The sequence below is a fragment of the Hypanus sabinus genome, chromosome 21, assembly GCF_030144855.1.
Source record: "Hypanus sabinus isolate sHypSab1 chromosome 21, sHypSab1.hap1, whole genome shotgun sequence".
NCBI classification, from domain to species: domain Eukaryota; kingdom Metazoa; phylum Chordata; class Chondrichthyes; order Myliobatiformes; family Dasyatidae; genus Hypanus; species Hypanus sabinus.
In genome coordinates, this window is record NC_082726.1 from 30593202 (window position 1) to 30712182 (window position 118981).

General features: G+C 39.3%; 1 protein-coding gene across 1 annotated transcript; it reads right to left on the reverse strand.

Annotated features, from left to right (window-relative positions):
- Positions 1 to 7106: 7106 nt before the first annotated feature.
- tm9sf3 (transmembrane 9 superfamily member 3) lies at positions 7107 to 116430 on the reverse strand. The gene is made up of 15 exons (XM_059946226.1): positions 116233 to 116430; positions 92817 to 93012; positions 67386 to 67508; positions 53914 to 54074; positions 50663 to 50740; positions 49946 to 50077; positions 48840 to 49006; positions 39820 to 39914; positions 34462 to 34592; positions 29622 to 29761; positions 26905 to 26973; positions 25597 to 25743; positions 22290 to 22373; positions 16842 to 16918; positions 7107 to 13242 (listed from the first exon to the last, which is right to left on the reverse strand). The coding sequence occupies exons 1-15, from the start codon at positions 116314 to 116316 to the stop codon at positions 13175 to 13177; spliced, it is 1752 nt and encodes a 583-aa protein (XP_059802209.1). The 5' UTR covers positions 116317 to 116430; the 3' UTR covers positions 7107 to 13174.
- Positions 116431 to 118981: the final 2551 nt, after the last annotated feature.

Below are 118981 nucleotides of genomic sequence, written 5' to 3' on the forward strand. Positions count from 1 at the left end.
GGGAGATCAGGCCTTATATTAGTCCAGTGAAAGTAAAAGGTGAAAGAAACAGCTCTAAAAATCATTGAGACAAGGAGGGCCAAATGCATAAAAAAGTAGATATGCCGATGGATACTAAAAACAAAGAGTACAGAAAGTTCTTACAACTTGGATGGGAAAGAGGGAAGGAACATGAGATATCACTGGCAATTCAATTTAAGATAACTCCAAAAACTTTTTATTATAAGAACTTTAAGGAAAAGGAGGGACTCTAGAGAAAGAGTAAAGTTTATAAACATAAGACATAGGAGCAGAATTAGGCCATTCAGCCCATCAAATTTTCTCCACCATTCCATCATGGCAGATTTATTATCCTTCTCAACCCCATTCCCCTGACTTCTGTCTGTAACCTATGATCCCCTGGCTAATCAAGAAAATATCAACTGCTGCTTTAAATTTACCCAATGACTTGGCCTCCACAGCCATCTGTGGCAATGAATTCCACAGATTCACTGCCGTCTGGCTAAACTAATTCCTCATCTCTGTTCTAAATAGACATCCCTCTATTCTGAGGCTGTGCCTTCTGGTCCTAGACTCACACGTTATAGGACTCATCCACTCTATTCTAGGCTCTTCAATATTCAATAGATTTCAGAGAGATTCCCCCCCCCCCCCATTCTTCTAAACTCCAGGCACAGGGCCATCAAACAATCCTCACACATTAACTCCCTCATACCAAGATTCATTCTTATGGCCCTCCTTTGTACCCTCTCCGATGCCAGCACATCTTTTCTTATTTAAAGGGCCAAAAGCTGCTCAGAATACTCCAACTGCTGTCTGACCAATGCTTTATAAAGCCTCCGCATTACATTCTCTCTTTTACATTCTAGTCCTCTTGAAATAAATGCTAACCACAGACCCATTCTGCAAGTTAACCTGCAGGACAACTCCTGAGTCACTTTGCACCCCTGCTTTTTTGGAATTTTTTCCCCGTTTAGAAAATAGTCTACACCTTTATTCCGTCTACCTAAGAGCATGACAATACACTTCACTATTCCATCTGCCATCTCTTTTCCATTCTCTCAATCTGTTCTTCTGCAGATTCATGCTTCATCAACACTACCTGCTCCTCCACCTGTCTACTTATTGTCCGTAAATGTGGCCACAAATCCATCAACTCTGTCATTAAGATCAGTGACATATAACATGAAAAGCAGTCCCAACACCGAACCCAACATAACACCTCTAATCAATGGCAGCCAACAAGAAAAGGCTCCCTTTATTTTCACCCTTTGCCTCCTGCCAGCCAATGCTCTGGCTCTTTCCTGTAATACCATGGGCTCCTATCTTGTTAATGTGTAGCATCTCATCAAAGGTCTTCAGAAAATCCAATAAAAAAAAACATCCATTGATTTTCCTTTGTCTATCCTGCTGGTTTCTTTCCCCCAAAGAATTTAAACAGATTTACTAGGTAAGATTTCCCCTTGGGGAAACCAAGTCTATTTTATCATGTGCCTCCAAACATCCCTAAACCTCATCCTTATTAATGGACTCCAACATTTTCCCAACCACTGAAGTCAGGCTAACTGGCCTGTAATTTCCTTTCTTCTGCCTCCCTCCCTTCTTAAAGAGTGGAGAGATATTTGCAATTTTCCAGTCCTCCAGAACCATTGCAGGATCTAGTGATGCTTGCTAAATCATTACTAATGCACCCACAATCTCTTCATCTACCTCTTTCAGAACTGTGGGATGGATTCCATCTAGTCCAGGTGACTTATCTACCTTCAGACCTTGCAGCTTCCCAAGCACCTTCTCCTTAGTAATAATAACTACACTCACTTTTGCCCTAATGCTCTGGAATTTCTGGCATACTGTCATTGTATTCCATAGTGAGGACTGAGGCAAAATACTAAAGTTCATCTGCCATTTCTTTGACACTAATACCGTCACTCCAGCGCCATTTTCTCGTGATTTGATATCCATTCGCTCCTCTCTTTTACAGAATATCTGAAATAAACTTTTGATATCCTCATTAATATTATTGGCTTGGTTACCTTCATATTTAATCTTTCCTTGCCTTATGGTGCTTTTGTTTGCCTTCTGTTGGTTTTTAAAAGCTTCCCAATCCTCTAACTTCCCAGTAATATTTGCCATGTTATATGCCCTCTCTTTTGCTTTCATGTTGCCTTTAACTTGGATACAGTACTGTCTTTTAAAAGACTCTTGGATAGGTACATAGCTTAGAAAAATAAAGGGGTATGGGTAACCCGAGGTAATTTCTGAAGTAAATACATGTTCAGCATAGTATTTTGGGCTGAAGGGCCTGTATTGTGCTGCAGGTTTTCTATGTTTCTTACCTAAGTAGCTATGGTTGTGTCATCCTCCCTTTAGAATACTTCTCCATCTTTGGGATATACTTATCCTGTGCCTTCTGAATTGCTGCCAGAAACTCCAGCCATCTTAAGCCATCCCAATCAACTTTGACCAGCTCTTCTGTCATGCCTTTGTAATTCTCTTTACTCCACTGCAATACTGTTACTTCTTACATTAGCTTGTTCCTCTCAAATGGCAGGATAAATTATGATTACTGTCTCCTAAGGGTTCCCTTACCTTAAGCTCCCTAATCAAATCTTGTTCATTACACAACACTCAAATCAGAATTTCCTTTCCCCCAGTGGAATCCTTGTAGAAGCTGCTCTAAAAAGCCTATTCATAGGGCATTTTACAAATCCCCTATCTTGGGATCCAGCACCAACATGATTTTCCCAAGCTAACTGCATATTGAAATCCCCCATGACAATTATAACATTACCCTTTATTCATGGCTTTTCTATCTCCCATTGAAATTTGTACCCCACATCCTGGCTACTGTTTGGAGGTAGAGATTTAACTCCCATCAGTTCCTTTACAAGGATTGTACATTGTACATTTTCTGATCCTATCACACCTCCAAGAATTTGATTTCATTTTTAACCAAGCCTCCCAATCCTCTCTGCCTATCTGCATGCCCTTTTGACACAATGTGTATTCTTAGATGTCAGGCTCCCAACTATAATCTTTCAGCCAAAGACTCATTACACATTGCATCTGCTTGTATACCAACCACCCCATCTTCAGCCCTATCACTCTGGTTCCAACACCCCTGCCAAGTCAATTTAAGCCTCCCTGACAGTTCTAGCAAAACTGCCCACATAGATATTAGTTCCCCTCGGATTCAGGTGTAACCCATCCTTTTTATACAGGTCATTACTTTCCCAAACTCCACCATGGACAGTCCCAAAACCAGCTTTGAAAAGAGGAGAGGTGGGTATGATGCAAGCAACCCAAAGCTACAGAAACACCAAAAGAAGCTCCAAAGATTTCATCCCTGGGAGAGGAAGAAGATGGATGACACCTGGGGATAACTTGAAAGACTGGTTTAGGACAAAAGACCCCAGTGAGCTGCTGTGGCAGCTTATGCTCTATTAGGGTGACGGACTTCAGAAGATACCTCCCTCACAAGAGATCCCAATGATCCAGAAATCTGAAACCCTGTCCCTTGCACCAATTCCTCAGTCCACATTCATCTGCCAAATCATCTTGTTCTTACTCTCACTGGCACTTGGCACAGGCAGCAATCCAGCTTTCCACCTAACTCCCTATATTCTCTCTTCAGGACCTCCTCCCTTTTCCTACTTATGTCATTGGACCAAATATATGCCATAACTTGCAGCTGCTCACCCACCCCTTTAAAATTCTGTGAACCTGACCTGAGTCATCCCTGACTCTAGAAGGCAACATAACATCCAGGTATCTCTTTCACATCCACAAAATCTCCTGTCTGCTCCCCTAACTATGGAATTCCTTATCATTACTGCATACATCTTCACCCCCTTCTCTTTTGAGCCTGGTCTCAGCGGCTTCCCCCAGTAGGCCACACCTCCAACAGTATCCAAAGCAGTACTTATTATTGAGGGGAATAGCCACAAGGTTACTCTGCACTGTTCTCTTTCCCTCTCCTGACAGACACTTGGGGACCTGCAACTTAGGGGAGACTACCTCCCTGTAGCTCCTATCACTGTTCTTATTCTCCCATATGAGCTGAAGGTCATCAAGCTGCAGCTCCAGTATTTAACATAGTCTCTAAAAGACTAGAGCTCAATGCAATTCGTACAGATGTAGTTATCAGGGAGACTGGAGGTCTCCCGGAATTCCCAATGTCCCACACAAAGAACATATCACTAACTCTGGACGCATTCTCACCACACTAGATATGTACCAATAGACAAAGAGAGAGGAAAAAAGCTTACTAGAAACTCAGAACCTTTGTCTTTTCTCGCCTAATCGTGTTGGGCAAAAGCCTGACTACTCTGACCCTGTCCACTCCTACAATATTTGCCCCACTAACACCTTGCTTTATATTGGCCTTGGCTGAGTGCTGAAGAGATCATTATGTTTACAGCCTGTCAAAAGACCAACCTCTTTTATAAATCGCGTTTCGTCTCACCCAAACAAATGACTGCTCGCAATGTAGCCTGCCGGAAAGGGACCAGAGTGGCAGTGTGTGTGTTTCTGTAATGAGAGGGTTTGGGTGACATTCATCAATTTTCTTATTTTACAGAAGTTGGAAGAATTCAAGGAGAGGGTGGGTGGAATTCCAGAATGGTTAATAGACACTTTGGCCTAAATCCTAGGATGGTCAGTGAGGTGATGTTTACATCCTCTTTGGTCACAGAAGGCCAGTAGAGATAAACAGGTGTTAGTCATCTGTGGACATATCAGAGGTAGGAAATTTATTGGGAAACGATCTGAGGGGCAGGATTAATCAAGAATTGGAATTAATCTAGGGTAGGCAGCATAGCTTTGTTAGGAAGAGATCCTGTCTGACTGTATCTTTTTGAAGGTGTTGATGGGAGCAGTGCAGTTAATATGTATGGAGTTCAGTAAGCCTTTCACAAAGCTCCCTATCAAAAACTAACACAAAACAATAGGTGCCCGTGTCATCTGAAGCAAGGTGACAAAATGGATTCAAAGTAGACCTGGGAAAGACCAAAAATCATTGCAACCACAATGAAACAAAGCACTGGTGCAGACCAGATACCGGGACGGGATAGTGATAAGAATAGACAACTGAAATGGGATGCAAGAGTGGGATGAACCAGTGCACCTGACACTGGACTATACACTTGGAAATATATGAAAAATCAGAATGGACTGAATACCTGGGACAGGGCAGAAGACAGAGAGCATAAGATGGGTCAAAAGTCCAGGATGTCACTAAAGACATGAAAGATGATAAAGATGGAACAGTGCAAATTGGACTAAATTATAACATTTATGCAGGGTTTATTAACTTTTAAGCTACGCTGAACTATGGGTGTAGGGTAGGAGAGTCATGTAGGATGGTAACATTCATCCGCCACAGGCTAGGTAGGATAGGGGGATCCAATCAAGTTAGAATGGAAGGTTTGTACAGATACCTGGTACAATACTGTAGAATGCCATTGGATTTTGCACTCTAGGTGACATAGAAGGTCAAAGCACTCAGAACAAGACAGAGTTCAAAATCGAACCAAAGGCTGCGATGGGCAGGGCACCCATGAAAAGTATGTGCACTTGGGACAATGGAGACCAGGTGGAGATATGACCTGGGATGGATACTATAGCCTACTAATCCTATCGCAGAGCCCTGCTATTAGCACCACAAAGTGCTCCTAACTGCGGTATTAATTTATGTTGCTTCATACTACTTCTAGTTCTAATTCTTTTTAACCTGCTCTGCTACCAAAATAGAATACATCTTTTCTCCTTTCCACTTGACAAAAGATCTCGCCCCTAAAATATTTCTCTCTTCACATGCTCCCTGAGCTGCTGAGTGTTTCCAGTTTCCTGTGTTTATTAGATTTCCAGCACTGCAAGTTTTATATACTATGAAGAGGCATCTGGGGTGGAGGATTTGGTTCAAAATCCACGATTGGAAGGGTACGAGAAGCAAAAGTTACATTACAATTTAAAAATGGCTTGACCATGTACATAGAACGTAGAAATCTTCAGCACATTACAGGCCCTTCGGTTCACAATGTTGTGCTGACCATGCAACCTACCCTAGAGACTGCCTAGCATTTCCCGAGCCCATCGTCCTTTATTTTTCTAAGCTCCATGTACCTATCTAAGAGGCTCTTTAAGACCCTATTGTATTCATTTCCACCACTGCTGCCAGCAGTGCATTACACACACCTACCACTCTCTCTGTGGAAAACTTACCCCTGAAATCCCCCCCTACCAATTTCCAAGTACCTTAAAACTATGCCCCCTTGTGTAAGCCATTTCAGCCCTGGGAAAAAGCCTCTGGCTATCCACATGATCAATGCCCCTCATCATCTTATACACCTCTATCAGGTCACCTCTCATTCTCTATCGCTCCAAGGAGAAAAGACCAAGTTCACTCAACCTATTCTTTTAAGGTATGCCCTTCAATCCAGGCAACATCCTTGTAAATCTCCTCTGTACTCTCTTTATAGTGTCCACATCCTTCCTGTAGTGAGGTGACCAGAACTGATCACAGTACTTCAAGTGGGGTCTGACCCATTACCTCAAAGCTCTTGAACTCAATCCTATAGTTGATGAATGCAGTTTACTCTAAGAATCGTGACATGCAGAATGTGTACTGGAAAATGGGAACGAGTCAAGTAAGGCCTTTGCTAAGTGGAACAAACTCATCGACAAAATGGTCACTTTATAAATCAGATATTTTCTTCTTTGATAGTCCCTCTTGGTGAAATGCCTTGTGTGAATCATTTTAAGGTGGGATGACCATTTCACACCAGATTGCTGATGGACCTGACAAAGTGAAATCACACGCACAGCAATAATAGTCAATGCATTCTGCAAGAACACACACTTCTGCTCAGCAAATTCCTCCCTGCTGCCTTGGTACTCCAGCTTTACTCCACTCCTCCCAACACTGGCACCCATTCAACCCCACAGCACAAACATTCCAGAATCCCTAGCCTGCCACTTATGTAGTGGGCCGTTCAGCAGCCATGCATCTCCGGGATCTGATCTGGAGCCTTCTGTACTTTAAAGGCCAGGTTAAAAGCACATGGCTTCACCACTGATGCACCATCAATAACTCTCTGAGACATGAGGCGAGATATTGGCTTTTATTAACTGGAAGAAAGAACAAGCAGCAATTGACCACCACGCTACATCCTGGAGACTGAGGGCAGGGCTCAGGCCTCAATCGCCTTTATACCGGGGTCTGTGGGAGGAGCCACAGGAGCAGTCAGCAGGGGGGTGTGTCCGGACAGGTATATGTAGTTCACCACAACCACTGGGTCAGAGATTAAACATATCCCCTAAATAATAGCTTTATTCCATTGCTTCTTTATGAACTACAACTCTGGTGCACCTGGACACCAGCAAACCAAGCAATGAGTTAGGACTTCCCAAAACCCTTATAGGTATAGGAGTCTACATTGTCATTTTATATCATAGACCTCTCAGCATCTAGAAGCACCAAATAGTTTGGTATTCTAATGAGGACACATTACATAATTTACACAAGCACTCATAAGTTTGAGTTGAGAATCAGAATCAGGTTTATTATCACCAGCATGTGTCGTGAAATTTATTAATTTACATCCCAGAGATGGCTGTTGAAAAAGAGCAATGGTACTGGCATTCTACATGCCCCTAATGCCTGTCACTATTTCTTCCATAAATATTTAATTAAATACTTAATTACACCCCCCCCCCCCCCCCCAATCAGCCATGGACAGACCACTTTTCCTATTGGGTTTTTAATAACTTAAAGGAATACAGTATATATTTCTCTACAAATAATGTGGTTAAGTCTCAACTGTCACCTCAGTTCAGGCATTATCAGGATGCAGTGATGCACAAATCAATCATTTCCATGAGAATCAGGAATTCATTTGCCCTCTGATTTACCCTATTTTTTTTTACAAAAATAAACAACAGATGCTGCTTAAACATAGCAACAATCCAAAATTAAAATGGTTCCATATGTAATACATAAAAATAATATATTTGCAGCTCATTGTCACAATAAACAGTAAGTGATATTATAGTATCAAGAGAGCTTCAGAACACAGGCATAAAAGTGAAACCAAGAATACAACAGGAATCTTCCAGTTAAAAGTACTTTAAATTGTTCAACAATGTAAAGGAATGGTGTAGATTCAAATGGCTATTATCAACTCAAGTTGAGTTGAGACATACATTCTACTTTCAATACAACTGCATCAAGAGACAAGCTGAGAAAAGGTGCAATGGATCGGGAAGTTTCAAAGGTAATGCCTCTGTTTCTAACCAACCCAGTCCCATTCATGCCCTCTCATCTCTTAATGCCATGAGTTCTGACAAAGCATCTTCGGCCTGAAATGTTAATTCTGTGTTATTTCCCACATATGCCGCCTGACCTGCTGAGCATTTCTGGCGCTTCGTTTTTTTAAAAAAATTCAGTATTATATGCAGTCTGATGCCACACCTGCTCACTCCAACATCCAATATTTAGTCACCGCTAATGCCATGACAATGTATGAAATGTTAATTGTTTCTCTCAGTGATACTGCATGGAAACATCAACTAAGCACATATTTACATTATTATGCTGACTTTCCATGAAAATCCACCCCCCCCCCCCCGATTTCACGATTCACCACCACACCAGAGGCAATTTTCAGAGGACAATTAACCTTCCAATCCAAAGTCACAGAAAGAACATGCAAACTCCACACAGACAGTACCCGAGTCCAGGATTGAACCCAGGCTCCTAGAGCTAATAGACAGCAGCAGTTCTGACCCCAATGTACTGAGTACTTTAAACATCGATGAAGGTCTCTGCCCGAAATGTTGATTGTTTATTCATTTCCATAGATGCCGCCAGACCTGCTGAGTTCCTCTAGCATTCTGTGTATTTTACTTTAAACTTCCAGTTCCCTCACACTCCTCCCCCCCCCCCCACAAAATCCGGTTTGCAGTATATGTAGTACTTTGGTTTACTGACAGTCAAGATGACACCAGTGAACAATAATTCGTCAGGCGACATCTTCCAGATAGAAAATCATTTAAAATTATTTCACTTTTTTTAAAAACATCTTCAGCTTGTTCTTTTTGTATTGCTTGTATTACAGAAACTGTTGGTGCCTATGATGTACAATTTGGATTGCGATCAAAGGACCCAGCACTGTGTTATGCCCAGAGAGCTGCCTCACGGAAAACAGAGACGAGGGCCTGAAAAGGACTGAGAACACAAACTGACTCATTGAAAAAAATCAGGATGGAACATGAGGTCATGAATGACTCCATCTCGAAGCAGTGATGAAGAATCGAGGTGAAGGCATTCGGACCTGGTCAGCGATCACTCCCAACTTCCACCATTTGGTCAGACATGAGTTCTGAATCACAGCAGGACAGTTCAATGTTCAATGTTCCAAGATTTATGAGATTGGCCTGTACTTTATATTGGCTTCCTTCAATTTTTCAGTGTCTTGTTTCTTGTGCTCTATTGGCAGATGGGTTTTTTTAAAGCATGTCACACCAGTCAGCCAGCCATTCTTGTCCGGCGCATGGTGTCAGGATTGGTCTCCTTTCAGATTCACCGGGTCATGATATGAACGTTCCTGACTAAACCCCCCTTTTTTTAATAATGAGGCTGAGTGGCCACACTCAACCCGGCACACGCTCAGGAGTGGCCTGACTTGGATTCGAACTCCAGAGCCCGGCGCTGATGCCACTGCGCCACCAGCCGGCCATGGGGTAGGTGATCTGTAAGCTCTTCATGTGTGGTTTTTTGATGCCACTGTCATTGTTCTTATTTGTGAGTGAGGGGGTTGGTCATTGTTTTTTTTTCCTGTGGTGGAGGGATTGGTTGCTTTTGTTGCTGTCTTTTTTTCTATAAGCAAGGGGATCAAGGATTGTACTGTTGTTTTTCCTGTGGGCAAGGATGTTGAGGATTGTTACGGTCACTCTTGTTTTTTTCTGCAGGGGAGGGGGTGGGGGATTCTGGAGTTTGTGACTTTTGTTTCTTTTACTTTTTCATGTATATTTCATGGCTTTCTGGAGAAGACAAATATTAAAGTTGTGTTGTATATGCATACTTTTGACAATAAAATGAACCTTGAACCTTAATAACTTCCCTGAGCTCTTATTCAAAGCAGTACCATTGATCCTTTACAACCACCCTTGAACAGGGTCCCTATGCCAAAGGATTTTTAAAAAAATTAAATTTAATTTTTTTTAAGAATTACCTAACTGTTTTCAGATCCATAATGCAAAGTTATAACATCTGAAGTGCTGTCGTGGGAGACCATCTGCCCTCTTCAGACATGGGGAATTTGTGACTGAAATTCCTTTCCACCAAGCTTAATTAGTTCAACAGGGATAACATCTGCTCCCAAGATCTTGTTTTTCATTGAGCATGTGGCTGTTTTGATCTTGTTGGTGAGCACGACTGCATAGCTTGTTTTGGAATGGAGTCAAGGGTATTCAAGTGACTATTGTAGAGGCACTCAAAGTATCCATTCTAGTGGGCACTGACCACTTCTCTGTTCTTGATTAACTTACACCATTCTTCGCTCTCAGTTAGTGGGATGGTGAGGATTTCCGGCTGTGGACAAACATGATACAAGTGAAGAATCAACTTAATTCATGGTAAACATCCTGAATTCTTCTCACCCACTAGGTCCTTTGGCTCATAGGTTTTCCAGTGGATCTCTGCCTTCAAGTGTCTCTTTCCAAAAGGTGCAGTGATGCTTCCAAACCTGGAGTGCTTTGTATTTATAATGAATTAGCTCCTGAATTGCTGAGACACCAGAGGAACTTCCTATTATCTATCACAAGGAAAATCATTCCCAGGGTTCTTATTCACCTTCCCTCGATGGTTATACAGCTGTTCTCATAACCAGCATAAATTCCTTCCACCTAGAGCAGGGATTCCCAAACTTTTTTTATACCACAGACCAATACCATTAAACAAGAGGTCTGTGGACCCCAGGTTGGGAACCCCTGATCTAGAGGCACAGTGGATATGATTGCTGTTCAACAACTTCCAAGAAAAATGCAGAGAATAACATCGTTGTACAAAACTTTATCTTAAAACAGGTTGTAACTCAGCTGAATCATTCAATGAAGCATCATTCTCAAATCTAGCTCACAGAAATTCATCTCTGTCTTATGCCAACTTCAGATGGGATGCACTCAATGATCTTAACTAATGTATCTAAAATAAAGCTAACCACAGTGCAAACTGGTATCAGGCTAGGCACACCATTACCCCATATCAATCTATCTTCCTTGCCACAATGCTGCACCTTATACCCAACGATTTTGTGAAAAAAAGCAACAGGACAAAGGCAAATGGTTCAAACTTCAATTACAACACTACCCCAACTCTGGAAATGGAGCTCCAGTGTGCATTGAAGGCATGTTCCAAGTCACTATGACACATTCACTGAAGATACAAGAGGATGGGCCTTGCACTCAACACAAGAAGCATAAATGTCATCTTGCAATTTGTGCAGCTGAAAAACAGATCTGAACAATAAAGATCATGACAAGACCTCTGGAAAACCTGGACCATTTGTCATATCCGTGAAGGCATCTCTCAGTAAAGGTAGACATCAATCATAAAATTCATCTATCACCTTCAATACCTCCACACAACCATTGGCCATCTGAGGAAGAGTATAATTCAACACCCAAAACCTGGAACAAACCCTTGGACTAATGGACAGTGGTGATCTGAAACACGGACAACATTGCTAATATTGTGACCCTATTACACTGTCAGCTTCACTGGGAAGGCAACAACCCTAGTCTAGCCAACCTTTTGAGATTTCAATATTGCAGAATTGTGTTTCGGTTTTTGAAATTAATCTACATGCTCGGCAACCATTTCATTTCAAGGACAACAAAAAAGACTTACATCTGAAAAGTTTTATTTTGTTTTCATTATTCCTGAACATTCCTTTAAGCAGTAATGCTCCTGACAATGCATGAGCTGAGTGCTCAGGTAGGATTAACAAAATTTTAGATTCTAAATTACAATTTTGTTGAGCCTTCAGAGACAGAATTGGAAAAATACTAAAGGAGTCAAGAGTAACATCCACACCTATAATGGAGGTACCATCTTCATGCAATGGCAGGCAAGATGTAAAAAGCCACCCAAAAATTGTCACACATTTATACACCAAATTAATTTGTTATCAGAAAAAGTACTATGTAATAAATCTGTACATCCAAATAAATCTGGGTTCTACGTCTAAAGTTACATTATAAGGTTATATACATTTATTACCCCCTTTCATATTACCTTAAGTAAGCCTTCATTCCCACCGCAACATAAAACAAGACTAAGCTGCAAGACTAACTCTTGGAGAGGAGGAAAACAAAATAAAAAGATTAGTTTACACGCCCAATTATATTTCATTTAGACCTGTCTAATAAAACACCAGCAGATCACCAGCCTTCCTAACAGCGTAACCATTTCTTATACACTAACTACCGTGAATTTCAGTGCAGATGATCACCTCTGTCCTTAGTCTTCACTCTTTGGATGGACTGAAGCCGAAAAATAATTATGTCTCATATAGAAGATATAGAAGTTGAGTTGGTCCAATTATATTCATGACTGAAGTGCACTCTATTACTGTATACATAAACCTTCAAATTTACACAAATTAAAATAAATGCAGCAAGTTCCCAACATTGATAAAATACAAAAACATAGCAAGATTTTGAGTAACGTTCACAAAATCTAGGATCCACAACTTTTCAGAAGTTACCTTTCTATTTGGTTCAGAAAGCTAACCATCTCAGAACAGAGGCTCAAATAATTTTAAGTAGTCAGATTTTTCCCTCCTTTACAATGGAACAAATAATTTTAAATAAACTTTGTCCTCTTCACTGAAGAGAGCTAGTCTATTCTTCTTTAATGAGCTATGTTTGTGTGGGAAGATTAGCACTGTGTTGTAGTAATGCTTACTGCATATAATCCAAGCTTTTACTGAAGAGTTGGTTGAAGCAGTCGATGAACTCAGGATCAAGGGAAACAGATGTTGCTTTAAACTTCCATGAATGGAACCCACATTTTACCCAGAGTTAACCCAATGTCTCCTTGCAGTTTAAACTGTGCAAGTTCCAGTTTAACAAACAAAATAAATGATCCTCAGCTCCCCTGGTCTGGCCTTTCTTAGTCAATTTTCACATTAGTGTAGATCTTTCTGACAAAGGCACTTGTTCCCATATAACCGACAGCACCTAGGGGAGAAAAAAAATCTGTTGAAGAGCAGAGTTTTAAAAACAGGACAATGATTACCATTCAATGCATTGTATCTAATTTTGGCAAAGCTATTTTCATTGAAGGCAGTCAAATACAATGCATTGCACAAAACATTAATACAAGTATAAATAAGGCACCACCAACTGCTATATATACTTCATTAGGAGTTTGAGGAGATTTGGTATGTCACCAAAACGAGCAAATTTGTACAGAAGTACTAGGGAGAGTATTCTGACTTGCATCACCATCTGTATGGAGGTTTTAATGCACAAGATTGAAAGAGGCTTCAGAGGATTGCAAGTTCAACCAGCTCCATCAAAGGCACGAGCATCCTCACTATTGAAGAGGCCTTCAGAAAGCAGTGCCTCAAGAAGGCAGCATCCATCATCAAGGAGAGGGTAGAGGAGCCTGAAGACCTATACTCAACTTTTGAGGAACAGCTTCTTTCCCTCTGCCTGGCTTCTGATTGGTCCATGAACAGTATCTCATCATTCCTGTTCTGCACTATTTATTTATCTCTGCAATTTATAATAGTATTTTATGTCTTGCACCAGTTGAGTGGTGCTGCAGCGACAACCTTGCACTCAACATCACTAAGACCAAGGAATTGATTGTGGACTTCAGGAAGGAGAAGTCAAGAGGACTCACAACAGTCCTCATCAAAGGATTAGAAGTGGAAAGAGTCAGCAGTTTCAAATTTCTGGGTGTCAACATCTCTGATGATCTACCCTGAGCCCAATGGATTGATGCAATTACCCAAGACGGCATGAAAATGGCTATATTTCATTAAGAGTTTGAGCAGAATTGGTATGTCACCAAAGACACTTGCAAATTTCCACAGATGTATCTTGGAGAGCATTCTATTTGTTTCAATGTCTGGTATGGAGGGGGTACTGCACAGGATCAGAAAAAGCTGCAGAAAGTTGTAAACTTTGATAGCTCCATATGAGCACTAGTCTCCCCAGCATCCAGGACAACTTCAAAAGGTAATGCCTCAAAAAGTTGGCATCCATCATTAAGGACTTCTATCACCTAGGACATGCTCTCTTCTCATTGCTACCAGCAAGGAGGAAGCACATGAGCCTGAAGTCATATACTCAACTTTTCAGGAACAGCTTCTTCCTCTCAACCAAAAGATTCCTGAATGCACATTGAGCCCTCAACTTCAGTATTTTTCCTCACTTTTTGCACCATTTACTTAATTTAATTTTCTTTGTTTTATATATACTTTGTGTAAATTTTTATTATTGTGCACTACAATGTTCTGCTGCTCCAAAACCATATTAAAACTGTTTCTGATTCTGAGGGTGACAAGGCTCGAAGAGATCTGAGGAAGAAAGATGCAAATCCATAAATGGGCTGAAAATAGAGATTACTCCTCATGGTTCAGGTGGACTTGGGCCAAATAAGTCACAGACCTCAACTGTTGGAGGTTAGATAGGGTAAAGCAGTCAGGAGAGCACTACAGCAGTTAAGTCTGTTGATACAGTAACTGGTATAAATGAGTGCTGTAGTTGTATAAAACTTTGATTAGGCCACAGTTGGAAGCATTGTCATTTATTCACTTACTTATTCATTTAGAGAAACAGTGTGGAATAGACATTTCTGGCCCCTCAAGCCGCCCTTCCCCAGACACCCCTGGTTTAACCCTAACCTAACCACAGGACAATTTACAATGATCAATTAAGCTACTAACCAATATGTCTTTGGACTATGGGAGGAAACCAGAGCACCCAGAGAAAACCCATGCATTCCACGGGATGAGTGGTAGCGTCACACGTTAACCACTATGCTACCATGGTTCCCAGTTCAGTTGTGTTTACTTCTGGTCACGTACTACAGAAAAGACATGGTGGTTTTGGAGAGGATGCAAAAACAAAATGTTTATCAGGATGCTGTTTTTATTCGAGATTACTAGCTGTCAGGAGAAGTTGGATAAGTTCAGGTTGCTTTCTCTGGAGTGTTGGAGGCTGAGGGGAGAAGTTTGTAAAATGTTGAAAGGCATAGATCAGGTAGAAAGCAGAATCCTTGTCTGCTGGTGGAAATGTCAAATACAAGAGGGTATAGATTTGGGGGGGGGGGGAGTTTAAAGGAGATGAGCAAGCCAAGTTTAAAAAAACACAGGAATCTTGATTAATCACAGCAATCAATCACCATCGAAACTAATTGATGGGATGATTAAAACACTGTGGTGCTGAAATCGTTTGGAAGGGAAAAGATAACTATCTGGAAATCATTTGAATATGTTGTCTCAATATCTCAGATACCCTGGGGGCTCAAAATTCCACCTTTGTTACTAAAACATATATATAATGTGACAATTTTTTTTCCCAAAAGGTGTCTTGTCATGCCAGAACTCATTTTAACTAAGGAATAACTTATCACTTATGAAGTCCAGCAAAAATTATATAATAATCACTGACAAATATTCTTGGGAAAGTCAGGTAAATAAAAATAGGTCAAATGCTGGGAAAAGTTAAATGCTCTATTATATAACATAGAAAAACAATTTCCTCCAGTTGGGTAATCAACTGTGAAGAATTATCGATTTAGAAGTCATAGGGTGGCTGAGGAAAGGGTTTGGGGAAATTTCAGATGCTTACTTGGGATGTGAAAGAGTACACAGAGTGGGCAGACAGCAAAAATAATTACTATTTGATGCAAAAGGTAGGATAACAGGAAGAGAAACAGAAAAATAAAGAATCAGGACTTTAAACCTAGCAACAGGCAGTTCAAGCATGATAGGCTGCAAAAGATTTTAATTGCAGTAAATCTGGTTTCAGATGTATATTCACTAAGTAGTTTCAGATATATGTACCACAGTTCATGTCGAGTACTGAAGCTGTTAAAACTCTATGCAAAAAATCTTCGTATTTTTCCATTCCAATTACACTGAAATGCTTAATTGCCTAATAAAAGAAAAATAAAGCTTTAAAATTTCAGCAAGACTCACAACCTCTGGGAGTCAGACCCAAAGTGTTTGACTGCCAATTAATCTGTTTTCTTTGAACCCAGCTGAAATACTGCAACCATTTTGCACTGAACAAGTTCCCACAAAGTGATAAAGACCAGAGACCAGACACCCCTAGGTAATGGACGCCTGACATATGGCAGCCCCTACATACAGCTGGGCTTTTGGGACACAGGCCAGACGGATGGGGATGAATTTGTCACTGCTGCAGGACTGCAGGCAATTTATTCCTCAGAATCTAAGCGGGACAGTGTTGCTCAGGTGATTATCATCAAATAGGCCACTCACTGAACCTTGACATCTGGTCTTAACAATCTAAAGAACAGTCAGTTACAGTGCAATCTGATGCTGCTCTCATCAGACAGGGTACGTTTTTCTTAATTAGTTTAAAAAGGCGAAACCCAGGTCTAATGGACAAAGAAATAAAAGCTTTTATTACTAGCTTTTATGCCTAAGGATGAATGGAAATCAATACTAAATTTGAGATTGTTCATGAAGTTTCATTCTGATTGTCCATATTAGAAATAAAAATACAATGGTGCTATTCTGGATATATCACCTCTGGACCTGGGTTAAACTTCTGTACGCTTCCAATACAACACTTACCACACATGATCCCAAGTGCAGTGCTGAATACTGCCATGTACCCAAAGTAGAATGCTGTCTGAAACAGTCCATACATCCTTTTGCATGAGAAAAGTAAAGAATGTTTATTAGCGCACAATATACATTTAATCTTGCATACAATTATTCATCTCTTAGAACATAGAACAGTGAGACTACAATGGCAGTACCAACCATAATGCCAAATTAAAATATTCCCATCTGCCTCACATGGGTTACATCGCGCAATTCCCTACCTGTTCATGTGTCTTAAGCGTTACTATTTCATCTGCTTCCACTAACTCCCTTGGCAACATGTTACAGGCATCTATCACTGTGTAAAGAAAAACTCGCCTTTGAATCAACTTTTCCCCCTCACCTTAAATTCATGTTCTCTAGTATTTGACACCTCTATTCTGGGGAATAAAGGCTCTTATCTATGCCTCTCATTATTTTGCATACCTTTATCAGGTCACCTCACAGAATCCAAAAGTCCAGGGGAAACAAATAATTTGTTTGTCCAACTAATCATCACTAATCGAGGCAACATACTGGTGAATCTCTTCTGCACACTCTCCAAAGCCTCCACATCCTTTCTGTAATGCAGCAACCAGAACTCCACACAACTCCAAATTGGGGCTAACCAAAGTTTTATATAGTTGCAACATGACTTACCAAATTTTATACTCAATAACCCGAATGATGAAGGCCATATATCTTCTTTATCACCTTATCTATTTGTGTTGTTGCTTTCAAGCAGCTTTGGACTTACACTCCAAGATCTCGCTCTACATCAATGTAACCAAGAGTCCTGCCATTAACTGTACACTTTCCTCTTACATTTCACCTTCCAAAGTGCACACCTCACTTGTCCAAATGAAACTCCATCTGTTTTTCTGTCCATGTTTCCAAATGATCTATATCTTGCTGGGTCCTTTGATAACCTTCATCACTATCCACAAATCCATTAATTTGTGTTTTTTGCAAACATACTAAACACCCTAATTACCTTTTAATCCAAATTACATCACGTAGAACATAGAAATTTGCAGCACATTACTGGCTCTTCGACTTACAATGTTGTGCCAACCATGCAAACTACTCTAGAAACTGCCTAGAGTTTCCCTAGCACATAGTCCTCTATTTTTCTAAGCTCCATGTACCTATCTAAGAGGCTCTTAAAAAAACCCTATTGTATCCACTTCCACCACCACCAGCAGTGTATTCCACAAACCTACCACTCTCTGCATGGAAAAACCCACCTCTGACATCCCCTCGGTACCAATTTCCAAGCACCTTAAAACCATGTCCCCTCGTGTTAGCCATTTCAGCCCTGGGAAAATGCCTCTGGCTATCAACACGATCAATACCCCTCATCATCTTACACACCTCTATCAGGTCACCTCTCATTCTCCATCACCCCAAGTAGAAAAGGCCAAGTTCACTCAATCCAGGCAACATCCTTGTAAATCTCCTCTGCGCTCTCTCTATAGTATCCACATCCTTCCTGGAGTGAAGTGACTATATCTGAACACAGTACTCCAAGTAGGGTCTAACCAAGGTCTTCAATAGCTGTAACATACCTCACAGCTCAAACTTAATTTCACGGTTGATGAGTGACAAGACACCATACACCTTCTTAACAACACTGTCAATCTGCATAGCAGCTTTGAGTGTCCTATTCTCATGGACCCCAAGATCTCCCAGATCATCCACACTGTCAAGAGTCTTACCATTAGTATTATAATCTGTCTTCAAATTTGACCTATCAAAATGAACCACTTTTCACTTATCTGGCTTGAATTCTATCTGGCACTTCTCAGTTCAGTTCTGCATCCTATCGATATCCCGCTTTAACCTCTGACAACCCTCCAGACTATCCACAACACCCCCAACTTCTGCATCATCAGCAAACTTACTATCCTAGCCTTGTACTTCTTCATCCAGGTCATTTATAAAAACCACAAAGAGCAGAGGTCCTAGAACAGATCCCTGCAGAACACCACTGGTCACCAACCTCAATGTAGAATACAAACCATCTATAACCACCCTTTGCCATCTGTGTGCAAGCCAATTTTGGATCCACAAAGCAAGGTGTCCTTGGATCCCATGCCTCCTTACTTTCTGAAGGAGCCTTGTATGGGGAACCTTATCAAATGTACTCAGAAAAACTCAATCAGTTTCATAAGGCACAACCTGCCCCTGACAAAGCCATGCCGACTATCTCTTATTACAATTGTTTTAATTTTATTTTCATAGTTCTTTGTAACTATTTTCTTCAGCTACCATAATTATATGTGCTATATGTGCTGTGCTTGACTGCTGATACTCTGTTTTACACCTTGGATCTGGAGAAATGCGGTTTCCTTCAGCTGTGTGGTTGAATGACAATTAAACTTCAACCTGAAGTAGAGTCTCTGCACCAATCCCTGTGGAACACTTCTGATCATAGACTTTATTCAGAGGAACCCCCCTCCACCACTACCATTCATCTTCAATAGCCAAGCAAATTTTAACTCAAATCTCTGTGGATCTAATGTACTTTAATTTTTTTACAGTAATTAATAATTAGTACTGCTGTTTAAACTGTTTTGATGAACATTTAATATACATTTGCTTTCTTACATGCACTACAAAATTCTACATTTAAGCATTCCATTATATATGAAATTTTGTTACATGAAATACAAACCAATGAATTTTTTTTTCTACAAAAAAGGTAGACCATCTTCCAAATGAAGGGAAGCAGGAGTTTCTATAAGAATTTAACCTCAACTTTTAAGAAAAGTGACTGTAATGTAGATGTTAATGTTAAAGCAATGGTGCTGTGAAGATTTTCAATGAAACACTTACAAAAGTTAATAGCTCTGAATGCAAAATGTCACCCAGCCTTATATATTCCATAATACCATCAGTCACGACAAAATTGGAGCTACCACTATCAGCTTTTAAACATCTTTGCAATTTGATAGTGTATCAAAGTACTACAGAGTGATAAAATCAAGGAGATGAGAAGGCAACCAAATGCTTGGTCCAACCTACATTTTATTGCATTTTTTTTAGAAGATATATAGAAAAGCTAATACATAAGGGAGGGAATTAAGAGCTCAGGGAGAATCACAGAATTTATGGTGTAAGAATCAAAGACAATGTCTTTATCTTTACTATGGTATCTTTATGCCTAATGATACTGGAAATTCACATGTGCCACCTTTGGAAATATGGAAGGCAAATGTTACATTAAAAATTCCATAATCAGAAAGCTAACTGGATATTAGACATGTATTTATGTTGAATATATAAATATGGATGCCAGTACAGCTTCTATTAAATATTTGCACTTCCAGAATATGTCAAATTACCTGTCTAAAAGGAAATCTAAATATTTGTCAAGTAAAAAAAATAGCACTGGACTTGCTAAATAAAAAAAGTAAGATAAATAAAGTCCTGTCGTTCTCCATCAAAAACTATTTAAGGAAAAGGGGAGCTAACGGAAGATAAGCCATTATCACCCAGTGTTCTCTGGATTCAAGAATTGTTCCACAGCATTGCAAAACTCCACATATTTGAAATTAGGAGGCAGATTTTCACAAGAGGTAGGGAAAATCCTGAATGCACAATCTGTCAAAACAGTTTGATTGATTTGAATCCTTAAGAGCTAGGAAAATTAACACTGTAGATATGCCATGAAGGAACATAGATGTAAGCGCAGTTAACTGGAGATGCGATGCCGTAATGAGAATGAATGGTTGATCAGAATTGAGTACTTGAATAGGTTACTTCTGTTTCTCTGTTTTTGCATTTCACTATAGGTAAATATCAAAGTCAATTTCAGCAGGTACCGGAAAGCACTTTTTTAAAGAATACCTCCATGCCAACAACAACCTGTGTTATTAAATGCAGGGTACATTGCCTCTCTTTTTTCTAAAGTAAATCCATCATTGCTCCTGTATAAAGTTTTCATCTTCCACATTTAGGATTAGATTTAAACTCATGACTCAGGAGTCAAATGCTAGCTGGAAAGAACACAACGACATTCCATCTGGGTAAACTACAACCTGATACTAGATTTTCTAACTTCAGGTAACCCACATTTCCTGTGCTCTTTTCTCCTTCTCCACCCATGCAGATTATCCTGCAGTTTCAGTCCCTACCCCCACATGTTCCCATCCGCCCACTACCTCTCTCTTATCTAGTACCATTTATCACTTCTCTTACTTATGTAAAGAGTTTCTTCTTTTTCTTTGTTACTGGTATGTTAATCAAAATGGCTTCTTTGTTTTGTTAAAAGTAGGAATGCTTCTTTGTTATGATAAATGCTTTCTCTCATAGCTTGTTTGGGTTCAGAGTTGCTGATAACGGGGACTGTATTCATTTGTTAACCAATTGGGATTAATGTATTCTCTCTTCTGGGTCTGTAAACTAGTGTTGGTGGGCATTTGGGGAGTCGGCGTGAGTGGGTGAGGGAGAGAGGACACGATGCTGTAAACTGGGTGACGGAACGGACCCCGAGCGGGGGTCTGAGGCCAGGATTTTTGGCGAGGAGAGGAGACGAAGACAGGCAGGGTCTGTCCTGGTTGATCACTTTGGGTGGTCCTGAGCTGTGAGTCAAGGAGGTCTGAGGGGATCAAATGGTGGCCAGAAGACTTCGTTAATTGAGCTCCAACGGTTGTGTACGAAGTGGTTTGGACTTTGATAAGTTTGGCTCTTTTCTTTATTTTCTTTTCCTTCATATATACAATGTTATTAATCAGTTAGTCCTAGTAAGATCTATAAAGTGAACTCATTTAATTGCATATGGTGTACTGTCTGTTATTTGGCTTGTTGGGGACATCATACAGCATCCACACAAGCTAATTATCCAGTTTGGCGGGGCCGAAGGCTGCTCCCCTAGACGTAAGTGAGCTGAGCAAGCCTGAGGCATGCCAGGGGGCTACACTTAGCAGATTTCAGCATCTGCAATTCAAACCTCAGCCTCTATCTCTACCACCCCCTGTTCCCACCTGGCTCCATCTGCCCATCATAACACTCAACCTGGTTCCACCTATTGCTTTCCTGTTCCTGACACACTTCCTTATACTGTCTGTTTCCCTTCATACTCAGTTGAGACCCAGCACGCAGGGCCTCAACCCAAAATGTGACTATCATTTTGCTGCTTGATCTGCTGAGCTCTTTCAGCAATTTGGTTTTTCCACTCCAGGCAATACCATCTGCAGCCTCTTATGTCCCCAGTTAAGATCTTGCCCTGTTACTCCTTTGGAAAGTTTTGAGGAGACTTTCAGAGAAAAACAGAAGCAGTGAACAAAATGATAACTGAATGAGAAGCTCACATAACCAATTTTTCCACTATCTAGAATCAATTACCAGTAATCTGAATTAACAAGGGAGCAAAGACTGTTATTTAGTATGACAGTACAACCATACATTAGCAAATTAAACTTGTTTCCTTACTTTGTTTTGAAGAAATAGTAGTAGAAGGAGTACATGTAAACATAGACTGCAGTAGATGCTGCTGAAAGAAAACTTGTCCATTGCCTGCAATATCAGTAAATTTAATGGTGAGACAAAACCCTTGTTTAAAACCACTCCAGGCATAACAACATTCTGTACATGGAACATACCTAAAAGACATGCATCTTAAGAAGTAAATGAATCTATTTATGTCATTTATGTTTATAATCAGATATTACTTTCTAATCTAAAGCAGTTCAAATTAGGATAGCTACAGCTTATTTTAAATCTTACATTACAGGGATTTTGTCCTGAACCAAGTGCTACACCAGGAATTAGAATATCATGGTCATGGTGAAAAGGAAACCCCATTCTCTATGGGGATCACATCACAAAGGCGGTGGATGGTTCAATCCTGCTTCAATGAAAATTAAAGAAACATTTTTCACACAAAATATCAGCTTACAAAACAAGCTGTTATAATCTTAGCTTAACTGATCATTATATTAAAGCAATTTATTAAGTATTTTAATGTTGCAAGCAGACCTTGACACAAATAAAACTAATTCCATATTACAACAGGACAAAACTGACAGTTGTAGTTGAACATACAGTGCCTATAAAATGCATTCACCCACCCGATAGTTTTCATGTTTTATTGTTTTACAACATTGAGTCCCAGCGGATTTCATTTGGCTTTGTCTGACACTGATCAACAGAAAAAGACACTTCAGTGGCAAAATGAAAACATATCACTACAAAGTGATCTAAATTAATTACAAATACAAAACACAAAATAATGTCCTAGCAAAAACTACACCATGACGACAAAGAAACACTCCAAGCAACTCTAAAAAGGTTATGCAAAGCACAAGGCAGGAGATGGATAGAAGAAAATTTCTAAGTCACTGAATATACCTTAAGAGTATAGTTAAATCAATCATCAAGAAATGGAAAGAATATTGCACAGCTGTTATTCTGCCTAGAGCAGGCCATCCTCAAAAACTGAGTGGCGGATCCTCCGATATCCAGGAAATCTTTCTTTAGATAAGGGTTAAGGGGAGGGGGGAGGGTTAATATTATCTTTCTTACTATTTTACTATTACATTTATTCTTTGTAATTTCCAAAAATTAATAAATAAATATTTAAAAAAACAAAAAAAAAACTGAGTGGCCATGCAAGAAGGAGACCAGCGAGGGAGGCCACCAAGAGATCTATGACAACTCTGGAGGAATTACAGGCTTCAGTGGCTGGGATGGGAGAGAATGCTCATACAACAACTGGTGCCCGGGTGCTTCACCAGTTGCAGTTTTATAGGAAAGTGGCACTGTTGGAAAAAAAACAAATGAAATCTCAGCTAGACTTTGCCAGAAGGCATGTGGGAAGCTCCAAAGTCAGCTGGAAAGTTCTAAGGTAGTGGTCACCAAACTTCTTAAGCCCAAGATCCCCTAGCTCAGCCTTAGCGAAAGGCAAGATTGACTCCAAATCTATTAGTTATACACATGCACACAGGGGGAAGAAAAGACTGGAAGTAAAACCCCACAACCCGGAAGTAGAAATAACGTATAAACACTAGGGGTCACCACTCTTTTTTTTGCACCACAGACCGGTCGCTGTGGTTGCAGTCTGGAGAGAAAGCGACCGACTGAACGGGGAGTGCATTAGGATGCGTGCCCCCCCCCCCCGTAGGTTCTATCAGCTGACAAAAGATTGTTTCAGTAGATCGCAGCGAGGTAGCTGCTCTGCTGCTTATGAAACCCTGAGCCCGAATGAGGTCTGTGTATATTTTAGCACCAGTTTCCCCACGAACATCCGTAGTGCTAAACACATTCAGAGGCAGCGCCTGTCTGTCCGCGCTCTGGGCCGGTAGCATCAGCACTTCCCGCCAGCTGGTTACCCGAGGCAATCCAGTGATCCCTGGCGCACTTGGGTAATGACCTCGCATGTATTCAAGTTCAACAGTGGTCGTGACAGGGAATGAAGAAAGGTGCAGCTGACTCATATCGTTTCCTCCAGCCCGGTGGTTGGGGACCACTGAAGTACACTGTGCAGTGTGGGGGGACAGAGCTACACGCATGCGCACTGGGCAGAAAGAACGGAACTAAAACCCCGCAACCCAGAAACAGTCTCTCAACAGTATTTGTGTATTTATTTTTCTTTTTTTTTTGGGATCTACTAGGAAAGTCTCCAAGATCGATGGGTTGGCGACCACTATTCTAAGGTCTGACAGAATCAAAACTTGAGTTTTTGGGCCACCTGACTAAACACTATGTTTGACATAAGCCAAACACTTCACATCAAAAACACACCATCCCTACAGTGAAGCATGGTGCCAGCTACATCATGCTGTGGGGAAGCTTCACTGCAGCAGGCCCTGGAAGGCTTGTGACGGTAGAACAAAATGAAAGCATTAAAATACAGGGAAATCCTAATGTAGCCTGCAAGAGAACTGCGACTTGGGAGAAGTTTTGTTTTCTAGCAAAACAATGACCCTAAGCATAAAGCCAAAGCTACATAGGAATGGCTTAACAACAACTAAGTTAGTGTCCTAGAGTGGCCAAATCAGAGTCCAGGCCTCAATCCAATTAAGTATTTGTGGCTGTACTTGTAAAAGGCTGTTTACTCATGATCCCATGCAATCTGACAAACCTAGTTTGAGTAGTTTTATATAGAAGAATGGAGAAAGATTACAGTATCCAAGATGTACAAGGCTGACAGAGACCTACCCACACAGATTCAAGGCTGTATTGCTGGTAAAGGTGCATCTACTAAATACTGACTTGAAAGAGGTGAGTAATTATGCAATCAACAATGTGTTTAATAATTGTAATAAATTTAGACCAACGTGTAGAAATTTTGTTTTCACTTTGATACAAAAGAGTCTTTTCTGTTGGTCAAAAAGCATAATTAAATCTACTGTGATTCAATGTTGTAAACAATAAAACATGAAAACTTCCAAGGGGGATAAATACACTTTATAGGCACTGTACAAGAATTTCACCAAGACCAGGCCTCCTTTTGACCTCCACAGTCCATATGCTAAAGTACTGTAGGTGAGCACCGGTCAACACTCAGGACACAAAGCCTTTCATGGTGACAAAGCTTTTTGAGTTGCATAGTTAGGTTATGAAGAGCCAATTGGACAGGGTGCTGGAAGCATAAGAGATCGACAGAACTGAGCCCAACAAGCAAAAGTAGCATCAGGTTCTTTCTGAGTCTGGTTCACTGCATTAGCAGGAAACTTCTCAGACTCAAATAGATGAGCATTCAACCAACATTCAAAAAGACAGGCTGGAAATAACTTACCACCTGTAGTCTTCAGCATTTAGCAGAAAATAAGTGCAGACAATGGTAACACAGACTGTGACTATGCAGAGAATAACCAGAACAAGCATCATGAAACCGTAGACATAATATATCTTGTATGCCCAAAAAGAAGTGAAGATGAAGTACCTGAGAGAAAAACAGTAAATCACTCTTTCAATTGACCTGCTTAAACTTCAGTGAACAGAGCACCTCTAGACTTTTAGTAACGGCACAAATTTACACACTAATCTACTCTCTACATAGGTCATAATTAGTTCAGTGTATTAGCACCATGGCAAGGTTGCTTTTAATAACAGGTGATGCCTTTCTTCTGCACTCATCTCGAAGTGGGGTCACCCCTCTCTAGCATATACACATCAGCAATTTACTCAGCTTATACACACATAAATAAGTAAAACCAGAAAGCTTCAATTATTACCAAAGGTCTGATTTAAAATTAGAAAGCTATTTACAATAGAATAGTTAAGAATAAACAATTCCCTGAAATGCGCAGAATTTCAAATTTTTGAAAATATAAACTGACAAAATGGCATATCTAAGATCACGTCCAACAATTTGGAGAGGTAAGGATAATTGGTCACATCTTGTGTTACTTTACACTAAACAACCAGAGTTAAACATCTCAGAAATAGGCCCCTTAGCCTGACTTATCCATTGGAAACTAAAGTGCCTTCCTGAGCCAATTGCCTGTGTTTGGCTCATTTCAGTCTAATCCTTTCTTATCCGTTCACTTGTCCAAATATAATTTAAGTGCTATAATCGTATCCACCTCTATCACTTCCTCTGGCAGCTTGATCCATGTACCACCACCTTCTGTGGAAAAAATGGCCCCTTGAGTCCCCATTAAATCTTTCCTCTCTCACCTTAAATTTGTGCCCTGTTTTGGGAAAAATATTGTGACCATTCACCTTATCTCTGCTCCTAAGATTTTATAAATTTCTGTGAGGTTACTGCACCCTCCCTAGCTTAATCATGTTCTTTCTATTGTTTGGGGCCAGAAGTACACACAATACACCAGATGCAGTCTCACTAAAACCCATACAACTGTAACATCATGTCCCAACCATTGCACCCAGGGCTCCATCCATTGAAGGCAAGGATGTCTTATGCCTTCTTTTGTCTACCTTTGAACAGACACTTGACAGCAGCTACTGTCAGGAAAGATGAAACCCATGCCACTAAAATTATTTGATCACTTTTGGCTGTTTTAAAATTTTCAAAGTTGATTCTACAAAAACCAGGCCAACAAAAAAAATTGCTGAGGTATAACAGTAAAACAAAACTTACATCTCAATAAAAATAGAACCAAATGGCAGGATTCCACCAAGACATACGATAACAGCTGGCTCCATGAACCTGTAATATAAGATCAAAGTAAGCATCAGCCAACAATGCTACAACAGATACATTTATCTATTGATGTAGCATTTTTTGATATTTCCACTATAAAATAGCTTTCTAGTCTGGTTTTGAGAGCTTCCTCCAATGTATCCTTTCAGCTGCCACACTTAGGTTGGAGGAACACCTTGTATTCCGTTTGGGTAGCCTCCAACCTGATGGCATGAACATCGATTTCTCAAACTTCCGGCCCCCAAACCCCCCTTCATCATTTCACTTCCTCACCTTATCTCCTTGCCTTCCTAGCTCTTCACTCCCCCCCTTCCAGGTTTCACAGATCACCTGACTCTTCTCTCTCCCCTCACCCCACCTTTTAAATCCACTCCTCAGCTTTTTTTCACTCCAGTCCTGCCAAAGGGTTTCAGCCTGAAACTTCAACTGTACTTTTTTCCATAGTTGGTGCCTGGCCTACTGAGTTCCTCCAGCATTTTAGCTGGGGGAAGCTGACAGGAAAGGAAGGTGCAGCATAGAGCACTGCGTTTCACTACAAACTTCTGGAGTTACTCTGCACGTTGAACAGCATCAAGATAGGAATTGTGTCAAGGCAGAGGACGTAGCAGGATAAGGAAGAATACAAATGTTACCATGTTACCAGTGCTGCAATTAGTAATGTAAAGTAGATGAGATGGGAACCATTGATGGTGAGGTGAATGACAGATCAAACTAGAAACAGAGGACGTGGATAAAACGTGAGTAGCTATGGAACCGGGGGGAGGGGGGATGAAGATAGGTGATGATGGGTTGCCATTGTCTCCTAACTCCGCTCTTTCACCTCCCTGCACAACCTGCCCATCACCTTAAACACCTCCTCAATCCTCCAGTCACCTTGAACTCCTGTCTCATCACTTCCCTTCTCTTTTTACTAGCTATTTCACCTTATCTCACACTGATGTACGTCTTCCATCCAAAATGTCGATAATTCCTTTCCTCACAGATACTGTTAGACCCAGAGGTTTTTTTGCTCCAGTTTCCAGAATCTGCAGTCTCGAGGCTTCCAAAATCTATCTTCATACCCAATTGTCACTGCTCAAAATAATGATTGTAGCTTTCAGAAAACAAGCAATTTGTCCTCTGAAGCTGTCCCCTAACTGAAGTGTTACTGAAACTAACTGGCCTAGCAGCTCCTCAGAACAGGGAGCCGGGAATCATGGGGGAGGTTGGCCAAGCTGATCTTGGCCTAGTGTAGGATGTAACATTCAGTCTGAACTCACAGATTAGTGACACTATGACAAGAATAAGTGAAAATGACATAATGCAGATCTATCAACTGATTTCAAAATTTAACATAATTATCAGTCTAGGAAATGAGGGAAAAAATTGGCAGACTAAATGGAGCAACAGTTTGCTGGGTCAACCTGGTCCAGAGGGTTGCACTTAATAGTCCTACCCCCACACACCCACTCATCCTTAAATGAAACTATTAGTGTTCTTCCATCTAGCCCACCAATCGTCAAGCCAAGAGAAGTTTCCAGAAACTTACCGCCACCTCCCCACTTCCCACTGAGCAAGCCAGATCAGTGATAGTTCTGGTGCTCAGCAGTGAAGACTTACTTTGAGAGTTCCAACCAAGGGAATGATGATGAGTGTCATCATCAAGTCAAGAGATCAACATTTGTGAAGAGCAGAGAACGTGGACTCCTGGAGCACAGCAAAGACTTTTCCGACTAGCCCCAATGGATATTGCATAGGCTCCAGGCTAACTGTCGAGTCCCAAGTATAGCAAGATTAACCATGTGTGTGCACACGACAGAGTAAGAATAAAGCTGGGATTTCACTTTTGTCCCTTTGTTTTCCTTCATAGTAGATACTGCTTAAAATGCCAAGAAAACACAAGAGCAAGACAGCCACATATACTAATGCCTACAAAACTGAAAACTAAATTCTGACAAAAAGCCCCTGACCAAAAATGTTAAATACTTTCTTTCCCTAGATGCTGCTTAACTGACAGAACTCTTCCAGTTTTTGTTTATGATAATTTATTTTGACGTTTTACAACATGAAAATGTGCCAACTGCGAACATTTTTTGCTGCTATTCTGAAGGTTTTATTCAACCTTCGAGACACTCAAATAAGAAACTGGGAAGTGATTCTATTACTGTACAGAAACTCCAAGTTAGGCTTCACAGTTTTCAATTGCGTGAAACAAGGCAAAGCATATACCATCAACATAGTGGAAAAAAGGGAACATCTAAAATATTTGATAAGGTTGGGCAGCAAAAGGAAATCATAAAGGAAATGTACAATTAGAGCTCAAACATATTCATAAATGCAAGAATGAATTAAGATAGGTAGGTTGTTAATGCAAACTGGAGACTGTATTTTAGCATTTACATTTTCTCAGTGTGTTAATTGATTTCAGATGATTATCAGCACGGTCTCACATATGACAAGTTGCAGTGACTAGTCTAATTGGCAAGAGTCTGGTGACACTACATTTCAATCTCACCAATTTTAAAAACAGAATCCACAGCACAGCTTTATCCACTAAGTTTTCTCCCACAAATAAGTTTCACTGCTTGTACGAGTCTGTCTTGAATTTACCATAACTCATTTTCTCAAATTATATAATGTAAAACTGAGTAAAGAGTGGACAGATCTCTACTTACCATTTCTTCTCTGGAATTGGACGTGGTACTGCATTTACACGGCAAGGGAAGTTGGGCTGTCCTGACATGTTTCTGCCAAGAATAGTCCCCACTAAGTTTAGTGGGAGGATGACAAAAAAGCATATGCAGCAAACGGCAACCTTCAAAGGAGGAAAACAAGCACCTAAAGGTCAATTCAATCTTGCTGCATGTTTATACTGTATAACTAACATATTGTGTGAGATAACTAGTTTTGACACTTGTGTCACAGAATATTTATAAAAGACAAGTTGATTCAAAACAAATTTCCAAACCAAGAAACTTTTTTTTTGTATAGCATCAGAATAGGTGTTGTGGATCAATTAAAATATACCAGAGCCCATTTAGATAGCCAGAACATGACATTATATTCTGACAGTAAGAAGAGAAATATTAATGAGCTACATCCTTCCAAGCCAAGATTTAATATACAAAACTATTTAGGTTCTTCGATATTAAGAATTAAAATATTCTTTGAGATGAAACAGAAAGGAAGTTACTATATGTCTAACATTTCTTTAGTATCATAACTGCAGCAAATATATAATGCAGATGTATTTGATACTTAACTAAAATGTGACACAAGGATCTACTTATTAGCAGAATGTCAATCTTGCAGGCTTCACTGCTAAGTACATTACTAACGTGGAACTTAAAACTTCAAAGATTATTCTACCATTAGCATCTATATTTGTTATTAATATAACCAATAAGAATTATCACCAGAAACTGAAGGTATTATGGGAAGTAGAGAGATGATGTCAATGCAGGAAAGTGATGCTAAGGCAAGAGGTCAGCAATAATCTTATTGAATAATAATGCATTGAGATGAATGGTCTACTCTTGCTTTAATATCTTAAGTTTCTGATTTCTGATGAAGCTCACAATATTAAACACAATAGTAAAATAATCTAATGACAGCAACCACAGTCTTGGCCTAAAGATGAGTCTTCCTTGACAGTAATCTAGTTCATTCTGTCATGAACTACAAATTTATTTAGCTCTTGCCTCTCAAGGACAGGCAAACCTGGAATTTACGCATTTAGCTATTCCTGAGATGCTTCATGTTAGAAGCTACAACATGTCCATGGCACACCAATGACAGGCATATCTGGAGAGTTCTCAGGTAACATGGCAGATCTGGCAAATACACAAAATATAACTTCAAAGTGATACTTTGAAACCCTTACATCCAAGAAATAACTGAACGAAACCTGCCTTTAGTCATCACTACTAAACAAGTAGAAATAGTAGTCCCCAACACACCTCTGCACATTCCATTCTCTTTAAGAAATTTTAAGTATTTAAAAATATAACAATATAATCTTACAAGATTTCAGAATATTCATGGGGTTAAATTTTAACATCTTTCAATAAGTACCCACATTGCCAAAATTATTATATCAAGTCATCAGCATAATAATAAGGTTAAAATAAAAAGGACAAGCAATTATAGAGGTAAGACCATAAGTCATAGAAGCAGAATTAGGCCATTTAACCCATCAGGAGTCTGCTTTGCCATTCCATCATGGCCAATTTACTATCCCTCTCAACCCCATTCTCCAGTCTTTGCTGCCCTGACTGATCATAAAAAACTATCAACCTCTGCTTTAAACATATTCAATGATCTGACATCAACTGCAATCTGTGGCAATGAATTTCCTCTGGCTAAAGAAATTCCACCTCATCTCTCCCTTCTGGTCCTAGACTAATCCATTATAGGAAATATCCTCTCCACATCCATTATCTAGGCCTTTCAATATTCAATAGGATTCAATAAAATCATAACTTGCTCTCCTAAACTCCAGTGAGTACAGGGCCAGAGCTAAATGTGCCTCATGTTAACCTTTTCATTTCCAGAATCATTCGCAGGAACCTGTTCTGGACCCTCCAAAATGCCAACACATCTTTTCTGAGATAAGGGTCCTAAATTGCTCACAATACTCTCAACTACAGTCTGACCAGTGCCTTATAAAGCCTCAGCATTACATCCTTGTTCTTATATTCCAGCCTTCTTGAAATGAATGCTTACACTGCCTTACCAACTCAACTTACAAGTTAACCTGCAGGGAATCCTGCACAAGGACTCCTAAGTCCTTCTGCACCTCTGATTTTGGAATTGTTTTCTAGTTTAGAAAATAGTCTACATCTTTTTTTCCTAACAAAGTGCAAGACCATACACATCCCTACACTATATTCCAAATATCACTTCTTTGCTTATTCTCCCAATCTGTCTAAATCCTTCTGTAGTCTCCTCGATTCCCCAATACCCATCTTCATATCAGTTTCAAACCTGGACACAAGGCCATCAATTTTGCCATCCAAGTCAATGTGGAAAGAAGCAGTCCCAATACCGACCCCTGCAGAACACTACTAGTCACCAACAGCCAATCAAAAAAGGACCCTTTTATTCTCCGTGTCTCCTGCCAATCAGCCAGTCTTCTAACCATGCCAGTATCTTTCCTGTAATACCATGTTGAGAAAGGGTATACCAAAAAGATGGTTCATTTTCTGACAGCCCTTTAAGAAACTGAAGATAAACAGGAACACCAAGAATTGCTGTAATTGTGTGACCTTTTGGACAACTGCAAAAACTCAGTAATAACCATTTTTGGAATGAACTGTGTTCTTAGAAAATCTGAATGAGATTTATAAATCAAGACCAGTGTTAAAAATATTTATTTGATATTCAAATAAAAACTCTGCAACAGGGTCAAGGATCGGTCTAACGACAGTGTTGAGAATGAAAGATTTCCTCAGGATTAAGGAGTAGCAGTTCTACTGTAAACAAGCAGTACAATGTGAAACAGAAATACAAAAGGCTGCTTAATGCTTGGAACCATTGAGAACTTGAAAATGCCAAATCGAAGAAGAAGCAAGGTGAAATGACAAGAGAAAAAAGGGGGAGTAAGTAAGTATATGTCTTATGAACTATTCTAAAGATTTTGCTGACACTGCCCATAAAGAACCTCCTGCCACCCCTGGCACAAGTATTGAACTCCGTTAAGAATTCCATTCCCAACTCAGTTTGTATTCAGCTTTCCTCCAAGAGATAAGTGCAAAGTTGATGAGTACTGATTAAACCTTCTGCCTCTGATCAACATTTCAAGAGGAGAACTTCTTTTGTTAATTTAGGGATATTGAGGAACTTTCACTTTCTTCAATAATTGGTATTCTGCAGCATTAATCTCAATATTGATGTTAATGATTTCAGGTAGAGGTTGAGCACCCTTAATCCGAAATTCCAAAATCCAAAAACCTCTGCAATCCGAAATTATTTTGAATGCTGACATGACGTCACAAATAGAAAATTCCACAAGGGGTTGGGAAGGTTTCTAGGCAATCAGCAGGAACCTGTGCATAACAGACAGTTCTGAGAAGTGACTTCACAGATGTAATGAGCAGGTTAATGAAAAATAGAAAAACACTGCATAAAATAAAAAAAATCTCGATCCTGCATTGAAAGAGCAAAGTGAACATCTGCTACTTTACAACACGCTGAACATGAAACAAGCAAAGATCTATCATGAACTGAAAACTGAAGGTAATTGTGAATATTCAGCAGGCTTGTTGAAGTAATTTAAGAAAAGGCACAGCATTTAACTTTTAAAAATTTGTGGTGATAAAATGTCTACTGATTATGAAGCAGCTGAGAAATTAACCAGTTTGCCAAGATTGTCATGAATGAAAATCCAACATGCCGATCAGCTGTATCAGTACATATGTGTGATGAACAAGTGTAAGATAAAGACAGTTTACCAGTACCACATAAAATTAAGAATCAGAAATGGTGGTAATGCCAAACAGCCACTAAATGTCCACCTGGGTGGCTGAGATAGTGATAGCTTACCTTCCTGATGGTTCAATGTACACATTGTTGTTTCATGAACCAAAATTATTAAAGATGTTATGTAAAACCTCCCCCTCTTGTTGTACTTTCTGTGGAACAGGCACTTGTTTGTAATTGAAGGTGGATATGAAGCCAATCACATCGCTGGAACCCAGTAATAGATGTGGTTGGGGACAGTCATTCAACTCCGACTGTCTATGGATGACCCAGCTCCATCACGTCAGAGTGTTCCATTCCCAAAATACTGCATTATATAGATGCAAGTATTTCAAAATAAAAAAAATCTGAAATTTGAAACACTTCTGGCCCCAAATATTTCGGCTAAGGGGTCCTCAATCTGTAATTTGTTTTTTCCTCTTGATAGTCCTGATACGAAGTTATCCACTTTCAATACAAACTCAGTTTTCTTTACTCTCTATAAATGTTGCCTTATCTGATTGATCTGATCATACTCTCTATAAATGTTGCCTTATCTGATCAGCATTCTTTTGACTTCCGTTCTTCGTAACAGTTCAGAACTGCGTGTTACATCTTTGATATAGCCCCTTGTTTTCTAACAGCCTTCGTTCTTTTGTCAACCATACAGTTTTGTAAACAGCTTAGCATGATGGCCAACTTGACCTCATTCATCAGAGATATGTTCTTTGTTATATCCATTCCTCCCACTCAGCCTTGCAACAAAAAAAAACAATTTTCCCCTGAATCCTTCCAGCATTTTATGTGAGTTGCTTAAAATTTCCTGACTTTATAGAATCTCTTGTGTTTATGACCCTTAAGAGTCAGAAGCATCCGTTTCTTCTTTCCACAAATGCTGACTGACCTGCTTTCTGCTTTAATTCAGGAAACTGATTTTCATGAGTAGCAACAATAATTTTCTACGGAAGGATGAGCTAAAAAGCAAATTTAATTTTCACTTATCTCTGAAAAAGCTCAATACCCTTTAATGCTTGTGTTCAGTGCTGTCATGCTTACCATTGTTCCAAAAGGAATAGCCCTGGATGCATGATAATAGATCGCAATGAAATTTATGAAGAATGCAGTTCCACACACCATAGCTGGGATTAGAAAAGCCCCAATGAACATTTGTTTTATCCATCTTCTGCCTGTTTAAATGAAAAAAAACACAAATTCAATATTAATTTCAGTCACATTAGTATTAAACTACAGTAAAAGATCTATATTTTCGAGTGAGCCTCCAACCCAATGGTATGAACATTGATTTTCCCATTTTCAAGTAACTTTCCCCAACCCCTTTCCCCCTTCTGGCTCCCTTCTTAGTTCTTTTCTTCTCCTCACTTGCCTATCACCTCCCCCGGTGCCCCTCCTCCTTCCCTTTCTCCCATGGTCCACTCTCTATTATCAGATTCCTCCTTCTTCTCCAAAGCCATCAGACTCCTCAATACCCAGAACCTGGACTGACACCAACTTACTGCCCTCTACTGTGCCTATTGTCTTGTTTATTATTTATTGTAATACCTGAACTATTTTGTGCACTTTATGCAGTCCTGGGTAGGTCTCTAGTCTAATGTAGTTTTTTTCCCTGTGTTGTTTTTACGTAGTTCAGTGTAGTTTTTGTACTATCTCATGTAGCACCATGTTCCTGAAAAACATCGTCTCATTTTTACTGTGTACTGTACCAGCAGTTATGGTCAAAATGACAATAAAAAGTGACTTGACTTGACTTCAGCTTATTATCTTTTCCATCTATCACCTCACAGCCTCTTATCCCCCTCCCCCACCCACTTGGCTTTATCTATCACCTTCTAGATTGTTCTTCTCCCCCAACCCCCTCCACCCCCACAACTTTTCATTCAGGCTTCTTCACCCTTTCTTTCCAGACCTGATGAAGGTTCTCAACCTGAAATGTTGAATGTCTATTCATTTCCATAGATGCTGCTTCACATGCTAAGTTCTTCCAGCAATTTGTGTTTGTTGCTCTGGATTTCTATCATCTGCACAATCTTATCCCTATGGTTTGTATTTTGGAGTCATATTCTTATGAACTAATGCAGGATAATATTAACTTCTAAAAAAAAGAATGGCAGTATCTAAATTTATAAAGCACCTCAAAGCCGAAGATGACTTACAATGCCTTACAGCTTATTAAAGCATTTTCAACAAATACATTCCAATCTCTTTGACATTACCTGATGGAGATTGAACATTAGGGTCTCTATTTCTTCCTGGAGCAATTACACCAAGTTTCTTCTTATCCTAATTATTTTTTTTCACTTACACCTGTCGCTCATCTCTCAGTTACCAAGCCTACCCATCAATTTTTCAGACCTCCATCTCGATAGATCCTCTGCTCCTAATTTCTGCCTCAAGGATGACTCAAGTTCTCCATACTTTTTCCCTGAACAAAGATTCTACTCAGCTCCCTCCAAATTGCTCCAGGAATCATCAGAGCTCGTACTCTTCTATCAAGGGCAATTTGTACAAAAGGGTGAGCAACAGCTGCAAACTCAAATCCAGCAGTAACTTCTGCAGAGGGGAGGAACTATAAGTTACTACTCCGGGGGAACTCAGAATATTACAGATGATTTAGTGATGGTTGGTACCAGTGTATTATGATATTTATCAAGCAAAAAAACTTTCTCTTTTAATGACTTATGGCAAAATTTGAGGGGAAACTATCACATTATCAGTAAGTAATAGCATAGGTTTTTTTTGTAAGAAGACAGGAGTTCTGCTTTCTGACACTACAGGTTGAATGGCCTCATGTACTCATACAAATGAATAATCTGAGATATTCTGTCTCTGCTATCAGTTACATGTTTTCGACATAAAACTGAAGGTAGCTCCTGGTAAGAATGTATGCACATTTAAATTTAAAAAAACTATCTAAAAAAATAGGACTTAGAAAAGTCACTATTTCCAAGCTATGCTTAATACAGCATGAGTTAATAGGAAAACCTGTATTTCCCCCATGTCTTTGCCAAACGGGCTGTTAGAAATTAGGAGAAAATTAGTGCACCTGCACCACCTAGTGGGATGAACAAGTACTGATATTATTGTGATTAAGAGTCATAAAGCACATAAACAGACTCTTCAGCCAACTGGTTCATGCCAATCAAGATTCCCATCTGAGCTAGTCTTATTTGCTTCTGTTAGGCCCGTATCTCTCTAAACCTTTCCTATCCATGTTTTCGACATAAAACTGAAGGTTTTTTTTAAAGTTCTTTTTAAATGCTGTTCATGTAACTCTCTCAACCACTTCTATAGCTCATTCCATATACTGACCATCCTCTGGGTGAAAAAAAATGCCCCTCAGGTTTCTACTAAACCGTCCCTCTCTCATCTTAAATTTATGCGCTCTAGCTCCTGATGCACAAAGCCTGGGAAAAAGACAGTAAGCATTCACCCTATGTACACCCGTCATGATTTTATACACAGGAAGTAAAAAACTGGAGGACCAAATTCAAATATATTCTAACAGTCAAGAGCATCAGCATTACGTCAGTGATGTCTATCTGAAAAATGGCTTTGTAAAACATGCAGGTATTCAAATGACTTCTTCCATGTTTATAATTATCAATTTCAATCAGGGTTACATGCAATAAATGCAAATCTTGTGTTAACAAAATCCAGAGCTTTTCTTTACATTATCTCATTTTTGTCAATGTCACTTGACAGAAAGCCAATGTTGTTTAGTGTTATGACAAGGCTTGCAACTCAAGTAACAAAATGGCCTGATAAGTCATCCCTTTTCTTTAACTATTACCTCGCCACTATTGCAACAGTTTCAGTCACCTATTTATAGGAAGGATGCCGTGGCTTTGAAGAGGGTGCAGAAGAGGCTAACCAGGATGCTGCCTGGATTAGAGGGCATGTGCTATAATGAGAGATTAGACAACTTTGGTTTGTTCTCCCTGGAGCACCAGAAACTGAGAGGATATCTGATAGAGGTTTATAAGATTATGAGAGGCATCAAAACTGACAAGACTCAGGGATGTGTGTTTAGCCCACTGCTTTACTCTCTCTTCACATAAGTGTGTGGCAAGGCGCAGCTCACATGCCAACTATAAATTTGCTGAAGACACAACTATTATTGACAGAATTTCAGGTGATAATAAAAGGTGTACAGGAGGGAGATAGATCAGTTGGTTGAGTGGTGTTGCAACAACAACCTTGCACTCCATGTCAGTAGGACCAAGGTATTGATTGTGGGGTTTCAGGAAGAGGAAGCCAAGGGAGCACACACCAATCCTCAACAAAGGATCAGCATTGGAAAGAGTGAGAGGTTTCAATTTCCTCAATGTCAACATCTCTGAAGATCTATCCAGGACCCAACACAACAGTGCAATTACAAATAAGGCATGACTCCAGCTGTATTACATCAGGAGCTTGAGGAGGCTTAAGTATGTCACCAAAGACTCTAGCAAGTTTCTACAGATGTACCATAGAGAGCATTCTAGCTAGTTCTTCCGGTATGGAGGGGCCACTGTACAGGATCAGAAAAAGCTGCAGAAATGTTGTAAACACATCCAGATTAATGATGGACATTAGCCTTCCAAGCATCTAGAAAACCTTCAAAAGGTGTTGATGCCCCAAAAAGCCAACATCCATCACCAGGACATGCCCTCTTCTCATTGCTACCATCAAGGAGGAGGTATATGAGCCCGAAGGCACACTCAATTTTTCAGGAGCAACTCCTTCCCCTCTGCCATCAGATTCCTGAATGAACAATGAACTCATGTACACTACCACACTTTTTTTTTCTTATTTTGCTGTCTTTTTGTATTAGTAAATTTATATTAAATATTTAACTTATTATTTAACATAGACACACACATATACTTGCTGTAATTTATAATTTTTTTTTATGTACTACTGCTGCACAACAAATTTCTAGACATATGCTAGTGATATTAAACCTGATTCACAGATAGAGTAGACAGACAGTATCTTTCTCCCTAGGGTTGAAATGTCTAATATCAGAGGGCATGCATTTAAGGTGGGAAGGGGCAAGTTCAAAGGAGATAAGAGAGGCAAATTGTTGTTATTTTTAAAAACGCAGAGTGGTGGGTGCCTGGGATGTGCTACCTGGGATGATGGTAGAAGCAGATACATTAGGGACTTTAGATGTTTAGATAGGCACTTGAATGTGAGCGAAATAGAAGGATATGCATATTGTATTAGCAGAAGGGATTAGTTTAGATGACTACTTGATTACGAATTTAATCGGTTCAGCACAACATTGTGGGCTGAAGAGCGTACTCCTGTGTTGTACTGTTCTATGTTCTCTTTGGAGAACAGGAGGATGATAGGTGATTTGATAAAAGTGGATAAGATGATAAGAGGCATTTATCAAGTGGACAGCCAAAGATATTTTTCCCCAGAGCAGAAATAGCTAAAACAAGAGGGCATAACTTTATGGTGTTTGGAGGAAAGAATAGGGTTTCTCTTTTTTTAAAAAACACACAGGGAGTGGTTAGTGCATAGTGTGGAGGTAGAATTAGATACATTACTAACATAAGACTCTTAGATAGGCACATGAATGACAGTATAATGATGGGCCACGTGGGAGGGAAAGGTTAGATTAACTTTGAAATAGGTTAAAGGGTCCGCACAACTTCATGGGCTGGGGAACCTGCATTGTGCTGTACTGTTCTATGTTCTACATTGTGCTTGTATCTGACTCCACTACCTGTTGTGGCAGCATGTTCCTGATATTCTTTTCCTCAATCCTTTTTAAAACTTCCCCACACCGTAAACCTATATCCTTTGGCTCCTGATACCTTTAAAACGAGGAAGAGATTTTTACTATTTATCTTATTTATTCACTGAATTTTCCAATGCTGTAAAAGAATATAAATCAAGAGGGAAAGTTTGACAGAGAGCTATCAGATGAATTTAATCCTGGTAAGTGCAAGATGATGCATTTTGGGATTTTGTTGGACAATAGTAGAGGAGGCAGCACCATATTAGATTGCAGACTAGGAAGAGTCTAAGGAATACAAAGACTGAAACTGCACATGCTCACAGGTAAGTAAGGTGAAAAAGATTGGTTAACCAAATGTACAAATGATTGTATGGAAATATGGGGAGGGGGCACTAAACACAACTAATATTTGGATAGGGGGATAAATATCAACAAGCAATAACAAAGTGGAAGCTCCAATCTGAAAAACAAAGAAGATCTGTGCTGGAAGGCTAAGAAAGACTTGTTTATCAGTAACAAGTAAACAAGAACTTGGATAGAGGGGCACGTCAATTTCACTCTTTTAGTTCACTTATTAACTGGTTAATAGTGAAACACCTGAAATACAATCTGTATACCCAGGAGGGAAACTGGGAAATTGCAAAAGTATCAGACTTTTAAAGTACCTCCTTGTCGAGCATACAGACTCCCTCCAAAATAGCCATTCAGCGGCGAGGTTGCAGCAAACACAAATATCGCTGTACTTAGCATGGACCCTCTCCTGGAAAGGGGGGAAAAAAAAATCAGAAAATGGATAAGAGCTCATAACCGAAGACATTTGTGAGTAACATGTATTTTTCATAGAAACATGAAGAAAGGTGCCTCATGAAATATTAAATGAATGACTTGATTTTCTCTTGGAATTTAACTCCCCCCCCCCCCCCCCCATAATTCCATGCTACAGCTACTTGTATTCTTTATACAGATACAGTGCTGTGCAAAAGTCTTAGGCACCCTAGATTTTTTATATAAATTTTGTTTCAGGTTTTTATTTTTTGTCTTCTGCATTAGTGTGTCAGTATAAAACAGCAAATTTTAGATTTAAAAACAATCATTTGATTTGGTGATCAGGTCAGAATTAATGGAATCTTCATTGCTGTGAAGTAGGAGCAGATCATGTAAAGCCATCAGGGAGGCATCTGATTGGTCCCAATTTCATTCTGCAGCAGGACAATGACCCTAAACACACGGCAATGGTCATAAAGAAGTACTTTCAGCAAAAAGAAGAACAAGGAGTTCTGCAGCAGAGCCCTGATCTCAACATCATTGACAATGTCTGAGATTACCTGGAGAGACAGATGCAAACCAAAGCCTGCAGAATTGTGGTAGCTTCTGTAAGATGCTTTGAACAACCTATCAGCTGATTTTCTAATAAAATGGCACAACAGTAAACTAAGAGAAATGGTGCAGTTTTAAAGGTATTGATTTGATTTCATTTTTTACTAGTTACTGCTTTTCATGGTAAATTTTTTGATATTTAGAAACTTTTCATTATTTTTGACAGCACCTCCACATTATGTACCTGAGATTTTTGCACAGTGCTGGATATTTCTTGGTACAACTATAGGAACGTGATAAAGCAAGAGGTCTTCATAGGCAGATGGTTTTCACTTTAGCTAACAGTCAAAATTAGTATATTTAATACATAAACCACAAATGCCAAAATCTGGCTCCAGCACAGATGATGGGATGACAATCAGATTTAACACAAGTATACAGATCATGGCTGATTTTAACAGGGCAAGAAGAGAAATGTTCCTGTTAGCTGATGATTCAAGGATCAGGGGGCAGTTTGAAGTTTTGGATAGAAGTAGCAAGATAAAAATATAAAGGCACCAGTTAGGAAGTGGAACTTACTGCTTGTAAGGGTGAAAATAGAATCAAACAAATTTTGATCAGGAATTAAGGGGAAATAATTTGGAGGATCAAGGAAGAAATGGGGGATTGTTATTGCCAGGGTTGCTGGGACTGGAACCAGTACAGGTATAGTGGTCAGAACAATTCTGTGTTAAAATGATTCTATGATTTCAATCAGATCAGAATTTCATGATCTCCCTTCCCTGCAACAGAACACCAGTCATCTGAAGTAGCAAACAGCTGTTTGAGCAACTGACTTAGAACAAGCTTGGCTTGAACCCAGGACCACCCTGATTAATACAGTTCAGCACAGGAAACAAGTCTGTGAACCACCAGGAACATCCCACAATAGATATTATTAAGATAATTAAAGACCATAAGATATAGGAGCAGAAGTAGGCCATTTGGCATATCGAGTCTGCTCCACCATTCAATCATGGGCTGATCCAAGAATTCCAGTCGTCCCCCTTCTCCCCATACCCTTTCATGCCCTGGCTAATCAAGAACCTATCTAATTCTGCCTTAAGTGCACCCAATGACTTGGCTTCCACAGCCACTGGTGGCAACAAATTCCACAGATTAACCACCCTCTGACTAAAGAAATTTCTCCACATCTCTGTTCGAAATGGACACCCTTCAATCCTGAAGTTGTCCTCTTTTGTCCTAGACTCCCCTACCATGGGAAATAACTTTTTCATATCTAATCTGTTCAGACCTTTTAACATTCAGAATGTTTTTGTAAGAGCCCCCCTCATTCTCCTGAACTCCAGGGAATACAGCCCAAAAGCTGCCAGACGTTCCTCATACAGGAACCCTTTCATTCCTGGAATCATTCTTGTGAATCTTCTCCGAACTCTCTCCAATGTAGTATTTCCTTTCTAAAATAAGGAGCCCAACACTGCACACAATACTCCAAGTGTGGTCTCACGAATGCCTTAACGAGCCTCAACATCACATCCCTGCTCTTTTATTCTAACCTCTAGAAATGAATGCCAACATTGCTCCATTAACCTGGAGGTTAACCTTTAGGGTATCCTGCACAAGGACTCCCAAGTCCCTTTGCATCTCTGCATTTTGAGTTCTCTCCCCATCTAAATAGTCTGCCCGTTTATTTCTTCCACTAAAGTGCATGACCATACACTTTCCAACATTGTATTTCACTTGCCACTTCTTTGCCCATTCCCCTGAACTACCTAAGTCTCTCTGCAGACTGTTTCCTTAACACTACTCACTCCTCCACCTAACTTTGTATCATTGGCAAATTTAGCCACAAATCCATTAATCCCAAAGTACAAATCATTGACATACATCATAAAAAGCAACAATCCCTGAGGAACTCGGCAGCCAGCCAGAATAGGATCCTTTAATTCCATTTTCTGTTTTCTGCCGATCAGCCAATGCTCCACCCATGCGAGTAACTTCCCTGTAATTCCATGGGCTCTTATCTTGCTTAGCAACCTCACATGCAGCACCTTGTCAAAGGCCTTCTGAAAAGCCAAGTGCACCACATCTCCTTTGTCTACACTGTTAGTAATTTCCTCAAAAAATTGCAGTAGGTTTGTCAGGCAGGATTTTCCCTGTCTTGTCATGTGCCTCCAGGTATTCTGTAATCTCATCCCTAACAATCAATTCCAACAAGTTCCCAACCACTGATGTCAGGCTAACAGGTCTATAGTTTCCTTTCTGCTGCCTCCCACCCTTCTTAAATAGTGGAGTAACATTTGCAATTTTCCAGTCATCTGGTACAATGCCAGAATCTATCGACTTTTGAAAGATAATTGTTAATGCCTCCGCAATCTCTCCAGCTACTTCCTTCAGAACCCGAAGGTGCATTCCATCAGGTCCAGGAAATTTCTACCCTCAGACCATTAAGCTTCCTGAGCACCTTCTCAGTCGTAATTTTTACTGCACAAACTTCACTTCCCTGACACTCTTGAATGTCCAGTATACTGTAGATGTCTTCCACTGTGAAGACTGATGCAAAATACACATTCACTTCCTCTGTCATTACAATATCTCCAGCATCAATTTCTATTAGTCCTATATCTACCCTGAACTCTTTTACCCTTTATATACCCTTTTAAAAAAACTTTTAGTATCTTCTTTGATATTAGTCGCCAGCTTCCTTTCATAATTCATCTTTTCCTTCTCAAATTTTTAAAAGCTTCCCAAACCTCTATCTTCCCACTAGTTTTGGCTTCCTTGTACATTAGACATTAGACTCTAAGAACTTATGCAAACTACTTCCTTACTTAGATCTACATAAGCAATTTGAATTTGTGTTGTTTCCAGCTGTCACTGGTACCCAAGATTTCTGTTCCAAATTGATCTTTCCTATGGATTCATTATTTACCTTACTCATTCATCTGTAATTATTCATTTGTACCAGTCTTCTGAGGAAGCAATTGAAGGTGAGGGCAGAGAATTAATTAATTAACCAACTGCATAAAATACAGTACCTATATTCATTGTCTTTGGGCCAGGAAGCTTTGTTTTTTTGCTAAGCTCAGTTTTCTAAACACTGGCAGCTGCCACCACTAAGGATAATAGTGTTGTTTTTGAGTAAGTTAAACTTCCAACTAATATTCTTTGTTTAGCTTCTTGTCATAAACAGAAGTCATTCCTAAATTCTTAATGTAAATAGCAAACAGTAATCAGTTTGAAGTTAAAAACAAGCACTACCTTTAGAGCCATAGAATTGCTGGCCCACAGCACTTGGTCTAACTGCTGAAGAGGTGCAGTACAAGATAATGGGTTATTTAATTTGGCATATTTCAAACTAGACAAGACTGGCTAAGGTGCTTAGTTCAAGGAAGTTTGCAGAGTAGTTTTTTTATAATTTAACATATCAATAGTTGATCTATTAACAAGTTTAAAGTTCAAAGTAAATTATTACATATATATCACCATATAAAATACTGAGATTCATTTTCTTGCGGATATTGACAATAAATACAAAGGACAATAGAATTAACGAAAGACAACCAATGTGCAAAAGACAACAAGCTGCAAATACAAAAAGAAAAAAATGATGATGATAATAATAATAATATAAATAAGCAATACCAAGAACATGAGATGAAGAGTCCTTGAAAATGTCAATATTTTGTGGGAACAGTTCCATGATAGAGTGAGTGAAGTTATCCCCTCTGGTTCAAGAGGCCAATGGTTGAAGGAGTAATAACTGTTCCTGAACCTGGTGGTGAGGGTCCTTCCTGTACCTCTTTGCTAATGGTAGCAGTAAGAAGACTGCATGGCCTGAATGGTGGGTGATGCTTGATGATGGATCCTGCTTTCCCATGACAATACTCAGTGTAGATGTACTCACGGATGGACAGAGCTTTATCTGGGATGGACTGGGCTGTATCCACTACCTTTTGTAGGCTCTTCCATTCAAGGGTATTGGCGTTTCCATACAAGGCTGTGATGCAATCAGTCAATATTCTCTCCACCACACATCTCTAAGTTTGTCAAAGCTTTGGATAAGCAAACTATTCACAAACTTCTATGGAAGTAGAGATACTGCTGTGCTTTCTTTGTAATTGTACTTACTTGTTGGATCCACGATTGATCCTATGAACTGATAACACCAAGAAATTTAAAGTTGCTGATCCATTCCACCTCTGATCCCCCGTTGAGGACTGGCTCATGGACCTCTGTTTCTCCTCCTGAAGTCAATAATCAGTTCCTTGGTCTTGCTGATACTGAAAGGTTGTTGTTGTGGCACTACTCAGCCAGATTTTCAATCTCCCTCCTATATGCTGATTCAACACTATATTGAAACAGCCAACAACAGTGGTGTTGTCAGCATACTTAAAAATGGTAATGAAACTGTGCTCACAGTCATGAGTACAGAGTAGAGCAGTGGGCTAAGCACACAGCCTTGTGATGCACCTATGCTGATGGTGATTGAGGATGGGGTGTTAATAATCCAATCTGAATGGGGTCTGCAAGTGTGGAAATTGAGGGGTCCAGTTCCACAAGGAGGTACAAGTTAGAAAGTTTGTGCGCTCAAAGAGTCAGCTTCAGAGCATTAATTGTGGGCACCTGGAATCTCTTGTCTCCATAAACTTTTAGATCACTGTGTTAAAAGGTATCTGAAAAAATATCACACATGAAATCACCCAAGTGGCAGAGAAAGGAGAAAAATGTAGACACCATTTCAGACTTATTCAGAATAGTTAAAGAACATCAAGAAAAATTACAAAAATACTAGAATCCAGACCTCTGCCTTTGACATCTGTGATGGACGACTGATTCACCTACAGCTCATGGGTATGTTTTTTTGGCTTGTAGGAATCGTACCTTGTTTTGAACAATCGAGTTTTAGGAGTTTTAAATGCATTTTAAGAATTTTGTTTGGATTTAACTATTTAACTGCGTATCACTGAAAATAAATGAACTGTGTTTGAACTACTTTGTTAGCTAGTACTATCTCCTCATTGTTGGGGGGGCACTGCTTAAATAGCAGGTATTGGCAGCAAGCTCATCTTGGATGATTGACAGGAAAAAGAACTACTCTTTAAAGATTAGGTAGTTACAGTATAACATCCCTTTTAGCTATCTATATTGAGTAGGTCTTAAGATCTTCATTTGAATTTAGAACTTGGTGGTCAGCAAACCCAATACCATCACAACATACAAGTTGGTTTCTATGCAAACCTGGGCCAGAGGGAAGTTTAAAGGCCAGTCGCTTAAAATTATTTTGAAATTATGAGGTTCTTTTCAAATACAGCAGCATTCCTACCATTCCTGGGCTGCCAGAAACTGTGCTGGCGGCAGATATGATAGGGTCTTTTAAGAGACTTTTGGATAGGTACACGGAGCTTAGAAAAAGAGAGGGCTATGGGTAAGCCTAGTAATTTCTAAGGTAGGGACATGTGCAGCACAACTTTGTGGGCCAAAGGGCCTGTATTGTGCTGTAGGTTTTCTATGTTTCTATAAAATATTGCACACATTTTTGACTAATCATAATGTAGCTAAATAAGGACACACTACAAATCCATTTCCATAGCTTTCCCTTCAGGTCATACTTTTTCATCCCTGATCACTTCATTTTCCCCCCTCCAATGACATTTATCCTGACCTCAATACAAATCAGGTCTTCAAACATTCACCCTCAAATGTTATGTTTTATGCCTTTTTCCCTACACCACATGGAACAATGGAACACTCTTTGTGCATGTGGAAACGAAATCTAAAATAAGGTGTGGCTGTATGCCCAGGTACTATACAATTTCAACTTTATATCCATATCAATGACTGCCAAAAGAGGATACTTGAAAATTACTTAGAACAAGTTCAACTTGGCAGTTACGCAGCCTAGTTTGAGAAGCAGCCTACTTTACATAGAATAAAATGAAGATCACAAATTTTATAGCAGTAAGGTAACAAATGAGTCATTGGGAGATTATAAAAGTGGATAAAGATGTATTTTCCTATCAGCTATTGTGAAGCTACTGAAGCTAATACCAGTCAGCTCAGAAGCTCAGCAAGGTGTGGCAGGAAGTCAGATAAAGCTGTGAGCAACATTCAAACGCAAATACTTTTCCTCCAGTTTCAGGTAAGTAGTACGAATAATGTGAACACAGGCTTACTCAACCATCATTGGTTACTATAGAATATAGTATAACACAATATGAGACCTACTCCATGATCAATCTAACCACTTCCTTCCACGCAGTTCATAACCCTCCATTGTTTAAAGGTTCTTTTATTATCAAAGCATGTATTCATACAACTCTGAAATTTGTCTTCTCCAGATAGCCACGAAACAGACTTGTTCAGAGTGAAACATCAAACTTAACAATCCCTCAAAAAAACAGCAACCTGTTCATCAACTCCAAAAACCCCTCTCCCCACACAAAGGAAAAGGAACACCGACCACCAAAAAACCCATCCACCGCACAAAAAGAACACAGCAGAACACATCAACACACACTCTCCCCTTGCACAGCAAAGGGAGAAAACAGAAAAGGAATGAGCAATAAAAAAAACATAGTATAAAAACTGTCTGAAAAAGTCCTCAGTCCAAAAATGTAAAAGTGCAATTTATAAACACAGAACCACGATACCATCCTACGATATCACTAACACTCTTCCAAAGAGAGGGACGCCACATGAGGCAGAGAGCTTACCTGTCTGCCACAGTGAACCACACAGCAATAGGCCACTCACAGATTCCTTCTCCGGCAGCAATCAAAAGAAAGGCAGTCAGTGCTGAGCTCTCGCTCACCTTCTGCATTTACCTCAATGTTTCAATCTTCCTCGACACTTTAATCAGTGATTTATGGGCACTTTAACCAGCAAAACAGTCAAATATCGGCTCACACCCTGTCTCGAAGTTTCTTCACATCGAGGCCGTCTGAGTACATGCTTGCTTCCCGGAATCTTCTCAGAGACAGCAAGTGCTGGATCACTCAAGAGATCTTCAAACTGTAAATTGCAGGCTCTTACAGTCCCAGAAACACATTCAAAGTGAAAAGTAGATGTAAAAGAAGTAAAAAAAATACATTTTTGTGAGCTCTCTGGAAGATGTCAACTGAAGGAGCACTATACGTTGGTGTCATCTTGATGAGAAGTCCCTTAATACAACCATGTGCCATCTAGAGTCTTTAAATTGTTCCTTTTGTATCTGCCTCTACCACAATCCCCAAGCAGTGAGCTCCAGGCACTCACCACACTGTGTTTAAAAAAAACTATTTCTGACATCTACCCTGCACTTTTCTCCTTTCAACTTAAATGGTTGTCCTCTGGAATTTCCCACTGCCTCCGTGGGAAAAAGATAATGGCTGTCTACTCTATCTATGCCTCTTAAAATCTTATACACCTTTATCAAGTTGCCACTCATCTTTCTTTGCTTCAAAAAGAAAAACCCTAATTTACTAAATCTTTCCTCATAAGAAATGTTCTCTAATCCAGGCAGCATCCTGGTATATCTCCTTTGCACCATCTCTGAAGCTTTCACATCCTTCCTATAACAAAGCAGGTAGAACTGAACACAATACTCCAAGTCAGGTCTAACCAGTTTTATAGAGCTGCAACATCACCTCGTGGCTCTTAAACTTAATTCCCCCGCCCCCTCAACTAATGAAGGCCAGCACATCATAAGCCTTCTTAACCACCCGATCAACTTATCTGGTAACTTTGAGGGTCTGTGGACTTGGGAGTCAATATCACTGTTCCTGCACACTGCTAAGAATCCTGCTACTAACCTTGCCTTCAAGTTTGATCTTCAAAAGCATTTCACTTCATATTTTTCTGGTCTGAACTCCATCTCCTGCTTCTCTAGTCAACTCTGCATCCTGTCTCTAACCCACTGTAAACTATGAAAACCTTCTACACTATTAACAACATCTCCAACCTTCATGTCATCTGCAAATTTATGAACCCATCCTCTACTTTTTTATCCAAGTCACTTATAAAAAAATCACGAAGAGCAGGAGTCACAGGATAGATCCCTGCAGTAGTCGCCAACTTCCAGGCAGAACATGCTCCATCTACCACCACCCTCTGCCTCATACCCAGTATAAGCCATTAGCAATTTGACCTTGATAGTCAGCATAAACAGGGAGCCTCTTACTTGGGAAGTATAAACACCCACAAGGCAGTAAGAAACCCACCAAATGAGATTTAGACTTGTCAAAGTCAGCTGTTGTGTTCCAAGTATACAATTAAAGCTCCTATTTCTCAGCACAAAAAGAACGATGTATAAAAGATTTTTGTCAAAATGCTTACTGTTCAAACCACTTTAAAATGAACTGACCAATAATGCAATATATGTACTTACTCTGTGTACAAGTCTTCTATCATTGCCACAATGATGACGATAAGGGACACAAAAAAAATCTGGCAACCAGACCCTATCAGTGATGAAAATACTAATGGATGACTAGACGGCCTGAATACGTCCCCATGAACTTGTTTCCATCCATATTCATCTCCCAGATCTCTGTCCTGTTAAAACATAATTTTTAATAAGGGTTAATTTCCAAAATGAGTGCCTAGCAATCATATAAAAAGAACTATCATTAAATTCTAGCCAGTACAATTACAATCAATATTTTTGCTATTTTGGATGGGCTGCATTATATGAATGCTTTAGACCTACACTGTATAAACTTTAAACACTTAAACTGAAAGGTTATTGACATCACAGAAGACTCCAACAAAAGGATCTTCAGGTATGCTGTGGCATATCCACCCTTCTTTCCATCAGAGTAGTGATCAGTATTGGAGTTCTACAGGATTTCTTCAGTGGGGGCAAGCGGGAGAAATAATGCAAAGGTAGATTTGTAAGACCGTTTATATTTAACATGGTAATTGGGAAGTGCAGACCGTGATGGGGGTGTGTAGGGTGGTAGCAGATTAATGATAATAATTGGGATATAAGGGGTTACACAATAAGCATGCAGAATCTTGTGATTCATGAATACAGGATCTTTATAATCATTGATTTGGCTACAACTAAATCATTGTCTCAAGGTGGCTGAGGATGTTCAGTTGCTGAATTAATTTGCAACACAAATCTGTAAGATCTTAAGGGAATCTAAGGCTATGAAGATAATGCAGGAAAGATAGCTGAATTACCAACATCTCTACATTTTCGGTTCACATGTTTATTTCTGGGTACCACACTTTTAGAAAGATGTGGCAGGGTGCCAAAGAAATGTAACAAAATAAATTCAAAGACTGGTGGGGGAGTGCAGATTTATTTATGTGGATAGAGTGCAAAAGCTGTGATTGATTTCCTTGGAATTTAGATGATTACAAGTAGAACTGATAAAATATTTTTGAAAACATGAAGAGTATGAATAAAATAAAGCAAGTTCCCACAAGTAGAGAAGAAATAGCTACCATTGACAAAATAATCTTTATCTGAAGAGTTATCCTTACCATATCATCCATTTCTTCTTCCTTACTGTACCGAGCATAATCCTTTCGCAATGTACGCATTAAAATCATGGAAACCAATCCAACCAAGAAAATAACCATCATGAAGGAATTGAAGATAGAAAACCAGTGAATCTGTCAATACAGAAAAATATATTTTCTGACTTAAAATATTTATCTTGTTTACAGAACACAGTACAGGAGCATAGCGTTAGGGCAACACTTTACAGCGGCAGTGCTGACCAATTGGGAGTTCAATTCCTGGGCTGTCTAAAAAGTTTGTACGCTCTCTCTGTGACCGCATATCCTCCCGCATTCCAATTAGTTAAAATTAGTGACTTGTGGGCATGCGATTATGGCACCAGATACATGGAAACACTTGTGCGCTGCCCTTGGATGTGTTAGTCCAATCCTTGGATATGCTAGTCGTTGAAGCAAACAACATATTTCACTGTGTTTCAATTTACGTGACAAAATATTCTTTATCTTTTTAATCTTCTAAGTTCTACTATCTTAAAACAAATTTCCATGGACAAACTTACAGCAAAACTAGCACTTAAAGCAACAGCCTGCATCCTGGACTTCAGAATGTTATTTACCCAGATTCAAAATAAGCATTTCGATGAAATAGTGAAGCTTATACTACAATGATTCAAGGACAGAGAGAAAAAAATAAACTGGAGGAAAAAGTGAAAATAGTAACTTGCAAATGCAACATACCCTGTGTTGAAAAAAGGATGGATCAAGATATTTATCAAATCGGTCTTCAAACTTCACATCAGATTTCTTCCATTTCATCTAAACAAAAGCAGGAAAAAAAGTTTAAAACAGTACACAACACACAAGATGAACTTGGCAGAGATATGTTTAATAGGGACTCATCTTCACAATTTGTATTATGTCTGAAACATTTGTGCATAGAATTCCATGTCATTTATGTTAAGATCTAAAATACTGCTATCAATCTTACAATGATTAAGTAATTTATCTTTCTTATCATGAACATGGATGGGCATTTGAGCCAAGGAAAACATAATGGTGATTACATTAGTTACAGCATCCACCTGCCCAAAGTACTATTAAAATATTTTATTGTACCATCATTCCCTGTTGCCCTGCAAATTATTTTCTTGTAGCAATCAATAATCTGACTGACTGCTTCCACCAATCATGTAAACCAAGATTCCAATTTAAAATCACTATGTAAAATATATCCTTCAAACCATCTTGAGATGGAAATTTATTCAATATAAACTCATGATCTAGTTTCTTTTTCCACTTCTGCTCTATGGTTGTTAATAAAGCTTCATTTATTACCATTCTTAAGTGAACACTTGAGCGTTTGCAGATGTATTCAAAGCATAAAATATTATGAGGCATAGATAGGGTAGAACTCCATCACAGATGGTCCCAAGCCTGGCTGCAAAAGGAGGCAGGTTGGGCATGGGGACAGCAACCCTATCCTGCAAACACCCAGTGCAACAAAATCGCCAACAAAATCTCCAAAGACCTGGGAGAGGAAGTATATACAAAGAAGCTGGGCTACTCCTATAAACAATGTGAAAGAATGTCCTGGAACTGAGGACTCTGAGGAGCTAGTGTCAGTGGCTTATGCTCCTGTAGGTGCAATGGGTTGAAGAAGATAGATAGGGTAAACAGTCTTCTTCCCATGGTGGAAATGTCAAATACTAAAGGGAATAGCTTTAAGATGAAAGGGGAAAGTTTAAAGATGATTCATGATGCAAGTTTTTTATTATACACAGATTGATAGGTGCCTTGAACACAATGCCAAGTGAAGTGGTGGAACCAGACAAAAGAGCAAAGTCTAAGAGTAAATTATTCGGGCACATGAACAGATAGGTAATGGAGGAATACAGACCACATGCCGGCAGATAGGATAGTTTGGACTGGCATCATGGGTTGAAGAATCTGTTCCCATTCAGTACTGTTCAATAGTCTTGCTAGGCCACTTTAATGATAATTAATAGCGTGGCCTGAAATCCACACAGAAAGTCTGGGTGGAAACCCCATTACTAAAGTGTTCTAGTGAATTTTTAAATCTGAAATGGTGAACTGCTAGCTTACTTACCAAGTAATAGCTACAGCTGCAAGAACAAAAACTTAGTGAACCCTTTGTATTTACCTAGTTTTCTGCAATAATTACTCATAAAACATAGTCTAATTTTCATCTGTCACAGTAATAGGCAAACAAAATCTGCCTAATTATACTTCTTGTCAACACTGAGTACACCACTTAAACAATCACAGTCAAGGTTCAAAAAAGTATGTGAACTGTTGGGGTAATGCCTTCCACAAAAGCTATTTTGAGTCAGGTGTTCCAATCAATGAGATGAATTGGAGGTGTGGGTTGTAGAGGTGCACTTCTCTATAAAAAAAGACACACAAAGTCAGGTCACTGACAGAGCCTGCTCTTCTCAAGAAAGATCTGCTTCGATGCACCATGCCTTGATCAAAACAACTTTCAGAGGACCTTAGAAGAAAAATAGTAGAGATGCATTAAACTGGAAAAGGCTACAAAAGCATTTCTAAAGACCTGAGTGCTCATCAGTCCACAGTGAGAGAAATAGTCTCCAAATGGAGGAAACTCAGTATGGTTGCTACTCTCCCTAGGAGTGGGCGCCCTGCAAACATCACACCAAGAGTGCAATGCACAAAGCTCAAGAAGGGGGAAAAGAACCCAAGTGTAAAAACAAAAGGCCTGCAGAAAACTGTAGAATTTGCTAAAGTGTCCACTATAAGAAAAAAACTGAGTAGGATGGTGTTCATGGAAGGACACAAACATTAAAACTTCATCCCAACTGAAGTGAAGCATGGTGGAAGGAGCATCATGCTATGGGGCTGTTTTCTATGGAGGAATGGTCTAAAATTCCTCCACGCCATTGTGCAAGTCAGCGGCTACAGGAAATGTTTGGTGGAGGTTATTGCTGCTAAAGGAGATTCTACCAGTTATTAAATACAAGGGTTTACCTCCTTTTTCCAGCCTGGACTGTGAATGATTAAAGAATGTGCTCAATAAAGCCAAGAAAAATACAATTGCTTGTATGTTATTAGTTCAGGCAGATTGTGGTAGCCTATTACTGTGACTTAGATAAAAATCAGACAATATTTTAGGAGTCATTACTGTAGAAAGCCAGGTAATTGCAAGGGGTTCACAAACTTTTTCTTGCAACTTTTAAATCTTCAATGGTGAACCGCTAGTTTGCTCATCCAGTAAAAGCTACTTGTATTCTGCTCACAAAAAACTAATTTTAGTGTAATCTTAAATTCAGCAAGCTGAAACAATTAACTAAGCACAAAGAAGATATTTTAAAGTGACAAATGGAGACCTCAAGTTCTCATGACTTCAAACAACTGTTGTTGAAGTTAAGCAAATTTTCTTTTACATGATGTCCAAGCACATTCACAAATTACATGTCTAAAAACAACAAGATTGGCCATTAGAAACTACAGGTTACAACACAAAGGAAGGGGAAGGGAATGGGATATATTAATTCTGTTTTTACATTACTAACCAAAGGCTCTGCAACATGTTTTGCACTTGCTTTTATACAGTGACAGCAGACACAGAAGTAATCAGAAGCACAAGGTTGTAAAAGAATTTTTGCACAAAGGGTGGTAAAATATCCAATCAACATTTTTATTAAATGGAATTAGATATTACTTTAAAATGAGCAAAATACAAATAAGATAGTGTAGTTACCTCAAATACAGAAACGTGCCAAGAATCCCAGAAAACAGTGGGGGGTGCTAAGTGAATACTACACCTTGTGTGACCTGCAAGCTAGCAGAGGGAAGGGGAAGGGATGCCTTACACCACCTTTGGTAAATATGTACCTCAATCCTGCAACCCATAATATGTAAGAAAAGCCCAAAATTAACACTAGTTGCATTCTCAGCAACATTTTTTCTAGTAATGCGAAAACTCAGGATTTTTAAAAAATTGTACTCACCGAATAAGACATTGGAATTTTTGTATTAGCTACCAACTTGACCTTTCCTTCACTGGTTAAGTTGACATCTACAATTCGATTGCCATTGTAACCGATCTCAAGTTTTTTGTAGGTCCAGAGGTAATGATCTTCTCCATTTTCATCTGCTTCACCTACAATCCCTGCATAAACAAAAACATGCATCGGACCTTGCCAGTTAAAAAGCATTTCCATTTCTCTTTGTAAATAGTTAATTTGTTGAATATTGATTTACCTAATTGTAACATGGTTTCCAAAAACAACTGTATATATACAAATACACTGCACATGACGTAATGAGTAAATGAATCTCACAATGTGCCATCCAGATCAAAAATTACTAAGTCTGTGCTTCATTAATGCATATGTACAGGCAGTCATGAAATAAATGCACTGCAGGGAGGCGGCGTTTCTACCAGGATGATGTGCTACTTGGGAGGAGAACCTGAAAAGTTAGGTTTCCCCATATGCTTGTTATCTTTGCCCTCCTAGGACAAGGATGGCCAGCCTATGGCGCATGTGCTAGAAGTGGTGCACTGCACCCCAGTAATAATAATAAAAAAGTAAGCCTACTCATACAAAAATTAACCAAAAACCGATTTGTAGAAAAAAAATCAGTAACAGGAATTCAATAACAGACCCCCGGTCCTCGGGGACACGTTGCCGGCGGCCGTTGGCGGGGGCATCTTAATACGCTCGGCAGAGGATGGTGCTCAGAGAAACTGTGCTGGAGGGGATGGTCGGAGGCTCGGAGGTTCGACGGACTCAGAGTCCGCTGCGGTCGGGGCGCTTTCACTGTGTGCCGTGTCTGCGAGGCTGGGTTCAACGGAGCTTTCATAGTGTGCTGCGTCTGCGAGGCTGAGTCCAGCAGCGCCGTGGAAGTCCACAGCGGGGGTATTCCTTTCTGCCGCCTGTGTAGGATGACGAGTTTATCAGGACCCTGAGGACTTAGGGAGTCAGCTGGAGACGCTCATGGAGTGAGTACCGTTTTGGATTCGCTCCATAACTTTTATTTTTTTTAACCTTTGATCACCCTTATTCAGCTTATTTTTACCTATACCGAAAGTTTCTTTATTCTTTTTTTTTGGATTTACTGCCAAGCGTTTGTTGTGAACTTTTGATGATATGCAAACAGAAATGTCTCTCAGGGCTAAGGGACGGGATCCCAGACGTAATCCGAACGGTAACGGAAAAAAGCAGGCTCCGACACAACAAACACCATTAACTTTTGAATTGTTTATGGAGGTTTTGAATCAAAAATTTGCTGAACTACAACAATTTTTTAAAGAAGATATAAAGGCTTTTCAAGAGTACATGGTTAAGACGGATTTAGTAATTAAACAGCAACAAGCTCTTATTGCGTCTCTGCAAGAAGAAGCTCGGAAGCGAGATTTGACTATTGGAAAACTGCAACAGGATTTAATTTCGACCATTAAGCTGATGGAAGCCCTTAAAGCCAAGAGTGACGATTTTGAGAATCGCTTCAGAAGACAGAACATACGTATACTTCTTGGTCTTCCAGACGGCATAGAAAAAGATGACCCTTCGAAATATTTTGCTCAACTTTTAAAAGAAGCGTTTCCGACAATTTTCCCGAATAACCCCCCTTTATTGGATCGGGCACATAGAATTCGGCGTCGATCACCGAGTGTTACAGACAAACCTTCGGTGATAATTGTCCGGTTCCATTATGTACATGACAAAGAACAAGTTATAAGAGCAGCTCGTCGACTAGGAATGATTAAAATCAAAGATTTTTCCTTCCGCCTGATCGAAGATTTTAGTTCAGATCTTTTAAAAAGAAGGCTTCTTTTTAAACCGTTGATGGCTGAATGTTATGAGAAAAATCTGAAACCTGCGCTTCTATACCCTGCGAAGCTTCGAATTTCTCCGTCGAATGCTCCACGACAAGTTTTCCTTTCAACTTCAGAAGTGAGAAAATATCTGGAGGAGAACTTCCCTACTGCTACAGACACCAGTCTTTAATAAATGAATGATTCTGATCGTATAAGATGGTTCTCGATCTCTTAAACCAGAATTATAATCTGGTTATTGGTGTAGGTTCATCCTACACTTTATACTCAAGTTAAAGTGTGTTTGCGTCATGTTAATTGTTTTGCCTTATACACTTTAATCATTTAACTACATACTTGTCTATTAACTTTGTTCCTTCGAAGGTATATTTTTAATTCTTTGAAGGTAAATTTTTCCTTGATTAAGATGGTGGTTTTTTGGAAAAGATTTTTGGTTTTGCTTAAGATGGCATTATGTTTATATTTTTCGTGTTTCTTCTAGACAAGGCATCGCTTATCTCAGTTTAAATATTTTTTGTTTTGTCTGGGCCAGAGCCCGAGTTATAATTGTTTTTAGTGATTATATTTTTATTCTTTTTACAACTAACTATACTTAGAAATATGGTTTTTATTATAGCGATTTTATTTTTAAAGTCGGGGTGATTCTTTTATATATATCCTTTTTATATGGAGTGTTCTTCAGCTGACATGGGGGTAGGATTAGTCTTACTTTTTCTCTTTTTAAGTCATATTTTGGCTTTTTCTCTTTTTCTCGGGGGGTGGGGGGATGGTCTGTTTTCTAATTCTATTTTTTTTGTACCAGTTTGTGTTAGTTTTTTTATTCGGGCTGTTTTTGAACTTCAAATATGTCTGTGTTGTCGTCACTTCCGGGTCTTCTCACTACTTTTGTTCCTCTTCCGGGTGCATGAGTTTATAAGTTGGTTAACCCTTTCTATACCAAAGGGTTGATTATAGAATTATGGCTCAGACCATTAATTTTGTGTCTTGGAATACTAATGGTTTAAATCATCCAATTAAACGAAAGAAGATTTTCAAAGTATTCCAAAGACTTAATGCTCATATCATTTTTGTACAAGAAACTCATGTGAGCAGGGAGGACAAATTTCGTTTTTTTAGATTTTGGCGGGGTCAACAGTATCATGCAAATTCGAATGCTAAAGTAAAAGGAGTTTCAATTTTTATTGACTCCTCTATTTCATTTGTTCAACATGATATTTTTTCGGATCCGAATGGCAGATTTTTGTTAATTACGGGTTTACTTTGTAATAAAAAGGTTGCTTTGGTTAATGTTTATGCTCCAAATGTGGATTGTCCTGACTTTTTTAAGTCTTTATTTACTTCTTTACCCAATCTAAACGAATATAAGTTAATAATGGGTGGTGACTTTAATTGTTGTTTAAATCCTCTGATGGATAAATCTTTATCTATTCAGACTTTACCTAATAAGTCGGCCACTTGTATTAACTCCTTTTTGACTGACAATGGAGTTTTTGATGTTTGGAGATTTCGGCATTCTAATGACAAAGAGTTTTCTTTTTTCTCACATGTTTATCACTCTTATTCAAGAATTGATTATTTTTTTGTAGACTCTTGTTTTATTCCATTGGTAATCGGTTGTAACTATGATATTATAGCTATCTCTGATCATGCTCCGTTATTACTTTCTATGAAATTTACGGATACAGCTTTTAATGCTAGACAATGGCGATTTGACTCTACCTTGTTGCAAGACTCTGACTTTATTAAATTTATGGAGGAGCAGATCGACTTCTTCATCTCAACTAATTCTACAGATGATATTTCCTGCGGAACACTTTGGGACACTTTTAAAGCTTATATACGTGGACAGATTATTTCTTATTCTGTTGGTTTGAGGAAACGTATCAAGATGGAAACTCTTTTATTGGTTGATAAAATTAAAGAGATTGATAAGAAATATTCGATTGCTCCTAGTAAGGAGCTTTACAAACAAAGGGTTGAACTTCAAATGGAACATAGTTTATTACTTACATCCTCGATTGAAAATCAATTAATGAAAACTAAATCTAATTTTTATATACATAGTGATAAATCTGGTAAACTGTTAGCTAGTCAATTGAAGAATGCTCTGGTTAAATGTCAAATCACTAAGATTGGTCAGCAGAATGGGAATCTGACAGTTAATCATGATGAGATAAATAAGGCATTTCAAGATTTCTATACCTCCCTGTATCAATCTGAATTTCCTCAAGATTATAATACCATGTCTGATTTTTTGGGGAAATTAAATTTTCCAAGGTTATCATCTGATGATCTTTTGATATTGGATACTCCTATTACGGATGTAGAAATTAAAGGGGCTATTTCCTCAATGAATTCTGGGAAAGCACCGGGTCCAGATGGTTATACAGCTGAATTTTTAAAATTTTTTTCCGCTACTCTTTCCCCTTGGTTAGGTAAGGTTTTTGAGGAGGCCATTAGATTAGGGAATTTGCCACAATCTTTTTATAGAGCTTCCATTTCTCTAATATTGAAGAAAGATAAAGACACTACTAATTGTGCTTCTTATAGACCTATATCTTTATTGAATGTAGACTCCAAGATTTTTTCTAAGTTACTGGCATCTAGATTGGAGAAGGTATTACCCAAAATTATTTCAGATGATCAAACTGGCTTTATTAAAAATCGTTATTCTTTTTTTAATATTAGGAGATTGTTGAATATTGTTTATACTCCCTCACATGATACTTTAGAATGCGTGATTTCATTAGATGCGGAGAAAGCATTTGACAGAGTTGAATGGCCTTACTTATTTACTGTGTTGGAGAAGTTTAATTTTAGTCCGATATTTATATCATGGATTAAATTGATTTATCATACTCCAGTAGCCTCAGTGGTTACCAATAATCAAAGATCTCCCTTTTTTCGCCTATTTCGGGGCACTAGACAGGGATGTCCTCTTAGTCCATTACTATTTAACATTGCCTTAGAACCTTTGGCAATTGCCATCAGACAATCACAGGATATTTTGGGTATTAATCGTGGGACAGATATTCATAAGTTATCTTTGTATGCAGATGATTTATTACTATTCATTTCTAACCCGGAGAAATCCATTCCAGCTGTTTTATCATTATTGGCTCAATTTAGTGAGTTTTCTGGGTATAAGTTAAATCTTAATAAAAGTGAATTGTTTCCATTAAATAAACGGGTCCCAATTTATGGAAATTTACCCTTTAAATTAGTTAATGACTCTTTTACTTATTTAGGGATCAAAATCACAAAGAACCATAAAGATTTGTTTGGATTTAATTTTTTACCCTTAATTGATCAGATTAAAGATTTGTTTACTAAGTGGTCACCTTTGTCTCTATCTCTAATAGGTAGGATTAATGCTATTAAGATGGTTATTTTACCTAAGTTTTTATATATTTTTCAAGCGATACCAATTTTTATCCCGAAATCTTTTTTTACTAATGTTGACTCTAAAATTTCTTCATATATATGGCAGTATAAAAATCCCAGGTTAGGTAAAACATATTTACAGAAGACAAAAAAGGAAGGTGGGTTAGCATTACCTAATTTCAGATTTTACTATTGGGCAGTTAATATTAGATATTTGTTATGCTGGTTGAAAGATGGGGGTGGATCTTTTGGCCCTTGTTGGGTGAGTTTAGAAACTAAATCGGTATCAGCTTATGCTTTGGGTTCTATTTTAGGGACTTCTCTCCCTTTTGCTCTTTCTAAATTGCCAAAACGAATTGACAACCCGATAGTTAAACATACATTGCGTATATGGTTTCAATTTCGGAGATTTTTTGGGTTGACTCAATTCGTTTTAAATAGTCCTATTGTATCTAATTGTTTTTTTCACCCTTCCATTATAGATCAAGCTTATTCAGCTTGGAAAACTAAGGGATTACTAAGATTTTCTGATTTATTTTTAGATAATTGTTTCATGTCTTTTGAACAATTATCCAACAGATATAACTTGCTGAGATTTCATTTTTTTATTTACAGATTAGACATTTTTTAAGTTCTGTACTCTCTACGTTTCCAAATTTTGTGCCTTCAGATACTTTGGAGAGTTTATTTGAATTAGACCCTTTTCAAAAAGGGCTTATTTCAAAACTTTACAATATAATTATGAAGATACGTTCAGAGCCCCTTTATAAGACTAAACAGGATTGGGAAAGAGAGCTTAGTTTTAGTATTTCTAGTGAGAATTGGGATAGAATTCTTCAATTAGTTAATACATCATCGTTATGTGCCAAACATTCACTAATACAATTTAAGGTTGTACATAGGGCCCATATGTCCAAGGATAAATTAGCTCATTTTTACTCTCATATAAGTCCTATTTGTGATAGATGTCATTCTGAAATTGCGTCTTTAACTCACATGTTTTGGTCGTGTTCATTTTTGGAGAAATATTGGAAAGATATTTTTGATATTATTTCTGCGGTTTTGAATATTGATTTACAACCTCATCCTATTACCGCAATTTTTGGTTTACCAATGTTAGATTCACAGCATTTATCTTCTTCAGCCCGTCGAATGATTGCATTTCTAACTCTGATGGCTAGAAGATCTATATTGTTGAATTGGAAAGAAATTGATTCTCCCACTGTATTTAATTGGTTCTCTCAAACTATGTTATGTTTAAATTTAGAAAAAATTAGAAGTGGTACTTTTGAGACTTCTATTAAATTTGAAAAGTTATGGAGACCATTTATTCAACATTTTCATATGATGTAATATGACCCTGTGCCAAGTACATTTGATTTCCCAGCTTTTAGCTTATGTATTTTGAGAGGACCGGAAGTGACGGCATTGATGAATACTTATTTTTGTGAGATATTATAAACAGCCCACTTTTTTTTTTCCTTCTCTTTTGTTTTTTTTCTTTTATATTACTTATTAGTTATAGTTATTAGATTAGATTAGTTAGTTTTGCATTACATAATTTTTTTTTGTTTTTTTTTCTTTCTTTTTTCTGTTTTTTTATATTATACATTATGAAATATTTAGATTTACTATGTCCATACATATATCTTATGGCTTATGTCTTGGTAAACTCATTTATATTGTAACTATTATGTATGTTTTTTTTTCATATGTAATGGAATGTGTATGTTGGTAATTTCTTTATCAATATATCATCTGTATTCTGTCCATATTACTAATATTAATAAAAAGATTTAGAAAGGACCCTGAGGACTTGTGGAAACTGTGTGGTGGTTTCTTTCGAACTTATAGTCTTTTAACATCTTTGGAATATTTATACTGTGCCCATGGTCTTCCTTTTTTAATAAATTATGCTATTGTTTGCACTGTTGTAACTGTATGTTGTAACTGCGTGGTTTTGTGCAGGTCTTGTAGCTTTAGTTTTTGGTCTTGTTTTGTCTGGTGGGTTGGGAGCTCCTTTCCGGGAAACTCGCTAAGATGGTAGCGCAATATTAATACGCAGCAGCCTCTCCGGACTCTGGACTGGGGATAACCAAACGTTATGTGGATTTTCTGGTGTAGTCTGTTTTGTCATGTGCTTGTGCGATATCATTCTGGAGGAATGTTGTCTCATTTTTTAACTGCATTGCATTTGTGGTTTCTAAATGACAATAAACTGAATCTGAATCAGCTTAGAGCTAGAAATGGGTTTTACTGAGAATTAATCTAAAACTTAATTATTTTTAGAGATTTTATTATTTCAAAATGCACACATTTTGGTGAATGTTATCTTCTTTCATATTAATCAGTTTTCAATTAAAAAATGTTCAATGAGTCAAACTAGGAAAGAATGACTTTTGTTCTGCAGTCATTCCATAACTGTTCAATACACTTTTGACACTTGTTTGATCCTGAGGCGCCAGGTGTCTGCACCAGCTGGTTGCAGGTTTTTGCCAGTCAGTTTACAATTGACACTTGGCACTACGGAGTTGTGCTTTGTTCGTCCTTTGTGAACATTTGCAGTTTTGTACTTTTTCAAAAATTAAGCCTTGTTTTCACATTCAGTTACCTATTAGAGTGCAAAAGAAAATGAGCAAAAGAAAAGCAGAAAGTGATAGTAAGCGTGAATTCAATGAACAGTGGGAAAATGAGTTCTTATTTATAGTGGGTCTGTCAGGAAAACTATTGTGCATTATTTGTGAAAACACTTTCTCACATAATTAGAAGACATGATCTTAACAGACACTGTAAAACACAACATCAGACTGAAATAGAAGGAAAACTGAAGCTAGTGCTTGGGTCTGAGTTATGGTAAGAATATGTGATTAAGAGAGGACTAAATCAAAAGACAAAATATATTTGCTAAAAGTCTCATTAAGGTAAGTAATGTTTATCTTGTTTTTTATATTAAATCAATATATTATGTAAAAATGATAAATATGTCTATAATAACATTTTTACAACAATTGAATGGAGATACAAGAGTTGTATGGCAGATCTGAGCTCGTGTGTGAAAAAATTTGACGCATGGAATGTAAAAGGTTGGCCGTCCCTGTTCTAGGAGGCTGACGGCAAGATCACATGGAATCCAAGGTGAGCTAGCTACTTGGATACAAAGTTGACTTGGTGGAAGAAGTCAAAGGGCTGTTGTTCAAATTGGAAACTAGTGATGAGAAATGTACTACAGGGATCGACACTAGGTTGACTACTATTTATCATATATATTTAAGTATTTGGATGAAAACATGCTGTAGATACCAATAAAACGTAACTCTATCGTTGTCCAGGGGATAATGTATTGTCCGATGGAAATATAAAAGTCATTAGCTCGTTCAGGCTACAGCGTTCTGGGTTTAAGAGAGGGAGGCATTTAAACTTGCCCAAGTCTTTTGTGATGTCAATCCGTTGAGTCAGGGGAGCGGGTTTCCCCGTTGTTAGCTAAAAAGCCATTTTCCAATGACCATCTGCTGTTACGTGGTTGCTTAACATTTCTTCTGGTGCGTCTGAGGGGTTGTTTCTACAGCCTCTCTTTTATTCTGACTCGCAGGGTCATAGATGTCAATCAGGTTGGGGGTGATGCAATCTCTCCCTCAACCAGCTCACTTTGCCCGAGGGCATTCACGTAGCAGAGCATCTCAATCCACAAATCTGTCTCCAAGAGACAATGGCCATGTCCCGTAGCTTTACATCGCTATGGGAGGGGGGAGAAACGTGACATCCTGGATGTCTCCCCCTCATGTCTTGGGCCTCCCTTTTGACTCAACCCAACAGTGATCTGGCGATTTTCACAAAGGAGGGGGCTACAGACGTAACACCCCCTTTCTTCAACGCGTTTTTACCATCGGGAAAAAACGAAATAATACCGAGTCTTACAGGGGGTTAGAATCGAAGACAACACCAAAGTTTTATTTTCTACACAGTTATACATTCAATTCAGTATCTAAACAGTTAACGATTTCAGTGTCACTTTCTTTAATATCTTAACATCTTGTACCGTACTAACGTCTTGTAGCTTCAGACTTCAATTTAATAACCACCTATTTTATTATTTTTTTCCAGCAACAAAACTAAGGAGGTGTGCTCTTAGCTTACGTGCATCTACAAAAGTTTATGTAAATACTAGTCTTTCGGTCGTTTTCAAACTGAACAGGCAGGCTTCCAAGGGGGTTGTCTTTATTATTCACAGGCTTTGTTGAAATCCCGTACAACCGGCTTTGCTATTTAAAAATGGCATCCCCCTTAACCGTCGCCTCTTTTCCGGGGAATTTGAGTAAGGTGGCGAGATAAACCCTCGCCCGCCTGTTCCATAGGAATTATTTTATCAACACTGTGTCCCAAACTTAGCCCATCTTCTGAATTTCCACCCACCTCTGTAACTTTACACAGGTGGCTAACCCTCTCGTCAGGCCCCTTCAGACTATGTGGTTTCAGTTCGACTTCCTTGCTCAAGCAGCATTTCAAATTCTGCCCTTTTACACCACACGCTGGAATAACAATAGCGTGGGGGACCGTGTCATATTCCAGCTTATTCTGTAAGCGATCTGCAGGGCTTCAAATTTCTTCATTCGATTTGGGAACTACAGATTTCCCGTTTCCTTCAATGATAATTCTTATCTCCCCATTCTTAAATTCTGCATTAACTTTGAACACACCTTTGAACACAAACACCTGGGAACTCTCACTTCCCACTGTTACCAAGGTTAACCCTTTTTTCACTGAACCAAGTCTATCTGACCCACAAGGACGGCCGTCCCGTTCCACTGAATCAAATGCCTCAGACTTTTTCTGAGCTCCGTTACTAGGTTCAGTACGTGCATCCCCATCTTGGACACACTCAAATGGGACAATGGCCTCTTTCAGGCTTTCAATACCTGTACCCTTTTCAAATTCTAAGTTCCCCCGATCCTCCCAGGTACTCTCTGGGCAACTCCCTTCCGGAATAAACTCAACCCCGCGGGCTGAAACAACCTCATCTGCCAACCCAGCAGACTTCTTCGAGGTAATGGCATACTTTTCCTTTAGGACTGTCGGGAACACCTTTAGAATTTTCAACTTCTTCAAACAGTTCTGCCGAACCAGACAGATCATCCTTGTCCAACTCTGGACCTCTTAACTGCTCTAGCGGTTCCTCATCTTTATTTCCGGCCTCTAGGACCTTTCTCCTCGCTAAGGGCAGATCTACCTCCGCTTCCTTACCCTCTTTTACTTTACTACTCTTCGTTTTACCACCCTCTAAACCCTCATGGTACAAGGTCAGTAGAAACGTCTCAGCCAAATCGAAACTGGCCGAATTTAAACTGCTCTCGTTCTCAGCTGTCTTTCTCGACAGGCTGCGAGTGACCGCGCATGCAGGGTAAATCTTGGAATCTAGGGGCGGGGTCACCGCACTCACTGGTCAGCTGGCCATCGTTATGGCTGCCCAAACCTCACCACCTGCTAAATCATTACCGAGAAGGACGTCCGCGTTCTTCCTCGGGAACTCCGATCGCACCCCTATTTCAACTGGTCTAGATACCAGCTCACAATCCATAATGACCTTATGTAAGGGCACCATTTCTGTTCCTTTACAGCTACCATTCTCGTCTTTCGACCAAACTCTAGTACCTTACTGCTGATCAACGACAGTTCAGCCCCCGTGTCTCTCCAGACCCGTACGGGAACTGGTGTGTCTCCCTCCCTCACAGACACTGTTCCGTGTGACAGACAAGTCTCCAACCCTTCTCGTACTCTGTCTACCCGGGGCTCTCTTGTTGATCTACTCATTACTACGGCACATCCGATAGGGACTGCTGCTTTCCCCTTTCCTGTTTCTTTCCTCGGAGCAAAGCACCGCGATGCAATATGTCCCACTTTTCCACAATTAAAACAGGTCAAGCCCGGAAATCTCTGGCCGTCTGGCCTTTCCCCCTCGACCTTACCACTAGCTCCCGGCGGGACCTCTGCCTCAGCCGGCGGACTTTCTCGATCGTTCCCACGGTCTCTCTGGGTACTTTTATTTGAGAAAAACTTTGTCTTGTGGGCTAGGGCATATTCATCTGCGAACCTAGCAAATTCTGAGATGGACTCATCCGGCTTCTCATTCAGATACGTCCGGATATCCTCCGAAACACACCCTTTAAATGCCTCAATCAGAATTAACCCCCTGAGACGCACATAATCTTCTCCCACTCTCTCTGCGGTGCACCACCAGTCCAAGAGCACACCCTTCTCATAGGCAAACTCGGTATGCGTCTGATTCCACCCTTTCTTTAAACTTCTAAACTTTTGTCTATACGCCTCAGGTACTAGCTCATAACCCCGGAGAATGGCCGTCTTTACTTTGTCATAACTCTCCTCCTCTCCCTCCTCCATGGCCAATGCCGTATATGCCTTTGTGCCTTCCCCTTTAACACACTTTGAAACAGCGCCACCCACTGACCTCTTGGCCACTTCTGATTCACAGCCACCTTTTCAAAAAGCAAGAAATAACTATCCACATCCGTCTCCTCGAACGGAGGTACTAGCCTCAACTCTCAACTAACATTGAACCGCTCCTCTCGGTCTGACCCTGGAGCTCATAGCTCCTGCCGTAACTTCTCCATCTCCAAGTCATGTTTCGTCTGTTTCTCTTTTTCCTCTGCCTCCAGCCGTTTTAATCTCATTTCATGCTCTCTCTCTCTCGGCTCTTTCCCTCTCTTGCTCTCTCTTGGCCCTTTCCTTCTCTCTCTCTCTCTCGGCTTTCTCCAGCTGCTTTAACTTAATTGCATGTTCCAACTTTAATTTCTCCAACTCTAACTGAGCAGTCCCACTAGCGGGTGCCTCTTCAGGGATATTTTCCAATACCTCATCTGTAAACACCTTCTTCCCAATATAATACTGAGTTATTGCCCTTCACACCTCCCGCTTTTTCATTGACAACCTCACCCCTGCGAGGTTTAACTCCTTCGCCAATTTTATCAAATCCGATTTGGAGGCCACCTCCAGCGCCTCCAGAGTTGGGTTTTCTATAAATTCACCCACATCCATCTTTGCTGGTTTCCCGTCTGGCTACCTGCGTAACCAGATCCAAGTTTTGGACTTACAATCCCGATTCACTGGCCTCCCAATTTGGTGTCAAGTCTCGAGACGAGAACTCCAACTTTGTTACGAATTCCCGTAACTGGATCACTTACCAGCAAAGATAGAGAGGTCCGTTGAAGTCTGATGGTACTATTTTTTAAAAGTATTTATTGATAAAGGGGCACAAAATTAAGATTAATGCAAACATATAGATAATATACGTCGTCACTACTACATCTAAAGCACAGGTATGATCATAACCAATAAAACGTAACTCTATCGTTGTCTAGGGGATAATGTATTGTCCGATGGAAATATAAAAGGCATTAGCTCGTTCAGGCTGCAGTGTTTTGGGTTTAAGAGAGAGAGGCGTTAAAACTTGTCCAAGTCTTTTATGATGCCAATCCGTTGAGTCAGGGGAGCGGCTAAAAAGCCATTTTCGTGGTTTCAGCCACAGAATTGAACGCACGTGGCTTGGTTTCTGATGACCGTCTGCTGTTATGTGGTCGCTTAACGTTTCTTCTGGTGCGTCTGAGGGGTTGAACCTACAGCCCCTCTTTTATTCTGACTCGCAGGGTCATAGATGTCAATCAGGTTGGGGGTGATGCAATCTCTCCCTCAACCAGCCCACTTTGCCCGAGGGCATTCACGTAGCAGAGCATCTCAATCCACAAATCTGTCTCCAAGAGACAATGGCCATGTCCCGTAGCTTTACATCGCTATGGGGGGGGGGGAAGAAACGTGACATCCTGCATGTCTCCCCCTCATGTCTTGGGCCCCCCTTTTGACTCAACCCAACAGTGATCTGGCGATTCTCACAAAGGAGGGGGCTACGGACGTAACATTCGTAACAGCAAGCTGTCGTAAACTGAACGTCTGAAAAACGGGGCCACCTGTACACTGAAATTCAGATCTAACAGTTGAGTTGGAGAAACAATTTAACACCTTAAAACTAAGGTAGTTGTTATGAGACCAAAGCAGACTGGTGTTAAACTAACTTTACATTACAGCAGGCACAAAAGCTGACTGCCCTGCTCCTTTTGTGATATTTTTGGCAAACAGTAGAAGAGACACATTTACCAACCCCCCCCATAAAAAGTGAAGAAATAAGACTTAATTTACAATTCTGCAAACATACCTGATTGAACTGAATTTAATAATTTAACAGTCACTTACCCCAAATTGGCAAATCATCAATGTACATCTGGTACCAGTAGTGGTTCTTTATGGCATAAATAAAGGCATCTCGCTTTTGTTTATCCAGCTCAATTTCACAGTAAGTACTTTGCATGACATCATCTAAATAAAATAATGTATCAATTAGTAATGCAAACATACACACATAACATATAAAAATCTATATTGCTCTATAATGTATATATAAAAATACATATACAAATATATACATGTACATATAAAAATAATGTATTGCTCTATAATGTATCCAATGCTTTGTACTTTTATCATTTGTACACAGGAGCATAAATGATTTACAAATCTTAGATCTTAATAGGTTTTCTCATTCACTCCCCCCAAACAATTCCAAACGCAAGCTTCGTATAATTATCAAACAACTGCAGTGAATTAGTAGTAATATCAATTTACTTCTTGGAACTGGCACTGCATCCAAAAAAAGTATCCATTTACAGTATAAGTTTCTGCTACAAAATATAATTGCTACGTCAGTACAATGAAGGCCCTACAATTCATTGAACATGTTGATAAAAGGAAACATCCGAAGGGCTATAAAAAGAACTTTTAAAAAATTAAATATCAAAGAACACCCAGAACCTAATTAAAGCTTTTGATGGAAAGATTTTATTGCAACATAAAAAATTGGGGTAGGATAGGGAAAGGCCAAATTAATTAGGGAAGGAAATTCATTGTGCAAGGGACACATGAAGACTGAAATGTTGTCTTCTTCCCTTTCTCCCATGGTCCACTCTCCTCTCCTATCATATTCCTTCTTCTCTAGCCCTTTACATTTCCCACTCACCTAGATTCACCCATCACCTTCTAGCTAGTCTTCCTTCCCTCCCCCCCAACCTTTTTATTCTGGCATCGCTCCTTCCTTTTCCAGTCCTAGTGAAGGAGCTCAGCCCAAAACATTGAATGTTTAGTCATTTTCATAGATGCTGCCCGACCAGAGATTCTCCAGCATCTTGTGTGTGTTGTGTTAAAGATAGATTTTTTTCCCCCTACAGAGTAGAAAAAACTCAAATATATGCATTTAAAGTGATACAGGGAAATTTAAAATAGTTCAGGGCAAATTTTTTCCACACAGAGTCAGAGGTGCCTCAAACCCGCTGCCAGGGGTAGTGGTGTTTAAGAGGCTGCTACATTGATACACAAATATGCAGGGAATACAGGTATGTATGTCAGGTTCAGGCAAGAAAGATTTAATTTAATTCAGCATCACATTCGTCAGACATCGTGGACCAAAGGGCCTGCTCCTTTGTTGTACTGGTTTATTTTCTATGTTCAACTCCAAACCAGAAAGAAACAAATTCAAATTAAAGACAATAATGTAAGTGTGCAATATTAATATATTTTTATTTAAATAAAATATATTCATTATTATAATTTCATTAATTAATTAACAAAATCTTTAATTTTGAGATGTAAAATATAACTTTTTGAAACAAACAGTACTGTAAGAAACCACTAAGGAAGTTATGGAGGTGACAAAAGTTATTTCTGTATTTCCTTTAAGCATAATAAAACAAGCAACATCTCTGCTAAAACAATCATCTGGGAAGTAAGCAGAGAGCAATGAGTACAAGAGCTAAGATGTCATGCTACAGGTGTAGAAGTGATTGGTGAAATCACACTTGCAATAATGTCTGAGATATATAAAGAATGTCAAAAGATAGGAAGGGTTCAGAAAACATTTACAAGGATGCATTGGGACTGGAAGGCTTGACCAATAAACGAGATAATGGGTAAGTTGGACTTTTTCTTCCACAGAGCATAGGAGGTTCAGGGGAGTCCTTAAGGGGTTTATAAAGTCAAGAGGGTCATAGGTGAATGATAACAGTCATTTTCCCAGGATAGGGAAGTTTAAACCTAGAGTGAATAGGTTTAGGTGAGAGGGGAAAGATTTACAAGAGATCTGAGGACGTTCCCCCCCCTCCCCCCACCAGGTACTGGGTATATTAAGGGAGCTGTAAGAGAAAGTGATAAAGGTCAGGACAACTATAGCATTCAAAATACATTTAGACAGGCACGTGGACAAGAAAGGTTTACAGAAATATGAGCCAAAAGTGGAGAAATGGTACTAGCTCAGGTAGACAACTTGGTTGGGCATGGGTGAGTTGTGTCAAAGGGTCTGTTTCCATGCTGAATGATTCCAGGAATCTTAATCTCTAAATCACAGGGGTGTGTGTATGTGTACAAGCACAGAGAGTGAAAGAGCAAGAGAGAGGAAGGAGCTGGTTCAATTTTGGATGATTAGCTCATATTGGCTGAAATATCAATCCAATCCAAACTCCATTTCTCTTTTTGCAGATCCTGCCTGACTCGCTGAGTATTAATTCAAATTTTGTTGATGCTTCTATATTTTACTTTTATATTTTTAAGTTTACCCCTCTGAGATTCAATGTCAGCTTTATGTCCAATCAAAAGCCTTCTCTTGTAAAACTTCAACCACTATTTTAACAATACTCTTTCAATTACTGATTATGCTGATTGTTATATTTAATTTGGCACACTCTATCATCACGTTGCATATTTACAGGATGGGGAAGATAATTATGAAGCAAACATTTTACCAGATAACACAAGAACGTGATTCAACACTGTTCCTTTAATGTAGAAATATGAATTGAATTGACTTTATTTCTTATATCTTTCACATACATGAGTAAAAATCTTTACATTGTCTCTATCTATATGTGCAACGTGCAATTTACAGCAATTTGTAATAAATAGTATGTACAATAGGACCGTCAATATAACATAGAAATACAACTGTATCAGCGTGAATTTATCAGCCTGATGGAAGAAGCTGTCCTATAACCTTTCAGTCCTGGCTTTTATGCTGTGGTACTGTTTCCCGGATAGTAGCAGCTGGGAAAGTTTGTGGTTGGGGTGACTCGGGTCCCTAATGATCCTTTGGGCCCTTTTTACATACCCGTTTTTGTAAATGTCCTGAATAGTGGGAAGTTCACATCTACAGATGCGCTGGACTGTCCGCACCATTCTCTGCAGAGTCCTGCGATTGAGGGAAGTATAGTTTCCATACCAGGCAGTGATAAAGCCAGTCAGGATGCTCTCAATTGTGTCCCTGCAGTAAGTGCTAAGGATTTGGAGGCCCATACCAAACGTCTTCAACCATCTGAGGTGAAAGAGGCGTTGTTGCACTTTTTTCACCACACACCCAGTATGTACACGTGAGATCCTCGGTGATACATATGATGAGACACTTAAAGCTGTTCACCCTCTCAACCCCAGATCCATTGATGTCAATAGGGGTTATCCTAACTCATTCCTCCTGTAGTCCACAACCAGTTCCTTTGTGTCAGGGTGATGGCTTTTTCTCTGTAGGCTGCCTCGTTATTATTTGAGATTAGGCCAATCAACGTAGTATCATCAGCAAATTTAATTAGCACATTGGAGCTGTGGGTGGTGACACAGTCATGGGTATAGAGTTTAAAGGAGGGGGCTTAGGACTCAGCCCTGAGGGGCAGCTGTGATGAGGGTCAGAGGGGCAAAAGTGAGGGTGCCCACTCTTACCACCTGCCAGCAATCTGACAGGAAGTCCAGGATCCAACTGCACAAAGCAGGGTGAAGATCGAGGTCTCTGAGCTTCCTGTCGAGCCTGGAGAGAATTATGGTGTTGAATACTGATCTGTAATCCCACCACAGCATTCTCATATAAGCATCTTTCTTCTCCAGATGTGTAAGGAACGTGAGTAGAGCTGTGGCTATTGCATCATCTGTTGATCGGTTGTGTCAGTAGGCAAATTGTAGAGGGTCCAGTGTAGGTGGTAGCATGCTTCACGTGTAGTCCTTGACCAGCCTCTCAAAGCATTTGCTTGAGGTGAGTGCAATTGGATGCCAGTTGTTCAGACATGTTACCTTGGTCTTTTTAGGTACAGGGACAATGGTGGATGTTTTGAAGCAGGAAGGCACACTACACTGGGAAAGAGAAATTTAAAATGTCAGTAAACACACCTGACAGTTGTGCTGTGCACATCCCGAGTACTCGCCCTGGGATGCCGCCTGGTCCCACAGCCTTGCGACTGTCCACATGTCGGAAGCGCTTGTGTACTTCAGCCTCAGAGATGACTATGGTGCAGGTCGCTACAGTGGCTCTCCTCAGGGACTCAAGGTGTTGGTGATATTGAACTGAGCGTATAAAAGATTTAGCTCATCTGGGAGAGAGGCAGCAACGCTGGAAACATCACTGCGTTCAGCTTTGAAGTCTGCGATGGTGTGCAGACTCTGCAATAAACTACGTGTGATGTTGGCGGAGCCCCAAGGCACTTCTTAAAAAAAAACATTTCCAAATAATCCTCAACACCAGATGAAAATGGGATATTAGAAAAGATACCCTAAAGCTTGTAACTAATTATAGAGTGTTTTGGAGGTGGAAAAGATAGTGAAGCAGAGAACCTCAGGTAATTCTGGGGTTTTGGAACTCGCTCAAATGTGAATAAATTAATTCAAAAATAACCAAGTAGCCAGAATTCAAGGAATGTTGATATTCAAAACATAGGAAGGAGAAACCATTGAAGATACACGCAATATGAAGAAACTTGATGTTTCCATTGACGTGTGTAGACCTAGAATTTCAGCTTCATAATAATGGAAGAGGTTCCTAAGGTTCATAGCAGGGGTGGTTGTGGGGATAAGCTCTCACTACCTATAAAGTGCTCCAAATGGCGTGTGTCTCTAACAGCCTCTGGCAACCAAGTCCAATTCTTGGCTTTCACCTGTGGCTTAGCTACTAGGTTACTGTTTCTACTGGCAAGGGGCAAGGCAGACCACTGGCGCCTCAAAACCGATTGCTTCGGGCAGGTGGGGCTCATCAGCATTGAACGGCAGCCCGCCTAGGAGAAGTAAAACTCCGATTTTAAACCCTGCTGCCTTGCGGCCATACCCACCATGGGAAAGGCTTCGGGAGTAAACCCCGAGGAAGAAGTTCAGAGCTGGGGACCCTAAGGCAGTTTGATGTTGTTTACAACTTCACTCTGGCAACCTCTGTGACGACACTGGTGCCAAGCTGTATTGGTGTTTGCCCTTCCCTTGGACTACAACAGTGACATGGAGCGGGGGAACCTGCTGCTTGGGAAATAGCAAATTCTTCAAATCCTCCCACCCAGGCTTGCACCCTAGAAAAGACACAGTCCAACAGAGACGCAAACCCATGATCTCCTGGGATCGACGGCTGCCTACTAAAAATGGAAGATAAAGTTCTTCATCCAAGTGAATATACCAAACAACAGGCCTCCTTCCACTAAGTCAATTTTGTATCCAACTGGTTAGCTCACCATGGATTCCATGAGATTTAACCTTCTGGACCAGCCTTCTGGACACAGACCATATTAAAAGCCTGAACATGTAGAAAGCATCTGCCATCCCGCCCTCTTGGTCTCTTACTTGGGCAAGATGGTGCTGGCAAACCACAACAAAGTGCTGTGAGCAGCTTACAAAGCTTCTAAATATACTACTCTGAACTACTCTCACAGCAATCTGCAGTCTGTAATTTGCCTTTAACTAGCAATTTCAAGATCTCCTGAAGGACTCAGCAGACTTTGCTCTCAAGTATGCAGGTACAGCACCTTTAAGTGGACGAAGGTACATTGCTATGGCTGAAAGAGGAGGAGGAGGAGGGGAGGACTCCAAGCCAGGCAAAAACACTGGGATAAGAATCTTCTTGTACCCAGCATCTTGTCAGCAAATGTAGTCGCTGGAGAGCAAGAATGAGGTCCTACGGGCAAGACCTATGAGAAACTGATGCGTTTTCAGTTTCACAGAGACACAGCTCACATCAGATACGCTGGTAAGAACAGAGAGCTTCTCAATACAGAGGATGGTCAAGGACTGCTGATTCAGAGAAGGCAAAAGGTGGGGGTCTGTATTTCATGATAAGCTCTTTGTAGTTCTCGGGCTCAGTGGTCTTGTCACAGTCCTGTTCCTCTGACGCGAAGTAACTAATGATTAGGTGCTGGCCATTCTACTTACCAAGAGAGTTCTCCTCAGTGATCCTGACCATAGTTTACATACCACTAAAGGATAATGCTAAGCAGGCACTTAAGTACTGAATGACACCACCAGTAAACAAGAAACAGCTTACTCTGACACCTTTCAGATCGTTGTTGGGGTCTTCAATCAGGCTTGTTTGAAGAAATCTCTGCTCAGTTATCAAAATTATCACCTGCAGCACTAGAGCTCCCAAAACACTTGACCACTGCTATACTACAATTAGGAATGTCTACCATTCCATGCCTAGACAGCATTTTGGGTAATCTGATCACTTGACTGTCCCCCTCCTACCTGTATATAAGCAGAGGCTACAGAGCAATGTTCCAGAGATAAGGACAACAAAGAAGTAGAGCAGCAGCTACAGGATTGCTTAAGAGTTGGTGAACTGGACCATGTTCAAGGACTCAAGAGGATCGTACCGAATACACCACAGTTGTCACGGACTTTATAAAAACTGTCTTAGACAACTGTGTCCCCACAAAATCATTCAGTCTTCCCCAGTCAGAATCACTACGGCTGAAAGAGGAGGAGGAGGGGAGGACTCCAAGCCAGGCAAAAACACCGGGATAAGAATCTTCTTGTACCCAGCATCTTGTCAGCAAATGTAGTCACTGGAGAGCAAGAAGTGTTTCCCAACCTTAATTAGCCTAACGCCTCCCAAAGCACTTTCATATTTGCCAACACCCCCCGAAGCACCTTCATAATTGCCAATGCCCCTCTTAGGCACAATATACTTTCCAGCATGTCTACCATATGCCAACATGAGAAAAATGATTCTGCTTTAAAATCAATGTGATCCTTCAGCTTGATGGTTTTTAGCAACAGTTGAAATATCTGGTTCAGGTTGTGTCTGCAAAAGCCTCAAGTCCCCATGCATAAACCATGTACAAATGGTTTCTGTTTTATCAGAGTAAGTGGTTCACTGCACTGAAGCCTCTTTCAACAAGGTAAGAGGATGGAAATGAAAAGAAGAGCAATTTGGCTCTTCTCACCAAAGACTAAGAAGCTTTGTGTGACAGTGCAGCCACGTTCCACAGAACTGCTATTTTTGAAATGCATTTTTTCTTCTTCATCATTCTGAATTTCTATAATTTCTTCATGCAAGCTCTCTTCCTGTTCTTCCACCTTGCAAAGAAATGGGTTAATTATCGGTCCAGAATTTCCAGATCGTTCAAATCCTTGAATCAATTCTGAAAATCCTTCTTCAGTGACTGCAGGTGTAAGCAATACTCTTGCTAATCATGTCTGTGAAAGAGAGTGCTATACTTTCCATGCAAGGAAACTATGAGAACATTCTTCTCCCAAAGCTCTGCTTATATATTTCTAATTTTCCGATAAAACTGAACACTGCACTTTTTGCCTGGATTAAATTGAAATTCTCACCCTGTAGTTTCATATTTAGAATGCTCATTTTGTCATCAGATCGACACATTTTCACGTAGAAGTTTAATCTTGTTTCCTAAGCCCTCTCGACTTTGAGCAAAAATTCAACCAGTATCAAAAGGATCAAAGAAACATTTTAAGCAGCAGCCTTTTGACATCCAGTGCATTTCAGCATGAAGAAGTAAGCGTTTAAACTCTTCATCGTTATCTTGGCGCAACTGATGAAATACTCTGCCATTTAATGGATGAGCTTTAATTTTGTGGATGGCAGATAGTACAAGAGTCAAACTTGAATAAAGTTGCTGGCTGAGGTTTTTGGCTGCAAGATATTGATGATGAATTACACAATGGAATGCAAACAGACTTGGAATTTCTTTTTTCATAAATGCCACTAAACTGCATGGTGATCTGTCACTTGGTGCTCCATTTGTTGCAGAAGTAAACCATGTTCCTAATCAGAATATTTTTATCCTCAATATACATTTTGAGTTTGTCATAGATTGATTTGATATTTGCTTTTAACTTCTTACAAAAGAGAATCTCTTCATAAATTTTTCCATTTTTGATAAACCATGCAATGCCTCATTGTCTCGCACAATTGATTCACCCAGTTGTATCCCAAATTCTGGTTTTGTAGCTCTGTGCGTAGTTGATACTCAATATCTTCACTCATTTCGTCAATACGACAAGCTACAGAGTTATTACTCAGATCAATTGATTTTAAAATACTGGTATCCATTCTGAAGTGGTGAGCACTTTTGATGCAGCAGGCATTATTAAACTTTCACAAATTGTCTGAGATTTTCTACACTTTGCTATCACTTTGGAAATGTTATAAGAAGGAATCAGACCACAATTAAGGTAATTGTTAGCTTTCTTAGCAAATGACTCAAGAGTGCAATTCTTTTCAAATGCTTCTGGAACTGAGTAATACCTTAAGTAGCTTTTAAAGGGTGTCTTTTGTGGAAGTATTTCTGCAATTTTGATGGCGTCATGGGCTTCATTAGACACTACAGTATTACAAAAAAAAACACATGGGGTGTTGCTGATCTTACGGGAACGGAATACAACCATACACCAGAACTTTCAGTAGTTTCTGTTTCTTATCAGGTTTAGAATTCAAGGCTTCGCCATCTGCAGACTCCGAGATCGCGCCGTATTTATCTATCCATCATTAACAGGGCTAACTTAAAGTAAAATAATAATACAAACTGGGAATGCCCATCAGATTTTCATGACAGCAGAGCTGACACAGTCAGTCAGATCTCCTGACTCAAGTTAAGGTGCCGCCTACCACCCTCCAAAGAATGATGAATGCCCCTGATGACTTCTATTTCCCCTGACACCTTCTTAACCACTCATAACCTCCTACTTGGGGGGATGGTACTACGCCCATTAGGAATCACTGCCTTTGATGAACCATGAGATCCACAATCTGCTGAAGGCCAGATCAGTGGCATTCAAGAGTGACAATCAAGTAAAATATAAGAGGTCCAGGTACAATTTCTAGAGAGCCTTCTCACATGCAAAGTGCGATTCCGGACCAAACATGAATCACTGAAGGTTGCTTGACAGCTGTGGGAGGGCTTGAATATATCACCTCCTACAAAGTGAAACCACCCCAGATGAACTCAATGTTTTATGCTCACTTTGACTGTCAAAACATGGTGGAACACCCACAGCTCCCAATTACCCTGTGATTTCAGTCTCCGTGGCTGACGTGAGAGCATCCTGAGGAGGGTGAACACGTGGGAAGCATCCAGCCCAGACGGTGCACCTGTTCGAGTACTAAAACCTGTGCTGCTCAGCTGTCTAGAATTCACCGCTATCTCTAACCTGTTGCTTTGGCAGTCTGAGATGCCCAGGAGAGCATTCGGACATGCTGAATCATCCTCTGGTTTGGGTGGGGGGGAAGCTTCTGCACAAGACTGATAGAAGCTACAGAAAGTTGTAATATCAACTCCTGTCTATTAAGCAATTTGGATCTGCTCCAATTTGTCCACCAGTGCAACAGGTGAACAGCAGATGCCATTTCATTGGCTCTTCACTCAACCCTGGACATTTGGACAGTGAAGATGCATACATCAGGATTATCTTCACTGACTACAGCTCAGCATTCAATACTATATCTACTCAAAACTAATCAATAAGTTTCAAGATCTAGGCCTCAATACCTCCTTGTGGAACTGGATCCTCAATCATCTCACTTACAAACCCCAGTCAGTTTGGATTGGCAACATTTCTTCCATAAAACAATGCTGTGTGCTTAGCCTGCTCCTCTACTCATGACTATGAGGTTAACACAAGGAAATTTGCAGATGCTGGAAATTCATGGAACACAGCAGGCCAGGCAGCATCTGTAAGGAGAAGCACTGTCGACAGGCCAAGATCCTTTGTCAGCATTAACTGAAGGGAAAGAAACTAGGAGATTTGAAAGTAGTGGGAGGAGGGAAAAATGCGAAATGATAGGAGAAGACCGGAGGGGGTGGGATGAAGCTAAGAGCTGGAAAGGTGATTGGCAAAAGTGATACAGAGCTAGAGAAGGGAAAGGATCATGAGACGGGAGGCCTCGGGAGAAAGAAAGGGGGAGGGGAGAGCACCAGAGGGAGATGAAGAACAGGCAGGGTGATGGGCAGAGAGAGAGAGAGAAAAAAAACAAACAACTAAGTATGTCAGGGATGGGGTAAGAAGGGGAGGAGGGGCATTAACGGAAGTTAGAGAAGTCAATGTTCATGCCATCAGGTTGGAGGCTACCCAGCGGGTATATAAAGTGTTGTTCCTCCAACCTGAATGTGGCTTCATCTTGACAGTAGAGGAGGCTATGGATAGACATATCAGAATGGGAATGGGACGTGGAATTAAAATGTGTGGCCACTGGGAGATCCTGCTTTCTCTGGCGGACCGAGCGTAGGTGTTCAGTGAAATGGTCTCCCAGTCTGCGTCGGGTCTCACCAATATATAAAAGGCCACACCGGGAGCACTGGACGCAGTATACCACACCAGCCGACTCACAGGTGAAGTGTCGTCTCACCTGGAAGGACTGTCTGGGGCCCTGAATGGTGGTGAGGGAGGAAGTGTAAGGGCAGGTGTAGCACTTGTTCCGCTTACAAGGGTAAGTGCCAGGAGGGAGATCGGTGGGAAGGGATGCGGGGGACGAGTGGACAAGGGAGTCGCGTAGGGAGCGATCCCTGCAGAAAGTAGAAAGGGGGGAAGGGAAAGATGTGCTTGGTAGTGGGATCCCGTTAGAGGTGGTGGAAGTTACGGAGAATTAACTTTTGTTAATGGTTCTTTTACTGGTATCTATAACTTGTTGATTGATTCTAGACAAGACTTTTTAGATAAAATAAAAAAAGCCTGGGAGGATGACCTAAATTGTCAGATTTCTGATGATAGATGGAATAAAATTCTTAAACGGGTTAATAAATCATCTTCCCGTGCTCGTCATTCTCTCCCACAATTTAAAGTGGTTCATAGAGCTTACGTTTCTAAACAGAAGCTGTCCAGTTTTTATCCGAATGTTTCTCCACTTTGTAATAAGTGCAACTCTGCTGATGCTTCTTTAATTCATATGTTTTGGTTTTGTCCTAAAGTTGAAAACTTTTGGCAGGAAGTATTTCATACCTTCTCACAACTTTTTAGGGTCCAATTTGACCCAAATCCCCTTACTGCCTTGTTTGGTATTATTGCAAATGAAGATATAACTTTAAATACTCCTAACCTACAGGTTTTAGTTTTTACCTCTCTGTTAGCAAGAAGAGCAATCTTGCTTAAATGGAAGGAGTCTACCCCTCCTACACATCTTCAATGGCTACGTGATATGTCTTATTTAAATTCAGAAAAGATCCGCTGCTCAGTCTTAAATTCGAAACAATCTTTTTATGGTATCTGGGGACCTCTCCTAAACTACTTTTCCAATTTATAAAGTTTAACAGTGCACAGACTTATGTATATTTTTATCTTCTCTTCTTAAGCGAATATGTTGTTTTTCTAATTATCCATTATCATCTATCAGCTTTTTTCTTTGGTAGTTGGTAGGGGGTTGACTTTTTTTAATATAAAAAAATTTATTTTGTGATGTATGACTTATCTTTAAACATTTGATTAGAGTGGTATACCTTTATGTGTTATGCTATAACATTTTGATCAATTTTAATACAATATATGAATGTATGCAAGTTATGTTGAGATGTATCTACGTGTTGCACTCTGTAAATCTTGTTTTTTTTCTTCTGAATAAAAATATTGTAAAAAGAAAGAAAGCATGGTCGTATCATGGCCTGGTATGGAAACACCAGCACCCCTGAATGGAAAATCATACAGAAAGTAGTGGATACGGCCCAATCCATCATGGGTAAACCTCTCCTCATCTTTTGACAATCTACATGGAGTGCAGTCACAAGAAATCAGCATCCATCGTCAAGCATCCCTGCATCAATGTCATGCTCTCTTCACAAGAAGATATTAGACCCTCAGGACCCACACCACCAACTTCAGGAACAGTTATTAACCTTCAACCATTAGGCTCTTGAACCAGAAGTGACAACTTCACAAACCCCATCACCAAACCATCCCCACAATGACTTTTCATCTTATGTTCTCGATATTTACAGATTATTTATTACTATCATTATTATGAGGTTTTTTTTGTCTTTGCACAGTTTGTCTGTCCTGTTGGATGCAGTCTTTTATTGATTCTACTGTGTTTCTTGAATTCACTGTGAATGCTCACAAGAAAATGAATCTCAGGATTGTTTCCAGGATACACTTGGTCAGGCCTCAGGGATTTAGCTACTTTTTTGTACCTCAACACTACTAGCACCATCATCTTCTTAATGTTGATAAGTATCAAGACTCGCTGTTCTCTTTCCCAAATATCTAGATCATGTGGTCTTCTCAAAGGCAAACAGAGATGACAAGTATTTATTTAAGACCTTGCACATCTCCTGTGGATCCACATATAGGTGGCAACACTAATCCTATGAGGACCCATTCTCTCCTTAGTTATGCTTAATATACTTACAGAATCTCGGGATTTTCCTTTAACTTATCTGCCAAGGGTATCTCATGTCCCTTTTTTTGCCCTCCTAATTTCCTTAAGTATACTCCTACACTCCTTATGACTCTCAAGGGTTTCACGTTGTCCCAGCTGCTTATACCTGACATATGCCACCTTTTTCCTGACTAGATCCTGGCTTCAATAATCCTACCTGTCTTATCTTGCACTCTAATAAAAACATGCTGGCCCAGAGATCTTATTTCACTTTTAAATGTTTCCAACTTAGCATATGTCCTTTTACCTACTAATACTGTCTCCTAATCAACCACTGCATACAGTATTCCTGCCCAATGTTATCAATATTAGCTTTACCCCAACTTAAGGCTTTGATTTGATGGTCAGTCCTATTCCTTTCCATAACTATTTTAAAAATAATAAAATTATGACAAGCTTAAATTCTGTCAAAAAGATTGTTAAAGATTGATCTATAATATAACCATATAACAATCACAGCACAGAAACAGGCCATCTCGGCCCTCCTAGTCCGTGCCGAACTCTTAATCTCACCTAGTCCCACCTACCCGCACTCAGCCCATAGCCCTCCACTCCTTTCCTGTCCATATACCTATCCAATTTTACCTTAAATGACACAACTGAACTGGCCTCTACTTCTACAGGAAGCTCATTCCACACAGCTATCACTCTTTGAGTAAAGAAATACCCCCTCGTGTTTCCCTTAAACTTCTGCCCCCTAACTCTCAAATCATGTCCTCTAGTTTGAATCTCCCCTACTCTCAATGGAAACAGCCTATTCACGTCAACTCTATCTATCCCTCTCAAAATTTTAAATACCTCGATCAAATCCCCCCTCAACCTTCTACGCTCCAATGAATAGAGACCTAACTTGTTCAACCTTTCTCTGTAACTTAAGTGCTGAAACCCAGGTAACATACTAGTAAATCAATGGGGCTTAGAAGAATGAAATGGGATCTCATTGACATAAGCAGTACTCTGAGTTTTGTCCCCTCATTTCCAACTAGTCTGCATTCTGCCAAATCCTTTGACAACCCTCAACACTACCCATAACTCGTCCAGTTTTTGCATCATCTGCAAACATTATAATCAGCCTACCTGCATTTTAGCCTAAATATTGAGCACAAACAAGCGAGATCCCAGCATTAATCCTCGCCAGATACCACTATCATAGAACTCTGGTTAGAATGACACATCTTCACCATCTTTGATGGTCAAGCCAATTTTGCATCCAATATACCAAGTAACCATGAACTTTCCTGAATCACAAATGACCTCACTGAATGCTCCACCTCAATCATCTTCATCACCTTCTCAAAAAAGTCTTACATAAATTTGTAAGGCATCACTTGTTCCACATAAAGCATGATGGTGAGGACCCCACGCACCCCTCATACAAACTCTTCTTCCTCCTGCCATCTGGAAAAAGGCACCGAAACATTTGGGGTCTCACAACCAGACTACGTAACAGTTTCTTCCCCCAAGCTATCAGACTCCTCAATACCCAGAGCCTGGACTGACACCTTACTGCCCTATTGTCCTGTTTATTATTTATTGTAATGCCTAGTCCTGCGTAGGTCTGTAGTCTAGTGTAGTTGTTTTTTTTCTCTCTGTGTTGTTTTTTTACGTAGTTCAGTCTAGTTTTGTACTCTGTCATGTAACACCATGGTCATGAAAAACATCTCATTTTTACTATGTACTGTACATAGCAGTTATGGTTGAAATGTGACTGACTTGACTAATGCCTATGCTTTGCCAGATGCAAGTAAACCCTATTCCCAAGAATCTTCTCCAATAATTTTCCTACCACAGCTCACAGTCCTATAATTTCTAGGTTTGTCCCAATTGACCTTTGTGAACAGATATGGCTGAAGAAGGATCTCTGATCCCAAGCAATATTTTCTCTTTCCTCTCAATAACCTGGAACAGATTCTATCAGATACTGTGGATTTAATGTTCTTCAAGAGCCCCAGCATCTCTTCATTATTGATATCAACATAGTGGCAAGCATCAGCACACCCCTTCCTGATCTCACTATCCTCCACATCCTTATTTCTGGAGAGTAGCAATGCGAAATATTCATTTAGTATCTTGCCCACTTCCTCTGGCTCCAAGCATAAATTCCTTCCTTTGTGCTTTAGTGGTCCTCCCTGTTCCTAATTACTCTCTTATTTTTAATGTCTGCAATTCTACTCATTAGGCCTTCTGACAGACCATTTAAGTTATCTTCCTTTCCTTCATGTTCCTCAAAGATCCTGTCTGATTTCAGCTTCCTAAATCTTAGACATACTTCTGTTTTGAAGTTGTTTTTTTTCCCCCAGATGTTTTTATTTGCTCTTTTTAGGTTCGTAGGGTTTTGGGGACAGAGAGGGGAGTTGGGGAGGTTGTCAGATTAGGGTTTAGGGACTGGGATGTTGGGCAGTTATAGGTCATATCAGAGTCTAAGTTTTCACTTCATGTTTGAAGGATAATGACATGAACATGTGACATCTGCACACCAGGGGTCAGAATGTCTGGCTGGATGTCAGGATGGCAAACCAGAATGGATGAGGGTTGATGGGTTCGCCAGGGTCAGCGAGGTGTCAGCAGGTCCGAGAGGTGGAGTTCCCTGCGGGCAGGAGGAACAAGGTCCGATAACCCCCAGTGATCACAAATCATCTAGTTTGAGTCCTAATGCTGAGTAATTGGCAAATCTGAAGTTCAACACCCCATGTTTGGTGATCAGCGGGTCCTACGGTTGATACCAAGGACTGAGGCCCATCAAAGGTCAGATCAGAAGTCTGGCTCAATGGCCAGAGCTTTGAATCTGCAAATCTCTGAGCTCACTGTCTAAGTCTAAGCGCAACGTTTGCGAGCTTGTGACCATCTGCCAAGTCTACTGGAGGCTGGAGGACGAAGACGGGACAATCCTGAGGTTAATGGAATTTGGGTTGCTGTTGCTACTTTGTTGCTAATTGTTTTCAGTTTTGTTGTGTTCTATTGATTATTGCAGACATGCTACATTACAGGTAGTTCCCGAGTCCCGAGTTATGAACGTCCGACTTATGGACAACTCGTACTTAGAAACCGAGGAAGGAGAACACCATCTGCCATTTTCAGTCATTGCCGTTGACACAGTGTTGAGTGTTTAACTTTGGAGTTGGCTTAAAATTTTCTCAGTAAGATTCACTCTGACCCCGCCCCCCGCCCGTTCGGCTGGTGGCGCAGTGAGATCAGCGCCGGGCTGGAGAATGAAGGTTCCCTAGTTCGATCCAGTGACAGATCGCTCCCATGCCAGGTTGATGTCAATCCAATGACTCCTGTAGCATCCGGGCTGGGTCGATGTCGAGCTTGCAACTCAACCTCGTAAAAAAAAAACACTGCCATCCATGTGGAATATTGTGGAGGATCAAATACCCAAACCCAGTATAGCCCCCATTTGTCCCATTTAGCCTGTCTCAATGTGGTGGTCCTTAGGACCCAGCGGACCTCAGGAGCCGACAAAGCTCAGGACCCGTTGCCCACAGTGTTTCTGTTCCATTGACAGGAAGCGATCACGATTGAAAATAAAAACTGAAATTAAATGAACGTTTGGAAAGAGGTGAAACGCCATCGGTCATTGGAAAATCGTTAGGTTACAGTCAGTCAATGATTGGAACAATTTTAAAGGATAACGGATAAAGTGAGAATAATGGAGCATGTGAAAGGCCCTGCCCCGATGAAAGCTACAATTATTACTAAGCAACGCAGTGGTTTAATTATTGGAATATATACGTTTCTTAAGTGTTTTATATGCATAGAAAGGTAAAATATATACTATATACTAAGACAAATGTTTGACTAACTGACGCTAAATAATACCAGATGTACTTGTTCCGACTTACGTACAAATCCGACTTAAAGACGGACTCAGTAACGGAACTTGTACGTAACCCAGGGACTGTCTGCAGTGCCTAAATATGTGGCGACATTTGTGGGTCTCCCCAGCACACTCCAGGGTGTGTTGTTTTTAAAAAAAATTTTTTTATTGAGTTTTCAAATGATTACAAAAAGAAAAAAAAATTAATTACCCTTCCCCCCTCCCCCCTAACATCCCTATAGAAGGAAAGAAAAAGAAAAAAGAAAGAAGGCCTGGATATCGGAAGATCCCCACATGCTCCACGGAGTTCATAATAACTTTAGTATATATATATTTCTTTCTTTCCCCAAATAACCAATTATTTTATCTTAGGAGCACCTATATATTTAATCCTGTCTTTTGTAAATAAGGGCGCCAAATTTTCAAAAATGTTTCATATTTATCTCTTAAATTATAAGTAATTTTTTCAAGTGGAATACAGCTGGAAATTTCATTCTTCCAATGATCTATACTTTAAGTATGAATCCGATTTCCAAGTAACTGCAATAGCCTTTTTGGCTATTGCCAGTGCAATTTTTATGATTTCTTTCTGATATTTATTCAATTTGGGTTTCGGTTTTATCCCTTCAATATCACCTAATAAAAATAATATTGGGTTATGCGGAAGTTGTGTTCCAATAAAACACTCCAGGGTGTGCTGATTGTTAATGCAAACGACACAGTTCACTCTACATTTTGATGTACACATGATAAATAAACTTGAATATTTTGAATATTGTGTTTGACCAAATTTTCAACATCTCTCAGCATCCTCAGATATCAAACCTCACCATCATTGCCTTTATTCCTCACAGCAGTATATTTGTCTTGAAATCTCAACAGCTGGCCTTGCTTGATAAATCACTTTACTTTTCTCCTTTTAATTTCATTCATCTTTTGTGCAACAGTTCCATCACACTGTTTCAATCATCATGGTTCATTATCTCTTCATTGACCTCATTTAATTTATTTTTAAATTGTGACCACTTGCCAAGTTGTTAACATATATCAAAACGAGCAAGTTCAATGGGTACTTGAGAATTCTTCTATAACTCCTTTCAATACAAAAAAATGAGGCAATCACTTCAACTCACTTCCTACCCAGTTGCCATTTGTTATACATGCTAACCTCCTTTGTCACAAGGACTTTAACTTTGTTAACAAGTATTTTTTGGGAAAGACTGTTAACAAATTAACTGCACTACCTTCAAACATCCTCATGGTCACTGCAACACAGTTATTCAATCTCAATTTTCCATTAAATTGCACAGCCTCTAGTGGCTCACATTTGCCCAAACCATGTTAATCTTGTCCTGGAATACTATACCAAAAGATCCACTCTCTAACAATATGCTGACTGACCTGAACTGTCATACTTACTCTTCACTTTTGAATGAGAGCAACATTTACAACTAAGTTCCCAGGCCACTCTATCTAGGGTATTGGATGCCCAGGGCACTCTGTTCTCCAGAGTTAAAAGGTACAGGGGAAAGGTGGGAGAATGGGGTTAAAAAAAAGCAGCACCATAATTAAACAAGCCTGAGTTGGTAGGTCAAATGACCTATTTTTTCTCCTATATCTGATGGTTTTGTGGTAAGAACCTCGAACATAAACCCCATTCTATACTGACCCAAGAACCAAGATAGATACTTTATTGATCCCAAAGGAAATTACAATGTCACAGTAGCATTACAAGTGCACAGATATACAAATATTATAAGACAAGTAAGAAAGAATAACAAGTAGGTTATCTCAAACACTAACAGGAGGGTGTCATCACTTCCTCTGCTATAGGTTGACTCATTATAGAGCCTAATAGCCCAGAGTAAGAATGACTTCATTTAGCGCTCTTCGGAGCAGTGCAGTGGATGAGAAACATTATCCAGAATTGTCAAGATTTTCAGTAGAGTCCTTTGTTCTACCACAGCCTCCAGTGTGTCCAGTTTGACTCTTGTAACAAAGTCAGCCTTTCTAATCAGTTTATTGAGCTTGTTGGCATCATCCGTGTTGATGCCATTGTCCCAGCAAACCACTGCATTGTACTGGCAACAACAGAATGGTAAAGCGTGTGACCTGCCGACTCCAAATGACCCCAGTCTCCTCAGGAAGTAGAGGCAACTATGGTCCTTCTTGTACACAGCCTCTGTGTTGATGCCCAACTCAAGTCTGTCAACCAGGTGCAACCCCAGGTACTTGTAAGCCCTCACCACATCTACATCTTCACCATCAATAGTAACAGGAAGCAGTACAGGCTTAGTCTCCCTAAAGTTGATCACCAGCTCCTTTGTCTTACTGATGTTGAGCTGCAGATGATTCAGCTTGCACCATTTGACAAAGTTCTCCACCAGGGCCTTGTATTCATCCTCCTATCATACACCCAACTATTGCTGAGTCATCAGAGAATTTCTGCAGATGACATGACTCAGTGTTGTATCTAAAGTCTGAGGTATAAAGGGGAAACCGGAAGGGAGCCGCTATAGACCCTTGTGGGGCCAGAGTGTTGCTTATAGCTATATAGCTTCGAAGCTGCACAAATTGTGGTCTGCCAGTCAGGTAGTCTATTATCCAGGATACAATGGAAGTGCCAAACTGTATTGAACAAAGCTTTTCCCCCAGCAATGAGGGCTATATGGTATTGAAGACACTTGAGAAATCAAAAACAGGATCCTCATAGTGCTACCCTGCTCATCCAAATGGGAGCAGGCAGTGACAGCATTGTTGATTCCAATGAGGTAGCAAGATTTTGTAAAAAAAAATAACATGATACACAGCATTCACATAAAATATGAATTCTGAACAATTTATAGTGCAATAAATTGAGCCATGGGTAAACCTGCTGCTTGAAGTTGTTGCTCCTTGCCTCAATAACTCATAACAAAATTAAGTTTCCAGATTTATCCTTTCAAACTTTATGCAAACCTCAAAGTTAAAGTCTCTTCATACTTTCTTCACAACAGATCTCCAACTATATGTATCAAATCGCACAACATAGTAAGAACAAGAGGATAACCTGGGAAAGAGCAGAGCCCATTTGAAACAAAATGGCAAGCTGCCCATGGAGCCAGAGGATGCAAGTCAGGTTTTAAAAGAATATTTTACAACTATACTTCACTGAGGACATTATAGTTGGAGGATTTAAAAGAGAACTGCAGAATTCTAGAACATTAACATTATAAAAAGAAACCCCTTGGGCTTGATGAGATGTATCCCTATTTACTTTGGGAAGCAAAGAAGATTCCTGGTCACAGATGAATAGAGAGCAACAGAAATTGATTGTGGGCTTCAGGAAGAGTAAGTCGGCAGAACACACACTAGTACTCTTGAGCTCCATGGTGGAAAGGTGTAAAGAGCTTTAAACTCCTGGGCATCAACACTTCTGAGGATCTATCCTGGGCCCAACACACTGATGAAATCACAAAGGCGGCCAACCAGTGGCTCCACTTCATTCAGAGTTTGAGGAGATTTGGTATGTCACCAAAGACTTGTAAATTTTTACATGTATAGTGAAGAGCATTCTGACTGGTTTCATCACTGCCTGGTATAGAGCCTCCATTGCAGAAGATTGCAAAAAGCTGCATAAGGTTGCAGACTCAGCCAGATTATTATAGGCACAACATTCCCCACTATCAAGGACATCTTCAAGACATAGTACAAGAAGGCATTATCCATCATTAAAGACAGACAACATCTGGAACATGCCCTCTTTATGTTCATAGGGAAGAAGTACAGGAGCCTGAAGACCCACACTCAGAATTTAGGAACAGCTTCTTCCCTTCCACCATCAGATTGCTGAACAGTCCATGAACAGTATCTCATCATTTCATCTATTCATTTGATTCTGCAGTTTATGGTAATTTTTATGTCTTGTACTGTACTGCTATCACAAAACAACACATTTCATGACATGTCAGTATTAATAAACCTGATTCTGATCTTATTCAATAAGGTCAGCAGGAATACAAGTTGGCAAGTCAAATATCAGAGGTGGGAAATTTACTGGGGGGGGAAATCTGGGGAACAGGATTAATCTGCACTTGCAAAGTCAGGTATTTATCAAAGTCTTCATTAGGAGACTGATAATGAAAATTTAATATATTGAAGAAAGCAGTGCAACTGATGTAGTCCATATGAACATCAGTAAGGTGTTTGGTTGGAAGCTTGCAGATGACACAAAAACAGTTGTGTTGTTGACAGGAACATGGAGACAAAGAAGGTATAAGAGGTGTAGAGGGGTTCTAAGGAAGAATTTTTTTCACTGAGGTAATGGAATCTGGAAATCACTGCCGAAGTGGGTAGTGGAGAAGGGTATTCTCAACAATTTTGTTGCATGGAGCACCAATGTATATGATTAAGTGCTAGCAAATGGATTAGTATCAATGGATAAGTGAACTAAAATGTCTGCTTCTGTGCTACATCTCATTTCTGCCTTAGTCAAACTTATCCCCAAAAGAAAACATTTTGGAAACATCATTACCTTTCAGACTAAACCAATTCAAGATAGTGCTGCCCATAAAGATAACTAGGAATGGGTAGCGAATACTATTGCAAAATGTAAGCATTCTTCAGAATAACCTTCTATTCAACACTAATTAGTAAATTATTAACCATATGTCCTGCACAATACGGACATGTTATTTAAATTAGCAGATTTCTAACTTCAAATCTGAAATGTTCAATGAAGCTATCATCCAGCTATTGTCATTTGCTACCTTACCAGTTATAACAAATGCATAGAAGTATTAAACTCTAGGTTTCAGCCCTGAAATCCTTTCCAGCAGTAAATATTAGACCTCGGAATGAAAGAAAATCCTATCTACAAATCCTCCAATTAATTATTTAAATCCGTAGCCACAGGCCTTGATCTTTGAAGGGAATAGGTCTACTTCATAACTAGCTCCCACAAGTTCAATAAAGTTCTCTTTAAGCCTCCTCAATTCCAAAGCAAACCAAACAATAGCTAGCCAATCTTTTCTCAGTCAATATACAAATATGCAAAAAGAAAACAAATGGTAAAACCTAACAAGGCTCCCCTATAAATTGCCATGAAAAATACTGAATAAGTGTCAGAGAAATTAAATGGATATTCCTCCTCCTCAAGAATCAATGTTAAACTATGGGACCAGAGTGAATGTGAACTCCTTAAAATTAAAGAGTTCCTGAAAAATAAATGGAACTGAAAATCAGCTCTCAGGAGCTCTGAAGGTTGTGACTGTAGAATGAGCTAGTTAACTGGTTGAGACCTTCCAAAGTTCCATAGATCCTGAAGCAGCTCCCACAGAATGGAAAATAGCAAATGTAACCACATTATTCAAGAAATCAGGAGATAGGAAATAGAACAAAAGAACAGTTAACAATAGAATAATGGAATAAAAGAATCAGCAGCGGGAAAATATTGAAATCAATTAAGGGAGTGGTAACAAAACACTTAGGGAAAAGTATTGCACACTATCAACATGGCCAAAGGGATGTTTATCAAAGGGGTTTGTTTTTTTGAGGCAGTACCTAGCAGAGCAAATATAGACAAACTAGTTGAAGTACACACTGGTGAACTTTCATTACTGAAGGCCTTTAATAAGGTGTCACACAAGAACTTAAATAACATTAGAGCGCATCACAATGGACTTTGCTGAGCATTTACCAAAATTCTCTGGGCAGGTCCCGGCAGAATGGAACATGGCAAAGGTCAACAACTATAGGCTGGTTGTTTAACATTTGTAGTTGGGAAAATGCTTGAAACTATCACCAAGGAAAAAATAACAAGGAATTTGGAAAGAAATGGATCCATCAGGCAGACGCAGCATGGATTCAGTAAAGGCAGGTCCTGTTTGACAAACTTACTTGGGTTCTTTGAGGATATAACATGTACAGTAGATAGAGGGGAACAGATGGACGTTATTTACTTCGATTTCCAGATGATGTTCAATAAGGTGCTGCATAAAAGGCTTATCGATAAGATAAGGATACAGAGTTAGGAGTGATGTATTAGCAAGGATAGAGGATTAGTTAACTAATAGAAAACAGAGAGCTGGAATACATGGGTATACTCTGGTTAGTAATCAGTGGTGAGTGGTGTGCTGCAAGGGTAGGTACCGGACCCGCAACTGTTCACGATATACATTAAAGATCTGGAGGAGGGGACTGAGCATAGTGTATCTAAGTTTGCTGATGAGACTAAATTGAGTTGAAAAGCAAATTGTGCATTAGATACTCAGAGTCTTCAGAGAGATATAAATAAGATGAGCGATTGGGCAAGAGTCTGGCAGATGGAATACAATGCTAGTAAATGTGAGATCATTCACTTTGGACGTAAAATGGAAGAGCAGATCATTATTTAAATGATCAAAAAATTGTAGCATGATGCTGTGCAGAGGGACTTGGGAGTGCTGTGCATGAATCACAAAAGATTGGTTTGCAGGTGCAGCAGGCTATCAAGAAGACAAATGGGACGTTGGCCTTCATTGCTAGCGGGATTGAACTTAAGAGCAGGGAGGCTATGCTGCAACTGTACAGGGTACTGGTGAGGCAACACCTGGAGTACTGTGTGCAGTTCAGGTCTTCTTACTTGAGAAAGGACATACTGGCTTTGGAGGTGGTGCAGAGGAGGTTCACCAGGTTGATTCCAGAGATGAGGGGGTGTAGACTATGAGGAGAGATTGAGTCACCTGGAGCTGTACTCACTGGAATTCAGAAGAATGAGAGGAGATCTTAAAGAAACATAAAATTATGAAAGGGATAGATAAGATAGAGGCAGGGAAGTAGTTTCCACTGGTAGGTGAGACTAGTACTTGGAGACATAGCCTCCAGATTTGGGTGATTAGATTTATGACGGAGACGAGGAGGAACTGCTTTTCCTAGAGAGTGGTGAATCTGTGGAATTCTCTGCCCAATGAAGCAGTGGAGGCTACCTGAGTAAATATATATAAGACAAGATCAGATAGAATTTTGCAGTGGGGGAATTAAGGGTTATGGGAGAAAGGCAGGTAGATGGAGATAAGTCCATGGCTAGATCAGCCATGATCTTATTGAATGGCGAAGCAGGCTTGACAGGCCAGATGGCATACTCCCACTTTTATGAAATGGGAAATTCAAGTGGCAGGAAGGTGGGGGGGGGGGGGGGGGGAGTGGAAGGAGGTGGAAGGCCAAGTGTTGCATTGCCTGCAGAGGCAAGAGAGCATGCCATAAGGAGGGAAACAGGAGCAGAAGGGTCGATCAGGGAGTTGTGAAGGAACTGGTTCTTGTGAAATGTCGAAAGGGGAGGAGAGGAAAAGATGTGTCTAATGGTGGAATCTCTTAGAAAGTGGCAGAAATTCAAGATAATAATCCGTGAATGTGGGGGAGGAGAGATTAGATGGAAGGTAAAGCAGAGGAATTGTATACTTGTTTAGTTCCTGAAGAGAGAGGGTAGAGCCAAGCTGTGAGAAGGGAATGAGATACAGCCAGGGTCTTCATTAACAATGGTAGAAGGGAAGAAGACAATTCACAGGCACCTGTATAGGTTGGCTCATCATCGCAGCAAATTCAATGGAGGAACTGGGAGAATGTAACGGAATTCTTACAGGGAGCAGGGTGGATAGAAGTTAAGATAGCTGTGAGAGTCAGTCATAAATGGATGATAAGTGGTTAGCCTGTCCTTGAGATAGAGACCAGGCACTGAGAATGAAGGTAAGAGTCAGAGATTGATCATGTGAAGATGAGGACAGGGTGAGAATTGGTTGAAAATGTCATTAAATCATTGAGTTCTGCTCCCTATTTCTTATTTTCTTATGTACATTAAAAGACACAAAACAGAAAATTTTCAGATTAGAAGGCTCTGTCTGGTGGGAAAGCGCCTTGGCTGTTCACAATCTATGTCAATGATTCAAGTTGACAATAAAAAGTTCTGTGACATGTTCATTACTTCTTATGAATTAGAACTACAGATGCTCCTTTATAAGAAAGGATTTGCTTCTTATAGTCCTATCTATCCTCAGCCTTCTAGATCAGGAATTTCTTTTTTATTGCTATTCTGCTCTACACACCCCCTCAATTCCAACTCTGATTTCCACCTTCCCCATCTCTTTACTGGGAGAAGTTCCCAGAGGTCCTCACCCTCATTCCATTGGCATTCCTTTCCATTTTGCTCATCAACTAGACTATACCTTCTGTAGAACAGCACACAGTCCTCTGCATTCTCAGCAAGGACTTTTTAGCTAATTTCAGTCTTGCCTGCATCCTCTGGATCAAGAATTGTACAGTCAGCCCTCCGTATCCGCTGATTCCACATGCGTGGATTCAACCAACCGCGGATCAGGAAAACCCAGAAGTTCTCTCTCCAGCACTCATTGTTTGAGCATGTACAGACTATTTTTTCTTGTCATTATTCCCTAAACAATACAGTATAACAACTATTTACATAGCATTTACATTGTATTAGGTATTGTAAGTAATCTAGAAATGACTTAAAAGTACAGGCAGTCCCCGGGTTATGAATGAGTTCCATTCCTGAGTCTGTCTTTTAAGTCGGATTTGAGGTCAGAACAGTTACATCCGGTATTATTTAGCGTCAGTTTGTCAAACGTTTTTCTTAGTTTATAGTACATATTTTACCTTTCTATGCATATAAAACACTTAAGAAACATATGTATTTCAATAATTAAACCACTGCATTGCTTAGTAATAATTGTACCTTTCACATGCTCCATTAAAATTGTTCTGATTTTTGACCAACTGTAGCCTAACGCTTTTCCGGTGACCGATGGCATTTTACCTCTTTCCGATCGCTTTATTACTTCCACCTTATTTTCAATTGTGCTTCCACTTTATTTTCAATTGTGATCGTGATTACTTTCATGAACAGAGACACCGCGGATTCAGAGCTGCGCTGGGTCCTAATGTCCACCACACTGAACATGTTAAATAAAGTCCGGGGTTCCACCACACTGATTCAGGTTAAATAAGGCCTTGAGCATCCGTGTTTTTTGTTATCCGCGGGGGGTGGCGGGGGTGTCTCGGAACCAATCCCCCACGGATAAGGAGGACCGACTGTATTTTGGAACCAAAATTACATTTAGCATTTCCCATCATGAACTTTGAATAACATCAAGGAAAGTGGCAAATGGAAAATTCCTACCTTTAAATTTGATGTCAAGTCCACTAAACTCCAGCTCTACTCCTTGAAGAGCTTCTCCCAATGTTTCATGGTAATGGTTAATAGTCTTTTTCTTCCCTGCACAGAAGGGTAGGGAAAAGTATTTGTATGTCTCTTGCCGATTATGGTAGGGCCCAACAGTATTCATCCACAAGACAACTTCTTCTTTATCTTCATACTAATAAAAAAACAAGTTGGAAGATTAAAATTACTAGTGGTTCTGTTATACCTTGAAAAATAAACGGCTTCTCTAACACAAGATGACCAAATGAACATTTCAGTAAAACATTAAATGAATCTTCTGTCAACAGACTTCCCAAATAAATCAGGTAGTGTTGAGGAAACAGGGTAACTACAAAAGGACTCAGACAGATAGGCAGAATGGACAAAGAAATGGCAGATGGAATATAGTGCAGGGAGGTGTATGGTCATGCACTTTGGTAGAAGGAATAAAGGCATAGACTATTTTCTAAATGGGGAAAAAGTTCAAAAATCAAAGATACAAATGGACTTGGAAGTCCTTGTGCAGGATTCCCTATTGGTTAACTTGCAGGTTGAGCTGGTGGTAAGGAAGGCAAATGCAGTGTTAGTATTCATTTCAAGAGGATTAGTATAAAACAGCAAGAATGCAATGCTGAGCGTTCATAAGGCATTGGTCAGACCGTACTTTGTACCGTGAGCTATGTTGGGCCCCTTATTTAAGAAAAGATGTAATGGCATTAGTGAGGGTCCAGAGGAGGCTCATGAGAAGCATTCCAGGAATGAGTTAACATACGAGGAGCATTTGATGGGGCTGGGCTCGTACTCACTGGAGTTTGGGGGGAGGAGGGGAGAATCTCATTGAAACCAATTGAGTATTGAAAAGCCTAGATGGAGTGGATGTGGAGAGAATGTTTCCTACAGCAGGGTCTCTAGAACCAGAGGGCACAGTGTCAGAATAGAGGGACATCCATTTAGAACAGAGAGGAGGAAATTTTTTTTTAAAGCCAGACGGTGGTGTATCTACAGAATTTATTGCCACCGACAGCTGTGCAAGCCAAGTCACTGGGTATATTTAAGGTGTAGGTTGATAGGTTCTTGATTAATCAAGGTGCCAAAAGGTTACAAGGGGAAGGCAGGAGAATAGGGTGGGATAATAAGTCCGCCATGATCAAATGGCTGAGAAGACTCAATGGGCCAAGTGAACTAATTCTGCTCTCATGCCTTAAAGAGCAAATTTTGGTAACTATCAAAAGTGGGAGATAGATAATCACTTTGAAGAACACATTTGGTCTGTTGGCAACGTCCTCTATAATCTAAATCAACACCAGAGGAAACTGCAAAATCAATACTCCTGGTGGCTTAAATCAGAAACAGGAAACTCTCCAAAAGGCACAAACTTAAACTAAAACATTATTAAGATCTTTATTCCACCAGTTACAGTAATTGTGTGGTTAAATGTAATTATTAAAATGGTACTTAGAAACACATGTTCTGTAATGTTTAAACCACTGAATCTGAGCTGTGCACCAATTCAGTTTGTTTTGTACAATCTACCGTAACTAGTGTACATTCGACACCAATCCTGAGACTTTGACTCCTATCGTACTCTTGTACACGTACCAGTATTCCACCTATTGAGCTCTTTACACATGAACAATGGTCAGCAAACTATTAAGTACAGACTATTTAAACTAATGACTTACCTTTGCATTCCTGACATTTCAAGCAGAATTCAAATCAAACTCTGGACGCTTAGACAAAGTGTAATACCACCAGCAAAAATCTAAAAGCAGCAAACTAGCAAAAAGTACACTTGTTTTTTTTTAGTGTGAGATTTCTTTCTCCTCTAATCTTAAGAATTATCAGCAGACTATAGATTTTGATGCAAAGATGGTTGTGACTGCCCTCAACTGAACCATTAAGAGTAACTTTCTGGAGAAGTTAAAAAGCAGTAGTCCCCAATCCTGCTGCTATGTATCAAGCACAACATCCCTCAAACCACCAGTAAAGCTACTTAAAACAATTGTTCTGCTCTTCCCTAAACACTATCAGGAATCTTCTCTCTCACACATATGTCTCTGATGTTGATAATCAGAATTAAAACCTAGACTCATGATTTTTCATTCAATATAGCACCAGCTTTTTTAAAATCTGCCTAAAAAGCAATCCCCTATCAATCAACTGCCTGCATGCATACTAGTAAATGCTTACATTTGAGAACCATTCTTCAGCCTTTCTTGATCATACAACTCACCTCAAATTTTGTCTCCAAACTAAAGTCTAATATGCTCCATTTCCCTTTTCAAGTCACAGCAACATAATTCTGTTTAATTAACATTCCATCAATAAGGAATCGGAATTCCTTAACTTAAAAAAGTTCAATTGCCCATGTTGTATAATGAGGCAACAAGGCACAAGGAAAATATCACATAAGTAACAGCACAGGTCACTCAGCCTCTCATTCTGCAATATGATCAATGTCGATCTACCCTAGTTTCATCAACTCTTCTATGTCAGTTCTCTATAGTCCTCAATTATTGGATCTTTCAGAAATTTATCTTCTTTGAATGCCCTCAATGATGCTCAAGAAGTAACTATTCAACTCAGTTTTAAGTGACTGTCCCCAATCTTGTAACTCCATTCTCTTGTTCAAGATTCACTAATTAGTGACAATATCTCAATAGCTACCCTGGAGACACAAGGGACTACATTTACTGGAATATGAAGTAACAAACCATCTGCTGGAAGAACAAACGCTGCATAAACCACTGAAACCATCAAATAGATGGTTTGTTGCTCAACATCTATTCCATCAGTGACCCCCCCCCCCCAAGGATCTTATATTTTTCTGAACTCCTAAGAACTTTTATCTTTTTTTAGCCACTTTGACAGGATAACACTTATCCCATGAATTAGCTTAAATCAATACACCAGTACAAGGTACAACTGAATACTTCTGTTTCTAAAGTCCAACTCTTTTGCAATAAAAATCAATGTTATTTACCTTCCTAAATATTGAATACACCTGCCCTCTAACATTTTCTGACTTGTACACAAAAATGCTTACATTTATTGGCACTTCATGATTTGGGTGGAGGGGTATAGAAAAGGAGACTAAAGTAGCAAGAACAGAGGTGCAGCAGAAGGATAAAGTGTTTTGGTGGGGGTCGGGAACAAAGAGGTAAGGGTTACCTGGAAGTAGAAAATTTCTTTCTTTCTTTTTCAATCTTTTTATTAATTTTCACATATACACAAAAAAAATAACATAGTAATAAGTAAATTATAAATACAATAGACTTGAAATCACATTGATAATAAGATAATAATATCCTACTAAACATCAACAAAAGAAAATACCTTAATCAAGTCCACATGATTATATGAAAAAAAACAAATAACCATTAAAAAAGAAAAAAAAATATTAAAAAATATGAGAAAAAAAAATATATTAAAAAAAATAAAACACTAAACTAAACTAACATAGGCAATAATAACAGTTTACAAGTATAAGATAGTGTCAAAGAACTCCGGAACTCCATACCTGAACATGAATAAGCAGAAAGGTCTGGAGAAGGCCAAATTAATTCATATGAAAATGTCGAATAAACGGTCTCCAAGTTTCTTCAAATTTAATTGATGAGTCAAAAATAGTGCTTCTAATTTTTTCCAAACTCAGACAAGAAATAGTTTGAGAAAGCCATTGAAATGTAGTAGGAGGATTTACTTCTTTCCAATTTTGTAGTATAGACCTTCTGGCCATTAATGTTACAAAAGCAATCATTCGTCTGATTGAGGGGGAAAACTGATTGCCATCTTCATTTGGTATGCCAAAAATTGCAGTAATAAAATGAGGTTGTAAATCTATATTCCAAATTGAGGAAATAGTAGTAAATATATCCTTCCAATAATTATGTAAAGTGGGACATGACCAAAACATATGGGTCAATGAGGCCACTGCTAAATGACATCAGTCACATAGAGGGTTAATATGAGAATAGAATCGAGCAAGTTTATCTTTAGACATATGAGCTCTATGTACAATTTTAAATTGTATTAAAGCATGTTTAGCACATATAGAAGAAGAATTAACCATTTGCAAAATTTTTTCCCATTTATCTGTTGATATGTTGTATTGAAGTTCTTTTTCCCATTCTTGTTTAATTCTAACTGATATTTCTGGTTGTATCTTCATAATTATATTATAAATAAAAGCTACTAATCCCTTCTGACAAGGATTTAAGATAAAGATCAAATCTGTAGTGTCCATCAAAGTTGAATTAGGAAAAGATGGTAAAACTTTATGTAAAAAATTTCTAATTTGTAAATATCTGAAAAAATTAGATTTAGGTAATTCAAATTTATTAGAAAGTTGATCAAATGACATCAAAGTATCTTCAAAAAAGAGATCACGAAAACATTTTATACCTTTCCTTTTCCATAAGTTAAAAGCTTGATCTGTCCAGGAGGGTTTGAAAAAGAAATTAAATAAGATAGGGCTATCAAGAACAAAGTTTTTCAAAATAAAAAACTTACGAAATTGAAACCAAATTCGTAATGTATGTTTAATAACAGGATTAAGTATTTGTTTATTAAATTTAACCAAATCCGCAGGAAGACAAGAACCAAGAACAGAGAATAGAGAATATCCCTTTACCTCATTACATTCCAAATTTACCCACTGTGGGCACAGTGGTGAATCCAAATCTAATTTCCAATACAATAAATTACGAATATTATTTGCCCAATAATAAAATCTAAAATTAGGTAAAGCTAAACCACCATCTTTTTTTGATTTTTGCAATTGCTTTTTACTTAACCTAGGGTTTTTATTTTGCCACACAAATGAAGAAATTTTTGAATCAATGTTATCAAAAAAAGATTTAGGAATAAAAACTAGTAGGGCTTGGAATAAATATAAAAATTTCGGTAAAATCATCATTTTGACAGCATTAATCCGACCAATTAATGATAAAAACAAGGGAGACCATCTTGTAGTAAGTTGATGAATTTGATGAAGCATAGGTAAAAAATTCATTCTGAATAAATCTTTATATTTCTTGGTAATTTTTATACCTAGATAAGTGAAGTTATCAGTAACAACTTTAAATGGTGTCCTATCAGTCAATAAAGTTTGTGCATTTAAAGGAAATAATTCACTCTTATCTAAATTTAGTTTATAACCAGAAAAAGTACCAAATTGAACCAACAAGGATAAAATAGCAGGAATAGACTTATCAGGGTCAGAAATATATAACAGCAAATCATCAGCATAAAGAGATAATTTATATAACTTCTCATTACGGGTAATACCAAAAATATTAGGAGATTCACGAATAGCAATAGCTAAAGGTTCTAATGCAATATTAAATAATAAAGGACTTAAGGGACAACCTTGTCTCGTACCACGAGATAATTGAAAAAAAGAGGATCTGTGGTTATTCGTAAAAACAGAAGCAACAGGTTTATGATATATTAATTTAATCCATGATATAAAATTAGGACTAAAATTAAAATTTCTCAATATATTAAATAAATATATCCATTCAACTCTATCAAAAGCTTTTTCAGCATCTAATGAAATAACACATTCTGGGATTGTGGGTGGTGAAGTATGAATTATATTAATCAATTTTCTAACATTAAAAAAGGAATACCGATTCCTCATAAAACCAGTTTGATCTTCTGAAATAATCTGAGACAGTACTTTTTCTAATCTAATAGCTAAAATTTTTGTAAGAATCTTAGAATCTACATTTAATAATGATATAGGGCGATAAGATGTACATAAAGTAGGATCTTTATCTTTTTTAAGAATTAGAGAAATATTAGCTTCATAAAAAGATTGAGGTAATCTCTTCTTAGCAAACGCATCATTAAAAATTTCACATAACCAAGGAGAAAGCAAAGAAGAAAAAGTTTTTAAAAATTCTACTATATAACCATCAGGACCAGGAGCTTTCCCTGAGTTCATTGATGAAATAGCCTCTCCTATTTCCACTATAGAAATAGGAGCATCTAACAGGCTATGATCTTCATCAGTCAGTTTAGGAATATTCAAATTGTTAAAAAAATTATCTATCATGGACTGGTCACCATCAAATTCTGAATGATATAAAGATTTATAAAAATCTTGAAAGGTATTATTAATTTCTTTATGATCAGTAGTTAAATTACCGTCTGATTTGCGAATTTTAATAATTTGTCGCTTAGTCGAGATAGCCTTTAATTGATTAGCTAACAGTTTACCAGTACGGTCACTATGAATATAAAATTGAGCCCTGGTCCTAATTAATTGATTTTCAATTGAAGAAGATAATAGTAAACTATGTTCCATTTGAAGCTCAACTCTCTTCTTATAAAGTTCTTTGGTAGGAGTCACGGAATAAATCTTATCAATTTCCTTAATTTTATCCACCAATAAAGCAATATCTAAATATCTTTGTTTTCTTTTACCAACAGAATATGAGATAATTTGACCACGAATAAAAGCCTTAAAAGAGTCCCAAAGTATTCCTCTGTCGATTTCTTCAGTACAGTTTGTAGAAAAGAACAAGTCAATTTGCTGTTTTATATAAGTAATAAATTCCGGGTCTTGATGCAAAGTAGCGTTAAGTCTCCAAGATCTGGTGTTATTGGAATAGTCCGAAATCTTAATAGATAACTTCAAAGGTGCATGATCCGAAATAGTAATAGAATCATATTTACAATCAATAACATCCGTTAATAACCGATGATCAATAAGAAAATAGTCAATTCTAGAGTAACTATGATATACATGTGAAAAAAAAGAAAATTCTTTATCTTTTGGGTTCAAAAACCGCCATATTTCTGTAATTCCCGAGTCAACCAAAAATGAATTAATAAGTAGGGCTGATCTATTCGGAAGAGTGCGAATAGGTTAAGATCTATCCATCAAAGGATTCAAACAACAATTAAAATCTCCACCCATTATCAACATATAATCATTTAGATTAGGAAGAGAGGTAAATAAACGTCTAAAAAATTCAGGGCAATCAAAGTTTGGAGCATAAATATTAACTAGAACAACTTTCCGATGGAAAAGTAAACCAGTTATCAACAAAAATCTACCCTGTGGGTCAGTGATAATTTCATGATGTGTAAACGATATTGAGGGATCTATAAAAATAGACACACCCCTAATTTTGGCGGTACAATTCGAATGAAATTGTTGACCCTTCCAGAACCTAAAAAAACGTTGATTATCCTCCCTCCTGATATGGGTCTCCTGTGCAAAGATAATATTAGCATTCAGTCTATGGAATACTTTAAATATTTTTTTGCGTTTAATCGGATGATTTAAACCATTAGTATTCCAGGAGATAAAGTTAACAGATCTATCCATCATACCAATATTAATTGTGTGTATCATAAAAGGTTAAAAAGACACATAACCCACAATTCAGGAAGGAGGAAAATTGATTCAGGAGCAACCGGAGAACATGACACCTCAACAATATTAGTAATTTAAAGTCGGCCCATAAACTAAAAGCAAAAAAATAAAAAGCAAAAGCGTGAAAAAAGATCCCTACCCCCTCCCCCCACCCTTCGAAAAAAAGCCAAGCGGCAGGCGCATAATCTAATACTAATATTACCCCCATTTCAAGATGGCAGCTCTATAAAAAAAAGATTAGAAGAAAACTATATATCACCCAAATTAAAATATAGAGTTGCAAAAAAAATATATATCAATCAGAATAATAAAAAAAAACTAATATAATACAACAATCATTAATAAAAAAAAAGGTATAAACGTCAAAATTTAAAAGTGTAGTATACCTTTAAAAAAAAATCCCATATTCAAATACAAGATGACGTTTCAAGAGCAAAGACTTATGGGAAGAAGAAACGCCATTTTGAAAAAGCCATATTACTAAATACAAAAGTGAGTTCAGCGATCTGTTAAAAGACAAAATAACATTTAAAAAGAAAGGGATATAATAAACAGTACAACATATATATAAAAAAAACTAAAAATCCAAAACATTCGTCCCATATCTGAGTACAGGCAAACAGATAAATGCTTGTAAAAAACAGAATCTTACGGGAAAAATAAACATCTTAAAAAAAAGATAAATCATTAATGCAAAATATAAACGTATATAACCAAAACAGAAAGAAAAAAAAGAATATTATCAAAATTAAAAAAAAACATCTATAAACAATGAAGCTAGTAAAAAAAACCGGACCCATAGATCAAAAAATAAAAAGTTATAACCCAACTTCATAGGTTAAAACTTAAAATAGAAAGATATCCTCTCTCCGAAAAATCTTCCACATAACACATAGTTCAAGTTGCAGTAGAAGATCGAAATTCTCCAACAAATTTCTTCGCTTCTTCCAGAGTGTTGAAAAATCGTTGACTGTTGTCGGGCAGCACAATTCTAAGCTTCGCTGGATACATTAAAGCTTGTCTAAGTCCGATCGAATGAATCTCTGCCATCACTGGTTTAAAAGCGATCCTGGCTCTCATTACTTCAAAAGAATAATCCTCAACTATTCGAAATTGAAAGTTTTTGTAGGAAATCATACCTTTTTTACGAGCTAATCGAATTAAAAGCTCTTTCTCACGAGGATAATGAAGGCGAACAATCACCGCTCGTGGTTTATCAGGCACAGACGAAAACCTCGCAACTCTGTGAGCGCGGTCGATAATAGGTTTAGTTTTCAAACCTTCATCACCGAAAATTTCCCATAGTAAATTAGAGAAAAATTCAGTTAAATCACCGGACTCAACTTTTTCGGGAAACCCGATAATACGCAAATTCTGTCTGCGAGATCGATTTTCGAGATCAGAAATTTTAAACTTATACTGATCTACAGTCTTAAGAGTCGATTGTACCTTCTTATCCAACACTTCAATTGTACGTACTTTTTCAACAATTAATTTTTCAAGAGTCGCCAACTTATCTTCATGCCGCTGAATAACCGATGCCTGCGATTGAAACTTAGTATCAAGCGATTTAACAGCTCCTTCAAGTTCAGACATTTTCGTGGTAAACGTGTTTTCCAAACTTGCCATTTTACTTTCCAAACTTGCCATTTTACTTTGCAGCTTGTTATCCAAACCTGCAAGTTTAGTGCCCAGAAGATTAGAAATTGTTTCAACAGATAAAGGCTCCTTAGACGATTTCTTACTTGTAGCCATTTTAAGTTCGGCAAAGTTAGATCAAATATAGTTTTAAAAGAAAAAAAAGTCAATCGGAAATATCAACTCATTTGATTAAATTCGAAAAGATTAGATTAAAGGGTGATTATAGTTAGAAAAGTGAAGAGCGCCTAAAAGGCAGATGTTTACGTCGCCATCTTGAAACTCCACCCCCCGGAAGTAGAAAATTTAATGTTACTACCATTCAGTTAAATTGCTGCTCAATTGTTCCTCCAGTTTGTGTCATGTCTTATTCTGGAAGTGGAGAAGGCCAAGGATGGACAGGTTGGTATGAGATGGGGAAGAGGAATTGAAATGGCATGTGATTGGGAGCTCAGGATGGCCACTACCGACAGAGCACATGTGCTCTGTGAATCATCACCTGATCCACTTGCCATTGTAGAGGAGGCCACGTTAGGAGAAAAGAATGCAGGAGGCAAATTGGATGATGTGCACTTCCACCCATCATCCAACTTACACAGAAATGGCTTTGACCCACTGAGGTCCTCCATCAGATTATTTTAAATTTTTTTAAATGATTAACTATTTGGACACTACCTTGACTACAGATGCCACTGTCCTGCCAAGAACAGATCTGAGAGTTCCCTGCTTTTTATCTTCCTCCCTTCTTGAATAATCAAGCCAAATATAGTTTTCCAATCAACTGGTCCCTTCCTGCATTCTTCCTTTATAACCCCTGGATGCAGGCCATTGGGACCTGATAACTTGTCTAGATTTAGCCCAATTATATTCTCTAATACCTCGACCCTCATGATAATAATTATTACAAGATTTTCCAGTCTTTGAAACTAGCCCAGCAGAAACATTTGGATGTTTGCGGGGTCCTCCATTAAAACTCATGCAAAGTTCATATTAACTGCATTTTCCTAGTTTTGCATTGATTCTTTAGTCTCATTCTCTCCAAATTTTACTGAAAATATAAATAAAAATACAACAGAGTTACTGAATCTTATCACTGGGTGATGACTGGAACTAATTTGGTTATTCTGTTCTAACCAATATTTTATTAAAATTGTCTACTTTTCTCCTTTTTAGAATGTTTATATATTTTTGCTTACCCCAGTAAAATGCTTCAAAGCCCTTCCTCTTCTCTGCAAAAGGGGCATATGTTATTATTTGGTCATATTTTTCCCCACCCTCCTTATCTCTATATACACACACACAGACTAATTTGCAGCTTAATAGCAACTGACACAATGCCAGATAATTGGGAAATTCCACATGGCAGTTACAATGCATCAAAATAAGTTGATTTTTATTTTAAAAAGAGCCAATGAAGACAAGGGTGGGTAGGAGGAAACATTCGTACTTGTACCATAGAATGCAGTTAATCATATGTCTTCAGCATACTGCTTTACAGTGCCAGTGATTGAGGTTCATTTCCACCACTGTGTATAAGGAGTTTGATGATCTCCCTGTAACTGCATGGTTTTCTCTGGGTAGCCCAGCATCCTCCTATATTCCAAAGGTGTATGGGTTAGGGTGGTAGGTTGTGGGCATGCTTGTTGGTGCTAGAAGCATGGTTACACTCGTAGGACGCCCCCAGCACATCTTCATACTGCGTTGGTTGTTGATGAAAATGATGCAATTCAATGTATGTTTTGATGTTTCAAAGTACATGTGACAAATAAAGCTTATTTATAACTTCATAAACAAAAAGCACCAAATTCCTGTGAGACAGAAACCTATTGCTTAAAAAAATGCACCAAGAACACCAGAGCACAGCACCAGGCCATCTGGCTTACAATGTTATGCCAAACTAATTAAGTATTTGTAAACTTTAAAATTAAAGAGAAATGTTACACTAGTATGTATTCTGTAAAATAAAACAGCAAAAGAATGAAGAATAAATAAATATTTCTAAGTTTTCAACAATTTTCAACATTTCTGATGGTGCTAGGTGTATAACTGCGACTTCATAAACAGCTGCTTTGTAGTTAGCCCACAAATTCACCACTCTATATTAAATTAGCAGTGCATAAGTGTAAACGTTAAAAGATAATTGGGCATACTAATTGAATTTATTAATACAATGAGAGGATTTCCACAAAAAAAAGGAATACAAGCATTAAGAACATCTAATATCAGTGAAATGTATCCAATATAGATCCTGAAGTTCTTTTTCTCTGCAAATATCCACAAAAACAAAGTGCCCCAAAGAATGAATGACAGTTAAAACGTCAGAACCCCAAAGCCCACCCAGCTCCCCCCACCCAAGCACAAGCAGCAACAAGGCGAAGAATGCACCCCCAACAACAAAAAAATTTTGGTGGTACCACACTGGCATATTTACCAGTGAATATTCCTCTTATTAATACTCTAACACATTTACTTTTAATATATTACACAATAAATGTTCCAGTAAACTGTGTGTACTTAAAGGCGGGACAGGAACTGGAGCACCAGGCAATTTTAAAGGGAAGAGTGGGGCAAAAAGAGCAAGTTATATATGGAAACATTAGGATTTCTAAAAAAATTGGATAGATTATTGGTGCTTTACTGAAATGAACTGCCTCCCTAGCCTGTCACAGTGCTTGGATGAAAAGCAACACTGTTGGTGGAATGCCCATCATGCTGACCCAACAGCTCAAAAGAAATTACAATACAGCAGATTAAGGTGAATTGGGTCAACTCTTAAAAGAACAAAAACTAATTTAAACAAAATTAGCCAGGACTCCCTTCATTTATTTTGGACACCATGTCACTTCACTGAGGCTGGAGACTGTTGCCAGACAGTTTCTAACTAGTGTCAATCAAGTGCATTTGTGTGATCGTTACACTCTACACCTTGCATAGAGCAGTTTTTAAATAGCGCCAGTTGCTTGTGCCTGTGTTGAAAAAGCAGTGAATTTTGTCACTGAAGGTTGGCAAGAAATAAGTAGTAAGAAAATTCAGAACCGTTTTATTCACTATGGTTTCAAGAATTTAACTTGGAGATGCCAGAAATGGGTGAAAGTGAAAAGAAAAAGATTTCACTACTCCACAGTTCCAACAAATTAGGAACTGTGAAGAATTTGAAGTTATTGATAATCATCTTAAATGTTACAATAAAGATAAAGATTTGGAGGATGCAACTGTCAATAGCATTGTATGAAGGCAGTCCATTATTTATACCAGGTGTCATTGCTGATTTTGTTCATTTACAGTCAACGAACGTGGCAGCTCCATTGATAACTATTAGGAACTAACAGACAGTTTTATAGCACTGTAGTAGTATTGATAGTGTTCAAATTTGTTCTGTATTTTACTTCAATACATACTATGTCAGTTAGTTTTACTTTTTTAACTATTTCCAAGGAACTTCAGCTAATTAGGCAGCTGCTTAACTAGGCCAAAATATGCTGATCCCGATGTATCTCAATTAACTGGATTCTATTATATTTCTAAGTCGGAATATAATTTGGCTTGAAAATGGTGGCAGTTATATTTCCAGGTGTTTGTCTTTCTTGACAAATTGAAGTTAGACAAACATTATCAAAGTAGCCTTAGTAAACGCTGCAGTGCATCTGTAACTTCATCCTGCTCTTAACCAAAAATTATATTTAAAGAAACAGGGAATAGAACTCTGAAATAAAAATAAAACTGCTGAAAATACTGGTCAGATAAGCAACTTGCAGAACATTTCAAATCAATGATCTTCCAGTCAGAGGCGTTAAACTCAATATATTGTTGGAGCAGGTCAATGACCTGATGGACTGAAACAGCAATTCTGCTTCTCTCTCCACAAATGCTTCTTGAAGTCAATTATGTTGTTGAAGCTTCGATCCTTGGATGGCTCAACATCATCCAAGACAAAGCAGCCTGCCTGATATGCTACAGCTGCTGAGTATTTCCACCATCCAGCTTTATTTTTAAATTTTCACAAAAAAATGTGCTCTGTTTCTCTCAATTTCAGCAACATTCGTTTTAGTCCACTCTTCTGCCCTTACTTATTTTCCTCTATTTATATCTCCTCCAGAAAGCAGCTGTGATCAACAAACCTTCACCATCCTCTCTAAGGCAGCAACACCACTATTTACGTTGTTCAATCTGCCTTTGCCTTATCACATTTGTTCTCAACTTTAGAACTCAAATGTGTTTTCTAGTTTTTCTTATTCTGATAAAAGACTGAGCAATCCAAAACTTGAACAGTTTCATTTTCCACATGTATCACCTGAGATGCTGAATATTTTGAAAACCCTTTGTTTTTGTCTGCATTTGACACTCAAATCTCGTCACCAGCAACACAAAATGACCACAGCCGTAACTTGCATGAGAACAGCTTGCCGTTCATTCTGGTTATTTATTTTGCCCAGATTTAATAAAAATATGATAGTTCAAGCTTGAATGTTTAAACTTACAGCTGATAGCCAGTTTTGTGGACAATACAAAGATAAGTGGAGGGACAGGTAATATTGCAGGAAGTCTACCGAAGGACTTGGACAGGTTAGGATAGTAGGTAAAGAATTGCCAGATGGAATACAGTGCAGGGAAGTGCAAGGTTATATACACTTTGTTACAAAGAATAAATGTGTGGATTATTTTCTAAACAGGAGAGGAGAAAAAAATTAGAACTCAGAAGTGCGAAGGGACTTAGGAGTCCCAGTGAGAATGCTCTATTGAATCAGAACGCCAAATCCAGCACTCTTCAAACCACCATCTTGTCCCCTCAATGTTATTTACCAGTCAACCAGTTACACCTCCAGGTTGTTTCATCTCCATATTTTCTTTTCAAAGTTCCAATTATCTGCAAGGAATGCAAATGAACCACCAGACTTCCAATAAAAATTTAAACATTTCAAAAGAAATGTTTAAAATAAATTAAATTACTGGATTTACATAAAATTCCAATTGGTCCTCTAATATCCTTCAGGTACATTCATAGCTGGCCTGACCTATATACACTTCAGACAACACAATGTAACACAATCTTTATTATCCAAGTTAAGGGACAATTAGAAGATAGAAAATATGTGTGATCACTCCCAGCACCACACAAACGTGAAAGAAGAAAATATACATCAATTAATAAATTGTCTAAATGACACTGACCCTTTTCTCAGCCAACCTACTATTATTAAGAAAGAGGATATGTTAGTGTTGGCAGTCTTGACGTGGACAGGGAGATAAATTCCTATGACCTTGTCAAGGTGCATCCTTGGAATGCTGTGAGCAGCAAGGGAAGAATTTGCTTGGTCTCTGGCAGAGACTTTTGTATCCTCCTTAACTAGGTTGAGGTATTTGGAAGTTCTGCAAGGAAAAAGCCAGTGAGCCTAACATCAGTAGTAGGTAAGTTACTATAGTGGTTTTTGAGATACAGGATCTATCTGGATTTGGAAAGGCAAGACTGGTCAGAGATAGTCAACATAGTATTGAATAGTGATTTTGCGAACTTAATTCAGTTTTTGTTTGAAAAGGTGACCAAGAGTATTAATGGGAGACCAATAAATATTTACATGAATTTAACAAGGCTTTCAATAAAGTCTGAAAGGTGAACTCATATGTCACCCAGGATGAGATAGCAAAATGGGTACAAAATCAGCTTAGTAGGAAGGTCAGAGGGTTGTTTTTCCAGATTGAAGGCCTGAGACCAGTACTCTGCTGCAGGGATTGGCATTTGCCATTTATATTAATGATGTGGATGACATCAAAATTAATTATGTGGTAGACAGTGAAGTAGTTCACCAAAGTTACACCAGGATCTAAATCAAATGAGAAAGTAATGGCAGATGGAATTTAACTCAATCAAGTGTGAGGTAATATTTTTTGGAAGCTAAACCAGAGTTGGACGTACATAATAAATAATAAAGCCTTAGGGAGAACCTTAGCACAGTGACACATATAGAAGTAGACTTATAGGCAAATCACAGAGAAGTGTAAGGATTGTAAGGATAGAGCAGTGGAGCAATTCAACTTCCCCAATATTAACTGTGAAAGATGCATCAAAGGTGGAATTTTTGAAATGCATCCAAGACTGAAGGATGACATGATAGAAGTAGAAAAAATTATGATCAGGGAGACAGTTAGAGTCTTTTTCCATAGAATGGAAATTGCAAACTCTAGAGGGCACAGTTTTAAGGTGATGAGGGAAAAGATTAAAGGAGAATTATATGGCAAGTTATTGACATTGGGAGTGGTAGGTGCCTATAACATAATACCAGGGGTACCAAGGTCATTTAAGGGTGAAATTATGAAGGTACAGAATCTTTATGTTCCTGTTCGGTTGAAAGGAAAGGTTAAAGGTTTGAAAGCACCATGGTTTTCAAGGGATATTAGAAATTTGGTTCGGAAAAAGAGGGATGTCTACAATAGATATAGGCAGCATGGAGTAAAGGAATTGCTCGAGGAATATAAAGAATGTAAAAGGAATCTTAAGAAAGAGATTAGAAAAGCTAAAAGAAGATACGAGGTTGGTTTGGCAAATAAGGTGAAAGTAAATCCGAAAGGTTTCTACAGTTATATTAAAAGCAAGTGGATAGTGAGGGATAAAATTGGCCCCTTAGAGAATCAGAGTGGTCAGCTATGTGTGGAGCCGAGGGAGATGGGAGAGATTTTGAACGATTTCTTCTCTTCGGTATTCACTAAGGAGAAGGATATTGAATTGTGTAAGGTGTGGGAAACAAGTAAGGAAGTTATGGAACCTATGACAATTAAAGAGGTGGAAGTACTGGCACTTTTAAGAAATTTAAAAGTGGATAAATCTCCAGGTCCTGACAGGATATTCCCCAGGACCTTGAGGGAAGTTTGTGTAGAAATAGCAGGAGCTCTGACGGAGATCTTTAAGATGTCATTATAAACAGGGATTGTGCCGGAGGATTGACGCATTGCTCATGTGGTTCCATTGTTTAAAAAGGGTTCTAGAAGTAAGCCTAGCAATTATAGACCTGTCAGTTTGACATGAGTGGTGGATAAATTAATGGAAAGTATTCTTAGAGATAGTATTAATAATTATCTGGATAGACAGGATCTGATTAGGAGTAGCCAGCATGGATTTATGCATAGAAGGTCATGTTTGACAAACCTTATTGAATTTTTTGAAGAAGTTACGAGGAATGTTGGCGAGGGTAAGGCAGTGGATGTAGTCTATATGGACTTCAGCAAAGCCTTTGACAAAGTTCCACATGGAAGGTTAGTTAAGAAGGTTCAGTCGTTAGGTATTAATGCTAGAGTAATAAAATGGATTCAACAGCGGCTAGATGGGAGATGCCAGAGAGCAGTGGTGGATAATTGTTTATCAGGATGGAGGCTGGTGACTAGCGGGGTGCCTCAGGGATCTGTTTTGGGCCCAATGTTGTTTGTAATATACATAAATGATCTGGATGATGGGGTGGTTAATTGGATTAGTAAGTATGCCGATGATAAAAAGGTAGGTGGTGTTGTGGATAATGAGGTGGGTTTTCAAAGCTTGCAGGGAGATTTATGCCAGTTAGAAGAATGGGCTGAACGTTGGCAGATGGAGTTTAATGCTGAGAAGTGTGAGGTTCTACATTTTGGCAGGAATAATCCAAATAGAACATACAGAGTAAATGGTAGGGCATTGAGGAATGCAGTGGAACAGAGAGATCTAGGAATAACAGTGCATAGTTCCCTGAAGGTGGAGTCTCATGTAGATAGGTTGGTGAAGAAGGCTTTTGGAACACTGGCCTTTATAAATCAAAGCATTGAGTACAGAAGTTGGGATGTAATGTTAAAATTGTACAAGGCATTGGTAAGGCCAAATTTGGAATATTGTGTACAGTTCTGGTCACTGAATTATAGGAAAGATATCAATAAATTAGAGAGAGTGCAGAGACGATTTACTAGGATGTTACCTGGGTTTCAGCACTTAAGTTACAGAGAAAAGTTGAACAAGTTAGGTCTCTATTCATTGGAGCGTAGAAGGTTGAGGGGGGATTTGATCGAGGTATTTAAAATTTTGAGAGGGATAGATAGAGTTGACGTGAATAGGCTGTTTCCATTGAGAGTAGGGGAGATTCAAACTAGAGGACATGATTTGAGAGTTAGGGGGCAGAAGTTTAAGGGAAACACAAGGGGGTATTTCTTTACTCAGAGAGTGATAGCTGTGTGGAATGAGCTTCCTGAAGAAGTAGTAGAGGCCAGTTCAGTTGTGTCATTTAAGGTAAAATTGGATAGGTATATGGACAGGAAAGGAGTGGAGGGTTATGGGCTGAGTGCGGGTAGGTGGGACTAGGTGAGATTAAGAGTTCGGCACGGACCAGGAGGGCCGAGATGGCCTGTTTCCGTGCTGTGATTGTTATATGATTATATGTGAAGTGATGGAAACAGGTATGATATCATCTTTTAAGAGACATTTAGATAGACAGGTGAATAGACAGGAAATTTAGGGATATTGACTATGAGTAGGCAGCTGTGCAGCATTATTTGGCATTGTGGTCAGCACAAATATCAGGGAACAAAGGACTTGTTCCTATGCTGTACTGTTCAATGTTTTATTTGGCAAGTATTTGAAAATGTCAGAAGGTTTATATTTTGGTGATAATGACAACTATAAACCAAGGTAATTATGGATAGTATTAAGACGATTTTTAGACTTACAACATGGTGAAAGGCCCTTCTGGCTCAATGAGCTCGAGCTTCTCAGTTAAACCCATGTGACAATGATCCTAACCTGTTTATCTATGGTTGTGGTCACCAACTGGTCGATCTTGTGAGACTTTCCCAGTAGAGCCCAAAAAAAGAAAAATAATTACACAAATGCATTATGCCTGATAAACCATTGATGCAAATATGTAGTAACTTCTACTCTGAAAAAGGACCACTCGACAAATTAATGCCCAAAAGGAACAACTTTACCTAGGACAGTAAAACCATACTCACATAGAGGTTTTTACTAATGCGCTCCAGGCAGAAAAGACCGGAAGGAAAACCCTGCAACCCCGGAAACAATCTCTTTACAAACAGCTTTATCATGATCCTAATTGGTATTAAGTTATCTTTATATTACTCACATTACAACACTTCTCCCCCTTTAAATATTAACATTCCCCAATGTTAAAAAAATGAGAAACAAGAACAGTGGTGTCATCAGCTTGTGTACCCCTGAAACTTATACTAATGTCTCAGTAACAATTTACTAATACCAGGAAAGTTGAGGAGCTGAAATTGGGGTTGAAGGCTCAGAGTATGTGGATCGACAAGTGTTAAAGGACTTGTCACTCAATATTTTTCAGCACAGTTCGATGAATTCCTGGATGTAATTCAAACAGCTCAGTTTGTTGTATTTGTCAGAATGGCTTTTCAGGATTTTACAACAAAGGAGGACTTCCTCACTCTTTTGCACTTAAAGGAGAGAACGAAAGGTGAGGATATCTACAATCAGTTTGAAAAAAAATGTCTGTGAAAATGACATCCCCATTCATAAACTGGTGGCAATTACTACTGACGGGGCCCCAGCAATGTGCGGTATGTGCTTTGGTTTTATAGCACTGTGCTGTAATGACCCTGATTTTTCCAACTTCCTGGATTATCACTGTGATTCATCAACAGGCCTTGGCTGGGAAGGTTGTGGACTTTTCTCATGTAATGACACTGATGGTCAAACTAATAAACTTGATTCGAGCAAAAGCGCTTCAGCACCACTTATTCAAGGCATTGTTGGATGAGCTTGATGCCGCTATGGTCTGTTTGTTATGCTAGTTACAGTGTTTTCTTGGTTAAATTAATTTGAAAGTTTCACAAAAGCATCTTATGTAATTAAAATACAATTAGCCCAAATAAAGGGCCTCAAGTTAGAAGTACTGTAGAAGTACTGAGCTGTTTTTTCTCTAAATGAGAGGGAATATTAAAACAAACTACTAGGTAAAAAAAAATTAGATGTTTGAGGAGGATCAAAGGTGAATAAAATCCTAGGGCCATAAGTGATGTATCCCTAATTGCTATGAGAGGCAAAGGAAAAAAATGTGTGGGGCTGTGGAAGAGATGTTTAAATATTCACTGGCCACAGCTGAGGTGTCAGATGAGCGGAGGAGGAGGAGGACAATATGAAAACTCTATTCAGGACAACACGGATAAGTCACAGTTACTGAGACTAAAATCAGTGGTAGGGAAATCACTGGAAAAAATCTCCAAGGAACAAGGGTACTTGGAAAAATGAGGATTAATCAAAGATAGCATAGTTTTGCTAGAGAGACATCCTGTCCAAGTAATATACAGTTGCAAGAAAAAGTTTGTGAATGCTTTGAAGTTATCTGTTTTTCTGCATTACTCAGAAAATTTTCATCTAAGTCACAATAATAGACAAACACAATCTGCCTAAATAACACACTAACAATTGTACTTCTCGGCAATACTGATGATTTAAAAAAATCAGTCTAGGTTCAAAAAAGTATGTGAATCTCTGGGATAATGCCTTCTCAAAAGCTATCTGGAGTATTCCAATCAATGAGATGAGATTGGAGGTGTGGGTTGTAGAGGTGCCCTGCCCTATAAAAAATACACATAAATTCACTTTATTGACAAGAGTCTGCTCTTCTCAAAAAAGAACTGTTAATGTGCACTATGCCTCAATCTTTCAGAGGACCTTAAAAGAAAAGTTGTAGAGATGCATGAAACTGGAAAGGGCTACATTTTTAAAGACCTGAGTGTTCATCAGTCCACAGTAAGGGTAATGGAGGAATTTTAGTACCATTGCTACTCTCCCTAGGAGTGAACATCCTGCAAAGATCACACCAAGAGCAAAACATGTAATGCTGAAAGAGTGTAAAAGAACCCAAGGGTAACAGCAAAAGACCTGCAGAAACCTCCAGAACTTGCTTAAGTCCCTTTTCATGTGTCCACTATAAGAAAAACACTGAATGAGAATGACAGCACGGAGGAAATTGCTGCTCCGCAAAACAAAACCATTGATGTGCATCTCAAATCTGCAAAAGACCACCTGGATGACCAGCAACACTTCTGGGACAACATTCTGTGGACACATGAGACAGAAGTTGAACTTTTAGGCAGAAATGCACACCAACTCAAAAACCTTATCCTAACAGTGACGCTTGGTGGAAGGAGCATCATGGTTTGGGGCTGCTTTGCTGCTTCAGGACCTGGACAGCTGGCAATCATTGAGGGAACAGTGAATTCAGTATGGTATCAAGACATTTTACAGGAGACTATCAGGGTAGTGGTCTGTCACCTGAAGTTTAATAGAAGTAGGATGATACAAGAAGACAATGATCCAAAACACGAGTAAATCAACAACAGAATGATTTAAAAAGAAGAAAATGTGTTTTGAAATGGCCAAGACACAGTCCAGACCTTAACCTAATTGAGATACCATGGCATGACCTGAAGAGGGCTGTTCTTGCAAAGTATTCCAGAAATATAGATGAACTGAAATGGTTTTCTACGGAGTAGTCTAAAATTCTTCCGCACCGTTGTGCAAGTCTGATCAGCAACTACAGGAAATGTTTGGTGGAGCTTATTGCTGCTAAAAGAGGCAGTGCGACGCAGTTTGCAGCAGCCACTCCAGAGCTGATATCTGTTATTTGTGCCATGCACAATCCTAATCTGATGAAAAACAAACGTGGGAGCACGGAGGAACATCTGGAAATCTCCAGGAAGGCCTTCTGATCATGATCATGATGATGAAAGGTTTATTTCGTAATTAGAAACCTGTAACTAATGGTGTAATAAAGTAGTTGATGCTGGCACCCTTTTTATTATTGACCTTAACAATTTGGATTGTTTTGTTAAAAGGAAGGAAATTGAGATAAAAACTAACATCTTTCTTGGACACAGATGATCTTCCTGACATGGATGATTCTGAATATCAATTAATTGTGATATCAATTAATGGACTAACTATCACAATGCTTGTTGATGCTCACTGCCAAATTGTCCCAAGTGCCAGGTATATTTAAAGAGGAGGTTGGTAGATTCAACTGCCAACAACAACTACACCCATAAAATACATTTCCAATGTTCTCTCAAGATACAGAACACTGTAACTCATAACTAATGTAATATATCTAATCAGTGTATTGATAGCCCTGGCAAGAATAATCAGTTACTTTGATGGTCAAGCTCATACACTTCCCGGAACCACTGAATCACTATAGCACAGAATGGGTTTACTCCAGTCTACATCATACCAAAATAGGAACAATCCAGTCTGTTCTACTCCCCAACCCATCCCAGAACCCTGCAAATGGTTCCCTTCAGATACAAATGCAGTTGTCTTTCAAACCAAACATTCTCAAATCATTCCAACTCCACTATTATCAATAACCCAGTGGTTAACTTTAACCAGAAACTCATTGCGTTTGAAGCAGCTCAGAGGTTGAATATCTTACACCTAGTGACCTATCCGTCAAGTCTCTAAATCCTTTCTAACATCAGCACAGTGTGCTCAGAATGTGATGAAGTACTTCTTAAGTGGCTGTACAGCACCTAATACTCGAGAAGGCCTCACATAGAACAAATCACCAGCATTGAAATGATGGACTTCAGTTGTGCAAGACAGCACCTTCTGTAAAGAATGGGATTGGGCAATAAATCCCATTTTACCAGCAGTGCCGAGATTCCAGTAAATTCCAATTTTAGATAAGGTCTGAAATTAAAAATAAGTTATGTTTGTTTCTTCACATCTGCTTCATTCTGTGCCCCTTAAATTGAACCCAGAAGGAGCTGGAACTGATTCTCCAATGACTATCCATACCCTTAGTTATTTATATCAGATTAATTCACCTAATCTATTCACATCCCTGTTTGGCCCTCCCTGGCCGCACTTCAATTAGAAGTGTGAATGCCATACTAACCAACAACAATTACAGGGAGGATGTGGAAGCTTTAGAGAGAGGGTGCAGTTTTACCAACATACTGACTGGATTGTAGAGCATATCTTATTAGAATAGATTGAGGTATGGCTTTTCTCTTTGGAGTGAACAATGAGAGAGAACTTGTTAGATATATACAAGATAGCATAATTTTAAGGTAATTGGAAGAAAGAATATGGTAGAATATCAAAGATAAGTTGTTTTTTCACACAAAGTAGTGGGTGCATGGAATGCACTACCAACTGTGGCAGTTGAGGCAGATACATTACAGGCATTTAACAGATAGGCACATAGACAATAGAAAATGGAGAGCATTGTAGGAGGGAAGAGTCAGATTGATCTTAGAGTAGGTTAAAAGGTCGCAACAACATCATGGGCTGAAGGGCCTGTACTGCACTTTGATGTTCTATCCTTCACCCTACAATCATACTAAATGCACCTTCTCCAAGAGATCTGCTTTCAGAGGCAATGCTCCAGTTTCAGCCAAACTACAGTAAAACTTGAAGCTGTAACTATAGATATGACTATCTTACACTGACATTCTCAGCTGTATTTATAATTTTATCATTTTCTCAGATAACCTACAACCATCCTTCAGAATTTTCTGTTCTTGCTCCCCTGCTAGAATTGTGCCCTCTGGTCTATGTTGCCATTGTTCCTTCTTCCTTCCAAACTGTCACACCTCTTTAAGATAATATTACATCTACTTCCTGTCCACCCAATCAACTGCAACTCCTTTAAGTTTAGACCTGTCCTCTTAGTTCACTACAGCTCCAAATATTTGATCTCAACGTGAACATGTAGAATTTAAGTTAACTTTTAAATAATTCTCAGATAAGATTCAACACCAGATTTGTTATAGAAACTGGCTTTGATGACATGCAATTTTCCAAATAGCTTATGTACCCATCACAGGCAGTTTTTAATTTAATTAAGTTGCCTTCGTATATAAAATTAAGCTCCAACTCAATATACGCGGCCCCGAGCTGTCAACCGGAACGGGGGGTACAATGCATAGTGGACTGACCATCCAATAATTGACAGTTTCCGACGCAATTAATACTTGGAATTAGAGAATTAACAGCCAGCTGCCTTTCCATCAGCTACAAGACCAATTAGCCTGTCACTTCAGTTTGAACCATCTCGGATCGCTCTCCTCCTACCCAACGCGCTGGGTAGTTGTAGCCGGCCTGGGCACCGTGACGACATCGGTCACTCAGCCGCCACATCCACACCATTAGCCACCTGAGGCCGCTCCCTAGGCCTCGGGTCTGAGGCCGTACCGAATGCCAGAAAGGGCGGGCCCCAATCCCTGGGTCGCCACTGCAGAAGGTCAGCGGAAGGAAGCAGGCACGCCACCGGGTTTGGGAATTGGAGACTGCCACTAGGCCAGGGATAAGGGCGGCCCGGGGCCTGTACCACCCGCCGCCCGGGAGCGGGAGGCAAGGAGCCCACCCAGTCTTACCGTGTGGTCGTGTTCATCTGCCCGACCGCGCAGCACGTTGAGACCAATACACGCCAACAGCAGAGACACGGTCCAGAGCGGCATGTCGGCGGCGCTGAGCTGCGAGATCGGCCGCTGCGCTCTTGGCTCCGGCTCCGGCTCGGCCTCAGCAGGCGCGCGCCACCGAGCGGCTCCGGCAGCGCCACGTCATCGGCCGCTCCGCGGAGCCGCGCGGGGGCGGAGCCGCGGAAGGGAGCCTGGCTGGAGGGGGCGGGGCCATCGGGGAAGAGAGGGCGTGGTCAGCGGTCACCTGAGCCGGTGGAATGGATCCCTTCCGCCGGTCCAGCACTGAATTTCGTCCACATCTGCACCTGCTCCGCGCCCACCTTCTCTGTCCAAGTTGTGCAGTGTACACAAATCCAAAGTTCGAATCAGCGATGTTATGCTGCCATGATATTTAATATTAGCACGTCGTCAACAAGGAGTTTTTACACATTACCTCAACTTTCTGCTTTACACCCCCAGAGTTTTGGGCGGATCACAGGGGCTTTTGCTGTGCTCATGGTATTCCAACAGTTGGTCATATTTGTTTCCATGGGAACAACGCAATTTTTTTCAAAACTAGTTTCTTAATTAATTAAATTAAAAAATTGAGAAGTAAGCAAGTTCAAGACGGTATTTTCATAACGTTTTATTCCATGGTAAAAATCTTGTGAATCTTTCTCTGCACCCTTTCCCAACTTGGTGACATCTTGTAGCCGGGCAACTAGTATTGCACATTAAATAAGGTGAAGCTGCTCTCTCTGCTGGAACACCCTGATATCATCAATTGTCATTGACAGCTTTGAAAAGGATGGTGTACTGATGATTGAGGTGGAATATGCAGAAGGCAGAACATTGTCGCACATTTGGCACAGCAGGTACATTACATGGGAAAGATTTAGAAATAGAACTAGTTTAAAATTGTTTTTAAAGAGCAAACATGAGGAAATCTACAGATGCTGGAAATTCAAGCAACACACACAAAATGCTGGTGGATCACAGCAGGCCAGGCAGCATCTATAGGGAGAAGCACTGTCGATGTTTTGGGTCGAGTCTTGACAAAGGGTCTCAACATCGACCGACAGCTGAGGGTATGGATGCTATGGGTGAAAGAGAGGTGGGGAGTTGCATTTCAGACTAAGAGAATATCACTGCAGAAGCACTGAGGGATTGTCCCAGTGAACCACTATGGATAGAGAGCAGACAGTAGCAGGAGATTGGCATATACTATAGGCCCCCTAATAGTCAATGAGAATTAGAGGAACAAATATGCAGAGATACCACAGAAAGTTGCAAGAATAAGAGTTATCATTGTTGGGGGTTTTAACTTTCCTGACATAAACCAGGACTGGCATAATGCTAAGGTCTTAGATAGGTAGAATTTGTGAAGTGTGTTGATGAAATTTATTAAAGGTCTAAGTCGAAAGAGGGCAAACCTTGAGCTATACTTGGAAAATAGGGCAGAATAAGTTCCTGTGGTGTCAATGGGCAAAGGCTTTGGACAATAAAACTATAAGGCATAGGAGCAGGATTGGGACATTCAGCTCATCAAGTCTGCTCCACCATCCAACCTTGGCTGATTTATTCTCTCTCTCAACCCCTTATCCACATAATCTTTGATGCCCTCACTAATCAGAAACATATCAACCTTCACTTTAAGTATACCTAATGATTTGGCTTCCACTGTCACCACACATTCACCATCACCTGTCTAAACTAATCTCTGATCTAAAGGTATGTCCTTCTATTCTGAGGCTCTACTCTCTCGTCTGAGACACTCCAACTACAGGAAGCATCCAATCTTCATCCACTGTATCTTTTAATATTTGATAGCTTTCCATGAGATCCCCGCACCCTAATAAACCTTCTAATAAACTCCAAAGTTTTAGATGCCATGCTGAGTCTTTGCAAACTTATAAGAAAGTAGAGACACTGCCATGCTTTCTTCATAATGGCATTTACGTGCTGGCTCAGGCCAGATTCTCTGAAATGATAACACTGAGAAATTGAACATTGCCGACCCCCTCCACCTCTAATCCCCCAATGAGGAATCAGAATCAGGTTTAATACGACCCAGATATGTCATGAAGTTTGTTCTCAATTTGCAGCAGCGACACAATGCAATGTATAGTAACAGAGGAGAAAAAGTGAATTTCAGTAAATATGTATATAATAAATAAATAATGCAAAAATAAGAATAAAAAGTAGTGAGGTAGTGTTCACGGTTTCAATGTCCATTCAGAAATCAGATGGCAGAGGGGAAGAAGCTGCTCCTGAATCATTGAGTGCATGCCTTCAGGCTCCTGTTCCTCCCTCCTGATGGTAGTAATGAGAGGAGGGCATGTCCTGGGTGATGGGGGTTCTTAATGATGGATGCTGCCTTTTTGAGGTATCACTCCTCGAAGATGGTCTGGATACTCTGGAGGCTAGTGCTCATGATGGAGTTGACTAAGTTTAAAAACTTTCTGCTGCTTCTTTCAAACCTGTACAGTAGCCCCCTCCCTCCCCCAATACAAGATGGTGCTGCAGCCGGTCAGAATGTTCTCCAAGGTACATCTTTAGAGATTTGTGAGTGTCTTTGGTGACATACCAAACTTCCCCAAAGTCCTAATAAAATATAGCCACTGTTGTGCTTTCTTTGTAGCTGCATCAATATGTTGAGCTCAGGGTAGATCCTTAGAGATATTGACACCCAGGAACTTGAAACTGCTTTCTCTTTCCACTTCTG

Coding starts and splice junctions, on each gene's coding strand:
- tm9sf3 (XM_059946226.1), bottom strand. CDS start 116,316: ATGCCGCTCTGGACCGTGTCTCTGCTGTTGGCGTGTATTGGTCTCAAC. Junction 93,013..116,232: donor CAGATGAACACGACCACACG/GTAAGACTGGGT, acceptor TTTTTTTATTAG/TATGAAGATAAAGAAGAAGT. Junction 49,007..49,945: donor AAGAAGAAATGGATGATATG/GTAAGGATAACT, acceptor ATGTTTTAACAG/GACAGAGATCTGGGAGATGA.